The sequence below is a fragment of the Delphinapterus leucas genome, chromosome X, assembly GCF_059928025.1.
Source record: "Delphinapterus leucas isolate spDelLeu-1000000601 "Yukka" chromosome X, BTC_Dleu_Yukka2, whole genome shotgun sequence".
NCBI classification, from domain to species: Eukaryota; Metazoa; Chordata; class Mammalia; order Artiodactyla; family Monodontidae; genus Delphinapterus; species Delphinapterus leucas.
The window spans coordinates 133,621,206-133,765,384 of NC_143150.1; the positions used below are offsets into that span (position 1 = coordinate 133,621,206).

The 144,179-nt window shown below is 48.2% G+C and overlaps 2 protein-coding genes across 5 annotated transcripts; one reads left to right on the top strand and one right to left on the bottom strand.

Annotated features, from left to right (window-relative positions):
* Positions 1-789: 789 nt before the first annotated feature.
* CSF2RA (colony stimulating factor 2 receptor subunit alpha) lies at positions 790-22,540 on the bottom strand. Of its 4 annotated transcripts, none has more exons than XM_022561912.2 (12): positions 22,430-22,540; positions 16,046-16,153; positions 15,433-15,575; positions 14,299-14,422; positions 10,888-11,017; positions 10,623-10,795; positions 8,240-8,373; positions 7,706-7,735; positions 6,893-7,028; positions 5,016-5,112; positions 3,127-3,208; positions 790-2,399 (listed from the first exon to the last, which is right to left on the bottom strand). In XM_022561912.2, the coding sequence occupies exons 1-12, from the start codon at positions 22,533-22,535 to the stop codon at positions 2,304-2,306; spliced, it is 1,359 nt and encodes a 452-aa protein (XP_022417620.2). In that variant the 5' UTR covers positions 22,536-22,540; the 3' UTR covers positions 790-2,303. The 4 variants fall into 4 exon arrangements, with proteins under 4 accessions (XP_022417620.2, XP_022417619.2, XP_022417621.1 ...); XM_022561911.2 differs by having other exon boundaries at positions 790-2,402; XM_022561913.2 differs by lacking the exon at positions 22,430-22,540 and adding an exon at positions 19,045-19,170 and having other exon boundaries at positions 790-2,402.
* Positions 22,541-43,342: 20,802 nt separating this feature from the next.
* Positions 43,343-61,786, top strand: CRLF2 (cytokine receptor like factor 2). The gene is made up of 9 exons (XM_089904876.1): positions 43,343-44,530; positions 45,483-45,485; positions 49,609-49,711; positions 51,776-51,939; positions 52,866-52,999; positions 54,913-55,075; positions 55,800-55,905; positions 58,230-58,314; positions 60,658-61,786. Exons 1-9 carry the CDS (start codon positions 44,449-44,451, stop codon positions 60,922-60,924), a joined length of 1,107 nt encoding a protein of 368 aa, XP_089761002.1. The 5' UTR covers positions 43,343-44,448; the 3' UTR covers positions 60,925-61,786.
* The last annotated feature ends 82,393 nt before the right edge of the window (positions 61,787-144,179 follow it).

Here is a 144,179-nt window from a genome sequence, read left to right on the forward strand (position 1 = left end):
TCCCCTCTCCGGCCTCCACGAGAGCCAGCACTTGCTCAGCTTTAGTTTTTCCTGGGAGAACCCTTTCCCCCCAGCACGGGGCTGAGAGCTCACCCTCAACTACGAGGTGTTTCCGAGTCCTCTGCCCCCGGAACATGTCACTCACACGCCGTCCACGTCCTTCCCTGCTGTCCAATGGTCGGCCGCCTCAGCAGGAGGAGAGCTCCATCGGGGCGGGACTTTTCTTCTGTCTCCCCCTTCCAGTGCCCCTCGGTACCCCGTGATCCTAGGACACCGCCCGGTGCGTGAATCTGTGCCCCGTCAGTCTCTGCTGACCCAGTGCCTCAACTCTCTATTTAAGGATGCAACTTAGGCAGCTACACAGCTGCCCCGAGAGGGGTCCCCAGGAAGCACATGCTCACCCTCTGCCCTCCCACGGGGAGAGGATGCCAGGGACACGGCTGGTGTCACTGGGACCAATCCCACCACCCCAGCTGTGCCAGCCTCACACATCCTGTTGGGCAATACTGTGGCCTGCAAGTTCCTGAAAGTCTGCCTCTGCAGCCGCTGACCCCTCGTGTGAGCACAGGGGCACCATTGTGCAAACCACACAGTCACCGGGAGGGTCCAGGCCGGGCCTCCCGGGTGGCAGAGACGAGCAGGCACCTGCAGCCTGAGCGTCGGGGAGAGGATGGGCTGCGACGCTGCAGCCGATCACCACCGGGGCCACAGAGGATACAGGGGCATTAGGTCCTGAGTGCCTGGGGCATCAGTCCAAGAACTCGTTTTTTTCCATTAGAATGACCTTAGTTTCTTTTTTAATTTTTATTTTATGTGGGAGTCTAGTTGATTTACAATGTTGTGTTGGTTTCAGGTGTACGACAAAGTGATTCATTTATATATATATATATTTTTTTTCAGATTATTTTCCACTCCAAGTTATTACAAGATATTGAATATTGTTCCCTGTGTTACAAAGTAAATCATTGTTGCTTATCGATTTTATGTATAGTAGTTTGTATCTCTTAATCCCAAACTCCTAATTTATCCCCTCCCCCACTTCCTTTCTCCTTTGGTAATTATCACTTTGGAATCTAAAAAATAAATGAATTTATATACAAAGCAGAAACAGACTCACAGACATAAATAACTCATTTCTCTTGAGATGTGACATCGTACAGTAAAATGCTCAGCTGCTCTGCCTTTCATGCGGGTGTGTGCGGTCTGTTGGGCCATTTTCCAACACCTACAACCGGCTCCCCAAGACTCCAGACCTCACTCCCTTCAGACTCCCAGGTGGGAGTCCCGGGCAGCCCGGACTTCGGACCGACAGGCTATAAATCAGGGATTCCCATGACCCGCCTCCTCAGGGTTGATAATTTGCTAAAACTGCTCACGGGACTCAGGTAAAGACGGGAATTGAAAACAAAGACTTTGCTGGCTTACGATAAAGCATGTAACTCAGCTGGTTTTGACTTAGGATCCAACTCAGATGGGAGGGATGCACAGGGCAGGTATGGGGAGGGGGCACAGAGCCCAGTGGGTCAGGTGCGAATTTGGAGGAGTGAGGGCGGCTCTGAGCTCACCCATCACTGCCGCTCAACCAAGCTTCCCTCCTTGGGCTCCGTGGGGTGGACAGAAAAATGTCCCCAGAGAGGTCCACATCCTAATACCTGGACCCTATAAAAATGTTGCCTTCTGACAGAAGGGACTTTACAGATGTGATTAAGTCCCGGATGTCGATCTCGAGATGGGGACATGGTCTTGGATTACCAGGTGGGTGTGACATAATCCACAAGTATCCCTATAAGAAGCAGGCAGGAGGGCTTACAAGCTCTAACGGGTAGGCGCCCGCTGTGTCGACTCAGTAATTGTGGTCCTGTTAGAGCAGCCACTGCAAACTCATTCCTTTCTAAACTGCAGCCAGTAGAGAAAAAAGGAGGATGTAAATCTTCTGCCAGTGGAAGCGGGCGGCGGCACAGACCCTCATCCCGGCCCCAGCGGCCAGCAGCAGCTCCGACCCCTCCCTGTGAGGAAGGGGTGGTGTTTCCCTGGAGCAGCTAGAAGGCGCGTTACGTGGTCAGGATCCACGGGCCTCGAAACGTCCCTCCAACTACAAAACATCTTTGCAAAACATCACATTATTTTTTAGAGTAAAAAAAACAAAACAAAACAAAACAGAACAGAAAGCTAGAAAAATGCTCAAAACAATTTAAAAAAGCTACATTCACAATAATTAAGCAAAACATTGGAAAAACATTAAAAGAATTGTAAAAAAAACCCAACAACTTCCAGAAAGCGCTGGGGATGCGGACAACTGGAATTCACGCATTCGCTGGTGCTTCTGCGACTTCTTCCACGGCTAAGACCTCTTCCTTGTCACCTTTTCCCACGTCATGTGCAAATTTCTCCCAGAGGATCTGCTGGGGAGAAGGATGGGGGTGTCAGGAGGCCCGTGAGCAGTGGCCATGGGGGGTTTATCTAGAAATCCGAGACGGCTCTCTGCGTCAGATCTTGTAGCTGGCAAATGAGCTTGTGGGAGGGACATCTGAGCCTAGGGTACCACACATGCTAGGACCACCCGGAGCTCAGGGGTAGCGGGACGTGGCTCATGCTGGCCCCCTGGGGTGGGCGGGCCCCTGGAGGTCCCAGGGACCCGGAGAGGGTGTGGGTCAGTGCTCCTGAGAAGAGAGATGCCCAGCTCAAGAATGGAGGTGAGCAAGCTGACAGCTGGGGGATATGATGCCAGACAGCGGAGTAGGTAGACGTAGCCCCCACCCCGCGGAGAGGCAGATGTGATGGGTGCATCCAAGGGGGGTGTCACGTATGGGGGTCTCCCTTGTCCCTTGTCCTTTTTCATCCTCTCTGGGAGCTGTCTGCTCCCGGAGATATGGTCAGACCCCTTTCACTCTGTCTCTACCTCTCTCTTTCTCCCTCCCCGTCTTCCTTCTCTCCTTCTCCCCGCACCCAATTTCCCCAGACACAGCTCGCAGGTAAAACCCCAGTCCCTGACCCCTGAAGAAGGCCAGGGAGCAGGACACGGGATGGCAGCCACACCCTGTGGACCCCTTTGGGTGGACACAGTTGAGATTCTGGGGTCACTGTCCCCTCTTCTCCTTCCTGGTTTGCCCCCCACCCCATATGCACCTGGTGGTCGATTTGATGGCTATCGTTCAATTTGTCTTTGATCCGTGGAATTGGCGGGAATAACCTGTGCATCCCTAGGAACCTGGTGAGACAAGAAATGTGTGAAGAAAAGACCTAGACGCCCAATTTCCTTCTTGCACCCAAAGGGGACACGTTGTCATGTCACGTGCAAACACGCCATGCAGGCTCATTTCTTCAGAACAATTTCCTTTAAGAATCACAGAAGGACCAACTCCAGGCTTAGACCATGGAGAAAATGATAGACTCTGTGAGGGTCTTTCTAGAACCTTCACTCACTCCCTTGGACACAGGGATGGGAGTGGGGGACATGTCCAGTCTCCGGCAGCTTGGAGGAGTCTGGGGTCTCTGGTGTTTAAAGACCAGGAGGCTTATCCAACCTTGAAGCCCACGGTTCCAGATTGGATGTCATGCCTTTTCAATGCTATCTCTTAACCAGCATATTCCATGGTCCCGCAGCACCCCAGTCCTGCTGCATGTTCACAGGGGTGTTTCTTTCTCACCACACGAATGGTACCTCCAATCCTGTGACATCATCAGGAGAGGCTGTACTGAGTTGAAAGGTAGCCTCCAAAGATATATTCAACTCCTGACCCCTGAAACCTGGGAGTTTATATGGAAACGGGGTCTTTGCAGATGTGATGTAGTGAAGGGTTTGAGATGAGGTCCCCCTGGATGAGGGTGGCCCTACATCCAATGACGGGGTCCTTCTAAGACACAGAAGAGGAGAGACACAGACACAGAGGAGAAGCCCCAAGAAGACAGAGGCAGAGACGAGAGGGAGGCGGCCACGAGCACAGGGACGCCTGGAGCCCCCAGAAGCTGGAAGAGGTGGGAAGGACCCTCCCCTGGAGCCTCTGGAGTGAGCGTGACCCTGAGACACCTTGACCTCAGAGGTCTGCTCTCCAGGATGGGGGAGGATGGATGCCTGTGGCTTTAAGCCTCTGGCTTGTGGTCACTGGTTCCGGCAGCTACAGGAAACTCACACAGCTTTTCTTTAAGATAAGTCTTCTGTGTAAGGGACGAGATCTGTCCCTGTCACCACAGCCAGTGGCCGGGCTGCCCAAACGCCTCTTTGCTCCCAGGTCCAGTGTCCCTGGGAACAGGGGTGCCTTGCAGTTGCTTTCACAGGGCAGACCAGTGTCTCGCCTGGTCCTGGGGGACGTTTAGCACCGGACGCCCAACCAGGACAGGGGCATCAGGACAGGGGCCGCAGGTGGACGCCCACAGCATCCCCACATCCTGCAGGAGGGTCTCCAGGTGCAAAATCTCTCCATGCTTTGCAGAGTGCGTCATGCCGTACACATGCAACTTTAGTCTGTGTGTTCATGCTTCGTTGCAAAGCATTTGCCCGGTGGCCACAGACCCTGTGTGATGCCTGGGTCACACAACAGGAAAGATGACTGCGGAGGTGCCCGTGGACAGGCTGACTGCAGTGGTCTGGGAGCCGGGGCTGAATGACTTGTGCTGGGGGAAATGAAAGTCAGAGGAGGAGAGACATTCTGAGAACTCCAGAAGCTCCAAGGGGCTGAAGGAAGGCAGAGCTCTGAGCACAGCAGGGCTGTGAGGGGTGCCCGGCAGGAGTCTGGGGGCAGGAAAGACCCTTGTTGGTTGCCAGCTCTCCTGCCACTGACAGATGTAGCATCAGAGCTGTTTCTCTCCTGTGCGTTTTTCCATCTCTCCAACTTCCTTCCCTTTTTCCAGACAAGTTTCCCTCCAGAAAACCCACACGCCAATTGGCTGCTAGGACTGCCTGGGATGTTTGCAGGCTGCCCTCTCTTTTTTGCCAGCCGAATGGGGCTGTCTTTGGAATAAACACCGGCCCCCTCCGCTGACCACGGGGATGCCCACATAGGACGACCTGAGGTTACCTTTTGAAAAGGCAGCTGATGGTCAGGCCACAGATGAAGGTCCCCAGGACCACCAGCAGGTAGACGTGCACCAGGCTGGATTCTGGTTCCGCAGAGCCTGGGGAGAGAGAGGGGAACACGCCAAGTGCGCTGGGGGCCGGGGCATGAGCAATCACCACTCAGCCAGCTTATGTCCTCACTAGCTCACGGAGGAGGAAACATGCCCAGAGCAGGACAGACATCTAAGGAAAGGACCCAGTCCTGCAACTTTCACAAAAACATATTCGTGAGACAACACGACCCCGGGATCATGTCCAAAACACATAAAGCGATTTTAAGAGACAGCAACCCAAAGACCAAGAATGCAATTTAAAAACGGACCAAAAAAGGATGAATACACATTTCCAGGCATACGGTTTTAAACAAAATTGCATCCCATCTATTCTTAAGCTTTCATTTCGCATGTCATTTAGGGTAAGTGCTCTTTACAGTACATTATTTTTCTAATAAGGCACATTTTGTCTGTGAATATTTAAAAATCCAATGAGAAATCCCAATTCTACCAGGATCCTCATAACCTGATGGAGGGGCCGCCATTGTGAGATTTTTCAATAGGAACAGATAAAATGTGACCTATTACACAAAGCTGTTGTTGTTTATTTTAAGCAAATATTTTAATTGTCAAAAGTGCGTATTCCGGAGGGGAAATGAAACCAGAAAAAGCCACACGGATGTCAGCCAAGTCTGTTTAGAGCTCTGTTCCGGGAAAAGTCTATTCTTTTTTTCTATTCTTATTTTTTTGGTGGGGGGGGCATATTTTAAACCCATTTGTAAAGTGAGTTGTCAGTGTTTCTGTCCTTGGCGTCTCAGAATACTTTATATGCTTTGGAGGCTTGCCCCTTATCAAATGATTTTAAATATTTCCCCCCCTTTCATGGGTTGTCTTTTCACTGTCTTGAGCGTGTCCTTTGATGCACAAGAGTTTTCATTTTTGATGAAGTCCGCTTTACCAATTTGTTTCTTTCATCATTGCTGCTTTTGGTGTCGCGGCTAAGAACCCACTGACAAATGCAAGACGGCAAATCAATTTCTTTCTGTGCTCAGCTGTCGCTTCCAGCTTATGAAATGTTGCTGAATCCTTATTTCATTTCATAAATTCTACACCGGCAGGTATCAAAGGCATTGATCTTGGATCAGAAAACAACAACAACAACAAAAAAAACGTATGCATACTATGCTTGCTAAAACACTGAAGGTGTTTGAGACTGGATGGAAGGGAAGGTAGGCTCTTAAGTATCAGATTGGCTTTAGGGCCAAACCATTATATTCTTGCCAGCTGATCAAAGTTAGAAGGAGGAAGGTAGTAAAATCTGTCAGGCTAGGGCTTCCCTGGTAGTGCAGTGGTTGCGAGTCCGCCTGCCGATGCAGGGGACACGGGTTCGTGCCCCGGTCCGGGAAGATCCCACATGCCGCGGAGCGGCTGGGTCGGTGAGCCATGGCCGCTGGGCCTGCGTGTCCGGAGCCTGTGCTCCGCAACGGGAGGGGCCACAACAGTGAGAGGCCCGCATACCGCAAAAAAAACAAAACAAAACCAAAATCTGTCAGGTTAGCCCTCCCCCGATTAGAAAGAAACAGAGCCAGTTTGGATGTGAGCTGTATCCTGATCAGAGGTGGACCCTGACGGCTGTTTGGCGTGACCAGGAGGGATGGGTCATTTCCTGGTGGGGCGGAGGCTTAGGAAGGCTCTTAGTTATTCTTAAAGGGTCCCTCTCATGAGTCCTTGCTGTTGCCAGGGGAACAGTGTTGCAGGGGCCGGTGGACAGGAACCCCTCCCAGAATGGCTCAGAGATGAATTCAGGATGCCAGGATCTGTCTGGTGATGATCTTGGGACACGTACCAAACTCAGCTGGCTGACTCCAGGCACCCCAGTGGGCTTTCCGGGCATCTGCCGTCCTGATCTTCACAGTATGTTTGGCTCTGAGCCCCGGTCTCGGAAAGCTGTATTTATTCCCCGTGTCACCAGACACCACAATCTTTGGAGAAAACAGAAAGTTAGACAGAGTTGTTGCCTGTGTTGAGAAACAGAATGCGGGTGTCTTTTCAATTGCCCAACTGAAGTGAAAGATTCAAAGCCACACTCTCCCAATCTGGGCATGAATGTGGTATTTTACGTCCTGAGAACTTGGGAGGAAAGCTTAAGGGAATAATGACAATGAGTGATTCTGCCATTTTCCGAGTAACCACTCCTGGGGTTGCTAGGATCGTAAGTATAGATGCAGAAATGATTCAAGAGCTACAGTGGGTATGAACCAACCTATGGATGGATAATGCCCCTGTAAAGGATGTTAAGAGGACCAAGTTCGACTTCCTCATCGGACAGAGGAGGATACTGAGGTCAGAGTGGTGGTGAAACTTAGAAAAGATCAACAAAAATTACTTTGATGATCAACCTCGAGAGGAATTTTGGAAGAAGACATCATCTCCTTGACCAACATGGATAGAAGAGGGAGACCCCATCCAGGGGCCTACTGGGGGGGGTGCCCCTATATCACTGACTGGATGGTACTCTAGGAAACCTCCATCCTCTGGTTTTTACCCCATCCCCATCCTGGCCACCGCTGGACGAAGTTTGCAGTTGGCATGTGTCCATTGCCCAACATCGTACGCTTAAGCTACAAGGGTGATATTTTGGGTCAGAGTTGTAACTCACCAGTTGATTTCTACTGCTTCCGGTATTACTCTAGAAAAAAAAAAAACCCAAACCAAAATAGAATGTTTATTTCTCTCCATTTTGAAGGTTTTTCATGGGTCTCATCCAATCTCCCCCTTTGAGCACAGTCAGGAAAACCCGAAACAGTCAGGGTCCAACAAAGTGTTGAGCTCCTACTGTCCCCCCAACCTGCAGTGGCCCCCAAATAGAAGGATGGAACATGCCCACAGGAGGGAGGGTGCCCCTGTTCATGGCTCCTTCTAGAACCTCAGCTGGATATGGATCCTAATAAGAACTCAGGTGGGCTTGGAGCAGAGGTTCCTCCTTGTCTGCACTGGGTCCAGGTGGACATAGGGAGAGGGTTCCTCCTTGTCTACACTGGGTCCAGGTGGGCTTGGAGCAGACCTTGAATTTTCCCAGATGTTCACCCATTCTGAGCCCACCTCATGTGCCCCAGGTTCTCACGGTGGGTCATGGGGGTGGCTGCCAAGCTTCTTGAGGTGTGGTGCCCTGCTTGGAGCAGTGTCCACTCACCTGTCTCTGGATGTCCAGCTGGTACTGGAACTCCCTGATGGACAGTGTTTTTCGGGTCCTGGGCTTTTCCCACCGGATGAAGCAGTGTGATTCGTTGCAGTGCACGGTGATATTGTTGGGTGGGTTGTATTGCTCTGTAATGAGAACCCAGCAGACACCTCTAATCCAGAATGCTTCCTCTGGACCACAGAGAGGAGACCCAGTTCTGCCTTTGCAACATTGATGGTAGCTCACCAAGGTCACCGGGAGGCAGGGGTGGGTCTGAGTGTTGTCTCTTGGGGAAGATAACAATCATCAGGCCGCCATGTGCAGAAGGGAGGAAGTTTGGGTTCAACAAGACCTGGGGAGTCTTCCCTGGTGGTGCAGTGGTTAAGAATCCACCTGCTGATGCAGGGGACATGGGTTTGAGCCCTGGTCTGGGAAGATCCCACATGCCGCACAGCAACTAAGCCAGTGAGCCACAATTACTGAGCCTGTGCTCTAGAGCCTGTGAGCCACAACTGCTGAAGCCCATGCACAACAACTGCTGAAGCCCGCGCGCCTAGAGCCCGTGCTCCACAACAAGAGAAGCCACCACAATGAGAAGCCTGTGCGCCATAACAAAGAGTAGCCCTTGCAACTAGAGAAAGCCTGCGCGCAGCAACGAAGACCCAACGCAGCCAAAAATAAATAAAATTTAAAAAAAAGAAGACCTGGGGAGGTAGGTGGTGATGGGTTTGGAGGGCAGGAGAGAGGCCGGTTTGAAATGACTTTAGCCTTAAGAGGCCTGGACTATCCTATGGGATCAGAGAGCCTGCAGGTAGAAAGAGGGGCTGGCGTTCAAGAGAAGACATTGTTTGGCATACGGGAGTATCTTCAAGAGACCAGCCTGGAGCACAGCACTAGAAAGAAGAGAAAGAGCTGGCAAAAAAAAAGAAGAAGAAGAAGAAGTGAATTCACAATGGTCCAGGATGGGTGGAGGGGCTTGGACTGTCACATTCTAAGGAGAGAAAGAAGAGGTGGCATCTGGGTAGATTCAACTGGGTGTACGCTTGTCCTTGTAGCAGGTTACCCAAAGGGAGGGAAGGAGGGAAAGATGGGGGCTTGGAGGAATCGGGTCCACATGGAGCTAGCAAAGTCATGGTTTCCAAATGGGGGAGTTGATGCATGTTTGTAAAGGTCAAGGAACTTCAGTGTCCTTCATCGTTGAACAGATATCCAAACAGTGACGCCATGACGGTGCATGCCAGCAATCAACAGGATGGGAGTTCTGTATCTGACTGCATTTTGATGGGCATCTGTTCCATTCTAAAAGCTGAGACTCAATTCTGTTGTTGGAACCTTTGAAGGTCTGTTTGGACCTTGGCTGTGTGAAGCTTCTCTTGTGACTGTGAATCTCATGGACTCCACTTTCACATTGAGTAGATCTGATCGTCTTTAACTTTAGAGATGAGATGCTCTATCCCTAAGATACTTACACTGGATTTTCCAGCTCAGAAAAAAGTAAGGGATGTAACTCCTCTGGCCTATCGTTGTGATCTGGACTTAGGATTATGCACCCAGTTCTAATGTGTGGGGCTTCCCTCCGACCCCCAACACCACCAAGCAATTCTCTGACACCAGCTGGGTGTCTTACAATTCAACTCAATTCTGACACTATCTACCTGGAGGTAGCATCAGATTCCACAGGTGAAGGGCTTAGCCCTCCCACTTCAAATGTCAATCCCAAGTCCAGGTCATCACCTGTGCTTCCAACTGACCTGCTATAGATCAAAGATTCCCCTGACCTCCTCCGTGGGTTTGATTAATTTGCAAGAGAAGCTCACAGAACTCAGGAAACATTTTACTTACTAGATCACTATTTTACAATAAAAGGACATAACTCAGGAGCAGCCAGACAGAAGAGATGCATAGGGCAAGGCATGGGCAAAGGGTGTGGAGCTACCATGCCTGCTCTTCTCGGGTGGCTGTCTCTCTAATTTGTGGACATGTTTGACTGAGTAATTAAGGATATTGAGATGAGGTCATTCTGGATAAGATGAGCTCTAAATCCAATGACTCGTGTCTGTATAAAAGGAAGGAAGGGAGATTTGTGATATACCAAGAAGACGGACATGTGGACAGAGATTGAAATGATGCATCCATAAGCCAAGGACTCCTGGCCATCACCAGAAGCTAGGAAAGAGGCATGGGAGCAGAAGTTCTTTCAGACAGTCCAGAAGGAACCAACCCTGCCAATGCCTTGATTTTGGATTTCTGGCCTCCAGAACTGCAAGACAATACATTTCCATTGTTTTAAGCCTCCCAGTTTGTGGTCATTTGTTACAGGAAACTTACACAGATTTCAACGCAAATTCTGTCGGACTTCCTAGGCAGTGGTTAAATCACAGGTGGTTGCTCTCACCTATTTCTTTTAACAGCAAAACCGAATCGAAGAACTGGATTCCTGCTTCTTGGCTGGTACCGTTAACCAGGAAGTAACTGTACGAAGTTAATCCCGAGAGGTCTTGGAGGTGACATCCCACGTGTGTTCCCGAGTCTTTTAGGTAATGAGGACATTCTCTTTCTATTTTTTTCCTGTAAGATTCCAAAGTGTTCAGAGAACAATCCAGGCATATTTCTTTCTTCACTGTATTTCTCAGGGTTGTCTACATGAGGTCAACACTTACTTTGAGTCTCTTATATACAAAAAATATTGAACGTCATTGGGCGCTGCTTGGCCCTTGGCCCAGGTGCAGTTCATGAAATCCGCATTGTAGATAAGACAGGAGAAGTTTTGGGCAGCTGTGCCCTCCCCACCTGGGAAGAGACAGAAACAAAATAATTTGTACATGGAGTTTAAAGGGGGATGGACCGGATGGCTTCATGGTTCAAAGAAGAATCAATACCAATTCTTCTCAAACTCTTCCCAGAAAGGGAAGAAGAGGGAACACTTCTAAACTCATTTTCTGAGGTCAGCATCACTCATCACTCTGATACCAAAGCCAGACAAAGACACAAGAAAAGAAAATTACAGGCCAATATCCCTAATAAGCACAGATGTAAAAATCCCCAACAAAATGTCAGCAAACCACATCCAACAGCATGTTAAAAGTCAAATTTATCCCTTGGATGTAAGAACGATTCACCATATGCAAATCAATCAACGTGATGCACCACATTAACAGAGTGAAAGAGATAAACCACATAATCATCTCAATAGATGCAGAAAAAGTGTTTGACAAAATTCAACATCCATTCAGGATAAAAACTCTCAACAAAATAGGTATAAAAAGGATTTACTTCAGCACAATGAAGGCCAAATATGAAAATCCCACAGCTAATGTCATACTCAATGGAGAAAAACTGAAAGTGTTTCCTCTAAGGTCCTGTACAAGACAAGGATGCCCACTCTCACCACTCCTATTTAACATAGTACCTGAAGTCCTAGCCAGAGCAATTAGACAAGAAAAAGAAATAAAGTTATTCAAATCAGAAAGAAAGAAGTAAGATGATCTCTGTTTGCAGATGGTATGATCATATACGTAGAAAACCCTAAGACTAAACAAAAAAAAATATTGAAACTAATACATTTAGTAAAGTTGCAGGATACAAAATCAACATACACAAATCATTGGCAGTTCCACACAGTAACAATGACATAGCTGAAACAGAAATTAAGAAAAAAAAAATCTCATTTACAATAGCAACAAAAAGAGTAGAGTACCTAGGAATACACTTAACCAAGAAGGTGAAAGGCTTGTAAGTTCAATGTTGCCAGACATTGATGAGGGAAATGAAAAAAGACACAGATAAATGGAAAGACACCCTGTGTTAATGGACTGAAAGAATTAATAGTGTTAAAATGTCCATACTACCCAAAGTGATCTATAGATCAATGTGACCCCTATCAAAACCCCAATGACATTCTTTAAAGAAAAAGAAAAAACAGTCCTAAGATTCGTATGGAACCACAAGACTCCAAATAGTGAAAACCATCTTGAGCAAGAAGAACAAAGCTGGAAGCTTCATGTTGCCTCATCCCAAGATATATTACAAAGCTACAGTAATTAAAACTGTACTATGACGGCATAAAAGTAGACATAGAGATAACTGAAACAGATTAGAGAGCCCAGAAATAAATCCCCACACTTATGGTGTACTGATATTTGATAAACCTGCCAAGAACACACCAGGGAGAAAGGATTAGCGTCTTTACTAAATGATGATGGGACAACTGCATATCCACATGCAGAAGAATGAAATTGGGTCCTTATCCCACACCACATACAGAAATCAAGTCAAAATGGATTAAAGTCTTAAATATAAGACCTGAAACTGTAAAACTCCTAGAAGAAAGCATAGGGAAAGAACATCTTGACATTTGTCCCGGCAATGATTTTTTGGATTTAACACCAAAAGCACAGGCAACCAAAACAAAAGTAGAAAACTAGAATTGGATCAAACTAAACACTTCTGCACAGCAAAGGAAACAATCAACACAGCGGAAAGCCAACCTATGGAATGGGAGAAAATATTTGCAAACCAGATGTATCTGATAAGGGGTTAATATCCAAAATATATAAAGAGTTCAAGCAACCCAAGAGCAAAAAACAAATTTTTAAAAAACAAATAACCTGATTAAAAACAGTCAAAGGATCGGAATAGACGTTTTTCCAAAGAAGACATCCAAATGTCCAACAGGTACCTAAAAAGATGCTCAACATCACTAATTGTCAGGGAAATGCAAATTAAAACCACAATGAGGTATCACCTCGCACCTGTCAGAACGGCTCTCATCAAAAAGACAAGAAATAACAAGTGTTGGCAAGGATGTGGAGAAAAGGGAACCCTTGTGCCCTGTTGGTGGGGATGTAAATTGGTGCAGCCACTATGGGAAACAGTGTGGCGATTCCCCCCAAAATTAAAAATGGAACTATCATATGATCCAGCGATCCTTTCTTTTTTTTTTTTTTTCCGGTACGCGGGCCTCTCACTGTTGTGGCCTCTCCCGTTGCGGAGCACAGGCTCCGGACGCGCAGGCTCAGCGGCCGTGGCTCACGGGCCCAGCCGCTCTGCAGCATGTGGGATCTTCCCGGACTGGGGCATGAACACATGTCCCCTGCATCAGCAGGCGGACTCTCAACCACTGCGCCACCAGGGAAGCCCTCCAGCGATCCTTTTTATCAGTGTATATTCCATGGAAATAAAATCTGGATCTCGAAGAGATATCTGCACCCCCATGTTCACTGCAGAATTATTCACAGAAGCCAAGATATGGAAATAAACTAAGTGTCTGTGTGGACAGATGAATGAATAAAGAAGATGTGATACACACACACACACACACACACACACACACACACACAGAGGAATATTAGTCAGCCATGAAAGGGAGGAAATTCTGCCATTTGCAACAACATGGATGGACCTGGGGAGTATTATGCTAAGTGAAATAAATCCGACAGAGAGAGACAAATACTGTATGATTCACTTATATGTGGAATCTAACGAAAACTCATAGAAACACAGAATAGAATGGGGGTTCCAGGCTAGGGAGGGTGGGGGAAATGGGGAGATGTTCGTCAAAAGGTAGAAATATCCAGCTATAAGATGAGTAAGTTCCAGGGATCTAACGCACAACATAGTGACTATAGTTAAAATACTGGATTGTTCACTTGAAATTCACTAAGAGAGTAGATCTCCAGGGTTTTCACCACAAAACAAACAAACAAACAAAATAACTACTTGACAGGATGGATATGTTAATAGCTCAATTGTGGTAATCATTTCACAAAGTATACGTACATCAAAACACCAAATGTGGGAATTCTCTGGGGGTCCAGTGGTTAGGACTCTGTGCTCTCACTGCTGAGGGCCCAGGTTCAATCCCTGGTTTGGGAACTAAGATCCCACAAGCTGCGCAGCATGGCCAAAAAGATAAAAACAAACAAACAAAAACAAACCCACCAAATGTACCTCTTAAACATATGCAATTCCTATGTGTCAATTCTATCATCTCCATATAGCAGAAAAAAGTGGGGGAATGTACCCTGATGCTCATGTGGGAAGGAGAAGAATCACCACCATGTTTTCCCTACCTGGGTTCAGGTAGACCAGTGTTTCTGAAATTCGTCTTTGGTTGATATTTACTTCGACAGTGAGCGTGACTCCCCCATGGAGAGAACAGTCCTGAAAGGTGCACTGACATTCCTTGTCTTTGACCTGAAAAGATGTCACCAGTCAGTGAATTAAGAACCAGTCTTCTTTCGTTATATCCTTGTTGTTTGCTCCTACCCTGACCCTGTGATGACATCCACCTCCCTCTGTGACACCTCCCCCAGGGACCTTCTTTGGCAAGACGCCAACTAGCAGCCTTCAGAAGGTCAGAATAGAGCTCGCCTTTTCTTTTTATTTTATTTTATTTATTTATGTTTGGCCGCGTTGGGTCTTCGTTGCCGTGTGCAAGCTTTCTCTAGTTGCAGCAAGCGGGGGCTACTCTTCATTGCGGTGTGTGGGCTTCTCATGGCAGTGGCTTCTCTTGTTGTGGAGCACAGGCCCTAGGAGCGAGGGCTTCAGCAGTTGTGGCATGCAGGCTCAGTAGTTGTGGTGAACAGGCTCTAGAGCGCAGGCTCAGTAGTTGTGGCGCACGGGCTTAGTTGCTCTGTGGCATGTGGGATCTTCCTGGACCAGGGATCGAACCCATGTCCCCTGCATTGGCAGGCGGATTCTTAACAGCTGTGCCACCAAGGGAAGTCCCAGAGCTCACCTTTTAATATGAGAGCCCTCATCCCTATAAACTGTATGGGAACTTCACACCCTCTTTTATGGGATTGACTTTTCTTGTCCTATCTCATACCCACCGTTCTCTCATAGGTGTCACGTTTACATTGTATCCAAGTCAGTCTGTTTACTTTATTTCCATTGAACAGGCAGAGCTAATGTTATCTCTCTCTCAGGATTAAGTCTTGCAGGTGGACCAACTGAGCAAAAGGCTGCCATTGCCGGCAGCCAGGAGCCCCCAGGCTAATTGGAATAGGGATGCCTGAGAGAGGAATGGGGTCCTCTCAGGGAATCAGCCCTCTGGACACATCTTGGACACAGCAGCACTTTCCTGGTGCACTTCGAACCATGAGTTTGTGATGTGTCCCAGTGTCACGTGTATGTTTTTTATTTGTCCTGCTTGACGAGAGCTTTACAAAGAACAGTGATCGAGCACATCCAATCCATCTTACCTTTTTTTTAATCTGTCCCTTCTCCTTGTGAATCAACACACATTCCCCGTAGGTAGTGTTTTCCTGGCAGTCCCAAGTTAATTTTGTCGTCTTTGGGTCAAACTTCATGTTTAGACTGGAGTTCTGTTCCACGGTTGGAAGATCTGAAACATACAGCCTCAGGAGTCAGAAACTACTCTTCTTCTCCCGTCTCCATTCTCCCTTAACCAATGCATCTCACATCTTGTGAGCAGAGATCAGGGCTGGGAATCACTGTGCCCCTACCCCTCTCACACATCCTCATCACCCCCTACCCCTTTCCCACCTCTCCTTCCTGCCCCTTCTACAAGGGGAGATGTCCACTGTGGAAATAAACGAAGACAGGAAGCAGCAAAGGCTATTTATCCAGATCCTGCCATAGTAAAGGGAGTCGGCCACCATCACCTGTGTCTGCAGAATGGGTGGGGGGGGGGATTCACATCACCAGCAGGGGGGAGCACAACAGGAGGTGTGATGCCGGTTGACCGTTGCATATGAGGATAAAATGAAATTAGATGCAGGCATTGGGATGTTTCCCCCAGAACCCAGGGTCATGGGAATGGGAGCAATGGGGAGAGGGGAAACACATTCATACGTTTATCCCATTGGTCCTGGGTCAGGAAGAGTGAGGGTACCAGCAGCATGGAGAGTAGAACGGCCATCGCCAGGGCACACAGGGGGTTGACCGAGGGACGTGAAAGTGCTGGGGGAAGAGAAAATCAGCTTTCATGGGGGTCTGGACATGGAGACCAGTGGTGTTTCCCTGGGGGGATGTCCAGGGAAAAAACACAGGACTCTCTCCAGGGTGATGGTCAGCATGGTGACCTGGCCAGCCTGGGTCACTGTTGGCTACAGAGGGTCCTCAGGCTTCAGTAAGCCTCAGAGGTGGCCCCAGAACCAAGAGCCTGTCCTCAAGCCTGAGCACCAGGTCCAGTCTTCCCCGTTACCGTCTGAATCACTTTGGGCAAGTTGCCCACCTGCCTGGTCTTTAACATGGTGGCAGGGGTTAGGGGGTTGGGGGATAACTCCCAAGTCAAAGGCAATGAAAGGCCATGTACCGCGCCCATGGATGGGGTTCCTTCATCCAGTGGGAGACCCTTGGGAGACCCTCCACCTGACCCTTCAGCATCCTTTCTCCAGAGCCTGAGGATGAGGGTCCCTCCATGCAGTGCATTTGGGGAAACCCAAACCCTGAGTCTCCAACGTGGTTATCAGAGGAGTCTGTGGATGGGAATCCTTCTGGGCAGTGTCTTTCTCTCTGCCCTAAGAGACTGTAAGCCCCCAGCCATAGCTGTTTCTCTATCCCCAGAAATGCATCCCCAGCATATGGGTATCAGGGCGCTGGATACACATTTTACAAATTGAGTGGATTATTTCTCCAGAGCAGACTGTGCTAAAAGCAGGTATAGCCCCTGGAACAGCTGCTGAAGTTGGGAACAGAATAGCAGGGATGGACTATGTAAAGAAAATATAAGCCATTTATATACATTATTATATAATTCCCGTATGTATTAATTATAAAATCTATCTCTTCATTTATAATGAATATCTTCATATAAAATTGTAAATATAATGTGAATTATATAGAGATAATCCATGTTTGTATGGATATGAACAATTTTATAAATAATATTGATACATAAGGACATTCTGTGACTTATTTATATTATCTTTATGCTAGGAGACTCTCTCTCTGACAAGCTTGCTTCACACTTTGATCCCTTCGTTATTCACACCGGATGAGGGAAGTTGATAAATGAGCAGAAAGACAGACACAAAATCAGACAGATGTCATGAGTTTGTAGGGGCTGAGCCTGACGTGGATGTACAGTTCCCCACAGAGCGTGGAAACCGGGGAGCTTTTCCTGCCCCCCAAGAAAACTGTGTTACTTTCCTTGTGCTCCTGTAACAAATTCCCACAAACTTGGCATTTTATTTTTTAATAAATTTATTTTTATTTATTTATTATTTTTGGTTGTGTTGGGTCTTTGTTGCTGCACGCGGGCTTTTCTCTAGTTGCAGTGAGCGGGGGCTACTCTTCGTTGTGGTGCACGGGCTTCTCACTGCGGTGGCTTCTCTTGTGGCGGAGCTCGGGCTCTAGGTGCGTAGGCTTCAGGAGTTGTGGCGCACAGGCCGTTTAGTTGCTCCGCGGCATGTGGGATCTTCCCGGACCAGGGCTCGAACCCGCGTCCCCTGCATTGGCGGGCGGATTCTTAACCACTGCGCCGCCAGGGAAGCCCCAGACTTGGCATTTTAAAAACTCCGCACTTCATCTCTTGCAGTGCTGCAGATCAGAAGTCTGACACGGTCCCTTTGGGGTAAAATCAAGGAATTGGCAGAGAGCTGCTACCCTGTGAAAACTCCACAGGGGAACGCGTTTCCTTGGCTTTTCCAGCTTCCGGAAGCCACCTCCTTCCTGGGTGCATGGTCCCCCTCCATCTTCAAAGTGCATTACTCCAGCCTCTTCATCATCACAGCACCGCCTCTCTCTTATAAGGACACTTGTGATGACACTGAGCTCAACCAGATAATCCAGAATAATCCGCCATCTCAATGCTTTTCACTTAGTCCTGTCTGTCATGTAAGGTAACGTATCAAAGTTTCTAGGGATTAGGACATGGGTGTTTGGGGGGACGTTTTCTGTCGACCATACGGGGACCAGGACTTGGAATTCGTGGCTCAGGTGACCCATGAATCCATGGCTGCCGCATCACGGTGATTATAAGATGCTTTGGGGGGCTTCCCTGGTGGCGCAGTGGTTAAGAATCTGCCCATCAATGCAGGGGAAGTGGGTTCGAGCCCTGGTCCGAGAGATCCCACATGCCGCGGAGCAACTAAGCCCGTGCGCCACAACTACTGAGTCTGCGCTCTAGAGCCCACGAGCCACAACTACTGAAGCCCGCGCGCCTAGAGCCCGTGCTCCGCAACAAGAGAAGTCCCCGTAATGAGAAATCTGCTCACCGCAACGAAGAGTAGCCCCCGCTCGCGACAATTAGAAAAAGCCCGTGCACAGCAACGAAGCCCCAATGCAGCCAAAAATAAATAAATTTATTTATTTATTTTTTTTAAAAAAAAGATGCTTTAGGGAGAATTACAGCCCCTTTGCTTTGTGTCTCATTGCTCTGACTCTCTCTTACTAATCAGACTGGATTTGGGGAGAGTGGAACAAGAAATGCGTGTTCAGGTTTCCTTTATGATATTAACACATTTTTTGAGATCTTAAAATATATTTTAAAACTTGAGTTTTGCAACAATTAAAAAGCGTCATTAGGAACAAAACAGAAAAACAGAAGCAGTCAGTACACAGAGCGACACGGAGGAACTTTCAGTGCATGTGACTGAGTAAAAGAACGAATCTGAAAAGGGCTCGTAGTGCATGATTCCAGCTCTGTGACAGTCTGGACAAAGCAAAACTGTGCCGACAGTAAAAGCATCAGTGGTAGCCAGGGGTTAAGAGAGGAAGAGGGATGAAGAAGTGGAGCACAGGGGATTTTTAGGGCAATGAAGCTACTCTGCATGACACTATATAGAATGATGGATACGGGTCATCATGCATTTGTCCACACCCATAAAATGTGCAACACCAAGACTGACCCCGAATGCAAATTATGAACTTGAGTCAAGAATCATGCGTCCAACTTGCTCCATCAATTGTAAGACATGTGCCACACTGATGAATGGTGTCCGTCACGGGAACTCTCTGTAGGGGAAGTGGGTACGTAGGAATCCCCTATACTTTCCACCTAATGTTTCTGTAAACCTACAACTGCCTTACACAAAGTCAATTAACATTACCAATAAATAGTACTGCAAAAGCACCATGCTCTATTCCGATAAAGCCACACTCCACAGAAAACACCTGGTCTTCCGGCTGGGTTTGGGGTGGCATCTGCGACTCTGCTCACCATTTCCCCAATAGTATCTTTGGTTGTGGTGATTCATTTTTTGGTGTTGCTGTGACTTGGAATGTGGCCTTTCCTTCTCTGGCGCTAAGTTCTGCCAGTGCACACCTCACCTCTCTGCGCTCCCAGAATCCCATCCTTTTAATGCTTCATCTTTTCCTTGAGGGCCCTCTCTCTCAGCATTTTATGGTGCATGATCATATTTTCTGTAATTTCCTTGGATTTATGGAGTCTATTGGTCTAAATGCAGCCTCTGTCTCTTGGTGTTTTAGTTGACTGGGGGCTGCCCTAAGAAATGACCACAAGTTTTCTTTCCTTCCTCCCCCCCTCCCTCCCTCCCAGCCTTCCTTCCCTCCTCCTGGCATTTCCCTAATTCATTCCTTCTCTATCCAATCCTGTCCTGCCTCTGCTTTTTGGAGGTCCCTCCCACTATGCCCAGCACGCCAACCCCTTGGACCTTCTTCTCCACATTCTCGTATCTCCCTCCTGGGCTCCAGCCCCACCAAGGGGGCTCCTCCATCTTCCACCAAGGCTCTCGGACCTACAGGACCCGCCATCAGCGGACCGCTGGCCCAGCTCCTCTGTGGCCTGTGTCACCCTGGGTGACCTTGGCATCTATTGTACAAGGGGGACCTCCCGACTTCCGTGAGCCATCTCCACCAGCAAAGACCCTCCCCTTCACCCCAGCTGCCTTCACACGCCCAGTCCCCCTGGCCCGTTATCACCTGGACCCCCCCCCCCCCGCCGGAGACGTGTTCAGGAGTGTCCCGAGCCTGCTGGCGCTCCACAGGCACCGGACACCCTCTCCTCACACCCCAGCTGCCTATGCTAAGAAGCCGCCACCACCTCCTGCGTTTAATTCGCTGTTTCCATGAACGCGCCTCCTTTCCCACCTCCTCTGTCGAAGGCTGGACTGGCTCATCTATTGGAGCCGGGAAGGAAGGAAGGAAGGAAGAAAGGAAGGAAGGGAGGGAGGAGGGAAGGAAGGGAGGAGGGAGAAAGGAAATAGATTCCCTGAACCTTCGCCATCTCCTCCTGGCTGGGTCCCAACAATGGAGGACCCCACCCACTCCCTTTTTCAGGTGTGCATACCTGGGCCACCACACACCTGGAGACAAGCACCCAGCCTCAGATTCCTGCCCCCAACTCCCCCCCGCCCCCGGGACCTCACTTGCTATCAGAGAGGAAATAAAAACCACAGAGCCGACCTGTTCCAACTTCCCCACCCTCCTGACATCTCCTGCCCTTCTCCCACGATGGGAAAGCACCCAGCTTCCTCCACCTGCGAACGGGACCCCGGACCACCCAGCTTTCCTCTAGGTCTTGTCCCCGGTCCTCTGTGCTGGGGCCGGGGCACCCTCCGGCTGCACCGCAGAGGCTCTGGGAGAGGACCTTCCTGGGTCAGTGCACGCCCGCAGCGACTCTTGCCTTGATTTTCACATCCACAATTTGTGCACTGCCCTTGCGGTTTGAGCTGAGCCTCACTTAACAGGGCGGGGGATGGGCCGCGGAAGGGCCACAGACCGGAGCACCTTAGTCCTCAGCGGTTACAGCACCTGCGCTCATCACCTGGCCCTCTGTCCCGTCAGCTTCCTGGGCGCACTTTTCTCCTCCTTAGTGCCTCGCATCGTACCTGCCTCGGGAAGGGGGGTGGACACGCAGCGGGTACCCAAGGATACACACTATCTTAGACTGATCGACACCCTACAGCGCAGTTCCCCATTCAGCTTCCTCTGAACCGAAACTGCCTTGGCTTCTTGCTCATTGTGATGGGGCAAAACCAGAAACTTCTGTAAACTTGACTTAAAAAAAAACAGCCAACTTCTCACACACCACAAAGGGACACAGAAATCCGCCCAAAGGTTGCTGCTTTAAATCAGCAGTTCATCGCAGCCCCTGGGTCTTGGTCGAGGGTGGCGAGAAACCTCCAGAGGACAGTTCACGCAGAGCATGAGATAATCAGTGCTATGATGTATCATGTGCAGACAGAGCCTGGTTCAGTTCTCACCCCCGTCCTACGAGGCAGCTCCTGGTACCTTCACAGAAGTGGCCGGAAGACCAAAGCCCAGTGAAATCTCATTCTTTTACTTTATTTGTTGCCTTGATTGTTTTTAAAGTCGCGGCAAAACTCACATGGTATAAAATTCGCCCTTTAAAACGTACAGCTCAGCAGCACTTAGGACATTTATAATGTTGTGTATCCCACCACCTCTATCTGGTTCCAGAACCTTCTCGTCTCTCCAGAAGGAGACCCTGTCCACATGAGCTGTCACTCCCCAGCCCACGCCCCCAGCCCCCAGACACCATGAACCCACTTTCTGTCTCTGTGGATTTGCCCGTCTGGTTGTTTCCTATAAATGGAATCGTGCCATATTTTGCCTTTTGTACCCACTTTCCCTCTTCTTCTGGTTTTCACCAGGCTGGGTTTTCTTTCCTCTTTTAAAGATTTCAGCTTTACACAGATGTCAGCTGGAAAGAAGGTGCTGAGATCTCGTCTCAGAACAACATGTCTCAAATTCGAGGCACACAGGAAACACCTTGCAGGGGCGTGGGTCCATGGGGGACCCTGGCACAAGCTGGCATTTTGATCTCGCTGTGGTTCCAGGGGTGCCACGCATCACTGTGATCGGGCAACACACAGACACAGAATGCAACGCCACCCTCTTCAACAGCACCTGTAACCTGGGCAGGCCACCCGCTCTGCAGGACACACAGCTCCACGAAGGCGTCCCACCCGAGCCTTTGGACTAAATCCAAGCCACGTCCCAAGCACAGGCTTGTACAGAGAACTCCACACACTCCCACTGCAAGCTGGCTGGGTCCCTGGGACTCATTCAGACCTTAAAATGCAGCTTCACGTGCTATGAGACGCACCCATTACCAATAACCATCTTCACCTGGGTGCCCTTCACCAGCAGTTTTTATTGCCCACCCTCAAGTTCTCGCCCACCTGGAGTGCCAGCTGCCCAGAGCAGCAGCCGAGGCAGGAAAAGGTCCCCTAGTGACTTGACACTTTGGAGGACCCCAGGATCAAGGGGACCGGACTAGCCCACCATACCACGCTCGCCCCTGCCAACCTGTGTTCCTCCATGCTGCTGCCTGACGCTCCCACATCTGGCCGATCTGACAACTAAGTCTCTTCCTCGTCCGAAAGCAAGTGCCCGGATTGCGCGACAAGAACATTTCAGCTAAATATCTTCCTTTTTTTTTTTTTTTCCTCCTTGATTTCCTCCCCCATCTGTGGTGTTTCTCATTACAAGGAATTGGGAAACCTTAGTGGTGGAGTTGCCCCCCTTCACCATAGATACAGAGAAGGTCACCCTCCTTAAAGTGCAAGCAGGCGGCTCATGAGGCTGCCCAGACCAGCTACCAGGTGGGCCTCTCGTGTCACTGCCCATTTTCATCATTGACGTGGAGAAGGTCATCCTCCTAAGAGTTGGACCAGATAGATCACCAGGTCTTCTCAGAGTGGACACCATGGTGGGCCTTCATGTCTTCGGTGGAGAACACCCCCTTGCTCACATTCACAACCAACCCAGTTCTGTTCAATTCAATTCATCAGAACTTTCCTGAGTATCCCAGGGATTTAAAACCAGCCAGAGTGGGTAGGAAGTGGCTTTCCAGCTCATGATGGGGCAAGGCTGAACAGAAGGGTCATGGGGGCTGGGGACACAAACGCAGCACTGGATGTCCCCAAGGAGGGTCCGTCACATGAGGTGGTGGACAAGAGTGGGTGTGGGGTTTCATGGGGACTACATCCTGGGTGTGAGGGAGAGATGATGTCTCCCAAGCTCACTGGGGCTCCGGGGCTCCAGAAATGCAGGAATGCTGGTATTGATCAGAGTTAGGGCAAGAGGAGGTACTGGCGAAGAGGATGGAGCTGGGAGAAGGCTCAGTCCTGCCATGTTTAAGTGGCTTCCCTGATGAGCCCCGAAGGGGAGGCGTCCATCAGGGAGTTGGATGTAGGGCTCGGCCTCAAGGGAGAGATCTGAAAATCTGAGCTTCCTTCCGGGCAGGACTCCTCTTCCTGATTCTTACAGGATTTGAGTGGCTGCAGAATGAACATACTTGGGTAGTAAAGGGTTACCTCAGCAGCCCTGCGTGGTCCACACCCTGCCCACTGCAAAGAAAGGTCTGACCCTTGACCAGCTCCTGGCAGGTCACCTGTGAAGCCTTGGAACATCCTGCCTTGTTTGCCTAGAGTCTTGGGTCACACCCAGTGATCTGTGCTCCAGTGTAAGTTATGATGGGACTGTGGGTCACGCCGCATCCAGACCTCGGGAGGGGCTGAGCAACTCAGGTCAGCCATGCGGACGCTCCGTGCTACGAGAGTGGCCCCAATAAAAAGCCTGGATGCCAAGGCTGGCTGAACTTTCCCATTGACCAATACCCCATGCCTGTCATCAGGCATCACTGCTGGGAGAAGTAAGCCCTGTCCAGACAAGCCCACAGGGAGCCGACACTGAGAAGCCTAGTCCCTCCTGGACCCTGCTCCCTGCATCTTTTGCCTTTGATGATTTCAGTCTGTATCCCTTTGCCGTATGAAACCAGAGCTGTGTATATAACGGTCTTGCTGATTTCCGTAGGTCCTTCTAGTGAATCGTAGAACCTGAGGGTGCTCTCAGGAACCCCGACACACTACCTGTTTACCCTCGTACAGGCCGCTATGTCTGGTCAAGCATGACACACACAAGAGAAGGTGAATAACTAAAGGTCTGGACAAGCGACACCGTGATGTTTCTCGGGACCCCCTGGTGTTCATCTTTTTTTTTAATTAATTTTTATTAGAGTATAGTTGCTTTACACTGTTGTGTTAGTTTGTACTGTACAGCAAAGTGAATCAGCTGTATGTATACATATATCCCCTCTTTTTTGGATTTCCTTCCCATTTAGGTCACCACAGATCACGTAGAGTTCCCTGCACTATACAGTAGGTTCTCATTAGTTATCTATTTTATACATAGTAGTGTATAGACGTCCATCCCAATCTCCCAATTCATCCCACCACCCACCTCTCCCCCTTGGTATGCATACATCTGTTCTCTACGTCTGTGTCTCTATTTCTGCTTTGCCAGTAAGTTCATCCGTATCATCTTTCTAGACTCCACATATCTGTGTTTCTCTTTCTTAGCTCACTCTGTACGACACTCTCTCGGTCTGGTTTTCATCTTCTGTGCTTTTCCCTGGCCTTTTCAGATTCGCTCAGAGTTTCCACCAGGGTGTGGACAAGGGGAAGGAGAGTAAAGGAGATGCTGCCTGGTCTTGGGTGTCTTGTAAGGGTCCTTCTGGGACAGCCTGGGGAGAGCATGCAGGGTGGGGCGGGGGCGTGGGCGCCAGAGTCCTCTCTAGCGACAACCAACTTCACAGGGCTTCTCACCATTAGACTGTCACTTTAGCACAATGCACTGTGTGTTCTTGTTTTCACTTTCTCTATTTGGGGCTTGGGTGTTTTGTTTTGTTTTATTCTGACACAAATTTTACCCTTTATTAAAGGGTAAGTGTAACCTTTGTCATAGGTCACATTCTGAGAGCTGAATGTGGACCTGGATGGGCACACTCCAGCCTTCCAGGAGCTCACAAAGGAGGAGGAAAGGTTAAACTGTTCCCAACAGCTCCAGCCCTCCGGTCCAGTACTGCTCCGGGCATCAGGATGGGGTGGGTTGGAAGCACCCCAGGGCCCGGGGACAGGCCACCAAGGCTGGGGACTCAGCAGCCATCACTCGCGCCAAGGAAGCATGAGCACTCACTCCTTCTTTTTTTTTGAGAATATTTTGGATCTTCTGGATCCCTTGCATTTCTGTGTGAATTTTAGGATCAGCCGGTCAATTTCTGCAAAAAAAGGCAACTGGGCTTTTTAAAGGGATTGCATTAAATCTGAAGACCACATGTACGATTTCAGAGCGTCCTTAAGAAGACTAAGGCTTCTGATGGAACACAGGATATCTTTCTATTTATTTGGGTCTTCTCGTCCCTTTCAGCAAAGCTTCGCAGGTTTCAGTGTATAGATCTTGCACTCTTTGGTTAAACTGACCTTATTTATGTGTTTATGGGTAAAATTACTCGTGAGTGAAAACGGATGTCCTTTGTTCTTTTGGATGCTCTTGTAAACGGGCTTGTTTTCTCAACTTCATGTTTGGATGGCCCATTGCACACGGGCGTTTACCTGTGCATCTCGTATCCTGCAGCCAAGCTGAATCTGTTTATTAGTTCGAGGAGTTTTTTAGTGGATTCCTTAAGATGGTCTATATATAATAGCCGTCTGAAAATACATAGAGTATTACTTCTCTTTTCCGATCTGCATGTTTTGAAAAGTTTTTTTTTTTATTGAAGTATAGTTGGTTTACAATGTTGTGTTGGTTTTGGGTGTACAGAAAAGTGATTCGGCTATTATATATATATATTCTTTTTCAGGTTCTTTTCCCTTACCGGTTACTACAAAATATTGAGTAGTTCCCTGTGCTGTACAGTAGGTCCTTGTTGGTTATTGCATATGTTAAGGCAAGTTCGTGTGCCTGACGCACAGTGAGGCCAAACAAGGTCACACAAGGAGACGAGGTGCCTCGTGCCCTGAAAAGCCCCGAGCTCCCCGAAGGGTTCTGGCAAAGCACTTTTACAAGCCAGGTGAGGGAGGGGTTTCGCAGGGTATGTGATCAGCTTGTGCACAGTTGTCTGACCTGCGGATGGTGAGGCAGTAGGGTGGTGTCACAGGGGTCAACGTTATCAGTCCTTAGGCTCCAGGAGGCCTGGGGCTGTGTCCGTATGGTCTCCAAGTAGCTAACATCCACCATTTCGTAGGGAGGTTTTCACATCTGCAAAAGAACTCGGGGAGGGCTTCCCTGGTGGCGCAGTGGTTGGGAGTCCGCCTGCCGAGGCAGGGGACACGGGTTCGTGTCCCAGTCCGGGAAGATCCCACGTGCCGCAGAGCGGCTGGGCCCGTGAGCCATGGCCGCTGGGTACGCGCGTCCAGAGCCTGTGCTCCGCAACGGGAGAGGCCACGGCAGTTAGAGGCCTGCGTACCGGAAAAAAAAAAAAAAAATCAAAGAAAACATCGCCCCGCAAAGCGGCTTTTCCTAAAGCACGTTTGGGGCAGCCAGTCTGGAAGTCACAGCTGTAACAGAAATGATGGCGCGCTGAGTGTCTACGTTGGGATGATTTTTACTGGCGTCACTCCCTACAGCAGTTCCCGTGACACTGGTTAATCAACAGGGCCACGGCGATGACTCACGGGCCTGCAGCCAGCTCTGCCCACGCCCTGGCTGTGAGACGCCCACACCCACTGAAGCCCGACGCTCCCCCTATAAGAACATTGATGTGCCAGGCGCTGGTGGGGAGCCTGTGTCCATCGCATCACCTGGCAACAGGATCCCACGGTGTGCCTTCAGCAGGGACGGATGCTGGGGGTGTACTTACCACCCAGTGTGGACGCTCCCCTTCCCCCCGCCGACATTGGGGAGCTTCATGGGGCCCCCAGCTCGCAAAGAGCTTCCCGCGTCTAAAGCCCAGTTGCTGATACACAGAGCCGGAGATCACAGTCGTGACAGCAGACGGGTGAGGACCCGTCTTCCGCCTTCCTTTTCCACGTCAAACCTGCCTTCCTGCAGGATTAAATTCTGCTTTACGCTATTTCACACCAGACCTGCCCTCACGCCCCACGTCCCGTGGAATGTGCTCTTTAGACAGGTTTGCTGACGTTCCCAATGGGGGGGTGGGAATTTTGCTTTCCTACCCCCAGGTGACACTTGGTGATGTCTGGGGACATTTCTGATTGTCACAGCTGGGAGAGGAGGTGCTCCTGGCACGTGGTGGGTGGAGACCAGGGAAGCTGCTGCACACCCCGCAGTGCCCAGGACGCCCCACATCAGAGAGTCCTCCCGCCGCAGATGCCCGTGGGGTGAGGCTGAGAAGCCCGCCCCAGGTGCTGGGTGAGTCTATCCGTTTGCCGACACCTGCCCCGCCCCCCCCAGAGTCACGCTTTTCCTGCTTCCCCAGACTCTCCTCCTGGGCAGAGAAGGGGGGTGGGAAAAGCAAGTCAGCCTCTCTTCCAGAGAAAAACAGACGTGAGGGCAGGAGCTACTTAGAAGCAGGACCTCTGTGAGTGAACTTTCTGGGGAGGGTGTAGCCCGGCAAGTTGTAGCATCTCCGTTCCCAGAAATGGAAGCAGGTACTTGGAGACACATTTCCAAATAGCTCCACCTCGTCCGAACTTCCAGAAGGAGTGTCTTCAGGCCACAAGAAGGCTGGGCTGGGCTGCTTTTCTTCTTTTTTTTTTTAGGCTCCGGACGCGCAGGCTCAGCGGCCATGGCTCACGGGCCCAGCCGCTCCGCGGCGTGTGGGATCCTCCCGGACCGGGGCACGAACCCGTGTCCCCTGCATCGGCAGGCGGACTCTCAACCACTGCGCCACCAGGGAAACCCTGGGCTGCTCTTCTTAAATGCCTAGGTTTGTGTTGTTTAGTTTTTATTTTAGTTTTATTTATTTTATTATTGTGATGATTGTTTTTTTTATTGTGATGATTTTTGACACGCGGCATGTGAGATCTTAGTTCCCTGACAAGGGATCGAACCCGTGCCCCCTGCAGTGGAAGTGCGGAGTCCTAACCACTAGACTACCGGGGAAGCCCCTATTTTATTATTTTTTTTTAATTGAAGTATAGTTGACTACCAATATTGTATGAGTTTCAGGTGTAGAGCAAAGTGATTCGGTTATACATATGTATTTTTTTTCAGATTCATTTTCATTATAGGTTATTACAAGATGCTGAACCTGGTTCCCTGTGCTATCCAGTAGGTCCTTGTTGGTTATCTATTTTATATATAGTAGTGTGCATCTGCTAATCCCAAACTCCTGATTTATCCCTCCCCCACCCCCTTTCGCCTTTGGTAACCATAAGTTTGTTTTCTATGGCTAGGAGTATTTCTGTTTTGTAAATAAATTCATTTGTATCATTTTTTAAGATTTCACATATAAGTGATATCATATATTTGTCTTTCTCTTTCTGACTTACTTCACTCAGTATGATCATCTCTAGGTCCATCCATGTTGCTGCAAATGGCATTATTTCATACTTTTTCATGACTGAGTAATATTCCATTGTGTATACGTATCACATCTTCTTTATCCACTCCTCTGTCGGTGGGTTGTTTCCATGTCTTGGCTATTGTAAATAATGCTACAATGGACATTGGGGTGTGTGTGGACCTTAAACTTTTGCAACTGCTTTTCCTTATGGAGGTAAATCGGGCCACCCCAGGAGCAGAGAGCACCCATCACTAACCTGGCTTCAGGAATTGGCAGACAACTTTATGTGTCTCCTCATGTAAACTAGGGTTCTACCTGGAAGGCGAGACTTGATCAGAGAAGAAATAAAATTGTAGGATGAGTCCCTGAGGTTTTCCCTGAAGGAATGAACATGGTGTCCACCATCTCCTTGGCTTTCTAGATGACAGATACAAAGGTGACACTGATTAAGGTGTTCTGGAAACTTCCACCCCGCCCTGACCAGCAAGGCAAAGGAGGATTCTGCCAGGACCAATGCACTGGAAGAACCCTGGGGCCTCACTTGCATCTCCGGCCCCTGTTTACCTCTCGACCAAGATTCTTCCGTGCCTTGGTCTCTTCTCAGGTGTGCTGAAGCAAGGAGAAGCTTCTTCCTCTCCCTGGAAGATGCACCCAAGACACAGAACATGTCAGATTGCACAGAGCACACAGAATCCTTTCCTTCTGCCCTCACTCCACGGAGCGTGGTGGACCTTTGCCGTTACACTTGCTCCTCAGGCCAGCAGCCAGCAAACCCCCATAGCATCTCCTGCACCTTGAAGATCAGCTGACCAGTGTCCTGGGAGCACATCGCTGCTCCATCATCACATGGCTTCTCCTATGAGTGTCTCTGTGTCTTCTCTTCTTATAATGACACCGGTTATACTGGATTAAAGACCCACCCTCAGGAGCAACCTCAATGTCCATCGACAGACAAATGGATAAAGAAGATGCGGTACGTATATACAAGGGAATATTACTCAGCCGTGAAAAAGAATGCAATTATGTCATTGGCAGCGACATGGATGGACCTAGAGTGATCATACTAAGTGAAGTCAGACACAGACAAATATCCTACGATATCACTTATACATGGAATCTAAAGAAAATGATACAAAGGAACTTATCTACAAAACAGACACACACTCCCAGACCTAGAAAACAAACTTATGGGTACCAAAGGGGAAAGGGAGGGGAGGGATGAATTAGGAGTTTGGGATTAACAGATACACACCACTGTACATAAAATAGATAAACAACAGGACCTACTGTATATCACGGGGACTATACTCAATATCTTATATAAAATATAAAAAAAAAAGGAATTACCATAGAGCACAGGGAACTATTCATATCTTGCAATAACCTATAATGGAAAATAATCTGAAAAAAAATATATCTATAAAGTTTAAGGTCGGTAGACAGAAGCAAGACCCGTTCTTAAAAACGTTAAGAGTCTTCATCCCAGCCTTCTGCCCTATTTTACAGAAAGAGCTGAAAACCCTCACCAGAGATGAAAAGAACAAGAAAATACATCGACCAACATGGCAAGACAGAGTCAAAACCACGTAGCGCATAGTTTGGACCGAAGAAAGACAGGGCAGGACCCAGAGGACAGCATCCCCTGCCCAGCCCGTTAGGAGAACGTGCTGGACACACAGTCAGAAATCCCAAAACAAAACCAACTGGGACCCACACCCTCCAGGATGCCTGATGGAAAATGTGACCTCCTTACTTTCAGGTCCTGCCTTTGAGCTACATTTCTCTCCAACTTCCTGAGAGGCAGGACTTAAGTCTGCTGCTGGCCCATTACTCTGGGTCCCTTGGAGGGGTCGCTCCTGGGGCACCGCTCGGACACTGCGCAGTGGTCCTGGGCCACCTCTGAGCTGCCCTCATGAGACATTCCGGGGCTCCAGACGTCCCTCCTCGCCCTGGGGCCTCCCGGCTGTTGGGCTGTGCACCCCAGGCTCTCAGCTCGGCCTCCCTCACCACTCCCACCCCCGACCACCGCGATGCCCAATTCAAACTTCAGTTTCACTTTTGAGCCCAGCTCTCCTGCACCTGGTTTGCAGAGAGCGCTACTGACCCCTAGTGACCAAAACTTCCCAACGAAAGCACAAACCCCAGGACACGATGCTAGCCAGCCGGGCTCCTAGCCCAGCAAGGTAAAGAGGTTTCAGCACAGACCTACCCTCCCAAGTTCCGCCCAGCAGGACCTGAGTGCAAAGGCCTTCCTTGTAGCTCAGGATTTGCTGAGTCAGAAGGTGCAGGAAGCACCTGGATGCTTCGGTGGCTGGGTGGGTGGTCAGAGCTGCTCTGGCCAATGTCCCCTGGTGTGGGTTTAATTGTCCCCCCAAAGATATACTGAAATCTGACTCCCTGGTACCTGTGACTTTGACAGCACTGGGAAATAGGGTTTTTGCAGATGTAATGAGTTGCGATGAGACCCCTAGGGTGGGTCCTTCATCCGACTGGACCAGCGTCCTTAAAAGAAGAGACAAATTCAGGTACGGATGCGTCTTAGAATTCCAGTGGAAGGACACTGCTGACCTTTACGTCCGGTGTTCCCTCTGCACCCCTCCATGCAAGGGTGGACAGCTCAGACCCCAGGGCGACCCCCCTGAATCTTTCTTGCCCAACTGTCTCGTTGCTGCCCTCCCCTCATTGGAAAGGTCTCTCTAGTTTGGGGATCAGTGAAAATATAGGGTTTTTTTTAGGGGGTTGCATCTTTTGAAATACTTACCTGTCACCCCTTAATTATTCAACCCCAAAGTCTTCCAGGGGACGCTGAGAACTGGGCTTCTACTGGGAACCGGTCTGTTTCTGATGACACTCACCCCGCCATGGGTAGACCCTGGTCCCTGTGGACGGAGGGCTCAGGGGTTCGGGGTGAAGCTTGGGGGCAGGCGCTCTGGGCAACACCTTCAGGAGGAGCATCATATTTAGGGTGCTCTTGGTCCCAAGAAATGGTAAATGTTGTCAAGCTGCCCGCCAGGGAGCAGGGCGGCATCCTGTCCTGGGGTTTGCGCCTTGATTGGGAAGTTTTGGTCACTAGGGGTCAGTAGCGCTCTCTGCAAACCCGGTCCAGGCGCGCTGGGGTCTGAAGAGCGGCGGGCAGTGAAGGGGGCCTCCCTCGTCACGGGACTCAGAAACCCATCTTTGGCAAAGCAGGGGCGGTGCCCCATCGTGGATGGCTCGGCGTAAGCAGTGGGGGACTGGGAAGTGCCCCTCCCTCGTGGGAGAGGTACCACTGGGCACAGGGGTCATGCTGGACCGGTGGGCTTCTCAGAAGCCCCCAGATTCTCTTTCGGATGCAGAAACGATTTTTCCCGGGGTTGCCTGTGATGCAACCCAGGAGAGAAATCGTTGGCCGTTCCGTTTTCGGGTTTCCAACCTCAGCCAGACACCACGCCGCAAGGGGCTGGTATGTGACAACCTGAGGGCCCGGAGGGAAGCTCTCGCCCAAATTTGGAGCCCGGGAGAGGTCACCGGGCCCAACCAAAGAGGCCTCCTTCTTTCATTTGCATGTTTTCTTCCACACCAGCCACTACCTCACCTGCAGGGGGGCTGCAGAACAGGCTCGGTAATCGTTTTGGGCTTTTTGTTTTTTTAATTTAAATAGGAGAATAGCATGCTTATCTCTCGGGCTTATCTCCATTGTTGCTGCAGTTTCGGAAACTCCCTCCCAGCCCCCTGGGCTTTGTCTGAGCGGAGCTTCTGTTCCTGGAAAAGCAGGTAACCCGTGGGCAGAGGTCAGATGCACGAGAGATTGCGGGGTGACGGGGGAGGGGTTCACAATGGAGAGAGCGCCCCACACCCCTCAAGAGTGCGAAGCTTTGAGCTTTGAGAGGCGCGGTGACGGCCTCGGCAGGTGCGCGGCTGTGTCGGGGGGTCTGCGTGGCCCTTCGCTCTGTGCCCTCCGGCTGCGCCCCGCCCCCAGCTCATACACCCCGCGGCCTCGTTTTATCACTGGGCTGTGATAAGGTGTTTGTTGTTGGCTTCCTCTTGTGTTTCTTGTTTTTGAATCTTGTCGCGGAAGAAGGAACAAAGATAAATTTTCAGCCTTCTTGCACTTTCGATCCTGCGTCTGCTGGACACAGGCAGCTTTAGGGTTACCCGATTTCTCACGATGCCCGGGCTCACTCCAGAGACCACCCCTCCGATCACCTCAGATATCCATCCCTCACCCCAGAGACCCTCAGGCTCACCCCACATTTCTATCAGTCACCCCAGGGGTTCCCCATTCACCCCAAATTTCCATCCGTTATCCACAGTCCCTGAGGCTTGCTGACAACTTCCAGGATGGGAGAGATGGAGCTTTTCTACGGGGAGGGCTGTGTGTCAGCAACTCAGCGTCTCTGCTCGAAAAATCTCCTCGGTCTAGAGCCTGGGGTAGGGATGCTGCCGACACCCACTGTGGGTGGAAAATAAAACTGTATTCTCCACAAGGTGCTGAGGTCTAAGCGGAATTTAGAGACCACCACTCACTTTGCCCTCAATCCTTTTTTCCCTCCATCCCATAAACCTTTTAGGACCTCCCTTTTCCAGGGGACGAGCAGAGCAGGGATCGAGGGGTCCCGGGACCAGAAGCGTCAGCATCCCACGGGGCAGGTTAAAAACGCAGAGCCTCAGGTCCCAGCCAGATCCACTGCTCGGAACCTGCATTTTCCCCAAACCTCCTCTCCGCGTGATTCAGACGCACCTCACTGTTTGAGAATCTCTGCTTATCCCAAATTAGCTTTCGCCTCTCCTGAATTCTGTATTTCCTGCCCAACTTCTTTGCAGAGTTTCTATTTCTGTGAAACGAAAGCGGAGGATAGATTCCTGTGTCCTAGACGTGGTTGCAGAGACGCACTCTGTTGTTTCATGATCCCCGGTGGTGGATTATTAACCACTTACTGTGTTCCCCGAGAGGGCTGCTCTGTGGGATTCCAAGGTCCTTCCTGGGGGACAGTGAAACGCTTCTGAGATGTGGACAAAGCATTGACAGAGAATGTCAGGGACTGCTTTGTTTGCTCACTAAAAAAGAAAAATAATAATCGGAGGAGGCAAAACCAGAAAAATTCATGTCTCCCTTTGCCAGACACACATATTGGATTCTTTGGATGAACCCAGCTAAGCAGTGTACACAACCTTAATTGCGTTTTCCACCCGGGGTGCTTCCATGTAAATGAAATGGACAAGAGATCTGGCAGCCCAAGTACCCGAAGCCACAGGGATGTGGGTACCAGGGCTGCAGGCGTTTTGGGTGAGGGGGCAGAAATACATCAGCAGCAAGTTCAGTGTAATTGCCCCCATTTTCCACCTGCCATCCTATCTAAGGCACAGTCTGGAAATGCAAAGGTCACGTTTTCTCCCCGAGTCTCGGGGCATCATTGCACGGCCCCCGGAGGTTTTAGAAATCCCGCGTTAAGGAATCAAGGGATCACTTGATCCCAAGGTAATTTCTGCAGCCTTTCTAGGCGCTTAACTCTGGTTAATAACCGTGGCGTTTCATGGTTCATACCTGCTTAGATGCACCTGGGTCGTCGGCTCCAAGGAGCTCGAAGGAGCTTGCAGCTGCCGGGCCCTGCAAACAGTCCCAGGACCAAGCTGGGGAGGGCTGTGTGTGTGTGTTGAGGGCGGGGTGGGTAGTAGGAACACAGCCTCCCAACTTTTCCAAACCAGGAGAGCAAAAGTTTGTAGGGCCGCCCCGGGATTCCAGAAAGCCCTTGATTAAGTTGTCCGTGTGCTTCCAAAGGTTACAAAAGCTGGTTTCACTAAGTCAGCCTCGGGGGCGATCCCCTGGAGGGCTGTTTCTTGGGGTAAGGTAGCCATTTTCAGGGTAAAGAATTTCGGTGTCAGGAGGCTGACGCTTAGTTTACAGTTATTGCCATCTTCGGCTGTAATTTCAATCACGTCTATACACAAAAGTTGAAATGTATTCCGAAGTGTGTCTCCCGATCTTTTGGAAGAAGAGCTTACAGGTTTTATTTTTTTGTGTGCCCACTTATAATGCTAATAAAGTAGGCGAGAAGGCAAAGGGCCAAGATGTCTCTGTGGCCGCTCGGAACCTGCTTAATGCTGACAGAGGAATATTATGGGTGTTGGCTGCCATGTCAGGGAGAAGGAAAGACCCACATAAGGATCAAAACAACAGCGAAGAAAAGATGTGATTTCCTGGGAAAAGGAATGTTAATTTTCATGCATTTTAGAGCGTCAAACTGCTCACTTGCGGGGGGTGGGGGGTGGGCAGGTCCAAGCAGTGAACATGCGACAGGAAAGCGAACGTGAATTTGGAACAGAGCAAGGGAGCACAAGCAGGGGCTCATTTCGAAACGCTGACAGATTCCCAAGTATCCCAGCGTCCGGGAACGAAGTCTGAAACTCTGATGGACGGGCTGCTGGGTCCGGCTCTGGTGCATCTTTCCACGGACCGGCTTTGGGCTCGCTGCTCTGCATCTTCACACGTGCTCCTGGTGCGTGTGCCCTGACACAGAGATGCGTGGCTACCATTGACCCCTGGCCCCTCCCATCATGGGCCGGTGAGTCAGGACCGTGGGTGGTAGGGATATTCATAGACGACACACCACTGGGCTGGCTAGCGACCACAGAGTTAGACACGGCTGTGACTGGAAAGTAGTCAACACATCCCACACACGCCCACAAAGGCATCCCCGCCCAGCTCCCTGCGGTCAATCCCAAAAGACATTTGCCACAAAAGGGAAGCAGGAGCCACGAAAAGTAGGAGTGGAAAGATACCGTGTCTGAATGTGGCTTAATGCCACACAAAGCTCAATGCCAAATAAGGGCCAATTGTACCTCAGGCGTGACCTATAAAGTCACTTTTCCGCTGTTTTACAAACGTCAGAGACTTTAGGGTTGCCAGCTTTTCCTACTGTTGGCCCTTCCTTCCAACCTTGGGTCCTTTCTCTAAAAGAAAACTCTTATATTTCAGAGGCAGAACGTATACTTGTAAAAATTTACTTTTAATTGTGATAAAAACACACAACATAAAATTTCCCATCTTAACCATTTTTACATGCACAGTTCAGGGGCACCAAGTACATTCACCTTGTGTAACCATCCCCACCGTCCGTCTCCAGAACTTGTTCATCTTCCCAAACTGAGACTCTGTCCCCATGAAACACTCACTCCCCATCACCCTCCCCCAGCTCCTGGACCCACCATCTACTTTCTCTTTTTAAATTTATTTATTTATGTTTGGCTGCGTTGGGTCTTCGTTGCCGCGCGTGGGTTTTCTCTAGCTGCGGTGAGCGGGGGCTACTCTTCCTTGCGGTGCGCGGGCTTCTCACTGCGGTGGCTTCTCTTGTTGCAGAGCATGGATTCTAGGTGTGTGGGCTTCAGTAGTTGTGGCGCGCGGGCTTCAGTAGTTGTGGCACACGGGCTCTAGAGCACAGGCTCAGTAGTTGTGGCGCATGGGGGCTTAGTTGCTGGGATCTTCCCGGATCAGGGCTCAAACCCGTGTCCCCTGCATTGGCAGGTGGATTCTTAACCACTGTGCCACCAGGGGAGCCCAGAAAAAAGGATTAAGACATTTTTGTGTGTGTGTGGTACGCGGGCCTCTCACTGCTGTGGCCTCTCCCGTTGCAGAGCACAGGCTCCGGACGCACAGGCTCAGCGGCCATGGCTCACGGGCCCAGCCGCTCCGCGGCATGTGGGATCCTCCCGGACCGGGGCACAAACCCGCGTCCCCTGCATCGGCAGGCGGACTCTCAACCACTGCGCCACCAGGGAAGCCCAAGACATTTTTAAGAAGAAAAAAATGGGGAGAGGTAGAGGAGTACCGTCCTGAATATCACGATTAGGGTTATGAATAGGCAAACACACTAACAGAACAGAAACACCTTCTTACATAAACAGGAACTCTGTTTATGGCAGAGAGGGCCACACGGTGGGGAAAGGGTGGGTGCCTCAGTAGAAGGTAGTAGACAACGGGCCATCCATAAAGAAAAAATAAATAAAATTAAATCTCTGTGATCATGAGCACGCAGCCACCAGACCTCCTGGCACCTGAGGACTGATGACGTGAACCCCTGTGACCCTGTCCCGGTCCCTCACCGTCAGTCAATCAGAGAACTGTGCAGGAGCTGATCACACATCCTGGGACACGCCTACCGCGCTTCGCCTTTAAAAACGCCTTGCCGAAGCCCTTCGGGGCGGTCGGGGTTTCTGAGCACCAGCCCTGTTCTCCTTGCTGGGCCCTGCAGTAAAGCTGCACTTTCGTTCACCGCAGGGGTGAAGGAGATTGGCTTTACTGCACACAGGACCCGAGTTTGGCTCCGTTACAGAGTTAGACCAAGAAGCCGGGAAAGGAGAAATCAAAGAAAAAGCCAAAACACCATATCCTTAGGTTTTCATTCGTGTAAAATGCACGTAACATAAAACTGACCGTTTTAACCATTTCAGGTAAACAGCTCAGAAGCCTTTAGGACGTTCACAGTGTTGTGCAAACATCACCTCTATCAAACCTTCTCATCCCCCCAAGGAGACCCCGCCCCCATGAAAAGTCACTCCCCCTCCCCCTCCCCCAGCCCCCGACAACCATGAATCTCCTTTCTTGTCTCTATGGATTGGCCCGTTCTGGACGTCTCCTACCAACGGAATCACACACTGTGTGTCCTTCTGGGTCTGCTTCTCTCACTGAGCATCCTGTGTTCAAGGTCCACCCACGTGGTAGCCTGTGTCAGGGCTTCAGTCCTTTTCACAGACAAAGTTATCCTGTTTAGAGGCATCCACACCTGAGAAGGTAGAGATCCCTTTCCAAGGACCCAGCCTGGGTTCTGGTCCTCTCAGACTGTTTAGTTCATCCAATATTGCCCTATAAAGGATCCATTCCTTTAGGAACACAGGAAAGGTCCTACAGAGATGGACCATGGGGTCGGTGATGCCCAGGATATTAAGTGCTGGCCTTGCCCCGTCCTTGGAACAACTGTGGCAGCACAGGGGTATTTGGTGTCCTAGGAAGAGCCTTCAAGGGCTCCCGAGGCCAGGTACGGCCCCGATGACACCCTTGTGCTCAGGGTCAGAGATGGGCCCACAGGTCACAGATGTAGTGTGGTCTCTAAGCCTGTGGCTGAGGGGTGAAAGGACTAAGAAGGAAACTGACCCCAGATTGCAGAGCCCTGGATGTTAACCACTCAGTCTCTGGCAAACTGGGGGTGATGCGTTACTATCCCTGGAGAATTACTCCACATCCTAGGCAAGGCTTAGAACCCCAAATCTAGACAGCATCCCAGAGAAAAGGTCCTGGACTTTGTCAGTCACCCCTCCACACCTGCAGCCCCTCTTTCTCTTTGCCGGTTCTTCTCCGGGCTAACCCAGAACTCTAAAGGTCATGCCTGTACAGGGGCTTCCCTGGGGGCACAGTGGTTGGGAATCCGCCTGCCAGTGCAGGGAACACAGGTTCGAGTCCTGGTCCAGGAAGATCCCACATGCCACAAAGCAACTAAGCACACGTGTGCCACATGTGAGCCCGTGAGCCACAACTACTGAAGCTCACGCGCCTAGAGCCCGTGCTCCTCAACAAGAGAAGCCCCCACAATGAGAAGCCTGCGCGCCACAACGAAGAGTAGACCCCGCTCACCGCAACTAGAGAAAGCCCGTGCGCAGCAACAGAGGCTCAACACAGCCAAAAATAAAAATAAAATAAATATTTTTTTAAAGATTATGCTTATACAGGCTTTTTGGGGAAGCATGACAGCTGATTCCCTTTTTCCGGTGTTCCAGGCGAGCTGTGCTGGCTGATCAACCCAACTTCAGGCCAAGACACTGGGTTGGTGGGTCCAGGAGCTGGTGTGGATTCTTCGGTCTTGCTGGGTCTCCATCCTTCTCCTAACATCTGCTTCCGCCTTATGCCTTACCCAGGCTCCTCCAGGCAAAGGGGCTCCCAAACTTCCTGGAGAATCCTCGACCCAGGCCTGTGAAGGAGATTTGAATATGCCACACCCCAAATAGGCCACTTTGGTATCAAGATTATTTTAACCTGAAGACAGTTGAAATTCAACAGATGCAGGGGAAAAAAGAAAACCTCTTCTTGGAGCTTCCCTGTCTGAACAAAAGTAGCAGTTTCTGAGAAATAGGGCTCCACAAATTTCCCTTCAGGGAGGATCTACTCCCAGAAGGGAAAAGGTAATAAAATCCACCCCCAGCCCTTCTCCAGGGGAGTTTATGGCCAGGAAGGAGGTGGAAAGGTCACTCATATCTGTATACACAAACATTATCCCACATTTTCTGATCTCCTGTTAGTTCACCTGAAAACCCACTTACCTTTTCAAAAGACGTTTGTTTTCCCCTAAGTGTCCTTTCTCCACCTCCCCATAATCTGCTAAGTTAGGTATATAAACCCCAAATTCTAACCATCCCTTTGAGTTACTGATCATTGAGTTTCTCCCCCATGTATGCACGCTGCATGTGTAACTTCTTTCTTCTTTCCTCTTCGCCTATCTTCTGTCAGTTTAATTTGCAGGGGCCTAGGAACAGAACCTAAGAGGATAGAGGAAAAAGATTTTTTTTTCTCCCTTCCCCTACAGTTTCACCTTCCCCCACTTGGATGTTTTCATCCCTATAAGAGTCAATCCTCTTTCTTAGCCCAGAATCTTATAGAACCCTGTGCTCCGCTAGTGCCTGCCCCTCCTGTCCCCCTGCCTGTGATGGATTTATTCCCTTTCCCATATTACTGTTCAGCCACGTGAATGACCTCTATGGAGGGTCACCCACCATCTTGAATCTGAGGGCTCATTGCCAGGACATCAGGCTACCGAAGCGTCTAGGAGCTCATGAAAGAATGAGGCTCGTTTAACCTGGAAATCAAGGTATCGTTGGCCATCCTCAGTTATCTGAACGGGGCTCACACAGAGATGGGTTTTCTGTGTGGTCAGAGGACAGGCTGGGTTGGGGCAACCGGTGGACTTTCTGTGCATTGCAGCCATTCGGACACGAGATGGAATGTTCTGTCCATAACAAGCTTGTTGCCCCTACCAGACTTAGGGTGACATCTGTATGAGTTTCCTGGTACAACCGTAACAAAGCACCACAGATGGCAAGCGGGTTGGGGGGGATAGGCAGGGGGGGCTTACTGTCTGACAGTTCTGGACGCCGGAAGTGCAAAATCAAAGTGTCAGCAGGGTGGGTTCCTTTTGAGGGCCGTGAGGGTGAATCTTTTTAACGTCCTCTCTGCTAATTCTAGGAGCCTCAGGGGTTTCTTGGCTTGTAGATGGCCATCTTCTCCCTGTGTCTTTACATGCTCCTCCCTTTGTATGTTTGTTGGCATGTCCAAGGTCCCGTTTTAGCAGGACACAAGTCATATTGGATTAGGGCCTACTCAAAATTTCATCTTAACTTGGTCATCTGCAAAGACCCTACTTCCAAATAAGGTCATAGGCATAGGTTCTGGGGGTTAGAGCTTCAATATGTATTTAGGGGGAAATTCAATCCACAATAACATCTTTCAGGGACCTTGAGAACCCAGACTGGATGATTCTTCCATGATTCTACCCACCCATCTGTCCATTCATCATTCACCCATCCATCCAGCCAGCCACTCATTCATCCACCCATATGTTCCTCCATTTGTCCCTCTGTCAGCTTTCAGGATTATACACTTTCTGCGTGTCAGACACAGGGTGGACACCATATGCACCCGGGATGTGTAGACACAGACCAACAGAGTCCCACTAAGCCCATCATCATTGCACGATTATGCCAACACGTTACATTTAATTCGGCCTCCACTTAGCTAGTGTTGAACTCGTAATTTCATTTATGAGACTTTATCACATCACACATAAAGACCTTTTCCTTAGCCGAATTGTATTTCCTCGTTCTAGGAGAAGTCCAGGAGACCTGCTCTGGTTCCCCCATTTTTGCCCATGTCATTGGTCACTTCCTCCACCCCTTCCTGGTAATTCTGTGCGAAGCCAGGCTGGGTTTGGGGATAGGTGGGATGGAGCAGGGCAAGACAGGAGGCTGGGATGGGCTACAAAAACGTCAGCTCTTCCAAGACTCACTTGTTTAGAAGGGAGCGTTACTCAGCAGAGGCGGGCCCTTGTACTCAACGTTGTAACTCTCTGGCCGAGAACACACCATGCAATTAAGAAGTGAGTTTTCTTTGGCTTGTGATACAAGTAAGCATTGTGCACTGGTCCATGCTCTACACCGATGGTGTCTGCTGGCCCGTCCTCAGACAGAGCTGTTAACGTAACCACATGCGGACAAGGCATCCTTCTCCCAGATCCAGATGCGTAGGCCCCCTGAGTTCCACTCACGCCCCCTCCAAAGCCAATCCCTCCGTTTCCAAGGTTCTGGATCAGTACAGCTGCCCATCTTCAAATCTCTCCTCAAACAAATGAAATAGCAAAGAGCTTCCCACTTGGCTCTGTGCTGTAAAAATGCCGCTGTGCTACGTTCATCGCTCCCAGGCCTCTGCTGTCTGCTGAGCGGGGAAACCCTTCTGTCATGCAATAGTTCTCAGTACACAGTAAACCCCAACACGCTTTCGCTGAGATTAATCTGAGAGCAAAGCGCGCAGCTTACGGCGTTCGGCTGCCCCCACCGTGCCTTTTTGACATTACATCCGGCAGCGCCGGGCAGATTCAGGAACAGACCGGTGCCGGAGTAGAGGTGAGAGGTCGTGTCACGCTGCACATTCTGACACGATTCGGTTCGGCAGAAGCTTGACATTTAAGGCTGGTGGAACCAACACTGTGGTTCATTATCATTGCTGCGAACCCATCATATCTTGGCTTCATGTAAGAAAGAACTGTCTTTTATGGAAATCACGTGGAACCTGATCAGACAGAGATCGCTATTGTGGAGAAATCTGGATGGGTGTGAATTCTTTCCAGCTCCTGCCAAGGGGGTTCGTTGTCGCTTGAGTCTGGGCTGGCCTGTGGCTTGCTTTGGCCAATCAAAGATAGCGGAAGTGACCGGACCTTGTGGAACGTTCCATGCAGTCAAGTCTTCCGGTCAGGGAAGGGGCCAGTCAAGCTGTCAGCTACTACTCAGTCCAGAGGCCAGGTGTGTGAGCGAAGCTTCTAGAACATTCCCACTCAATCAATCCTCCCGTTGACAATGGATCCAGCCAACACCGAATGGAGCATCTGAGCATCTGAGTCCCAACCAGTCTGTGAATCAGGAGACACGACAAGCTGCTGTTCATGGATGCCTCTAAGCTTTGGGGTGTCTTGTGCTACATCCATAGGTCACCAAAATCATTCCCACATGCAGGGGGAGTGGGCAGAATAGAAGAAATAACAGAAACACTGACGTTTTCAGCTCCATTCACACCCACGTTTTATAACCTCCCTCCTCTTTGCTTTTCTCGCTTGCTGACTCACCCTACACATGTGATACGGAGAATAACACACAGCACAGTACCCGTTTGTGGCTTTGAGCGCAGAGGGCGGACAGTGGGAAGGAGACGGCATGCGGTTTGATGTGTCATCTCCACGAGAGATGACCGTGGCCTCTGAGATTCACGTGCAGTTTGTTTCCATTCTGGAATCCAGAAGGGAGGGGACAGCTCGCCTGCCCATTTTCTCCCCCACCCCACCCGCCCAGGTTTATGCGCCCGTGAAGGGCAGGACCAGAGAACGTAAAACCTTCCCGCGCAGTTCACCGAGGTAGCACAACCCCGGCTATCATGCTTTTCCCACTGGGTCACCCTTCTCGGAGCGGTCCAGCGTCTCAGAGCCGTCAAAACATGGGGGGACAGCCTGTCACAGTTTTCCAGGGAGTGCGAGAGAGCACCGCGGATTCCGAGCCTCTCTTTGTGCCTCTTTGGTCCTCCCGAAGGGCAAACACTCTTTCACGTCATTGACCCGGGGAGCTGTGAGAACCCATCTTCGGGGGCCACTCATCTCTGTTCCCATAAAATCCTAATCTCACAGGATCCCCATCCCTGCTGCAGAAGCGCCACGGTGAGGCTTGGCTTTCTTCTCCGACCTCAGAGTGGCCTCCCAGGCCTTTTCTCCCCGTGTGGTCTGCCTGAGTATTTCCTTTTGTAGGTAAAATTTCTGAAATGAACAGTTCCTTCAGGGCAAGGTCTGCTCTGGAAAAGAGCTAGAAGCTCTAGCTGCCCTGGATGGCGGGAAGGAGGGAGCAGTGGGGGGAGATGAAGGGATAAGGGTCCCCCCCCACCAAAGAGAAGCTTGGGGATGCCTGGAGCCCTTTGGCTGTCCTGGCTTGGGGCGGGGGGATGGGGGGAGGGGAGCTCCTGGCACCTAGTGGGTGGAGACCAGGGAAGCTGCTCCGCACCCCACAGGGCCCAGGACGCCTCACATCAGAGGGTCACCCAGCCCCAGATGTCAGGAGTGCCGAGACTGAGAAACCCTGACCTAGCATGAGAGACTTTCTATCAGTTATCTATCATCTATCTATCTACCATCTATCTCACTATCATCTATCTACTTTTCTATCACCAACCTGTCAACAATATACATGACCATATATGCATGTCTGTGTCTGTCAATCTATCATCTATCACACTAGGGTGTCCACGTTGTAATCCCCAAAGGTGTCCACATCCTAATTCCTGGCAACTGCAAATATGTCACCTTACAGGACAAAAGACCTTTTGCAGATGTGATTAAGAATCTGGAGATGGGGCTTCCCTGGTGGCGCAGTGGTTGAGAGTCCGCCTGCCGATGCAGGGGACATGGGTTCGTGCCCCGGTCTGGGAAGATCCCACATGCCGCGGAGCGGCTGGGCCCGTGAGCCATGGCTGCTGAGCCTGCGCGTCCGGAGCCTGTGCTCCGCAACGGGAGAGGCCACAACAGAGAGAGGCCCGTGTACCGCAAAAAAAAAAAAAGAATCTGGAGATGGGGACTTCCCCGGTGGTCCAGTGGTTAAGACTCCGTGCTTTCACTGCAGGGGGCCTGGGTTCAATCCCTGGTCAGGGAACCAAGATCCCTCAAGCTGCCGTAGCATGGCCAAAAAATAGAATCTGGAAATGGAAAGAGTGTCCTGAGTTATCCAGGTGGGCACAAGGGCCCTTACTTGCAAGAAGGAAGCAGAAGGTTCAGAGTCAGAGAAGCAGAAGTTGGTGTCACGTGGGGACATGAGCTGAGGAATGTGGGCGCCTCTAGAAGCTGGAAAGGCAAGAAGACAGATACTCCCCTGGAGCCTCCGGAAGGAGCCAGCCCTGCCCACACCTGGATTTCAGCCCAGGGACAGCAGTGTTGGACCTCTGACCTCCGGAAGGATGCCCACGGTGAAAGCACCCCTTATCTGGGGCCAGGAAGACCTGAGTCTCAGCTTGCCCTGCAATACGCCACTGGAAGTCAATCGGCCACTGTCTGCTTCTGGGAAACTGAGTTCTTAACTCTACAATGGAGCAATTGGTGTTTACTCTGCCCATCTCCCGCTGCCCACAGATTCTGTCAGTGGTTATCTGTGAAACGGCTTTGTAGTTTTGACATGATTTTACAAGCACAGTTATCACGGTGGGTGTTATGTTTCGTTAGAGTCACCCACTCCCGGGGGCACATTTGGAGGCAGACACGGGGGCCATAAACTGGCCACTGGGGATCACTCCAGGCTTGCTTCTGTGGGAAAAAGCCCACCTAGAAATCTCCCTGGTAACATCTGGGAAACGATTCTCCTTGAGCTTCTGCAAGTCCCCAAACTTTGTCCCTTATGGATACCATGCTGTCCCCTGCTTGGCTTGAGGCCATTGGGAGGGGGACCAAGTGTCCCTGCTTCTGGGTGAGCAGCCAGGAAGCCTCAGCAAGATGAGGGCTGCAGGACCGCGCTTGGACCTCGACCTCCAAACGCAGGATTCTCACAACCCACCAGAGGGTGAGAATCCTGGGTGTAGATCATATCTGATAATGTTTCAAGTGAGGTGTATCCGGCGGGGCTGTAAAAGTGCTCGGCGGGGCTGAAAAAATGATCCTGCACTTTTTTTTTTTTTTTGACAAGAGTCATCTTTTAAAATAAAGCATGGCTGTTTCCTGTAGTCATTTCCCGAGTTTCTTTTCCACATTTTAAAGACAGGGTGACTTCTGTACGATGAGCTGAGGCGCTGACCTTCTGCTCACTGCTTTCTCCTCCTTCAAGCATGAGGCGTATCTTTCTGCCCTGGGCAACCTCAGCTGTCTTCCTGCTGGGACATTTGATGGCTTCAGAAGAAACGGAGCTGAGTAAGTCAACGCTGGTGAATGTAGCCATTTGTCTGCCTGAAATGCCCTTTCTTTGAACACCTCTGCTCTTTTCTTTTTATGGTGTCATTTGCAACTGCAGTGTTTTCTTTGTCAAAGTGACAAGGGCTTACACAGGTTCCTGAGTCTCGGGCAAAGCTCCATTTGCCTGTTGCAAAGGACCCACTCTTTTTTTTTTTTAATTATTTTTAAAAATTAATTAATTAATTTATTTATGGCTGTGTTGGGTCTTCGTTTCTGTGCGAGGGTTTTCTCTAGTTGTGGCGAGCGGGGGCCACTCTTCATCGCGGTGAGTGGGCCTCTCACTATCGCGGCCTCTCTTGTTGCGGAGCGCAGGCTCAGTAGTTGTGGCTCACGGGCCCAGTTGCTCCGCGGCATGTGGGATGCTCCCAGACCAGGGCTCGAACCCGTGTCCCCTGCATTGGCAGGCGGACTCTCAACCACTGCGCCACCAGGGAAGTCCCAGGACGCACTCTTGACTGAGCTCAGGGTTAGGTCTGAATGGAAAAGAATCAATAGAAGAGCCCTTGGCTGCAGAACTGAGAATCTGGGCTGCTTTGCTGTTCTGTCTGCCTCCAAAGAGGTGAAAGGCTTTTGTTTAAATTAGTATTTCCCTTCCCGTGGTGAGATCATGCCGCCACAGTGCCCCCGAGAAAGACAAGAGCCTCCCCAGTCACCCGTTGTCCGCGGGGTCACCCTTGAATCCCACGGCTGGCCGCGCCTTCTGAGAACGATTATCAGCGTCACCTTTGCTCTCTGTCCGCAGAGCCTGGTTCCTGGGGCTTTTCCAGAGAATTGTTTCCAGGCTGCATGATCACCTTACAAGCTTTGTCAAAAGGCAGCAACAGGAGCGGGGGGACGGGAGGTATCTGGTCCCCTCTTGCACCAGACAGCTTCGATTTGCTTTCCAGCTCAAGGGAGGCCCGGATGGGAGCTGGTGGTGGCACGTTCGTGACATGTAGCTTCTGAACTGTCCCCAGGCATCACCCCATGCTTGACCGTCCACGTCCGAGCTGGCCTCTCGCCTACCTGGTTTGGAAGGGTCCCTAGGGGCCTTCTTTGCTGCAGCCCTGGGGTTGCAAGCTGGGTATCAAGTGGACACAGTGAGGAGGGTGAGAGAGCCTGGATGTGGGGTGTCCCCAGGGCTGGCACCCACATAATTCCCTAGCTCTGTGCAATGCCCGGTGCTCTGTTTTCACGTGGCCGAATCGAGGACTCCATCTGCCAGCGACAGAAGGCAGAGGGAGGAGAGATTTGGCTGCGATCAGAGCTCCCTGTGGCCACAGATTCCTTGAGACCCATAGCTTCCTTCTGACAGTCCCCCTCTACCTGCCACCACTGCGCACGTGGAGTTTGAGTGAAGAAAGAGCCCTTTAGACCAGTTCTAGATTCTGACCCACTTGAAGCACATCCGTGGGCAGAAGTAGGGGTTAAGGTTGTGGATGCACAGAGGGTCCCACCCGAGGCGGTTCTCATCCCTCTGTGAAGCCGGGCTCACTCAGAACCTTTGTAGGAACTTCCTGGAAAATGCAGAACTTGCTTTATGAAAGACCTTTGTGGTTTGCCTGCTTTTCTTTTGCCCGAGGTCATCACAGGTGTGTGAACACCTGCGGTCCCACTGGGCACAGTCTTAGGAAAGCCTCCCCCCATCCCACCCGAGGTCCTGGAGCTGCGCAGAGAGGTCCCTCCGGGGCCACTTCCACCCCATCGATCCATTTTGAACCAACAGATTCAGACTTCACGACTCCACTGGGGATTCAGATTGTATTTCCACATAAGGCTACTGTGTTTCTGTTGGGGCCAGTGATAATGCACATTTGCCCCGAACACGCCTAACCCTCGTGAACCCTTGTGAACCGGTGTCAAAAGAAGCACGAGGAAATCGACACCCAGAGACACCCCCCCCACCCCCACCCTTGCCTTGGTACAGACAACCTTTGTCACCAGGGCTGTCCTGGTAAACTTTGCCATTTACACCTTCATCTCTTAAAATTTCCGAATAAGTTCATAATATCCCATAAAATCAGCACATACTTTCTAAGCAACAATGGGTCCTGATGGCCCTGAGTTCTTTCCGTTCAGGAGCCGACATTCAGGTGGGAACAGTGAAATCACAGGAATGAGATGGTATCTCTCAGTGGCAATGGTGCCACCAGGATTGTTAACCACCAATGGCCCAGTTTGGCAGGTAATTTCTGGAGAGATGGAGGTGTTTCTGATGGTACTGGAGAAATAGAATCAAAACTGGCATTTCTCGCCAACCCAGAATTCTTCTCCACCAAGGTAGAGATAAGAGAGACATGGTTTCATGACTGAATAAGCATTGAACAAGACTGCGCTCTGATGCACATGCCTTTTGAGAAAGAGGTTGACAAGACACAAACCCTCTTCTAGAGCAAGGTGGACACCAGCCACTGCACCCGCGCTCTCAAACGGGAGGGCGTCCCAGCACCATTTGTAACCATAATTCTTCCTAAACTCACCTTCCAGTTGGAGGGACCACCTGGGTCAGATCATTGGCTTTCTCCAAGGGAAAAATTAACTCCTGTCTTTATGACTGAAGGTGCTTTTATGACTTTGAGCCAGACTCTTAGCCCCTCACAGAAATGGGGCACCACACCGTTTATGTTTGCTCTTCAAAGAGTTGGCTCCCTTGAGAAAGATATGCCTAGGTCCCAAATCTGGCAAAAGCTCACTAACTTCTAAAAGTCTCTACATATATTTCAAAGGGATGAAGAAAAAACTTACACATTTTATTTATTTATTTTTTTAAATATATTATGAGGGCTTCCCTGGTGGCGCAGTGGTTGAGAGTCTGCCTGCCGATGCAGGGGACATGGGTTCGTGCCCCGGTCCGGGAAGATCCCACAGGCCGCGGAGCGGCTGGGCCCGTGAGACATGGCCACTGAGCCTGTGCGTCCGGAGCCGTGCTCTGCAACGGGAGAGGCCACAACCGTGAGAGGTCCGCGTACCGCAAACAAACAAAGAAAAAATAAAAAATATATATATGTGTATATATATATATATATATATATATATATGAGTTTTGGGACTGCCCTGCCCTGGTGGTGCAGTGGTTAAGAACCCACCTGCCAGTGCAGGGGACATGGATTTGAGCCCTGGTCCAGGAAGATCCCACATGCCGCGGAGCAACTAAGCCCGTGTGCCGCAACTACTGAGCCTGTGCTCTAGAGCCTGCGAGCCACAACTACTGAGCCCACGTGCCACAACTACTGAAGCCTGCGTCCCTAGAGCCCGTGCTCCACAACAAGAGAAGTCACCACAATGAGAAACCCGTGCACCGCAATCAAATGTAGCCGCCACTCGCCGCAACTAAAGGAAGCCCGCATGCAGCTACGATGACCCAACGCAGCCAATAAATAAATAAATAAATAAAACAAATAAATAAATAAATTTATAAAAAATATATGAGTTTTAAAATTGAGATATAGTTGATTTATAATATTATATATGTTTCAGGTATACAACATAGGGATTCACAATTTTTTAAAGATTATACTCCATGTATAGTTATTATGAAATATTGGCTATATCCCCTGTGTTATACAATATATCCTTGTAGCTTATTTATTTTATACGTAATAGTTTGTACCTCTTAATCCTCTACCCCTATCTTGCCACTCGCCCCCTTCCCTCTCCCCACTTGTAACCGCTAGTTTGTTTTTGTATCTGTGAGTCTGCTTCTGTTTTGTTACATTCACTAGTTTGTGTCGTATTTTAGATCCCACATTTAAGTGATATCATGTGATATTTGTCTTTCTCTGACTTACTTCACCTAGTCTGATCGTCTCTAGGTCCATCCATGTTGCTGCCAATGGCATGATTTCATTCTTTTTTATGGCTGAGTAGTATTCCATTGTACATACGTACCACATCTTCTTTATCCATTCCTTTGTTGATGGACATTTGAGTTGCTTCCATGTCTCGTCTATTGCAAGTAGTACTGCTATGAACATTGGCGTGCATGTGTCTTTTCAAATTAGAGTTTTTGTTTTTTTGCGATAAATGCCCAGGAGTGGAATCACTGGATTCTATGGCAGCTCTATTTTTATCTTTTAGAGAAACTGCCGTAGTGTTTTCCACAGTGGCTGCACCAATTTGCATCCCTACCAACAGTGTACCAGGGTTCCCTTTTCTCCACACCCTCGCCAACATTTATTATTTGTGGTCTTTTTGATGATGGCCATTCTGACAGGTGTGGAGCCTAAGTAGCGTCTAAAGCAAACATTGAAGGACTCACTTGACCTTGAGCTTTTCCTCGACTCGTCATGTGTGGCGTTCTGAGTAAGACAGTGACTTTGGTGGATGGGGGACAGTGTCCAGTTCCTCTCTGTGTGCCCACAAAACATGGTGCCATTGGACACACAGTCGGCACTCACTGTTTACTCTTCACACTAACTGATAATCATTACCTCTTGCCAACGAGAGAAGAAAGTCAGCTGTAATCTTGCACTGACTGTTGTCTCTCAAAGTGATTGAGTTTTCTCACCGACCTTCATAGATCCTGCAGTTCTTACAGACATAAGTCATGACCGGTTTTTTTGTGAGAATCTTGGTTTTCTCTGTCCCTTTAAAGCACTCTATCATTCTTGTATTATAAGTATGAAACACATAACAGACTCTGGACACATAGTAAGAATATAAAATATCTTGTTGATAATTACAGATAGATGACATAGGTAACAGATAGATGATGACAAGATAGATGATAGATAGGTAGATAGACGATATAGAAGATAGATACATAAATAGATAGTAGATAAATAATAGCTAGATGATGACGATGATAGATAGATACATAGATAATAGAGATAGATAGATAGATAATAGAGGTAGATAGATAGATGGATAGATAGATATAGATATCATGTTGAAATGATAATATTCTGGATATATAGGATTAAATAAAATATATCATCAAATTTTTTTAAAAAAGCACTATATCATTCTTATAACATGAGTGCTGACATCATTTTACAAATTTCAAGCTCTTTCCAGCATTGCCTCAAAGTCTACTCTATTTGTGTCTTTTTACCCAGGAGAAACATTGCAGCTTCAAATCATCAACTTTAATTTCGAAACTGTGAAGGTTACATGGAATGCAAGTGAATACCCCGGGACTAATTTGACATTCCTCCAAAAGTAAGTGCCCTGAGGAAGGGAAAACCATGCCTATGGCTAAAATATTTCCTCTTCTAAGATGTCAACAGCTGGGAGGCCCAGGACGTGAACGTGTGAAGGATCAGAAGGTGCAAGTGTGAATGTGTGTGCCCTCTAGCTCTCAGGCCTCACCACAGCTGCAGCCACAGCTCCCAGACCTTCTAACAGAGTGATGACTGACTCATGCTCGAAACCACCGAGATTCTTTTTTTTTTTTTTAAATAGATATTTGATTATATCTTTTTTCTTTTTTTTAATGAATTAATTTATTTTTGGCTGCGTTGGGTCTTCCTTGCTGCGCACAGGCTTTCTCTAGTTGCAGCGAGCAGGGGCTACTCTTTGTTGCGGTGCGCGGGCTTCTCATTGCGGTGGCTTCTCTTGTTGCGGAGCACGAGCTCTAGGCATGTGGGCTTCAGTAGTTGTGGTTCGCGGGCTCTAGAGCGCAGGCTCAGGAGTTGCGGCGCACGGGCTTAGTTGCTCCGGGGCATGTGGGATCTTCCCAGACCAGGGCTCGAACCCGTGTCCCCTGCATTGGTAGGCAGATTCTTAACCACAAGGGAAGTCCCGCATCCATTTCTTTAATCGTAAAGGAGATAATTCTTCGTCTCGTCATTGCTTGGGTTTGAGATCTTAAGGATGGAGTATAAGCTGGCCTCACACTCGGTCCTATAGGCTTCTTCTTAATATTGCAGGGAAGCCTCAAAGATGTACCCAATCTTGGGACATCCCTATTAAAAGTGTCTCCTGGAAGGGACAGTTAGGGAGTTTGGGATTGACATGTACACACTGCTACATTTAAAAAGGATAACCAGGGACTTTCCTGGTGGCCCAGTGGTTAAGAATCCGCCTGCCAATGCAGGGGACATGGGTTTGAGCCCTGGTCCAGGAAGATCCCACATGCCCCGGAGCAACTAAGCCTGTGCGCCACAACTACTGAGTCTGCACTCCAGAGCCCGCGAGCCACAGTTACTGAGCTCGTGAGCCGCAACTACTGAAGCCCACGTGCCTAGAGCCCGTGCTCCACAACAAGAGAAGCCACTGCAATGAGAAGCCCGCGCACCGCAACGAAGAGTAGCCCCCGCTCACCGCAACTAGAGAAAAGCCCACGCGCAGCAACAAAGACCCAATGCGGCCAAAAATAAATAAATAAATTTTATTTTTAAAAAAAAGGATAACCAATAAGGACCTACTGTGTAATACAGGGAACTCTGCTCAGTGTTATGTGGCAGCCTGGATGGGAGGGGAGACTGGATACACGTATATGCACGGCTGACTCACCTCGCTGTGCACCTGAAGCTGTCACAACACTGTTAATCAATCAGCTCTACTCCAATATAAAATAAAAATGCCTCTGAGTCAAGGGCTGGGTTACTCTGCAGGTCAATTACTTTCCTAGGGCGGCGGCAACAAAGTACCCAAAACTGGGCAGCTTAAAACAAAGAAAATTCATCCTCCCCCATCCTGGAGACCAGATGTCTGAGGTCAAGGTGTCCCAGGGCCACGCTCCCTCCTGAGGCTCCAGGGGAGGTTCCTTCCTGCCCCTTCCAGCTTCTGGGGGCTCCAGGCGTCCCTGGGCTTGTGGCCGCCTCCCTCCCGTCTCTGCCTCTGTCTTCCCGGGGCTTCTCCTCTGTGTCTGTGTCTCTCGTCTTCTGTCTCTTAGAAGGACCCTGTCATGGGATGTAGGGCCACCATCATCCAGGAGGACCTCATCTCAGACCCCTCACTTCATCACATCTGCAAAGATCCTATTTCCTAATGAGGTCCTGTTCCCAGGTTCCGGGGTTAGTATAGATACGTAGGCATGCCATTTGGAGGGCCACAATTCGAGTCCTACAAGATCCATTCAAGGGGTGTAAACATTTGAGAGAGGGGTACTTTTCTGTTTCGACAGGTCTCGCTGTAGTTTTGTAAGGGGAGGGGGTCATTGAAGCGAGTGACGTGGTACCCAATCTGAGTCAGTGACAGAGTCATGGAGCAAAGGAACGGCCCTTAAGTTGTTATTTTTAAGATGCTACATAGCTGAACTTTTCTCTTTTTAAATCACAGGTTAAGCAGCAATGAGGCATACAGACCATGCTCCAAGTATACCCTTCAGCAAGGTTACACTGCCGGGTGCCTCTTGGAAGTAGAAAAAGATGAAGTTCTATATTTTTCCATCAGGAATGGAACACACCCCCTTCTCAGCAAGAGTCTGTGGATCAGCAGTTACCGTACGTGCTTTAGTACCTTGAGGGTTGACTGTCCATTTTGGATTAGGATACATCATACAAAGGTAGTGAAACCCTCTCTCCAAAGATTCATGTTTTGGTCTGGATTTCTGTGAGGCAGAGCTTCTTTTTTCCCCCCCTGTTTTGAGGGATGGGATGTCACAGGTCCATCTCAGAATCCCATGAGAGCTATGGACCCCCTACTGAAAACAATCCCTCATAGACATTGTATAAGTCTCCTCGGGCTGCCATAAAAAATTATCAGAAATTGGGTTGCTTAAAATAAACATTATCTTCCAGTTCTGGACACCAGAAATTCTACAGTCGAGATGTGGGTAGGGTTGGTTCCTTCTGGAAGTTCTGAGGGAGAATCTGCTCCAAGCCTCTCCCTCAATTCTTGGGAGCTGCTCGTAACCTTGGGCGTCCCTGGGCTTGGGGCCGCCTCCCTCCCGTCTCTGCATCCGTCTTCACGTGGCTTCTCCTCTGTGTCTGTGTCTCTTCTCTTCTAATAAGGACACCAGTCATACTGGATTAGGGCTCACGCTACTCCAGGATGACCTCATCTTATCTTAAACAATTACACCTGTAATGATCCTCTTTCCAAAGATTCTGAGGTGCTAGGGTCCAGGACTTCAAAGTGTCTTTTTCTGGTGGGACACAATTCATCCCATAACAGATATAGAAAAGTTTTTCAAGCAATTTCAGAGAGCTCTTTCCACGAGACACCTAAGGGTCCTTGGAGAGCTGGGTAAAAGTTCTATTGTCAATGTACTAAAGACAAGGAAACCCCACATCTCATAAGGTATTAGAGGAAGGATTGGAACAGTGAGAGGAAAGTGAATCCAAGCCCAGTTACCACTGTAATTTCAGAGATGTGGAATGTTTATCTTGGTAGAGGTGTTAGTCATTGTGCTATTTCTCCTTCTTAGTGAAACCCAGATCCCTGAGTGATCTGAGCTTCCAGTGGCATCAGGGAGCAGTGACAGTGACTTGCTCTGACCTGTGGTACAAAGGTCTCGTGTATGAAATCCAGCACAAGAGCACCTTTGACGCCGAGTGGCAGGTGAGGGCAGGGACGTCTTCTCAGGCCAGGTGTACGTAAGTATCCCCAAGATGCGAACGGTGGAGAAAGATGGAGAGACACAGAGACAAAGATATTGAGATTTATTTTAAGGACTTGGTCATGTGATTGTGGAACCCGGTGTATGTGACAGAAGCAGGGGGCACTCATCCAAAAAGGGAGAAGACGGACAAATGGCTGGAATCAGTAGAATAGAATCACTGCTCACCAAAGAAATACACATTAAAATAGAGGAATACTTGGCTTCCCTGGTGGCGCAGTGGTTAAGAATCTGCCTGCCAATGCAGGGGACACGGGATCGAACCCAGGTCAGGGAAGATCCCACGTGCCATGGAGCAACTAAGCCCGGGAGCCACAACTACTGAGCCCACGTGCTGCATCTACTGAAGCCCACGTGCCTAGAGCCCGTGCTCTGCAACAAGAGAAGCCACCGCAATGAGAAGCCCGCCCACCGCAACAAAGAGTAGCCCCCACTCACCGCAACTAGAGAAAGCCCGTGCGTAGCAACGAAGGCCCAACACAGCCAAAAATAAATAATATAAATAAATTAAAATTAAAAAAAAAAATAGAGGGATACTGGAGTTCTCCTAAATAGCTGATCATAAAATGTGACCATTTTTAATGATGTTGAACACCAGGAAACTTTAAGACCTCCGTCCTTGTTGCGATCAATTAATTCCCTTTGCAGAAATCAATCCTCAGGGAATAATTCAAAATGTGGATGAGGCTGTATGCACAAAGACATCTATCGAAGCATTATCTAAAATAAATACATGGACTTAGGGACCACCTATGTGGCATACAGCAGGAGAATAGTCAAACAAATTATGGTACATTTATAATAAAATATTTAAGAGCCATCAAAAGGTATTTTGAAGAATATTTAGTGATAAGAAGCAATACGTACATTAAATATTGTGTTCAATGAGTACCATACCCCCGGAAGGAGAGAAATGATATCAATTTGTTAATGGTGATTGTATTTTGGAGCTAGAATAAAGACGGGTTTTAAGTGTCTTATTTTGCCTTTGTGTGTGTGTATGTGTGTGTGTGTGTGTGTGTGTGTGTTTTCTAAAGTCTCAAATGTAAGCATGCATTACTTTTCTTTCTTTTTAAAATAATTAATTAATTAATTTGGGGGCTGTGTTGGGTCTTTGTTGCTGCGTGTGGGCTTTTCTCTAGTTGCGGCGAGCGGAGGCTACTCTTTGTTGCGGCGCACAGGCTTCTCATTGCGGTGGCTTCTCTTGTTGCGGAGCACGGGCTCTAGGCGCACGGGTTTCAGTAGTTGTGGCACGCGGGCTCAGTAGTTGTGACTTGCGGGCTCTAGAGCGCAGGCTCAGTAGCTGTGGCGCACGGGCTTAGTTGCTCCGTGGCATGTGGGATCTTCCCAGACCAGGGCTCGAACCCATGTCCCCTGCATTGGCAGGCGGATTCTTAACCACTGTGCCACCAGGGAAGCCACAGCATACATTACTTTTATATTCATAAAAAAAGTTACTAGGGAAATATAGCCAATATTTTATAATAACTGTAAATGAAGTATAACCCTTAAAAATTGTGAACCACTATATTGTACACCCGTAACATATAATACTGTACAGAAACTATACTTCTATTTTAAAAAATTACTTTTTTTTTAAAGAAAGAACTTAGTAATTCTTCAAAAGCGTCTGTCATCATGTTTGTCATAACGAATTTTTTTTCCTTTTTGGAGGGAGGTGTAGAGGTGCTGCCACATTTGTTTTTGCTGCTGTTTGGAGGATAAATATCTGGGCAGAGAGAGGAAGTGAAACAAGAGAGGGAAATCCTGCAAGGAGGAATCTTGTGTGAATCCCTGGTAGAAGATGAAAAAGTCTGGGTCAATCATGGGTCATCGTGTCTGTTTTTCCCTCTAGTCCAAGGAGGCAAAAACCTGCAATGTCACGCTTGACAGTTTGGATGCTGAGAAGTGTTATTTCTTTCGGGCCAGAGTGAAAACGCTGGAGTCCAGCTACGGCTCTGACACATACCCAAGTGACTGGTCAGAGGTGATACGCCAGCAGAGGGGCAAGCTAACAGGTAATGTCACGCAGCATCGCTGCACAACATGGTCCGGCACCCTACGTTGGGGGGAGGGTGGAATGGGGCACCTGAAAACACGGATGACCCCAAGTCCTGCTCCAGAGGTCACGGTGGAAGCAATTCCTCTTCTAGATTCCATCATTATTGGACTAATTTTCTTTTTTATTTCATAGCAAGTATAATGTGTCATTTATGAATGTGGTTCCATGGATATACGTACAGATGCATAGAGAGATCTATAGATAAATAGGTGATAGATGGATAGATTGATAGATGATAGATGATGATAGATAGATGACATATATAGATAGATAGACATAGATGGATGATAGGTGATAGATAGCTAGATAGATGGATAGGTAAGTAGACAGATATATATCGTAGATAGATAAGTAGATAGGTAGGTAGGTTAAATAGATAGATGATAGATTGATAGATGATAGATAGATAGATAGATGATAGATATGGATAGACCAAAGAAAGCCCTGATATCCTCAAATACCCCTGGCAGTGAGTTAAATCTACACTCCCTCCTTCCTGATGTTTGCCTGTCCAGTGTCACCATCTCTCTTTCCAGGATATTTCACACCAAAATCAAGATTTGCTGACCCTGACATTTATAAAGGAAAAAAAAAATGTGGGTGGCAGGGTTTGGAGTGTGATCTAGTATTATGTTGAAATTATCTTGATAACTTACAGCCCTCATTCTGTTTTGCTTTAGATTTGTGCCAGGAAAAGAGCCTTTTCCCAAATTTTATTTTAATTGCTGGCATGGTCACCTTCCTGATAGCCTCCCTTCTCCTTCTGCCTTTATGGAAACTACGGAGGTAAGGATGACCCTGACAGAATCCTCAGACACATGGGCTTTGGTTCCAATATGTCCCTGAATTGGGGGGAGGGGGGAAAGAATTGTCTGATATGATTATTTAGCTGAATATCACTTTCTCTATAATACACACTTTGCCAGTGGTATATGACAAGAAAATTGAGAGGGAAATAATGCCAAAGGTGCAGAGATATCTGCAGAATTCATTGACAAATATTCTCTTGGAGACAGTAGGATATAAGAATGCTCATTCCTATGAGAGCGTTACCTTGCTTCAAACACACGCCCCACTGAGCTGTGCCCTCCTGTCATGTTACAATGACAGGTACTTAAAACACTTTTAATTTTTATTGAGATTTATTAAATGAGACAATTTGGTGAGTGACGTGAGAAGAACTGGACAAGAAGAAAGCTTGTCTGGTTTGTAAATCCATTTACAGATACAGCAAAACAATATTCTTTGAGACCATAGAAAGCATTTCAAAAATATGATATTAAATATTTCTCCCCATTAACCTTCCGTGCAATAATTTAACAACCGCTATTTCCATCTTTCTTTAAACGTACTTGCGCCCGGGCCTTTTACTTCTTGATGATGTTTGAAGGCACTGATGCCCAGGGCCGTGGGTGCCATCTTTGTTTCTTAGGATGAGGTTTCCATAGCAACGACTGGAGTGATGCATAGAGAAACATGGACCGCCATTCTGGACAACTCAGGCTGGGTCTGAGCTAGGCTAAGTTAGACAATTTCAAGGGCGTCCCGTCATGGTTGGATACAGCATGGAGCAGCTTCTCTTGATTCTTGCAAATCGCCCCATTTTTTCTTCAGTCTGCTCTTCTCTCTTTGACCAGCTCAAACAGATGCCTGCAATATGGTTCTCTGCAAGGGAGTAGATGAAGCAATCAGATAAGCGTGTTGACAGGTGACATGTCTGATGTTTTTAATACAAAACTGAAATCATCCCTGAGGGAATCTGAGGGGTACACTTCTTGGAAAAAACTAACACTTGTCCCGTCTTCAAGGAAGTCCCTGTTCACGACGAGTGGTGAAATCAACTGTATTATTTTCCTGGGGTTGCCATAACAAAGCACCCCAGACTGGGGGGGGGGGCTCAAACAACAGACGTTTATTTCTCCCAGTACTGGAGGTTTGAGTCTGAGGTCCAGGTGCGGGCAGGGCTGGTTCCTCCTGAGGCTTCTCTCCTGGGTGTGTAGACGGCCCTCTCCTCCCTGTGTCCTCACACGGTCGTCCCTCTGTGTGCATCTGTGTACTAATCTCCTCTTCTTTTAAGGACACCAGTCACATAGGGTTAGCATCTTATAGATGAAAACCTCTTAGGTTCTGTATCTGGGGGCCTGCGAATTAAACTGACCAAAGACAGAGTAACGTAAGAAAATGCATGTTTCTTTACTGATGTAATGTTTTTAAGCGCATGGAGATTCGTAGAAAGGAAGTGAACACCTAACAAGGCAGTTAATTCGGGGGCTTCTGTACCATTTTAACAAAAGGTAATAATTTGTGGAGAAGTGGAAAAGGAAGACAAATGAAAAGGGAGTTTGGATGTGGGTAAATAGTGGGAGGGTGACTAAGAAATGTGTAGGGGAAACTACAGGCAGATAAAGGCTGTCTGTGTGGAAGCATCTTGGTGTCATCTCAGTGATGTGACTCGTCCATTTCGAGGTAAAGGAGGCGGGGGCACCTTTACAAATGGAATTTTTTTTTTTTTTGTAAAGAGGGAAATTTGTGGTCTGCTTTTAGGTGGGTGGGGGAGGGCAGAGGGCTTCTCCTACCTCTGCTGTTTCTCAAGTGCCTTCACCTCCAAATACACAATATCCCCAAGTGGCATATTTTGGGGTGGTGTATCCTGTTCACATTCATACCCCATGTCTATGACCTCATTTCACCTTAATTACCTCCTAAGAAGTACAACCTCCAGATACGGTCAGATTGAGGGGTCAGGGTTTCAAGTTACGAATTTGGGGAGGTGGGGACACAATTCAGTCCATAATGTCAACAGAAATAGTGATTCCTAGGTAATAAGAATTGCTCTTTTGCAGAGATGGGCTCCATGCCCCTAATATCACATTCCTGGTGAGGGCTTCACGTGGATGCTGGGAGCAGGGTACCTGCGAGGGTAGGAGTGGGGCACATGTTTTGAAATTGGGGACGCAGTTCCGCCAAGGTGTGCAGCCTCTGGGGTCAAAGTCTGCAGCCATCCCGGGCCCCTCATGGCGGGGCGGTGGGTGGGGTCTGTCCGCCTGGACGTCCACAGCCCTGCTCAGGGGCGCCAGCCTGTCTGACCAGACTCTCCATGTCCATTTCAGGGTTAAGAAGGTTCTCATGCCCAGTGTGCCGGATCCCAGATTCACCTTCTCTGGGCTCTTTGAGTCTCACCAAGGTAACTTCCAGGTAAGCACCATCTCCTTGGGCATGAAAAACAGGCTTGCTTTGTGCTGTCCTACTACCTCCCCTGTGCACCATGTAAAACCCCGCTTTTATTCCAGCAGCCTCTTTAAATGCCTGGGAGCCTTTTTGCATTTGAAAGCAGCAGCACGTTCTTTTCTCTTTTGGTCAGAGAGAGTAGATCCAAGGGCCTCCGAGGGTGGCTTCTCTTGAAATCAGCCCCAGAGATCAGTGGCCCCCACTACGGGATTTTCCAGCCTAATCACTTTCTGATCTTATCAGGAAGTTGTGTTCTTAATCTGTTCCCTCTGCAGAGCTGACAACAAAACCTACACTTCCTTTTTCAAACTTTATGGTTGTTGTTTCATTCACATGACAAATGCTTAAGGAGTTGGGAGGAATGAGACAGAGGGAATCAGCACCGCGTCCCCAGGACATTGCCAGCAGTGGACACCCAGGCGTAGACTCTACGGGACCATGGGATCAGAGTTATGCCAGTTCCCTGCGGCTGCCGCAAACGGCGGGGTTCAAAACATCACACATTCATCCTCCCCCATCCTGGACACCAGACGTGTGAGGTCCAGGTGTCCCAGGGCCGCGCTCCCTCCAGAGGCTCCGGAGGAGGGTCCTTCCTGCCCCTTCCAGCCCCTGGGGGCTCCAGGCGTCCCTGGGCTTGTGGCCGCCTCCCTCCCGTCTCTGCCTCTGTCTTCATGGGGTTTCTGCTCTGTGTCTGTGTCTCTCCTCTTCTGTCTCTTAGAAGGACCCTGTCATTGGATGTAGGGCCACCCTCCTCCAGGAGGACCTCGTCTCAGACCCTTCACTCCATCACATCTGCAAGGACCCTATTTCCAAATACAGTCCCATTCCCAGGTTCTGAGGGTTAGCACTGGGGCATATCTTTATTTTGGAAGGGATGCACTATTTAACCTTCCAGAGGAGCAAAAAGGTGAATTTTAGAACTACTTATAGGTGTAGGAGAGGGAAAGAAATGGAAAGAAAACCCACAAAAACATGCCTCTATCCTGTTAAGTTCTGTCTCTGATACCTGCAAATTAAACAGACAAAAAAAAAAAAAAAGATTAAGAAGAGAAAAGGTTTATTTTGTGTGCACATGAAAACAAGTGAAAACCCCCAAGAAGTAGTTACAGACCTGGAGGGTGATGTGCCATTTTAACAAAGGGTGATAGAGTGTGGAGGAGACACCAAGTAAAAGAAAAGGGGTTGGGGACTTGGGGGTGGCAGGCAAGATATGAGAAGGTGACTAGGAAATGCATGAGAAATAAGGGTTCTTTAGTAAGATTTTATGCGGACTCAAGTTCTCCCAGGTGATAAGTGTTGTCTCTGGAGTTGGAAGGGTCAGGGTGACCGTTTACAAATGTACATTTCCTTGCCAAAAGGGACATTTATGCCCTGCTATTCTAGGGAGGATAAACGGAGAGCAGAGAATCCTCTCTGCAGCGGTGCATTCTCCATTGCCTGCAGCTGAAAATAATCCTTGTGCCAAAGCGGCATATTTAGGGGTGTCCCAGGTCCTTTCAAGGGAGAAGAGAGGGGGTTACAGCAGAGTTTAGGACAGGAAATCTGGAGTTTTTCAATACTTGGGGCTAGAAGAAGGAGATGGGGGAGGCTGGGCCGGGGAAGGGAGATGTTATAGGGAACAGAGGAGTCACCCGGTGGAATACAGTCCCCTGGAGCACCCTATTCCAGATGTGCTCCCAGCCAGCATCAGGAAATCCCAGGGCACCTGTTAGGATTCAGCATCTGGGCCCCCTGGACCTGCTGAGTGACAATCCTCCTTCTGAAAAGTCACCCCCATCTCAGAGAACATACCTGCGGGGTGGGGGCGGGGGGAGGAATCTGTGTTTCCTGTTTTGGGTTCCGGAAAAGCCCCTCAGGCGGTCCTCATGTGTGAGGAGTGACCACAGACCAGCCGCTTTGAGGCTGATGACAAAAGACAGGTCTGGGGCTTCCCTGGTGGCACAGTGGTTGAGAGTCCGCCTGCCGATGGAGGGGACACGGGTTCGTGCCCCGGTCTGGGAAGATCCCACATGCCGCGGAGCGGCTGGGCCCGTGAGCCATGGCCGCTGAGCCTGCGCGTCCGGAGCCTGTGTTCCGCAACGGAAGAGGCCGCAGCAGTGAGAGGCCCGCGTACCGCAAAAAAAAAAAAAAAAAAAAAGGCAGGTCTGAAACCACAAGCTCTATGCCAAGATGCTAAACATGAGAGCTTTTTTGTTCTGCTGGGGGTGGCATCACCTCCGGAGGGAGGCTGCCAGGGTCCCGGGGATGCACGGGCCCCGAGGGGAGGGGTTTGCTGCACGGAGCCTGAGTCACAGTGTTTCATCCTGGCAGGAGTGGATCAAGGACACGCAGAACGTGGCTCATGTGAATAAGATGGAAGACGGGGAGTGGGAGTCTATCCCGGAAGAGGCCGTGGTGGTCCAGCTGGCCGAGATGCCCAAGACAGCGGTGACGAGCCCTGTGTACCGGCAGACAGCGGAGGAAGAGGCCACCGGGGAGCCCGGCCAGCTCCCTCGCCAGCTCCCCCAGGGCGGCGAGGTGGTCTCTCTCGGGGATGTTACGTTTGTGATGAGTGACAACTCATACGTGATGTTCTGAGGGGGTGCAAACTCAAAAGCCAACATCAAAATCTACGTTGACATTGTAGGACCCAGGACAGCATCTCAGGGGCTAAAAACCGCTGTGAAGGGAACTCCCCAGAACCGAGGATGCTGGTGTCTGGGGTCACCCAACATCGCACCCATCCAACCAATGCATCCCATCCATGTCGATATCCAAGGGCTTGAAGGCAGATTCCCTATAGGTGGCAGACCGTTGGTTGGGCTTGTTCTTGCTGTCACCTGGCACGTTGTCACGGTTCACTTAAATCGTAAGGAAGGACAGCCAGTGGCCTGAGACCACCTTCCTTTGCACGTGCCCACCCAGTCCTGCCCTTTCGCCATTACTACTCGCACCTGAGTGGTTCCTCGGATCTTTTGCTACGCGGCACCTGTACCCAGCAGGTGAGGCACAGCACCCCCAGGTACAAAAGGAATTCTGCGTTACCAACAACAACCAGCCACCCAGCTCTTGATCTAAAAGGGAAAAACCCACTTTGCAAGCATTGAGGCATTTTATTAAGCAGACTGTTTTAATTCCTGAGTCCACACTCAGGACATCACTCCTAAGAGATATTTGAAGGTAAAAACCCTGCATGAGCATTTGAGACATTCCCCGCTGAGTGTGCATTATTATTTTTTTTTAATATTGAAATAAAAAGAAAAAAAAGTGTTGGCATGAGAACTGCGGTGAGATGTCAACATCTAGCTGATACGTGTGGAGACAGTGGACAATGTTAGTTTGATGCCCTCAAGCTTCACGTACAGGATGTGTCTAGATTTCTAGATTATTGAGATCTAGTTGTTTTTTTCTTTGTTTTTTTTTTTCAGGCTGGCACTGAGTTTATCTTGTCTCTCTCTGCAGGGTGCAGTAAAGAAACTTGATCAGATATACCTGGAGTCGTGTGTGTGTGTGTGTGTGTGTGTGTGTGTGGTGTTGGGGATTTATAATTTAACAAAATCTCTCCCCACCCCAGAAAATTCCTCCACAAAGATAGAAATGGAAAGAAAACACTTTTATTAGTGAACAAACACCAAGCCAGAATACAACACACATCGCGGGCAGCCCGCTAACGGTTTGCAAACATAGAAGGACTCTCACCCTATTTCTGAGCTCAGCAACCCGTTCCCCCTGCATTCTCAAGACAACATTGCTAATTGTCTCCTTTCTGTAGGATGTAGGTGTTGCAGTTTGGGGCCAGGTTTCCAGCTGCAGTAAGGCCACTCTCTTCCCTGGAAGCTGGGAGGTGGGCCTTATGTGATTGTTCCCGTTTGGGAAGGTCATTCCTGGGTCAGAGCTGTGGTGCAGGGTTGGAAGTGGGAGAGCAGGAACCCCAGAAGTCACCTTTCCCTGAGGAAGATTTCAGAGTGGGCTGCACGCCTGGACCTGGGACCTTGTTTCTGGGCTGCGAGAGGCTTTTATTTATTTATTTTTTAAAGTAATTAATTAATTTATTTATGTTTGGCTGCATTGGGTCTTTGTTGCTACGCGCAGGCTTTCTCTAGTTGCGGTGAGCGGGGGCTACTCTTCACTGCGGTGTGAGGGCTTCTCATTGCCGTGGCTTCTTTTGTTGCAGAGCACGGACTCTAGGCGCACTGGCTTCAGTAGGTGTGGCACAGGGGCTTAGTAGTTGTGGCCCGCGGGCTCTAGAGCACAGGCTCAGTAGTTGTGGCGCACGGGCTTAGTTGCTCCACGGCATGTGGGATCTTCCCGGACCAGGGCTCGAACCCGTGTCCCCTGCATTGGCAGGCGGATTCCCAACCACTGCACCACCAGGGAAGCCCCACCCTGGGGCTTTAATTGTGTCTCCACCATTGAATCTTTTGTGTCCTGGTCCATGTTTCTTTGCTCCAGAGTCCTCGAGTTGGGAATCATGCAGTGTTTCTCTTCTCCTCACTCATTGGGGTGAAGAGAGGGGGTCTCCCACACTGGAGCCCCCCGGAAGGCTTGTGTCCCCCTGCCCAGAGGTTCTGATTCAGCAAGTGCCTCTGTAGTCAGAGCAGCTGCGTTTCTACAAGCCTCCCCAGGAGTGGTTGGAGGGGAGACGACACGGCCGGTGAGTGCACCACACTCTGAGGAGGGTGAACAGCAAGATGCCCACTGAACCCTGGAAGACAGAGGAGGGTTAGTCTGTGCTGCTTGGACGCTGAAGCCCCTTCTCGGGAGCAAGGGGCCGGCACCGACCACGAAGCAGCCCTCTGTCTCCCGGGGACCTGAGGCTACAGATGACCCTCCCCTGGGGTCACAGAGCCGAGATGTGTGGTCATCTGGAATCCCCTGCCTGTACGTCCCAGGTGGGCACGAGGCCCTCTGCTCCAGACCAGGCTTTTCTGGGGGAAGTTTCCAGAGGTTTCCAGAATCTAGTCCCATCAGCGGGGTAAGCATTCGATTTTCCTGAGAGTTGCCTCCATGTGGATTTTATTTGTGACTCAGGAAACAAGTTGGCTCCAGAATCATCACTGAGGTGGACAGATGTTGCATCCATCAGCTAGGGCTGCTGTAACAAGTAACCCAGACTGGGGCGGGGGGTTGGGCTTAGACAACAGACATTTACCTCTCCCAGTCCTGGAGGCTAGAATGTGAGATCCAGGCGTGGGCAGGGCTGGTTCCTCCTGAGGCCTCTCTCCTGGGCGTGTAGACAGCCGTCTTCTCCCTGCGTCTCCACGTGGTCATCCCTCTGTGTGTGTCAGTGCCCTTATCTCCTCTTCTTATAAGGACACCAGTGCTATGGGATCAGGACCCACCCTAGTGACCTCATTTTCCCTTCATCACTTCTTTAAAGACCTTATCTCTGAATACAGCCAATTCTGAAGTCCTGAGGTTTAGGGCTTCAACATAGGAATCTGGGGGGAGACACAATGCAGGCTGGAACTATCTAACCAGGTCAGCCTGTGGTCTACCTGCCTGCCCTCATCCTTGGCCTGACCCCACTGGCCCAGGAAACCCTCTCTGTCTACCCGATATGGCAAGAATTCAGGCCAATATGCTTCACTCCTCCCTCTGGGCAAGCAGTGGAGCCTTGAGAGGGACAGACAGCCAGGCCCTTCAGGCTAGACACTGCCTGGTCTCCTAAGAGGGGACGGTACAGCTCAGCACCAAGGTCTGGGTGGGATTTCATTGCAACCACTGGAAAACCAGAGGAAAACCCCACTTCTCTTGTCTCCACATTCAAGAAGTCTTATTTGTCCAGTCACCCAGGAATCCCTTTTCCAGAAAGGCCCTGAGATGCTCCAGCACAGGCTTGGGAGCTGGAAAGGCTCGTACCAAAATCAACATATTATATGTACACTCGAGGTGGTGGGTATTTTTTAAAAACCTTCTTTTCTCTTGCCTTCGAATGTTCTGCTATCCCTGTTGACATTTTCCCCTCTTGATTTTGCTGATCGGAAAACAACCTTGGATTTGGATGAAAGAATGCCAGTTTCCACTGGATGACAGTGTGGCTTTAACAGTCAAGGTGGGATAAGCGGGGCTTGGGCAGGAAAGAATCTGACGGAAAGAATCTAGAAAATGATGTTACGTGGTGCTAAAATATGAAATATACTGGACGGTCCTTCCAGCAAGTCCACTCTTCTGGGCTTTTACGTAAAGAATAAATAGTCAGGATCTCGAAGAGACATCTGCATCTCCATGTTTATAGCAGCTCTATTTACAATAGCCGAGATACATAAACAGCCTAAGTGTCCATTGACCGAGGAAGGGGTAAAGAGAATGTGATATCTATCCATCTATCTACCTATCTATCTATCTACCATCTGTCTACCTATCTTTTATTTATCATCTATATCATCTATCTACCTTCCTATCTTTTATCATCTCTATCTATCTATACTATCGTCTATCGTCTATCATCTATCTACCTACCTATCTAACATCTATCTATCACTTATCATCTGTATCTATCTATATCATCTCTCTCTCTCTCTCTCTCTCTATATATATATATAATGGAATATTAGCCACAAAAAGAATGAAATAACGCCATTTGCAGCAACATGGATGCACTTGGAGAGCATATGATGCTCAGTGAATTAAGTCAGACAGAGAAAGACAAATACTCTATGTTATCACTTACATGTGTAACCTAAAACAAACAAAAACACCCCAACAAGTTCACAGATACAGAGAACAGATTGATGGTTGCCAGACGCAGGGGGTGAGAGGTGTGTGAAACGCCTGGAAGAAAAAGAAAAGAAATATATGTTCTCTGCCTTGGTTCCAGTCACAGAGCTCCTAAAACCCTCGGGATGTCCTGAGGGATGGGGGGGTGGGGGGTGGGAGAAGCACTTCTTTTGTTATTCATAATAAGTCCTTTTCAACCCAACAGGGGCCCCTGGAGGCCTTCAGGATGGGGGCTGGTTGCCAGGGGAACCAACACCTCATAACTTACCGCGTGCATCCCTAACATTTGGCTGAAGTGTGGCCAGTCCGGTAGGGCTGTCCCTTACCCTGAGGGGTCTGCGCTAACACCGGGGAACTCAGGGTCACCAAGGATGCTGGGACACCGCCTGCTGTCCACAATGAATCGGAGAAGCTCTCCGTGAGGAAGCCAGACCCCCCCTGGCGTGAGAAGCGTTGTGAGCACAGAAACAAGTGTTTTCTCTGGGGGAATCTCAGAGAATGGCACCTCCATCCTCCACTTCCAGGGCATGGGGAAACCTCCGCCCACACTCTGAGCAAATTGTGAGACATTTCCTTCTCTGCAGCACAAATGTATCTCATGCATTGCCTTTCCCAGGAGGGCAGAAATACAGTAGTGTGTCATTTTGTATCATTTTTTTAAAGAACAGAAATAGACCCACCCACAGACATAGAAAACAAATTTAGGCTTACCAAAGGGGAAAGGGGGGAAGGGATAAATTAGGAGTTTGGGAATAACAGATAGGTACTACTATATTTAAAATAGACACACAACAAGGTCCTACTGTATAGCACAGCGAAATATGCTCAGTATCTTGTAATCACGTATAATGGAAAAGAATCTGGAAAAAATGTCACTGAATCACTATGCTGAACCCCTGAACCTAACACATTGTAAATCAAATATAGTTCAGTTTTTAAAAATAGCGTGTCCTATGCAGTTCTGAGTAGGTACAGTTTTGGGGGTTCATTTGGGGAGATCCCACGGGTCTTCCTTTCTTGCTCCTTTGCACAGGGCAGGTGACAAAGCTCCCTGGCTGGGGTTTCGGGGCCTCCTGGTCTGGCAGAGAGGAGTGTGCTCTCCTGTGGGTTTCCACACTGGCTTCCGTGGGCTTGTCCAAGCTTGCACCTGGTCCTGGCTGTGGCTGCCCTTCCATGGGGACACCTGCGGCTGTGGCCATGCTGCAGCCCTGTCTGTGGCCGCTGGGCACTCCTGGTGCTGCGGCAGAGCCCCGCCCTGCATCATGCACTGGGGATCCACATCCCTCAGCTAGGGTCTGCGCCCCCCTGTGGATGAAGGAACAGTGTCCACTTTCCCCGGTGCTTCTGGGCCACCCACGGAGGCTGCTTTGGGCTCTGTGTACCCACTGGCCATCTGGAGACACACCTGCCTGCTGCACCCCACAGAGGGGTGGGGAACCTCAGGACTGTGGGCTCCCAGAGGTCACAGCTAAGAACTGCGGCAAACATCCCTCCTCTCAGCTCCCCCAGACAAAGGTGCCAGCTGATGCCAGCCCACCGGTGGTCATGACGAGCCTCAGGGACACAAACTCCTAAACTCATGGGAAGAAGTTGTGAATGACTCTGTCCATGGGAAAAAAACACAACCTAAAAGTTGAGAGTTATGTTTTAGTCGGGGCATTCCTGAGGACTCAAGCCTGGGATACAGCTTTCCAGATGGCTCTGAAGGACTGTTTCAAAGAGGTCAGGGAGCAGCCTGGATATATAGGAGTTTTACAAAAACAAACAAACCACCCCCCCCAGGTGGCCGAACATCAAAAGATTACTTCTAATTAAAGAAAACCAGACATCTCAAGTAAATGAGTGTAGCGCTTTTCTATGTTCAGGAAGATGCAAGAGTCTGAGCTCATTGAAATCATTCCTCTGATAGGTATCTTAACTCTCTAGGGCCAGGATCCTGATTTTCTCCATCCTGAGTCCCCTCGGGGGCACCATCAGGGGCAGCTGCAGTAGCTGAGGGCTTGGCAGCTGAAAGGTCGTTTGTTTACTGAAATGGCAGGCGACATTCTTTCTCCACAATGGTTACCTGCCTCTTTCTATGCAGAAGGCCCGTATCTTCCACTAGGACATAGATACACACGGACGGAAGACCACAGGAGGACACAGAGGAGAAGCCCCGGGAAGACAGAGGCAGAGACGGGAGGGACGCGGCCACAAGCCCAGGGACGCCTGGAGCCCCCAGAAGCTGGAAGAGGGGGGGAAGGACCCTCCCCTGGAGCCTCTGGAGGGAGTGCGTGCGGTCCTGGGCCACCTTGACCTCAGACGTCTGGTCCCCAGGGCTGGGGGAGGATGCACTTCCTGGTTGAAGCCCCCCGTCTGGGGTACTTTGTTGCAGCGGCCCCAGGAGACTCACCCACTGAGAACACCCCTGCATTCATTCCGAGTTCCACCTCACCATGTGCCTAAATCCGTTCTCCGACAGCAAGAAACAAGATTCCCATCACCCTCATTGAATCCATTCATTAGCTTAAGCCCAGAATCCCAGAAAGCAATTTCACGAAGTACACACCCCATGCTTGAATTATCGTTGTCTTATGTGTGTTCAGAATTTAGCCGTGAAAACACACGCCCAGAAATCCCACAGGACAAATCAGTCCTCATTTTAATGAAACGTTCTGTCTGCATTTGGAAGCAGAATCTCTTGTATCCTATCACCCATGAAGCTATGTCAGAGGCTGTGTGTGGGTGGTTCTGTGATACAGGGCAAATAATTTGGTTTTTAATAGAAAAAAACAAAAACAAAAATTCCAGGCATCTGCCAGGACTAGCAAGGGGCCTCTGGTTATTATGGAAAAAGACATCGTAAAAATGTCTATGTTTTGTTAACATCACCGCTTACTATATTTTCACATTTTCTTCAATTAAAAAAATCCCCTAAAAGGCATATTTGAAGGCTCCACAGGCAGGCTCTGCCTGCCTGCCAAGAAAACCCATGAATTTAAGAGGTGTTGAGCTTCATGAATTCAGAGGCTCCCAGTCTTAAGTCAAAATCACATTTTTTACCGAGTTCGTCGATGCAAAACCAATTTAAGACACACATGCTCACATATTCACGTTCTAAAACCCCCAGATCATAGCGCAGGCATTCTTGCAAGTAGTTAAATTTTATAACAAGCAAGCGAGTGAGTCCCCCCTGTGTGACTGCTGACCCTGCTTTCTTGGTTTAACCTTCCCAGGGCTGCAAGACCCAGAACTTAGGTTCTCTGGGTGGGCCTTACAACTGAGATCGGCCGCAGACAGATTATCAGGAGAAAAACTGAAGTTTATTAGCAGAGCATCTCGGTTACACTTGGGGGTACCCAGAGGCAAGTAATTCCAAGGGGTGGTTATATATATCTTTTTAAAGCTAAACAAAGGAAAACAGATTTGAGAGTTCTGGGGGGAGAAGGCAAATTGTGGGGAGCTGACTAGGAAACTATGGTGAAAGAGGGTATTTATCAGGGCTTGTTATGTAGATTAAGTGGATCCTTCTGTACCGATAAGAGTTCTTAAGCGGCCTCTTTTTCCAGGTATGGGAGAGAGATACATCTTTACAAATGAGCATTTCCTTTATACGTGGAAATCTCCTTGCTTATCTGGAGTCCACTGGCTCCGTGTGGCTTTCAGGTCCAAATCATCCACAGGCCAAAGCGGCATACTTGGGGGTGGCGTGTTCTGAGTAACTGGAAAGGATTGTTAGAATTTTGGGGCTTCGAGGTGAAAGGGAAGCTAGCCAGAAAAGCACTGAGGGGAAAACAAGTAACTTTTTGGAAAGAGAAGTGGGTTTTCCGAGCACAAACAGGAGATGAGAAAGTTTGTGATGATGTCTGTATGGGTATGAGTGATTTTTCCATCTCCTTCTGGGGACAAAAACTCCCCTGGAGAAGGGATCTGGGGGGAGGTTTTTAATTTTTAGTTTTTTTGGGGGGAGGGGAGGTTTTCTGGTGTTCTGAATTCTGGGAGTAGATCCACCTTGATGAGGAATTTATGGAGCCTTATTTCCTAGCAGTTGCCCCTTTGGGTCAGAGAAGGGAAGCTCTAGAAAGTTGTTTTTTCTTCCCAGCATCTGTTGAATCTCAAATGTCGTCAGCTTAAACTATTTTTCAGGCCAACTCTGAGTCCCCACGGAGTGAAAGGACACAAAAAAGAGGCGAGAAACTCAAGCCAACGATTAAGCAAAATACGTGTTTAGGTATCTTTATGCTTAATGGGTCCGGCCACACAGATGTGAAAACCAACGGACCTTCCTGTGGAACCCTGTTTTCTCCTGCGCAGCAAGGCAGGGTCGCTAGACTGATGGCGCCTGGGGCGAGGGGGGGTTGGTGAACCAGGATAATGCTCTAAGTCAGCACATTTCTGTGACAGGCACAAGGGGCATGTGTCCTGACACCATGCCAAATAATCCCCCAAATACAGTAAAAATAATTCTGTCAATACTACAGTGACAGGATAGCATTAAAAAAAAAAACAACGATGCTCCAAGAAAATAAAAATAAACACGCACACACCTGGAGAATTCTAGGAGGGTGCAGTTCACGGCATAAGCAAGACATACGTTAGAAACACAATGGAGACGTCTGGAAGGGCCTTGGGGAAAATCCCAGCCGGAAGTGAGTTTTCACCCTACCTCCCTGGGGGGCCTGGAGCCCTCTGGCTGGCGGAACTCGATTTGATGAGTCTTTTCTTGCTTATTTTGTCCTTTTCACACTTTCGTATAAACAAATCCCCCTTCCCCGCGGTGGTGCCTCAGTCCTCCTATCTGAGTTTCTGAGCGCTCTACGGTTTAATAGTCACACAGAGGTTTATATAATCCACCTGGATGGAGATTCTGAGTCAGGTGGGAGTGAGGGACGCCTTTTTAGCTATTCCGAGGCAGCCGGTCCTGACGTGTCTACAGCGCCCCCTGCTGTCACATAAGGTCTGTAACCCAGGACCCCGTCCTGGACTCTCTTGGGGTCTGCGGGGTTCATTCCAGACCCTGCCCCGTGGCCGGTTGACTTGATTTTGCAGCTCTATTAATAAACGTGGCATCTGGCTGTCTGATACACTGTGTTTCTTTTCTCTCCGTCTGCCCCCCTCCATCTCCTCTGGAGAATCTGAGCCCTTTCGAATTCCCACACAACCTTTATAAACAGCTTGTCAATAACAACGGAAAAAAAAAAACTTGTTGAAATTCTAATTGGACTTGGGTGGGATCTCCAGATGATGATGGGAAGACAATCTCTTGAAAATACAGAGCATCTGAACCTGTAAGGGAGACAGGCTGGGACCTGGGACCCTCTGCTGGGACCTGGGACTCTTTGCTGCAGGGCGGCGATGCTTGCATCTGGACGCAACAAAATACAAAGAAACTCTATGGGACCAAAAATAACTGCGTGCATGCGCAGTCGGGACAAATCCTGGACCTAAAAGATACAAAGAGACCAAAAAACCCAGTTGCCGCTTTTGAAAAGCGTGGAGCGAAAGCAGGGTCCTGAGGATGCCCCCTGCACTCAACACCACCTAAGGGGTGGGCAGACCACCTAAGCCTCCCCTCCTGCCCGACCCCTGGACCCACCCGTACCCTCACCCCGTGTAAGGAGCCAACTCACCGCCCTCGCGCTCACCCTGCTGCATCAGGGGCCCCAATAAAGCCTGGCCTGAATTTTTTGTCTGTCCTCTGATCAATTTCTGTTGATTGAGGAGCCCAAGAGCCCTGGTTGGTAACCTAAGTATATCACCCGATTCCATTTGCAGTAACGTTTTGGAAATTTTTCCGATCAGAAGAGTTTTACATCTTTGGTTGGAATTTTTTCTAAGCTCCTAGATTTTATGCTCTCCTAAATGACATCTTTCCTTTAATGTTAAAAAAAATTTTTTTTTGCTACTAGGTAGAAACAAGTGATTTTTGTATATTGATATTGTGTTGGGCTCTTGCCAGATAAACTCTCCTAGGCATTCATTCATCTTTAGATTATTTTGAATTTTCTAGGTACATAATTATTTATCTGCAGATAATTATTTTATTTCTTCTTTCTTTCTTTCTTTTTCGGGGGCGGGGGGCACTCCTGCAGCTTGTGGGATCTTTTTTCCCTAACCAGGGATTGAACCCTTGTCCCGTGCAGCGGAAGCGCAGAGTCCTAACAACTGGACAGCCAAGGAATTCCCTATTTCTTCTGTTCTAATGCTGACACCACGATTTCTATTTCTTCTCCTGGTTATGTTTCTGCTATCTGCTGTTTGTTCATTCTTTCTCTCTGTTGGCCTCACCGGGGGTTTATCAACTTTGTCAGTTTTGTTGTAAAACCACGTTTTCGCTTTGGTTGTATTTCCCCCCTATTTTATTATTTATTTATTTATTTATTTATTTATTTATTTATTGGCTGTGTTGGGTCTTCGTTGCTGCGCACGGGCTTTCTCTAGTTGTGGCGAGCGGGAGCTACTCTTGTTGTGGACCATGGGCTCTAAATGCGCGAGCTTCAGTAGCTGTGGCACACGAGCTCAGTAGTTGTGGCTCGCGGGCTCTAGAGCACAGGCTCAGTAGTTGTGGCGCACGGGCTTCGTTGCTCTGCGGCATGTGGGATCTTCCCGGATCAGGGCTCAAACCCGTGTCCCCTGCATTGGCAGGCAGATTCTTAACCACTGTGCCACCAGGGAAGCCCTTCCCCCGTATTTAAAAAATCTTTATAATTTCATTTCCAATACTTTCTTTGAATTTATTTTACTGCGTTTTTGCCTTCTAACTCCTGTGTTATCTTTTTGTCATTGGTCTCTAGTACAATTTTATTGTTTTCAGAGACTACACTTTTTTGGGTTTTAGCTTTTTTAAGCCTTCTTGAGAGTCACTTTATGACTTGGTGTATGGGCTGTCACAGAAGAAAGCCTTTACCTCTGCCCTCCTAAGTGCCAAAGCTGGGCCTGCGAAATAAACTGACAACAGGCGGAGTAGCGGGAGGAAAGGTACACAGACCTATTAAGGTTTAACATTACATTACACGCACGACGGCCTCACAGGAGAAGAGGTGAGCAGCCAAAAGAGTGGTGACGTTTGAGACGTTACAGACCATCTTAACAGGGGAAGGGAGGGGGTGTGGGCCTCTCAGGCAGACTAAAACGTTCTTAGGAAAGATGGCTCAGCCCTTAGGAGAACAGGCGGTCCGAATGGCCATCATCGAAAAATCTACAAGCAATAAATGCTGGAGAGGGTGTGGAGAAAAGGGAACCCTCTTGCACTGTTGGTGGGAATGTAAATTGATACAGCCACTGTGGAGAACGGTATGGAGGTTCCTTAAAAAACTAAAAATGGAATTATTATATGACCCAGCAATCCCACTACTGGGCCTATACCCAGAAAAAACCATAATTCAAAAAGAGTCATGTACCACAATGTTCATTGCAGCTCTATTTACAATAGCCAGGACATGGAAGCAACCTAAGTGTCCATCAACAGATGAATGGATAAAGAAGGTGTGGTACATGTATGCAATGGAATATTACTTGGCCATAAAAAAGAATGAAATCATGCCATTTGCAGCTACATGGATGGACCTAGAGATGATCCTACTGAGTGAAGTAAGTCAGACAGAGAAAGACAAATACCATATGATATTGCTTATATGTGGAACCTAAAATAAGGGTGCAAATGAAGCTATTTACAAAACAAATAGACTCACAGATGTAGAAAACAAACTTACGGTTACCAGGGGATGGGGGGGTGGGATAGATTGGGAGATTGGGATTGACATATATACGCTACGGCATGTAAAATAGATAACTAGTAAGAACCTGCTGTAGAGCACAGGGAACTCTACTCAGTGCTCTGTAGTGACCTAAATGGGGAAAGAATCTAAAAAAGAGTGGATATATGTATATATGTAACTGTTTCACTTTGCTGTACAGCAGAAACTAAGACAACGTTGTAAATCAACTATACTCTAGTAAAAATTAATTTAAAAAAAAGAACAGATGGCAGGTATGACCATTTGTGACAATGTCCCTCTGGATGTGGAGCTGATGTGGAACCTCCTTTCCTGGGACAAGAGTCAATATTCCTGATTGATGACACTCCCTGGAGCGGATTGATGACAACCGGGTTCCTTTTGGGAGAAGGAGGTAGCTACGTTAAGTAGCTACGTTCAGAGAAAGACCCTCCCGGCATCTGCCGGTTTTCTAGTGACGTCCACTCAAAATAATCAATGTACCAAAGCGACACATTTTTGGGCCATGTGTCCTAACCTCCTTCGTGGTCAATCGTCATACATTCTTCCATGTCCTGGAAGAGAATGTACATTCTAAAGGTGCTGGGAGTTCTCAAGACAATGGCCAACACAAAAGGTCCCTGGTTTTCAGCCCTGGGAGGTCTTGACCTGGATGCCGCAGTGGGTCATGAATGTAGGTGGCCAGGTCAGGGAGGGTCAGCTAAAGGCTTCAGGGACAGCCCCTGGCCAGCCTGAAGCCACTGGCAGAGAACAAGCGAGATCTTAATAGAGATGAAGGTAACGGCCTCGGTTCCTGGTCTGCAAACCAATCGCAAGGCTGCAGACCTGGGAAAACCTGCTTTATCGGCAGGTCAGGACAGGACGCCAGGGTTTCTCATTGATCTCAAGATGACAAAGGTGGTTCTGATTGACTGCAGTGCGGGTACTTCTCAACTGCTGGATGTGGCTGCTCTGGAGACCAGAAAGGGTGGAAGGTCCTTGTGCAGGGTGGCCAGGTCTTTATAACTAAAGTCCTCTAGGGGACTTCCCTGGTGGTCCAGTGGTTAAGACTCTGTGCTTCCACTGCAGGGGGCACAGTTTCCATCCCTGGTCAGGGAACTAAGATCCTGTATGCCATGTGGTACGGCCAAAAAAAAAAAAAAAAAAAAAAAGTCCTCTTGATGGCAGCCCAGGACCTAAAGGGTGGGTTTCCTTAGCTGGATTTACCCCAGTAGTGGAACTGCCCCCTGAAACCTTACAGACTCAGAAATATGATTTCACCAGAATTCCCAAAGCCAGCCTGTTCTCTTAAGGCCCGACTCACATTAGCTCAACTCACATAGACTTGAAGCAGATGCCCTGTGGTCATCTACGGGTTTACAGAGACAGTAGCTCAGCCTCTGGCATGGAAGAGTCTTCACCCTCCAGACGCTGGGCAGCAGAGAAGCCCAAACAATAACCAAAGTCATCCGAGAAGTTTGGCACTAAGATTTAAGGATCTGAGAGGTCCTTGTTCAAGGGTCTGTATATGGCTTCTCAACTTACCTGTTAGGGCCACCTGGATTCTCACTGCTGGAGTCCCTTCCTGCAGTGCTGCCCGCCACCAACATCCCAGGGATCCTTTCCTAGATACATGCAAAGGGGAGCCCTTCACTGTGGGCCAACTTCAGGCTCACAAGAGTAGCGATTTCAAGGAAGCTCAAAGCTTAGCTTTCCTTTGTATTTGTGGAGGCAGAAATTTGAAGAGAGGAAAAAGGAAGAAAAAAAGAGCAAAGATGAATATGGGGGAGGAGAGAAAGTGAGGGAATGTTGGATCCAGCCACTCTGTATCATCTTTCCCTCTATTAATACTGTCAGGGAGGAAAAACTTTTCCTCTACCCTCTTACGTTCTGTCCTTGGGGTGTGCAAATTAAACCGACAAAAGACAGATTAGCAAGAGAATAAAACATTACATGATGCATATATGCACAGGAGTTCACAGAGAAATCTGACTCATGTAGGTGGTTAGAATTTCAGACTTTCTATACCATATTAATAGGGAATGAGGAGAAAAAGAGAGTGCTTCTGGGAGAACAAATGGCTTCTTGGAAATGGGGAGAGAAAGGGCACTTATGGAAAAACAAATGACTCTTTGGGAAGATAAATGTGCCCTTAGGAGAACAGATGGGAGATACAATATTTGTGTAATAATGTCTGTCTGGGTGTGGTACCAACCTCATTGCCGAGGAAACAAGATTACAGATGCTTCCACAGAGTGGGTTTATGACAATTGGGTTTTGGCAGAGGCTCTGCTTTCAGACAGATAAAGAATTTCAGGAGCTCAAATGCCTTCAGCTCAAAATAATTTTATGCCACAGTGGCTAATCCTGGACCCCTTCCCTATCAACACAGTAACCCGCACTATGCGTTAATCAATACATTTTCATTACATGAATATTCACATCAATTGTTCGATTTTACCTGCAACCCACAGCTTTCAAAAGAAGGTTCTAACAGCTCACCTTGGACATTCTCACCCTCATCTATACGGTTGCCCTACCCAGGAAGGGATGTGTCTGCTCAGAGCTGAACTAGCGTGGTGTACGGTCACCAACCAGCTCCACATTAGAGGGACGTTCTCTTTCCCTGCGGATGAAGGGGAAAAGGGAACCACAAATGCTCACCGAATCTGTGCAGAATTTGCACATGAGATCACACCTGTGTTAGATTCCAAGGTCTGGTGACCCAGCTGGACAGGTGATGGTTCATTGGGTGAAGCCATGCCGAGTGCATCCTAACCTCTTCTAATTTATTCTCCTGGGGGGCACATTTCCTTGCTTCCGGACCCGGAGGCCGCCTCACTCCCCACCTGCAGCCCTCTCCCCTTGGAGGGGAGGGGCCGTTTCTCCATCCTGGTTCCAGTTGTGGCTCTGGGTACCACCCTTCCACGGTGAGCCCTGATCCTGTGGGCGCCTGGGAGCACAGCCCTTGTTTCCTTTGCCCTCTGTCCCCGGGGGCGAGTCGCCACATGTGCAAAGCATATTTTTTTGCTGTCCCCAACCGTTGCCAATGCTCATTTTCTCCATTCTGCCGGATTCCTCGCCGGAAGCTGGCTTTTGGATGTAGCTGCAAATCCAGCCCCTCCTTGCAGCATCTGGGCACTGCTTTGCTTTCAAAGTTCCTTCCAGGGCCAGGGGCGAATATCCCTGACTGCTGTGCTCCTGCCTTGTGTTCCCTGGGCGTCGTAAATAGTGTGAATAAATCCCTTTTCTGAAAGGAATGCACCTGGCTCTTCACTTCCTGGCATGTACCTGCCTTCACTTCCTGCTTATCTCCCCAGAAGGTCAGCATCTCCCCAAGTTCCATCCTGACGTGTTGCTTCCTCTGAGCTGCTTGATGAGAATCACGTGTCTTCATGATGGAAAATATGCTGTTGAGGGCGCCACCCCGCCCCCCTTTTATTTTTCTGTCCGTTTTCAGAAATGATGAAGGAGAATTTGCAAACCGATGTTTTGTGATCTGAACACACACGGCCGCACCCCCCCCCCCGCCCCCGCAGACCCTGGTGCCCTGCACAGCATCTCAAATGCTGAATTTCCCAGCATTCCCGTGGTGGGAAATGAGGACAGGACACCCAAAGACGGCAGCTGAGGTTTGAGACGCCTGTTTATAAAGAGCCAATAGCCTCATTTGTTAGGGAGCCTGCTTCTGGGGGTGAGAAGGAAGGTGTCAGATGTGATGTAAAAAGCTTCGTTTTTCTGATTATCATTCGTTTACACAAAAAGCCTCCTCTTCAAAGCCGGGCCATTCACTCAGTATTTATTTAGGCAAAAAAACCAAAACCCCCCCAAAACCCATAAGATTAGATATATTTTGTCCACTCTTCATTTCTACCTGAATGCATAGAATTAGATAGTCTTAATTCTACAATTCATTTTTGCCTAAATACACAAGATTAGATATAGTTTATTACACTATTTCTGCCTAGATGCATAAGGTTACATAGAGTTTATTCTACTACTTATTTCTACCTAAATGCATAAGGTTAGATAGTTTATTTTACTATCCATTTCTGCCTAAATGCATAAAATTAGATATTATTTATTCTGCTATTTATTTCTGCCTAAATGTATAAGTTTCCATACAGTTTATTTATTTCTGTCCAAATGCATAAGATTAGATATAGTTTATTCTATCATCTATTTCTGCCTAAATGCATAAAATTTGATATTGTTTATTCTGCTATTTATTTCTGCCTAAATGCATAAGGTTCCATACAGCCTGTTCTACTTTCTATTTCTACAGTTATGTCCGTAATCCTGCAAAAGGCTGCTGTGAAGTGTCTGGTGCAAAATTGTCATCAGGTCACTTCTGCCCGGCTAGCACAGCCCCCGGAAGTAGGCCTTGTTGGTACCAATGTGTCTTGCCGATGTCGTGGGCCTTGAGGTAGCAGAGCGATGCCTGAGGCACGGCCTCAGACGCTCACAAGCTCAGTTTGGGTGGCTGAGCTCTGATCACATAGTAAAAAGGGCACTGGTCCTTGCCTTCCCCTCTGTCTGCAGACCCACACTTGGGAGAGTGTGAGCCTTTCTCTGCAGAACCCCGCTCTGTGATCCTACCCTGGGTCCTGAGCTCACCCACGCACTTAATTCTATGTCTAATGAGACCTGCCTTCCAAACAAACGCATGTGCTCTTCTAAAGCAACCTCCAGCAGGTAAACTGGCCCCCAAATAGAAAAACATTACCTTCCGATGATATAGTCTTTGCTACCAAGAATAATACCATGTTTGCTGCTTCACCCCATATGCAAAATCAAAACAAACCCATTCACAAGTATTATGGCCCTTCCTAGAACAGACATGCACTGATTTTTTTTTAATTGAAGTACCGTTGATTTACAACGTTGTGCTAGTTTCAGGTGTACAGCAAAGTGATTCAGTTATATATACACATGTATCTATTCTTTTCCAGATTCTTTTCCCATATAGGTTATCACAGAATATTGAGTAGACTTCCCTGTGCTCTACAGTAGGTCCTTATCTATTATATATATAGCAGTGTGTATCTGCTAATCCCAAACTCCCAGTGTATCCCCCCCACCAACTTTTCCCCTTTGGTGACCATAAGCTCATTCTCTAAGTCTGTGAGTCTGTTTTTATTTTGTAAATAAGTTCATTTGTATCATTTTTTGTAGATTCCACATAGAAGTGATGTCATGCGGTATTTGTCTTTCTCTGTCTGACTTAGTATGATAACCTCTAGGTCCATCCCTGTTGCTGCAAATGGCATGATTTCATTCTTTTTTATGGCTGAGTAATATATTTTTTTGGGTAGTGTTTTATGGATATGATTCCAGCTGTACCCTCTGTCTTTAAAATAAATTTTTCTTAAAAAAGAAAAGCACTTTTCTGCTTCTGGGAAACGGGAGGTGTGGGAAGCTCCACTGATCACGGCAGCGTTACCCATAATTCTGTGCCCAGCCCTTCGTAAGCAAACTGAACTCTCACCGGCCTTAAGGAACGTCCAGCTCCAAGAGCAGAGCCAGATGGCAGGATTCCCTCGTTTCTGGAGAAACAGGGACAAAGGAAATCACCCCTGTTTCGCTTATGAAAGAAGACATACAGGGTGCGTAAGGCATCCCTGTGACAGGTAACATAGTGTTCTCGCTTTTAACGAAAAACAGCTCTTCCCGGAAGGAGGCCTGGAAGAGCTCTCACAAGGACTCAAGATTCGGCTTCATCAGGTGGTGTTTCCAGACCTGCGCGCACAGGGTCCCGACTGGTAATTAAATTCATCTAAAAAGTAAACAGGTTGAATGCACTGGGACTTGGCATCCCCCCCAGGCTTGGAGAAATGATGCCTATTCCAGGGCAACCCTGAAGGACTACAGTGGCATTTGTGAGGGTCTTTTAAGTCTGGGGACGTGTGAGACATTCCTGCAGCCACCTGCCTGCTCTTTGGGAAGCGACAGGGGGCCAATGGCCCCATCTGGCCCTAAATCACCCTGGGTCTGGTTGCAGAACAAAGGCACGTCTTCTACTAGAGGGGACCGTTTTCTGGTTCCCTGGGACCATTCGCCACAGGGCAGCACACATACATATGATGGTGTGGGATTAAGTAAGCATCCTAAGAAGAATTGCACACACACAAAAATGAAAAGAACTGTGTGTCTTCTCATGCCTCTGCCCGGCCATTGCAGGTCTTACAAAACACCCCTGCCAAGACTCATAAACTCAGGACAATCATTTGTATGAGGTTTTAATCATGGGTCACGTCCGTGGAACCGTGGATACAACTTCAGAGACTTAGTTTGAAGGATACTTTAAACTGGGGTGTGGTGATCCAATGATGGGTAAAATGCAGGATGCTCAGGTGGTGGTGTCAAACTTAAAATCCGGTGAAAAACGGAAACCGTTTCTGAGTTGCTTCCACGGGCTCGGTACCCATCATTTTCCACTCTCCCCGGAAGTCTTGGAGGCAGTGCCTGCTTCTTGTGGCAGAGGCAGAGCTAGGTGCTGGCTACCTTTACAGGATAATGCATTTCCCCACCTCCTTCCTGGAAAGGGAGGGATGCTAAGAGAGAGTCCAGTTTTTCCAGGACCTGGAAATGATTATACTAAGTGAAGTAAGTCAGACAGAGAAAGACAAACATCATATGATATCACTTACATGTGGAATCTAAAGAGTGAGAGGGATACATATACCCTTATGTTCATGGCAGCAGTATTCACAATAGCCAAGACATGGAAGCAACCTAAGTGTCCAAGGACAGATGAATAGATAAAGGAGGTGTGGTACATATATACAATGGAATATTACTCAGCCAGGAAAAAGAATGAAATAATGTCATTTGCAGCAACATGGATGGACCTAGAAATTATCATGCTAAGTGAAGTAAGTCAGACAGAGATAGACAAACACCATATGATATCACTTCTATGTGGAATCTAAAAAAAAACTGATACAAATGAACTTATTAACAAAACAGAAACAGACTCATGGACTTTCGAGAACTTGAACTTATGGTTATGGGGTGGGGGGGAGGTGGGTGGGGGAGGGATAAATTAGGAGTTTGGGATTGAAAGGTACACACTGTTATATTTAAAATGGATAACCAACAAGGACCTACTGTAGAGCACAGGGAACTCTGCTCAATATTCTGTAACAACCTAAATGGGAAAAGAATGTGAAAAAAGAATAGATACATGTATATGTAGAACTGAATCACTTTGCTTGTACACCTGAAAGTAACACAACATTGTAAATAAACTCTACTCCAATATAAAATAAAAATTAAAAAAAGTAAGTTAATACATGGAAAACACTTAGATACAAGTATATGTAAAAAAAAAAAGAAAGAAAGAAAGAAAAAAAAGAAATCCAGCTTGTGGCCTCAGTTTCCCACATGGCCTTATCCCAGACATGAATGCGTCCTGGTGCATTTAGCACCCTACGGTCTGGGCAGGTGAGGGCTGCTTACAGATTTGACCCACGTTATGAAGGATGAGGGCTGAGGTGGCTGCATCTCCGAAGACGGTTATGAGCCCACGGGGGACGGGTCACTGGGGACCAGTATTTATAAGCATTCCCTCTGAGGGGCACGAGGTCCCCTTTGCCTTCTCACGAAGAGGGACACTCATGGGTGGCCGTCAACACAGTTCTGTCCCTGCGGACGAGCAACTCTTCCTCTGGATGTCGGGGAAATTCAACTTCCTATTGCCAAGCCTTTTTATCCCCGAAAGCTGGGCTGGGGAGATGAATGAATCACTTCCTTTTCATCTCTGACAGAGAAAGCTCCAAACTAAGGGTCTACAAAAGATGCTCAGCCCTCTGCCGGAGACCAAGACACGGGGAGAATATGCAAAAATGCAGAAACTCTGGGAGTTTCCTTGTATTTGTCTGGGATACCCACCTGGACCCCTCTGGAAATACCACCCGTTTTTCCTTGAGTTTCAGGGTCGACTCCACAGGCAAGATGGAGGAGGTGGGAGGTGTTTCTTCTCAGACCCAATCCTTGGACCACACTCCCAAACCGCCACTGGGGGGCAGCAGATGTCCGCGACTTCTCAAAACAGCCTTATGCGGGTAAAAAAATCTAAGAAAAATGCAAGCTCCGCTGAGAGCCCACTGTACACATCTCACGTCCCCAAACTCCATGGCAGGTGTGAAAGATGGACCCTCCCCCCACCCCATGGGTAACCAAGTCATCCCAAAGGAACCCAATCTCTTCCTCAAAATCGACCCCGTGAGGATGGGACCGTTGTAGCAGTCGACAGCCCAGGGACACCGGACCGGGGCAAAGATGTCTAAACTGGGCGTTTCTGGTTCAGCTCAATGTCATCGAAGGGAAAACGGTGGTTTGTCCGTGGCTCTCAGGTAGCTGGCATTTGGCAATCGGCTCCAAAGATGTCCTGGAACACTTGGGACACCGCAGCGTCAGGTTAAAAGTGGGATTGAAGAGAAGCAGAGAGCCAGGGGCCTTCCTGTTTCTGTCTAAATAAGTAGTTTAGAAATCATTGTGGGGTAAGGAGGGCCTGCATCTGGAGAAGAAAAAGGGACGGGGGTTGGGGACCCTTCACAGTTGGGAGAGCGTTTGCTGTTCCCCCACCCGGGTTTGCTCGGGTGATGGATTATCCAGGTCTCAACGGGTACAGCATTGGAGTCAGCTTGTTTTCAGGAAGATGAAGTTATAAGAGGTGGAGGCATGTTATTTTGTTCCCCAAGCCCCAGACAGGCTTTGTCTCAACGGGTACAGCATTGGAGTCAGCTTGTTTTCAGGAAGATGAAGTTATAAGAGGTGGAGGCATGTTATTTTGTTCCCCAAGCCCCAGACAGCCCCAGAGCATGGAGGATCCCCCAATCCTGCAGACAGACCCAGGGCCTGGAGGGTTCCCCCATCCTGCCGACAGCCCCAGGACATGTAGGGTCCCCAATACTGCAGACAGATCCAGGGCATGGAGGGTCCCCAATCCTGCAGATAGATACAGGGCATGGAGGGTCCCCCAATCTTACAGGCAGACCCAGGGCATGGAGGGGCCCCTATCCAGCAGACAGCCCCAGAGTGTGGAAGGATCCCAAATCTGCAGACAGCTCCAGAGCATGGAGGGCAGCCACGTGCACCTGGGCAGATGGACACTTTCTAATTCTGACCTGTGCCCTGGTGACCTCTCCCCCTTCCCTTCCAAGTGCCCTTGGCCAGGAGAGCTTCTGGGGCAAAGGCACCACCACCTCTGATGGGCAGGTGGGCGCTGCAATTAGGAGAGGTTTGATTTTACAGGTCAGTGTGTCCAGCTGTCTCCAGGCATGCATTAGGGTGTAAACGGTTTTGTTAGCATGATTCAAACTGGGCACCTTTGTTTGGGGCCACGGTCAGCTCAGGGGCGAAAAAAGCCACCAAGGGTCCAGAACCTTCACCAGGGTGTTTGTCCAGATCCCTGACCCTCAGGGGCCATCCCTGATGTTTTTCTTCCAGGCTGAAGCAAAACCCAAAATTGACAGCTGTCCTTACCTGGATGCGGAGCCCGTAGGAGGCCACATGTGAGACGCTCAAGCAGGGGCTGTCCCTATGCTGACTCTGCACTTTTGGGTTTTCGATAATCCAAGCAAAATGGTCCTTCTGAAGAATTTTCCAAGAAGGAGAACATTTGCAATTGGATTAAGCCTCATAAAAAATATTATTAAAAACCACGTAAAATGAAATGTCATCTTTTCTGTATACTTAAATAATTCAAAGTCTTCTCGATTTTTTTTTTTTGTTTCAAAAAACACAACGCACAATTACGTGTCATGTAACCCAGTAGTCAAGGGTGAGTTTTAGATTTCATTGCCCAAGTTCTGAAATTCGGGGTCTGGTGTGATTTACCCAATACAGGTGAAACTCATTAATGGTCAAACTCTATAGGTGGGATTTATGATTATATAATTTCTTAACGTCCAAACTATTTCCAGTTAAAATGTTGCAGATTTTCTCCTGGTATTTTTGAGTTGATGGGTCTGGTGAAAATGATGTGATTACATTTCTAATATCTACAAGTTTCCATTTTAGCCTGCTTATTTCTGAAAATGTCCTGTTTTCTTGGCATAGGAAGAAGCAGCGTCTGACCCAGCCCAGACATTGCCAGGACATACAGAGGGGATGTGCGGAGCAGGTGTGATGCCGTGGCAGGATCTGGCTTGGTGCTTGGGTCGCGGTGATGCCAGGGCTGAAATCAGGACTTTTTTTTTCTCTAGATAATAGGGCTTTGTGAAAATTCAAACCAGAACAAGCTGAATTCCTAAAGGTTAGCTACAGACGTCAAGGTTTTCAATCAAAACAATGCTTGAGTTGACGACTCCAGCCTAAATTCTTCACAAGGCCAAATTCTCACAGGAAAAAAGATGGTTTATATTATTCTTAAGTGGAATTTTATTACATCCTGAGGGCAACACGTATTTAAGTGTTTGTTCATTTTATAGCCAAGGATATACAATGAAAGTCAATGAAAAATAAAAGAATCAAATGAATTTTTTTTTTTTTTTTGCGGTACGCGGGCCTCTCACTGTTGTGGCCTCTCCCGTTGCGGAGCAACAGGCTCCGGATGCGCAGGCTCAGCGGCCACGGCTCACGGGCCCAGCTGCTCTGCGGCATGTGGGATCTTCCCGGACTGGTGCACGAACCCGTGTCCCCTGCATCGGCAGGCGGACTCTCAACCACTGCGCCCCCAGGGAAGCCCCAAATGATTTTTTTTAAAAAAAATAAATTTATTTATGTATTTTTGGCTGCGTTGGGTCTTCGTTGCTGCACGCGGGCTTTCTCTAACTGCGGCAAGCGGGGCTACTCTTGGTTGCGGTGCGCGGGCTTCTCATTGCCGTGGCTTCTCTTGTTGCGGAGCATGGGCTTTAGGCGCGTGGCCTTCAGTAGTTGTGGCTCAAGGGCTTAGTTGCTCCGGTGCATGTGGGATCTTCCTGGACCAGGGCTCGAACCTGTGTCCCCTGCATTGGCAGGCAGACTCTCAACCACTGCGCCACCAGGGAAGCCCCAAATGAATTTTTGAATGTAACAGTCTTCTTTTGTTGTGGTAAAATATATGTAGCGTAAAATTTACCATCTTAATCACTGTTAAGTGCACGGTTCTGTGGCATTAAGGACCTTTACTCTGCTGTGCAACCATCACCACAATCATCTCAGAACATTTTCATCACCCAAACTGAAACTCTGTCCCCATTAACACTTTTTTTTGATCTTTTTTTTTTTTTTTTATCATGAAGAACTGTATCCAGGAAGGAAAAATTTCCATGAGATCTTAGTGGTTGGTGGAGTTTAAAATATGTCCAACATACAGTCATGAAAGATTCTTGGAGGAATGCAGCCTTCATGGGTAAGAAGCATTCAGGGTGAGATTAGAGTTTTCAGTGAACTAAATACCTCACTACGAAGAATAAACTCAGGTCAATAGAATTCGCTTTCTATTTAGCTTTCTAACAAAAACACTCACATTCTATTCCCTTGGATGCTGTAAATCATCTCTATAAAGCAGCTAAAGGGGCTTTTAGATTCTCATGGGTAGAGAGTCAGTCATGCATGATGTCAAGATGAAAACAGCAAATGCTTGGGTAGATGTGGGAGTGGCTGAAGGTGATATGTGACTTGTAAGTCTTGGAAGTCAGGGTGGACATTTAACTGTGGGAGGGGGCAGAGAAGAAAAAAATTCACAGCCTACAAACTGGCCAGTGATGGACACTCAGAATCTTAACTTCACCCTGAAGAACGGCCTCCCGCCATGTTTTGTCACGTACCCGGCGTGTCTGCTGAGGCTCACCCAGGACGACGGTGATGCTATTTCATGTGCCTCTTGGAACCTGTGTACCTTGTTCCTTAGGACCAAAGGCATCGCTGAGCCATTGAGTGTGAGCTGATCCCCCCAAGAAATGCAGTGCCCCCTCTTTCTCCAGGGAGCTGCGGGCATCCCATGTTGTGGGCCAGGAGAGGCATGTAGTGTGCTTCTCCATGGCCATCTCCTAGGGGTGGAGTGTGACCAGGGCTCACCTCCATTTTGCAGGATGGAGGGTCCTTGGGGCGGGGGGAGCAGGGGGAAGGGAACAGAGATGGGGGAGAAAGAAGAAACCTTGACACCTCAGCTGGAGGAGGCTCTGAATCCAGGCTGTAGGTGAGAATCACCCAGAGAGATTCAAAACATGCGGATGGATGGGAGGGAGGCCAAGTTGCCTGTGGGGCTGTAATTCCTATTCCCTGATTTCCGTTGTGTATTTATTGGCTGGCTCTGATGGGGAACGAGGGACAGGCGTCACTCCGGAAGGCAGGACCCTCCTGCTGCAGCCCATGAAGCTCCAAGTCCTGTACCAGTGAAAAGTCCTGGTGGGGCACTGATTCCGTTCAGCATGAGTTTGCAGAAAATCCATGCCTTCCTTGAGCCCCACCGGCTCCCTGCTGCAGCGGCGCAGAAAGAGAGCACAGTCATGCATGGCCGGCTGCCTGTCCTCCATCCCTGTCCTTGCAGCCACAGTAGCCCTTTTAGGGCCCCCCTGCCCTCCCCCAGGGCAGACAAACCGCCACTGTTACCGCGCTCTGCATCCCGAGAAGGAGTGGCCAGCAGAGACTTTTAGCAGCCAGCCAGGCTTCATAATTCATGAGTTGACCACCAAGGTGAGAAGCCCAGGACGGCATTGGCTAAATAGTTTATTGTTTGGGGGAGAAAATAAATAAAGGAAGCGTTCTATGGTTGGCTTTTTTCTCCCCCTTAAAAAAAGCCAAAGTTGAAGGCTATTAGTGAAAGGGAAGCTTTCTTTCACGAAGCTTTGGTCAGACTTGACTTTTCTACAAATCCTGATAGACGGTGATCTGTTAAGTGGGAAATTCGCCCTGGGCATGTGGATCGTGTTGGGGAGAGAAGAATTATTTCCCAGATGGACATCGGGAGGCAAAGATGGACTGAGTCTCACTGTGGTTAAGAGGCCAACCACCCTGTCGTGTTTTCTCGGTGCAAAAATTTAATTTTGGATCCAGAAGCAGGGAGAAAGAGCTGAGCCCTTCCCTTTCTTGGCCTCTAAATGCTACAGGGTATTCGGGGCTGCAATTGTGACCCACTGGTCAAGCATTTTGCGGCACCAAGGAGGCACCAGGGGTGGGGTGCCTTCCACACACCCACAACAGACAATTCTCTACAACAGGGGTTCTCGAATGGGGAAATACTCACCTCCTGGGGAAACCTAGCAAAGTCTGAAGACATTTTCAGTTGTCATGACTGGTGGAGGGGGTGCTCCTGGCACGTGGTGGGTGGAGACCAGGGAAGCTGCTCCACAGCCCACAGGGCCCAGGACACCCCACATCAGAGGGTCATCCAGCCCCAGATGTCAGTAGTGTGAGGCTGAGAACCTCTGGCCAATTCACAAGAGAGTCTCTTTCTTACTATTTCTATCTATCTATCTACCCTATCTATCTATCTATCATCTATTTATGTATATATCTGTAACAATCATCTATGTATTTATCTATCTATTCATCTAACCATCCATCCATCCATTTGTCTATCTATCTATCTCTTCTATCATCTATGTATTATTTATGTATTTATCTCTAACAATCCTAAATGACAGGGTCCTTCTAAGAGACAGAAGAGAAGAGACACAGACACAGAGGAGAAGCCCCGTGAAGACAGAGTCAGAGACGGGAGGGATGCGGCCACAAGCCCAGGGATGCCTGGAGCCCCCAGAAGTTGGAAGGGGCGGGAAGGACCCTCCCCTGGGACCTCCAAAGGGAGCTCAGCCCTGGGACACCTTCACCTCAGACGTCTTGTCTCCAGGATAGGGGAGGATGGATGTCTTTGGATTTAAGCCCCAGTTTGTGGCCGTTTGTCATGGCCGCCCCAGGAAGCTGCAGCCACAGGCTGTTCCTCAGAGACTGATTCTACCAGTTCAGACACAGCATGGAATTTGGCCAAGGACCCCCTTGAAAACAGTATAGGCCACTAACCAGCTGACAAACATCACTGCCACCTGTGTTCCTGGCTAAATTCTCCGAGCTTTTCTGCAAACACTGATTCTCCTTGGTGTCCAGAGATGGTAAACGTTTATTAGAGAATGTTGCTTTCTCCTTGGGGTCCATCTCACTCTCATGGGCAGGCCCCCCGTGTGTGAAGACCAACACACAATCTGAGTGTTCTTGGCATGACAACGGGAGAATGGCTTGAGTTGGGTGGTCAATTCCCTAACTCCTTGTTGCCTCAGAGAAAAGAATCTCACTCAGGTACTAAGCCCCATAGCCCTGCCTTCCCCAGAGCTCCATCTATACCTGAATGATGGAGTTATGTAAAAATGCCACATCTGAAACCCTTTCTTCTCAAAAGATAACCACAAAGGGATGGATATGAATTTTATTCTCAGACTGAATTCTTGTGTGTGTGTGTGTGTGTGTGTGTGTGTTTTCCGGCCACACCTCGTGGCTTGTGGGATCTTAGTTCCCCGACCAGGGATCAAACCCGGTCCCTCGGCAGTGAAAGCACCGAGTCTTAACGACTGGACCGCCTGAATTCTTCTCCTCAGACTGAATTCTTCTACTTGTCTTTCTTCCCCTTTTGATCTTTAAACAAATGACCATAATCCTCTTTGCCAATTTGGCAGAGTCCCTGCCTTTGGCTTTCTGTTTTGTAAATGTGAGAATGTCCTGTAATGTTTGTCGTGCCCCGAACCCCTGGTGTCTCCTCTTTGTTTCATCCAAGTGTTTGATATTAGGGGTGCCAAGGAAGAAATCTAATAAAACACAGTCAGGCCAGAAAGTGCTGTGGAAAAGAGTATGGTAATTCCTGCAAAAGAATTAAACAGAATGACCCTATGCTTCACCACTTCCTCTTCTTTTATATTCGAAAGAATCCGAAAGAGACACTGAAGCTGATATCCGTACCTGTGTTTATAGCCGTGTTATTCACAATAGCTAAAATGGGGAAGCAACCCAAGTGTCCATGGGTGGATGGATGGATGCATGGGTGGATGGATGGATGGATAAACAGCATGGGGTGCATGTACACAGTGGAATGTGACTCAGCCATGGAAAGGAGTGAAGCTCTGACAGAGGTTACAATGTGGACGGATCTTGAACACACGATGCTCAGTGAGAGAGGCAGACACAGAAGGAGAAACACTGTATAATCCCACTCGTAGGAGGTCCCTGGAATAGTCAGATTCATAAAGACAGGAAGTAGAAGGTGGGGGCCAGGGGCTGGGGAGGTGGATGGGAAGTGAGTGTTTAATGGGGACAGCGTCTCAGTTTGGGCAGATGAAAGAGTTATAGGGCTGGATGATTCGGACGGTTGTACAACAGGTTGAATGTACTTCATGCCACTGAGCTGTGCACTTAAACATAGCAAAGATGGTAAAATCGATGCTATAAATACTTTCCCACAATTTTACATAAAGAAGTGCACTTGAAAAAAACCCAATTTTATTAAAATTAAACATCCTGGAGCACACCTACTGCAGGAGCAGGTTGGATACTCCTACACCCATTTCACCCTTGAGCAGCCTGATAATTCATGCACAGAGGGTTTGACAGCCTTGGGGGAGTAAAATCGGTTTCCAAGGGGGCCGTTCCAATCTGTCCTGCCCGTCGGCTTCCACAACCGTTAACTTCCAGGGACACAGAGAAAACCCCACAGGAACTCACGCATGAACAAACGGGATGCGGACATGGCGCCCAGCCTTCCGATCTTGAGCCCAACCCTTCTTCCCTTCCCACTTCCGGGATAATCTGGAAGAAGCAGGTGGCACCACCATCCTGCAAAGAGTACTGTTTTCTGGTGCCCTCCCCACGAGGGATGGGTGGGGTGCCTGGCCTGGACGTGGGCACACACGGGCACCCGAGCTTCCCAGAAACTTTCTGTAGCTTCTCTTTCCGTGCAAACGTGGGAGAAAGGGCTAGACAATCAGGAACGCAGACGACGAAGCACTTCAAACACTCACACAGCCCAGCGGCTTTCCCCTCCTGGGCAGGGAGTGTGGGCAGAGCCCCAAGATGCTCCGTATTGAGGCAATCAGCCTCAGACGTTCCAAGGGTCCGTCCAGGGTTGGGGCAGGGGCCGGCGGGGTGACACGCATTCCTGCAGAGCGCCACATGAAAGTCCCACAGATCAGGGCTGTACATTACACAGATGTGACCCAGAAATGTCGGAGGCCTCTTTTGCCTGCACTGTATCCGATTAGCACCTCATCAGGCCTCGATCTGCCAACAGATGCTAACAAGCGCGCAGCGGGCCCGGTCGTCTGGGGACCTCTCTGTCTCCCATTAGGAACAAATGCAGTTGAATAGGTTGAAAGAGGCAAAGCGTAGGACTGGGCTAATATATCACCTTCGTCGAAAACAAAAGCGGTCTGGGAAAGCAGGTTTATAGCGGGAGGCTGGCCGTGCCCCACCAAAGATGGGTGAGGTCGTCAGCTCCGAGGAGCTCAAAGGAGGGTGCCCCGCAGCGTGGAAGGATCCACTCACTTCCCCACTCACTGAGTTCCGTCCACGGGCGTTGGGTCCTCATCGTGGGCCCGGCGGCTTGCAGTCAACAGAACGAAGACCCTCCTTCTGGTGAAACTGAACCGTTGTAGGGGGGATAGGCACCCTCCATAACAAATAAGGAAATTATAAGGTGTGTTAAAACCGGTGTAAGGGCTATGGAAATACGGTTCGAAGGACGGGGTGTCTGTGTAAGCTGTTTGCTCGTGAAATAGGGGGGCCTCTGGGAAAAGGGGTGAGTTGGAAAGTGGCTGCATTCCTGGGTAAGAATATTCCGGAAGAGAGAGCAGGTGCAGGCAGAGGGATAGGAGGAAGACGTAAACAGAGTCGGGTGGGAGGTTTCTGGAAGCCAAGGGTCCACTTTGCTGCTGGGTCCAGGAAGGAATTGTCCTGGTGACTGAGAAAAAGCACAACCTAAAAGTTAAGAATTTTTTTTTAAATTGTACTTTTATTTAAACTTACTTATTTTATTTATTTATTTTCGGCCGCGTTGGGTCTTCGTTGCTACTTGCGGGCTTTTTCTCTAGTATTGTGGCCAGCGGGGGCTGCTCTTTGTTGCGGTGCACGGGTTTCTCATTGCGGTGGCTTCTCTTGTTGTGGAGCACGGGCTCTAGGCGCGTGGGCTTCAGTAGTTGTTGCGCATGGGCTTAGTTGCTCTACAGAAGAATTTTGTTTTATTGGGCAGAACTTCTGAGGACTCAAGTCCTGGAGACAGCCACTCAGAAGGCTCTGAAGGACAGCTCCAAAGAGGTAAGGGAGGGCCCAAAATATCTAGGGGTTTTTGCAACAAACACCAGGTAGTCTGAACATCAAAACATGACTGTTAATTAAAGAAAACCAGGCATCTCAAGTAAAAGATTTTAGTGCTTTTTTATGTATGGGAAGATGCAAGCGTCTGGGTTCATTGAAATCACTCCTTTGATCTCTACCTCAGCTATCTGGGGCCAGTTTCCTGTTTTTCTCCATCCTGAGTCCCCTCAGGGGGCACAGCTGGGGGCGGCTGCAGGGCTTGGTGGCTGCAACATCCTTTGTTTACTAATATGGCAGGTGACATCCTTCTCCACAGTCCCAAGGCATTATCAGGGGTCTTGATAAGAGCTGTGAGACTCCTGTGTGTGTGTGTGTGTGTGTGTGTGTGTGTTTCCACAGACCAAACGTGTGGAATTGTGTAAAATAAATTACAATAGACTAAAACAATGGACACACCCATGTAATTCACTTACTTTCATTGAGTCTCATTTAGTTGTCCCAACTCTATGGAGAGTGAGAGGGAATAAAAGCTTTCCTTATTGTACGAAACAGGAAGGGTCACACTATTTATTAAATCAACACACAGAGCGAGATCAGAACTGTGCCCTGATGGATATCACTGGACACAAACTACTGGGAAATCCTAAACAGAGAACTTGGTATAGCATAGCCCTCACATCTCAGATGCATGTCCATGACGTCCACCCCCATCAGCGAACACTCCTGGAGGACCCCAGGTACAGGATCTGGGGACAGCACCACCCCACCTCTCAGGAGCAGGTCGTTGAAGTCCAAATCTCTATGGACCACTCTTTGGGGACCCCAGATATGCAATCCTGGGTACAGCATCACTGCAGCATCTCAGGGTTAGGTCTCCCAAGACCTTTGCTATCACTGGGAACTCTTCCATACATCACTTCATTTAAATCTCATTACACCTCTCTCAGGAAGGCACTCTCTCTCCTTATTCCATATTCCTAGATGTGGACATGGGAGCTGGAATGATTAGGAACTTCCCCAAGACAACAGTTTGTGAATTATGGAGGACAACTGGTCAAAACTGGGTGGTCTGACCATGCCCACACACTCATCTCTCTGTCATTCTGTCCCATATTGTCTTCACGTAATCTAACGTGCCGATTTTGTTATAATTTTTAAAAAACTGTATAACTTCCCAGCATCCTCCATGTTAGAAGGAAAGCTCATTCCTTGACATGTCTGATACACATTTTATACATTAGCATTTAAAGTTAGCTAAGAAATTCCATCTGTGGCTAAAAACAGACATTTGTGCAGGGTGTGATCTCCTGCAGGTATTAAGCCAGGAGCTGGGAGTATGAAGACGGTTGGCTTGAATCCTGCCTTTGGTAGCATGATGGGGGCCCCCATATTGCTTGTCAGGGGTCCCCAAAGACGTGGGCCAGGTGGGAGAAATGGGAGAATTCCACGAGGTAGGGACCTTGCCCCTGGTCCTGGGAAGACTTTACCTCCTGGACATGCTGGAGCTGATGGCCCAGGGACGGTGTGCATTCAGCCAGTGTGTATTAAGTGCTGTCTGTGTACCAGATGCTGAGCACCCAAGGTGGTGCCATCTTCTCTCCCACTGCTTTGAGCCAATCTTAACACAGTATGCCACAGCCCGATGCAACAGGCAGACAAACCCAAAACCACTGCGCTGAGCACACACTAGACATTTGATCTTCCTGCCCACCATCCCTTCCACTGAGCGGGGGGACAGCAACCCGTTTCCCTGGGGGCATGACCTATGGAAGGGTTTGTGCTAAAAGTGGTCCATGCCCCCCAGAGCCAGCCCCGATTCCCACAAGCCCCGACCTCAGCCGATGGGATGCTCCTGCCTGAGGTCTGAACACTGGGGAGGTGACAGAGAGGGCAGGAGGGCTGTCTCTCCAGCAGGACCACCTGCCTCTGGTCAGGTCCAGGACAATTGCTGGCCAGCCCACTCCTTCATGAGCTACTCATGGGTCTCCTGAAAAGAGTGCTGGGGCTGTTTTCTGCTGTGTGCATGCGCGTATTGTGTGGATGTGTGTGATCCACGTGTGTGATTTCCACCCAGTCCCGCATTTGAAAGCACCGAACACTCTTTGTCCTGGGAGCTAAGACCCCCAAGAAGCCACCTTTGGAAGGATTCAACGAGTTAGTGATGAGTCCCTCTCCAACCCCGCCGTTCACTTCTGTCTCAGTGAACTTCTCTAAATCTTAGCCTGAACTCACCCTGTCTGTGACAACAGCACAAAAATAATGTATCAGGGTTGGGTCAGGGATTATGACAAATGGACTCTATCAACACAAAATACTAATCGCAGGGGAACCTGCCTTTAGGTACATGGGGAATCTGAACAATACTCCTAACTTTTCTGTAAATCTAAAACTGTTACAAAGCTAAAACTTTAAAAATAAAGTTTAATAGAGTTTAGTCATATGTATTATATATGTACGTATTATGTACATACACATTATATGTATACATATACATTATAAAGTTTAACATATATACACACACCAAAGTTTAGTGTATAGGTTTAGTTTATACACACATTATAAACTTTAGTAGATATATGTATGCATACATGTGATGGTTAATTTTATTTATTTATTTATTTTTAAATAGCTCTTTATTGGAGTATAATTGCTTATAACACAGTACCGTGTTAGCTTCTGCTGCACAGCAAAGCAAATCAGCCACATGCACACACATGTTCCCATATCCCCTCCCTCTTGAGCCTCCCTCCCATCCTCCCTATCCCACCCCTCTGGGTCATCACCAGGACATGGAAGCAACTTGAGCGTCCGTCGACAGATGACTAGACAAAGAAGATGTGGCACATATATGCGATGGAATATTACTCAGTCATAGAAAGAAATGAAATTGAGTTGTTTGTAGTGAGGTGGAAGGACCTAGAGTCTGTCATACAAAGTGAAGGGAGTCAGAAAGAGAAAAAAATACCGTATGCTAACGCATATATATGGAATCTAAAATAAAAGTTCTCATGAACCTAGGGGCAGGACAGGAATAAAGAGGTAGACATAGGAAATGGACTGGAGGACATGGGGTGGGAGGGTGATGGCTAATTTTGTGTGTCAACGTGACTGGGCCACAGGGTGCCCAGGTGTCCTGTTAAATGTGATCTCTGGGTGTGTTTGTTATAGTGTCTGTGGGTGAGATAAGTCTTTAAATCAATGGACTGAGGAAAGCAGATTGCTCTCCCAAGGGTAGGTGGGCCCTTTCTAATCAGTTGAAGGCCTGTATAGAACTAAAAGGTAAAGGAAGGGAGAATTTGTTTTCTCTGCCGGACTGTGTGACTTGGAACATTGGTTTTTCTCCTGCCCTTCGACTGGGACGTACACCATCCACGTTCCTGGGTCTCCAGCTTCCCAATGGTGGATGGTGGGACTTCTCAGCCTCTAATCATGTGAGTCAATTTCTTATAATAAATCACTTTCTATACATATATGATATAGCCTATTGGTTCTGTCTCTCTGGAGAACCCTGACTAATACTATATATCTCTATCTCTACGTATCTATCTATCTGACATCTATCAATCTACCTATCTATCTATCTACCTATCTATCTATCCTTCTATCTATTTGTATATATATATATATATATATATATATATATACACACACACATATATTCAACTTGAACATTATAAAGTTTAGTATATATGTGTATATATGCATAGGTATCTATACATATGTATGTACTAAACTTTAAAATATACATGATATATAATGTATACAATATGCACATATCTATCATATGCATGCATATGTAGATATATGTATATCTGTTTGTCTATCATCAATTATCTATCAATAATCTATCATCTCTCTTGTCCATCCATCCATCCATCCAATCTTTTTCTATCTATCAGTACATCCACTCCCAAAGGTTTAAATAAATCCCACATGACAGAACCACCATCCAAGTCTCTCCGGCCAGTGTTAGCTGTATGTGTCCACCATGACCGATGTGCAGATCACCCAACAGCTTGGCCAAATCCTCCCTGGATGCCCCCGTCCACAAAGGACCCTGCGTCTTCTGCCATCTGAGAACGGGTATTTTCCACACCGCTGTGGTTTTCTGCCATTACGATAGAACACCATCATTGTCAATTTCAAGGGGTGGAGATCTCTGAAGCGCTTGTCCTGTATGACATTACAGATATTTTTGTTACCCTTTTTTTTTTTTTTTTTTTTTTTTGCGGTACGCGGGCCTCTCACTGTTGTGGCCTCACCCGTTGCGGAGCACAGGCTCCGGACGCGCAGGCTCAGCGGCCATGGTTCACGGGCCTAGCCGCTCCGCGGCATGTGGGATCTTCCCGGACCAGGGCACAAACCCATGTCCCCTGCATCGGCAGGCGGACTCCCAACCACTGCGCCACCAAGGAAGCCCTTTTGTTACCTTTTAAAACATGAGACCTGTATGTGATATATGATATGAGATCAGAACAGTGTTTTGTTTTTTTCTTTCTCTCTTGCCAGTGGTCAAACACTCTAAGCAGATGGATGTGGTACCACAGAGGGAAACGGGGCCCCAGAAGCCAGGCGCTCCGTTTCAGACGGTCTCTGGCGTGTGCTTGCCATGTGTGTCTGAGGCTGGGCAGAGCCCTGCGTTTGCAGGGAAGATGGGGTCCCCTTGTGTATTGGTTAAGTGTGGATATCACTTAAACTTGATCCGTCGCAGAAGAGGAAAAATGCCCTTCATCAAGAGTCCTCGTGAACAGGGGCGGTATGAGGTTTCTTTCCTTTGTCCTTTTGCTAACTCCAGATTTTTAATTACAAATGCACAAAAGAAAAGGAAATTAAACCCTAACCCCAACCCTACAGCCCAGAACATTAAGTCGACTGAAACTCATAAAAATGATGCAAATCAGAAACAAGGACGTTGCTTCCCAGGGTCTCAAGTCTTCCAAGGCTAAACCTATACGTCAGGAGAAGGGTTTTCCACTCACAGTGGCATTACCTCTGCTGGTTGTTCGGGGTGGCATTCTGGTGTGTGTTCCTGCCGTTTAGCTGTCCCTCTGTTCCAGTAGAATTCGGGTGACCTGCAGCTTGAAGGGGAGGCTTCTAGCCCCAGCATTGTGGACCAGGCCACCCCCACTCCCAGAAGCACCCTCGCTTGCTTGTTAGGGCTCTTCGAAATCCAGAGGTGTTTTGTGGGTCCCCAGAGACGAATGTGCTTGGTTCAGGAGGGGCTTGGGTCTCCTTGGGTTGCACCTGCCACTCTTCCTGTAAGGGTCTGCTCCCACGTTGGCTTCAACATGCATTTGTACACGGGTGCACGTGCGCTGGATGGCCCGCGTCCGTGATGTCTGCGGAGGTTAATGCTGTGGTCTTGGAGGAGCTGGGGGGAGGTAGGGAAACCGCTGAGGGAAGGAAGTGAAAGCTTGGAACCTTCTGGACAATGGCTCTGGCTCTGCTGGGAGCAGTGATCCAGGAGCAGATTGGTGTCCATGCCAGCTCAGCCCTGTTCCCACCTCAACTTGCCCTCCGGCTCTTCCTACACTGACCGCTTTGGTTCAGCCCCTTCTTGGGTGGGTTGATGTCCACTGTCTGATGTCCCGAAGCCCCCTGATGGTGAGTCGTGGGTGACAGAAAAGTCCCCTTGGGTCAACCTGGCAATGAGGATGGTGCATTCAGTTCAGAGATGTATGTGGAGGACAGAGTAATGTCCCCAGAGACATCCACACCCTGACCCCCTAGAATTTCTGAGGGTTACCTCATGGGGCAAAGTGACTTTACAGGTGTCATTAAGGACCCTGACATGGGAGATGATCCTGGATCCACCAAGTGTCATCCCAAGCATCCTCATATGAGGGAGGCAGGAGGGTCAGAGTCAGAGGAGATGGGATGATAGGAAGAAGGGTGCGGTGATGCCCTTTGAAGATGGAGGGATGGGCCACGAGCCAGGGAATGCTGGAAAGGGGAGGAAATGGGTTCTCTCCTGGAGCCTCCAGAAGGAACCAGCTCTGCCTACACCTTGTCTTTAGCCCTTTGAGACTTCTCACCCCTAGAACTGCAAGGTGATAAATGTGTGGTGTTTAAGCTACTGTGTCTGGAGTAGTTCTTGCACCAACCCTAGGAAAGCAACGTAATGCCCATCCACTTATTCCTGGGGGCTGGGATGACTGGGGCTCGGGGCGCAGTAGCTAGCAGGTATGGGGTCTGCTGGTGTGAACACCACCATCTCTCCCTGCACGGACCCCTTCTCTCTTGGTGCCCTTTAGGGTAAGTAACTTCCCAGTACCACCACCAGCAGCCCCTAGTACTTTACCTTTGCATTCTCAGTGGGTCCTGACCGCAGGTAGAATTTCAGTGTCAATCCATACCTGGGTTTTTCCCCTCCTCCAGACTCTCTTAAGGAATGCAACTGGATCTTTGCAACCATCCCTTCCACAGGCCCCAGGATGTAGGGATGTGAAAGCAGGAGAGAAGCTTCAGATTCCCCCAGCAGAGGGCATCCGACGAACACACATCCCGGTTTCCTGGCTGTCCTGCAGAGGCTGACTCTGCCTGAACATGCAACCACCTCCATGGTCTGGGAGCCTGGCTCTGAGCTCAAGGACAAAACCACACCCTCTACTGAAATAAAAAGCATGAAGGCATTTCTCCGTCCCCAAGGTTCACAACCTGCCAGGTCATCAACTTCCCAAAATTCTGAGACGCTGTGTGCAAAAGCAGTCAAAAGTCAAAACCCACCAAAGCCTGTTAAATTTCCATCATCCTGTATGAAAGACTGAACCAGGACCACGCCCCGCCCCAGGCTCAGAAGGCAGCACGCAGGGGCAGTTCTGAATGATGACTAACACTAGAAATTGGGATGAGAGGTATCCAGAACTACAGGGTTTCTCAGAAGGGGGGGGGTCTCAGATCACTCAGCTTTGAAACCTGGAAAGCCACATGGGAACTGAAGAATCTGCTCCAAATTCATGTAGATGGTCATTATGTTGTTGTTGTGGTGGTGATGACGATGGTGACGGTGGTGATGATGGTGATGGTGATGGTGATGGTGATGATGGTGATGGTGGTGATGATGGTGGTGATGGTGATGGTGATGATGGTGATGTTGGTGGTGATGGTGTTGGTGCTGGTGATGATGGTGATGATGGTGGTGATGATGGTGGTGATGATGGTGGTGGTGATGATGGTGATGTTGGTGGTGATGGTGAAGATGGTGGTGATGATGGTGATGATGGTGGTGATGATGGTGGTGATGGTGATGATGGTGATGATGGTGATGATGGTGGTGATGGTGATGATGGTGGTGATGGTGATGATGGTGATGATGGTGATGGTGATGGTGATGATGGTGATGGTGATGGTGATGATGGTGATGATGGTGGTGATGGTGATGATGGTGATGATGGTGATGATGATGGTGATGGTGATGGTGATGGTGATGGTGATGATGGTGGTGATGGTGATGATGGTGATGATGGTGATGGTGATGATGGTGATGGTGGTGATGGTGATGGTGATGATGGTGGTGATGGTGGTGATGGTGATGATGGTGGTGATGGTGGTGATGGTGGTGATGGTGATGATGGTGATGATGGTGATGGTGATGATGGTGATGGTGATGATGGTGATGATGGTGATGATGGTGATGATGGTGATGGTGATGGTGGTGATGGTGATGGTGATGGTGATGATGGTGGTGATGGTGGTGATGGTGATGATGGTGGTGATGGTGATGGTGATGGTGGTGATGATGGTGATGATGGTGATGGTGATGGTGGTGATGGTGATGGTGATGGTGATGATGGTGGTGATGGTGATGATGGTGGTGATGGTGATGATGGTGATGATGGTGATGGTGATGATGGTAATGGTGATGATGGTGGTGATGGTGGTGATGGTGATGATGGTGATGGTGGTGGTGATGGTGGTGATGATGTTGGTGATGGTGTTGGTGATGGTGATGGTGGTGATGTTAGTGGTGATGGTGGTGATGAAGGTGATGATGACGATGGTGATGATGGTGGTGATTATGATGGTGATGATGACGATGTTGGTGGGGTGGAAACCTTTACATCTCCAAGAACAGTCACATTGATTTTATTGTTTCTCCTACTTCTTCTGCTTCCTCTGGGCTAAGGATGAAATTTCCATCTTTCTCCCTTTCTTCTTTTTTCAACATCCCATCTTAGGGCTCACCCATCCTTCATATTCAGAAGAAAAGAATCCACAGAGAACATCCCACAGATCAATTTATCCACATGAAATAGAAAACAAGACGTGTCTTATTTTACCAGCTTTGGAAAACGTCCTTTCCTAACAGTGTATTGGAAATCAGGAGCTAAGAGAGAAGCAAGCCCAAATCAGGGGAGAGAGAGAGGGAGAGAGAGAGAGAGAGAGAGAGAGAGAGAGAGGCAGAGAAAGGAAAGAGGGAAGGAAGGAAGGAAGAAAGAGAGAAAGAAAAAAGAAAGAAAGGAGGAAAGAAAGAGGAGAGAAAAAGAAAAGAAAGAAAGAAAAAGAAAGAAAGAGAAAAAAGAAAGAAAAACTCAGAGTGAATATGGGAACAATGGTGAAGGGAAGTCATAAAACCTAAGTTATAATGCAGGACGGCTTTTATCAAGGCATCCAACGAAATTTAAGAAGAAAATATTATTAAGCAAAAATGAACATGAAAAATCATCCCAGATGCTCTCATTCTCACAGGCTGAAGAAATCAACGCAAGATCAGATCCAGAAGAGAGAGAAAAAAAAATAGCCATGGCGCTTGAAAAAAAAAAAAAAGAGAGATACAGGAGGGGAAATGTTTATTTTTATTACCTAATATTCGATTTAAGCATTAACAACTACACTTGCCATCAAACGGCCTGGCGGAAACCTCCTTCAAGACAAGTGCCTTTGGACCATGCAGAGAGAATCATCTTAGCCGTTTCTGCACAGGTTCTGCAGAGCCCGTTTCCCCATCTGCTGTCCAGTCTCCGTGCATTTTCAAAGAATATTTTATTAGTATCATTTTGAAACCCACAGACAACCTCGCTTTTCTTCACCTATCATCGGAATTGGGTAATCCATTTTGGTTGCAGGGAAGAACACGGTTTCTATGTCCTGCAGCCTTCCGTAATGCAGAGAAACTTTATTTTAAGTTAACCTGATAGCTATTTAGGTTAGTCAAAGACAGAGTGCTCTGGGTCCTTTTAATTATAGCTGTGCCGCCTTCATTCCTTAGGAGATAAAGTGGTGTCAGCAGTTTGGCTGAAGAACCCTATTTTTAGGGGCTTATAACTCAGCTGTTAAAATCCGCTGTAGGCTGAAATAAGGCATAAAATTTCAGCCTGGAAGCAAAAGAAACAATTAAAAAAAATCAAGACAGTATAAAAAAAATAAATCCGGTCATTTCAAGAGATCATCAGAGTGAATTTTGATGACGTTTCAACCAGGAGTAGTGGATGAGCACAGTCTGGGGTCTGGGTGGGTTTTCCCATGGGCCTGCCATTTTGTACAACTGAACAGGGTACCATTGTCTGGAATTCTGTCTCCTGGGTCATTTGGTAAGAACGCCATGTGACTGGAGGCCCGTGGACATGGCCATTGAGGCACGAGTATGACCAGACCACTGCCTTGCTGGATCGCCCAAAGTTTGGGTTTAGAAGCAGTGTCCCCTCCATTCTTCATCAGGGGGAGGTCCCATTTCTAAATTCTCTTAACTTCCAATGGCAGGAAATCTAAACCTTCTTTAGATAAAGACCTTGTGAGAATCATAGGAAAGTACCGATCCCCTCTTAGAAAAACACACATAAAAAATTCCCCTATAACATCAGGATATCCCTGATGCTTCTGGGCATCTCTGGACCCAGGTGAAGACCCCAAGTTTAGGGCATTCCTTGGACAAGATTCCCTACCCATGAAGCTTTCCAGCTAATGACACGTTGGGAGTGGGGTCAGTTGTGGGACCACCCTGGTGAGATGTGCTCAGTGAGTCCACGTAGTTGGGGTCAGCTGTGGGACCACCCCAAGGAGATGTGCCCATTGGGTCTACTTCAGTAGGGTCAGCTGTGAGGTTGTGTCTTCTCTGTGCTCCTGACTGGAGTGAGTTCTGGGGTCACCCTGGAACACTGTGAGACCTCTGTTCACTTGATGAGGTAAAGTAGGGCACCCTTACCTTGATGCCCCGTGCATTTGACATTCTTAGCTTAGGATCTAGGCCCTAGATGAATCCACATCTACTCCAGGACTGTTTTGTCCAGGGCTATTTTGAACCTAAGGTACAGGGATTGACCATCACTGGCAGACTGATGCTTCGTCCTCCGCCAAGGTCTGCTTGTTTCCTCCCAGCCCCATCCTCCCCTGCTGCCCCACCACAGTCAATCTTGACTCTTCAGCCACAGGATGCCTTGGAGCATCTCAGATGAACGGCGCTGCAGAAGATAGATTTGCCTCTGTGTCCTCAGTCTTCCCAATGCAACGATGACGGGACCATCCATGGATTCACCAGCTGACTGCTCGATTCGGGGAGGCATCTGTAAGCAAACTCGGTCGTGGTCCCAGCTCTGGTGGAGGCTACCACTGAGTGGTGAAGGTGGCAACAATGATAAATAAACAGAAGATGATATAGAATATTCCTACCATCCAGTGGGGAGGAAAAAGAAAAGAAAGAGATCGTATATACTGATGCTTGAAAAGACAATAAAGCTATACTTATTAGTATGTGAAGGAGCAAACAGAAAAATACTAAATCAGGGACATACCCAAAGATAAACAAATGTGGGTGTTTTCAACAGAGGAATCCAACACTGAGTCATGTTATTCTATTTTTTGGTGCCATCTACTGGGTTGCACAGAGTAAAATAAGCTGGTTAGAGCACAGGGGACTTACAACATAAGCCTTATAACCTGGGTCAGACTTGAGAACGTCTAGGATAACCATGAATCCATTTCTCCCTCTACTGAGTCCCCATGCTTCCCTCCCTGTTTTCCTCATCTACAAAGTGATGGGTTAGAACCAGTATTTCTCTATGTAAAGCAAATGAACGTCCCAGATTTGAGGGCACAAGAACTCTGACCCATGGTTTTCCAACCACAAGTTCAGACTGGGGTTCAGAGAAGATTCTGCAGAACTCCCAGGTCCTAATCTCTGCTCTTCTGATTCTGGGTGGATGGCAGGTCACAGTCCCATGTGGTAGCCTTGGGTCCTAAGAAGGTCCTGTGGCATTAGTTGGTTATTTGTCACATGGGGTGGGTGGCCAGGAGACATGTGCACTTGGGTGGGTAAAGCATTCCCTGTGCTGAAAGTTTTCAGGGGTCAAACCACCTCGAGTTGATCTACACCCCGCCCCTCCTCCCAAAGTCTGTTTGGAGACCATGAGTTTCCTGGGGTGACCATAACAAGCGACCACAACTAGAGGTCTTAGGACAACAGGAATTTGTTCTTTCCCATTTCTGGAGACCAAAACTTGGGACTCAATTTGTTGGTGGGGCTGTGCTACCTCCAGAGGCTCCAGGGGAGGGTCCTTCCCGCCTCTTCTAGCTTCTGGGGGCTCCAGGCGTCCCTGGGCTTGTGGCCGCCTCCCTCCCGTCTCTGCCTCCATCTTCACGGGGCTTCTCCTCTGTGTCTGGGTCTCTCCTCTTCTGTGTCTTGTAAGGATCCTGTCATTGGATATAGGGTCACCCTCATCCAGGGGGACCTCATCTCAGACCCTTCCCTTCATCACATCTGCAAAGGCCTTTTGTCCAAATAAGGTCCTGTTCTGAGGTCAAGGTGTCCCAGGGCCACGCTCCCTCCAGAGGCTCCAGGGGAGGGTCCTTCCTGCCTCTTCCAGCTTCTAGGGGCTCCAGGTGTCCCTGGGCTTGTGGCTGCATCCCTCCTGTCTCTCCCTCACTTAGCCATGGACATGGGCCATGTCCCCCCAGATTCCTCCATGAAGACATCCCAGTTGGATTTTCCCCAGAGTGGGCAAAAATGCCACTTGACAGTGGAGGTGTGTAACAGGGCTTACCTCACTGTTCTGAACTCAGCCATTCTGCTCATAGGAGCATGTAATTTTGCCAAATCAGTAGGATTTACATCCCACATCCAAACAATATTATTTTCATTAAATACTTTTCACACTATTTTGATTCTAGTTTAATTCATGGTTACCCTATCAATGGGGGAACTACTTCATCTCCAATTGTCCAGAAAAACAGGTACAGAGATTTTTTAAAAATGACACTGATTTTTTAAAAAACTATATTTTGGGGGTAGGCTGTCATCATGCCTAGGGATGTAAGGGGGCATTGTGTGTCAAATGCCTTTTCAGAGATGTTTTCAGTCATACAGCCGTTGCACAGCTCAAATGGTTTTTGATTACGTTTCAGTTTCTGGAAGATCTTTCCAAAAAACCCTCCTGGTGTGGGCGTTTCACGACACCCTCTGTACGACTTTAAACAGGATATGGAAAGCAAATCGGTATTTGTAAGCATCAAGAGTTTCATGCAAGGACCTACACTTCAACCAACGCTGACAAGTTCGGTCTGCGGGGCATCTGGTTGCATCTCCGCCAACCTCTACCCCAATGGAGAGAACTCAGTGAAATATCCTCTCAACTGGCAAAGACCTCTCCCTCATCACCCAAACTGTCTCACACAGGGGGGACCCTTCTCTTTCTGCACCCTCATAGTTGCATTCTTTTTTTTTTTACTGGAGTATAATTGCTTTACAATGTTGTGTTCGTTTCTGCTGCTGTACACTAGTTGCATGCTACTTCAGCTTAGATTACAAAGTCCGCCGACGGAGCCTGCCAATTTGGTACCTCACCTTCGGAAAGCATCGGGAGCTGCCCTGATTTGCAGGCTCAAGAGCTAAGCGGGTGTCTGGAGGTAACAGGTGGACTCCTTGCCCCCTTGCCTCCACGTGCATGCACGACTCTTGCTTTTGTATCACAGTCATGATGGCCCCTTCATAAAGCAACGGTGCATTTTCCGGGGAGGAAACTCATTTTCCTCCCTGGTTGATGAGCTAACAAGGAGTCTATTTGTTATTGCAGGATTTTATACTTTATTCTTTCTCTCTCCCCCCATCTTCTTCTTTAATCCCAGTCTCTGCTTGTTCAGCCTCAAATTGAAATATCCCAAACAGATGTAAAAACACATGTGAGCCTCTGCACACAAGCTGTGTCCGCCTTTGTTTCATCTGCTTATGATGTGAGCCTAAAGGAGATCTTTTTAAAATTTCATCACTATTCAAAAGGATAATTAATACGTACCCCCAGGCTTTGATTATGCTGTGCCCAGTAAGTAATGCTCCTACAGAGATAATGAGGGCTCATCAGGCCGGTTTGAATATGTGTGGAGCACAGCTCAGATCCGCCAGAAATTGAAGATGCAGCCAAGGTACCATGTAGGTGGCTTAATTTAATTTTAATTTGTAACACAATACAATAGATAAGATCATTTGTTTGTAACCAGCACAGGCATTTTGTTTACATGAAACCCCAGTCATCGTTCAGCAGATGGTCTTTTTAAAGGCTTAATTGAAGTTTTCTAATCTAACCTCTCCCCCTTCTCTCCATAATGGAGGAGAAAATAGCACATGCATGCACGCACACACACACACACACACACGCGCATGCACACAGCCACACATGCCCCTTTCCCTGGACCCTCAGAAGTGTCTCAACTCTCCCAGGGTCCTCCTTTGTCAGCAGCCCCCTCCTGGGGCAGGTCAACCTGCCAGAGCGCACTTGGGGCTGCCCGCTGCCGTTGCCCGCCCTGCTGCCCTATGGGACACCCTGGCAGCCTTCCAGCTGGGGCTGGCGCAGACAGCCCTTCGGAAACATTGAAACAGGCATCTCCTCCGTGTGTACCCAGATCAGGTTTAGTTCCCACAAAAGGAAATTGAGATTTTTGTTGTCTAAATAGAGCCCTCAGAAGGCACACATCATCTACAGGGTCCTGCGTTCGGGGCTGGGTGCCTGTTACTTTCATGCTTCCATTTGAAAAGGAAACCGCCTCTAAGGACAAAGGTGTCTCTGTCCACAGGGTGGTGCCCCTGGCACTGCCCCCCCTCACTCCGGGCAGGTTGGTGGCCCTCTATTTCCCTGTATTGTGTGCATAACCCAGGTACGTCCTGCAACCTCCCCAGCTACTCTCTCGAAGCCAGCAGCTACCAGATATCCCTGGAATCAGCCACACCTGGTTCCAGCCCTGCCAGCCGCCAGCCTCCCAATCCTGACAAGCTTGGATGCAGCACCCACAGCCCTGGGTGTCCTGATTTGTAAAAAGGAGGTGGCACCACCTACCTCGTAAGGTCAGAATGAAGATCAAATGGGGAAATGCTTGGTCTGCTCTTAGCGCCACCAGAAACACGGCTGGCGCTCAGCCAGTGGTCCCGGAACAAGGAGGCTGCGGGTCATGGTTGAAAGTTCTAAACCGAGGAGGAACTCTCTGTCATCAGGTTGCTCAACCCTCCCTCCCTGAAGTCATGCTGGGCCACCCCACCTCAAAATGAATCCGAGTGGCCCAACCCACGGTGTGACAGCGACTTTAAAAGCCAAAGCATACTCCCAAACAGGAAGAACACACAACGGTGTGATGTGCTCACAGTTTTTGCCTCCGTTCCAGCGTTCTCAGACTCTGGCTGGGTCTTTTACGGCTTACCCACTTATGCAAATCGACACTAACAGAGCGGCTTCAGACGTGCTTTTGAGAACTCATGTTGATTCATTTATGCAACAGCTTCAACCCTGTTTATTCAACAAATCGTAGAAGCAAAATTTACTGACGCCTTAATTTGTGCTGCGGCTCTCCCTGTGTTTATGGAACAGGCAAGGGGAGTGGGATATTAAGGCATTCAACCCGGGGATCTCTCTAAAACTGATCCGTGCACTTAGAGCTCTGTGGCTCGAATGGCCGTGCCTCCCCAGGGTCCACACAAGTAGATGACCACGGTGGCCTTCAGTTCCTTTCTCTGGAAACAAGCCCTAAGCAACAGCAGGACGGAAACAGCTTCTCAAAGGGCACCCAACTGTACACAATTGCCTGTCTCGTGGAATCACAGCACTGCAGGCCAGGGGAGAGTCCTGGGGAGTCTTAGCACTGATGGGGTCCCAGGAGCCCCCTTCCTCAGTGGCCCCTGGATGGGGCAGCGAGGCTCCTTGCTCTCCGGTGGGAGACCACCTGCTTTATGTTTATCTACGCTGCATCCTGGGGCTCCAGACAAAGGATCTGGGATGGACTGAACGGTGTCCATCCCTCCCCACATTCATGGGTTGAAGGACCTCAGAATGTATCTGTATTTGGGGATAGGGTCGGTGCAGATGTAATTAGTTAAGATGAGGTCGTCCTGGAGGAGGGTGGACCCTAATGCAATATGACTGGTGTCCTGCCTGCCCCGTAAAATAGTGAAATGTGGACTCAGACACACACACAGGGAGAACACCGTGGGAGCAGATGCAGCCCCCAGAAGCTGGAAGAGGCAGGAAGGACCCTCCCTGGAGCCTCTGGAGGGAGCACAGCCCTGGGACACCTTGACCTCAGACGTCTGGTCCCCAGGACTGGGGGGGGGGGAGGATGGAGGTCTGTGGTTTTATGCCGCCTGCTTTGGTAATTAGTTATGGCAGCCCCAGCAAACAAATGCGGTTTCAAGGCTAATTGTGATGGTGTGTCTGGAGGGCCCTTGGGCCTCCCCATCACGCTGTGCTGGTGGGCGGACCCCTCCTGGCCCGCAGTACGCTCACGGCATCGTCCGGTGGCCTGTGGTTTCCACAGCAGTGGCTTGTTAGGAGGTAGTGCCCATGTGCTTGCTTAAGTGGACTGAGAGATTAAACAGCAACAAGGGCAGGGTGTGGTCCTCACTTAGCACAGACAGGCTCTGCAATCTCACTGGGGTCTCCGTCCCCGTGGCCCTGAGAGCAAACGGTGTTGAATACGTTTTCACGAGCTCACTGGCCGCTCCCACATCCTCCCGTGGGTAGGAGCTGTTTGTGCGTTCTCCTTGTTCTCTGGGGCGCCTGCCTTTTCTTATGGCTGTGTGGGAATCCCTTGTCTAATCCACGTACAAACCCCGTTGTCTATTCTGCACTGTGCACGTCATCTGTGTCTGTATATCTGTACCGATATCATCTATATATTTATATCCGTATATCTGTATCGTAGCTACATCCATGTCATCTATATATCTATATCCTATCTATACCATCTGTATCTATATATTTGTACCTATATTTATAGCTTCTATATATTTATATGTGTAGATCTATATCATATCTATGCCTACATCTATATCTACTTGTATATATTTATATCTATACCAACTAGATAGCTACACGTGTATTTATATCTACATCTACATCTATATGTACCTCTATATCGGCATCTGTATTGATATGTATATACAGTTGTCCCACTGTTTCCACAGGGGATTGGTTTCAGGACTCCCACAAAATCCACAGGTGCTCAACTTCCTTATATAAAATGGTGTGGTGCAGCCGGCCCTCTGTATCCATGGATACAGACAGTATCGTGTAATCTATACCTGTATCATGTATCTATACATCTACATCCACATGATATACCTATACATAATCTTTACCTTTATCACTGTCTCTAATCATCTCTATATCTACAGCTGTATCTCTCTCTCTATCATGTCTATATCTATATATTCTTATCGCTATGTTATCTACGTACACCTGTACTGATACCCACACCCCTGTCACCTATGAACATCTATATCTACATCTACGTCTCATCTATGTGTCCCTATGCCCAGGCTGCCCCGCCCAGTGGCTGCCGTCACTCAGATGAGTCACCGTCTCCTCCTCCCGCCTTTCTGCCCGGCTCACTTGTCCACAGCAGACACAGATGAACCTACATAGAAGGTGGACGTTAGTGCTAAATGCTAAGATGCAATTACACCTTTGTAATTTAGGAAAAACTGCTGATAATGAACCGAATTTGCTTAATTTTAAGCCAGACCTAAACCCTGGAGGTTTGTTTTTTAACCCTCATTTCTAGGACCTTCCAGTATATAAAAATAGAAAAAAAGTTAATAGGTATAATCCATGGATATGGTTTGTGGGGAGAAACAAGTAATTTAGCTCCTATAAGGTGAAATGGGCTATTGTTATTTTTTATAGCCAACTAATTTGGGTTCATGCAATTAGCGGGTTAAAGCAGTTAGTTGGAGGCGCACATTTAATTTTATTTCGTTCTCATTTCTGATCTGAGGCTGTTTTCCTGGAGGGAGGGTATGAAATGATTCTCTGGGCTCGATTTAAATGCTGTGTTCTCCTAGTGCGTGTCCATGAGTCAATGGTCAATGTTGAACTTACCTGGCCCAGGTGAGCAGTATGATCCCAGGCCCTGCTCCATCCACATCGGGGCCAGGTATGCATCACGCATCACTGACCTGTAACTTTGGTCCAGTTACTGCAGTTCACAGTTGACAATATCAGGGTCAGAGTAAATTATCTACCTTGCTTTCACTCATAACTGATTTTTTTTTTTTTTGGTTTGTTTGTTTTTCAGTATGCTTGGAACTTTTGTATTCAAATCAGTCCTGTAGGTCCTTTTTATTATACCTGTCATTCAAATGCGTGGTCAATTTACATGTCAATTACAGACCAGTAAATTGTACAGTCCCTGCCTTTTTGAGGTTCAACTATTCTGCTGTCAAACTTGGAGTTTCTGACCACAGGGTTCTAATGTCAAAAGCAGACATTGATTGGACCTTTATATGATGCTGCTGTGACTATACAGTACTAAAATTGAATAGGATAAAAGAAAAAAAACCATACTGCACAGAAAACTAGTCGTCAAATTTTCAATGGGTTTTTCTCCAGAAAGCACCATCTGTATGTATGTGATGAATGTCCAACAGTGACTGCTTAAAAAATTTCCATAAGGATGAAGACACCTCTCCTTCCTTCCTTTTGAATTGTGTTTCTTATCACCTCGTGTTGGCTGGGTGCTGACCACCAAGCATTTACAAAGCTCAGTGCAGCTCGGAAGATGAAGCCTCACTGTGCATTCACTCCGTGGTCTGGTCTCTTTTCTGGAAGGTCAGCACAGGGGGCAGATGGAAGGGCTGTGGTCTTGGGGAGTTTGGGGTCAGAAAGACATAGATGGCAATCCCAATCCTCTGTCCCTTGCAGGGTGCCCTGGCACCTCGTAGCTCCCTTGGTAATAACCTGATTGGTACAAAGACCTTGACGACGGAGGGGAATGAGTGGGGTGTAGTCGAGGGTAAAGCCAGCGCACTGGCCGAACATAATTGGCAGACAAAAGCAACAAGACAATGTGAAGCTGTTCCAGGGCAGGTTTGCAGAGAACCAAGGAAGCCAGGAGGGTTCTAGAAGCTTCTTGGCTACCACTGGGCAGTCACTCTGCATCTAGTGGTCAGCTCCTTCCCGCCGTGGTCCTGCAGCAGCGGCCCTGACATCCCCGGGGCTGGGGAGCCTTCAAGCAACGCTGACCGTTGACCCCATCCAGACCAACGGCACCAGAACCTGCATTTAAGCAAGACCCCCAGGGCATTCACGCTTGTTCACGGGTATGTTAGGGAAGCACTGATCCGGGTGGTTTCCTAAACTCTTCAACATTATTTCAACTGCCCTGTCCTGGGTCTGTCCGACAAGCATTTTATAAAGTCCACCAAATCTGGTACCTCTTGGGCCACGTCCCTGGGGTGTTTATGGGCTCACGGGAGCACGTGGCCTTTATCGCAGAGAAGAGCCTGTGAGCCTCTGTCCACTCAGGGGCCGGCAGGGGCAGTGGCCTGGGTGTCCATGGGGTCGCCCCGCTGCTTGCCCTGTGCACTCCTCCGTGAGGCCGCGGGGCCTCCTCTCCTGGCTGACCACGACCCCTCTCTCCCTGCCAGGCCAGCAAGAAGGGGTCCAGTGCCTTCCCCCACCTACCGGCAACATGCTTATCCTTTTGAGACAGGAAAACAAGGTCTCCAAGAGTGAAAGGAAGTGTGAGCGTCGGTTGGGGCCAGAATCGGAGCCCAGGTCCACCTGAGCGCAAGCCCAGTGCGTTCCCTCTGCCATGTTGGGCGGTACACAGCCCAGGTCCCAGGAGACAAGAGCCACTGGGGTCCCCGCTACTGGACACTCAGCTGACCATGCACAGTCGGCTTCTCCCGTCCCTCAACGTCCAGCAGTGCGCAGCCATCACCGTGACCTCTGACCTGCTGCCTGGTGGTCAAGCATCGGCCGTCAGGCTGATCTTCGGGAGACCTGAGCACAGCTGGGCACAGTGGACTCCGTGTTCCACGCCCCGTGGAGGTGGGAGTGGGTTCCCTGTGGCTGACCCCACGGCATCTTGTACTAGCACCACGCCTTCCCCCTGGGGGACCATCTTCTCCCTGCAAAGACCTCAGGCAGAGGCGCGGGATCCCAGGGGCCCTCTGTCCCCAAACGTCACACACACGTGCATGATAGGGAGCGAAGCTGGAGGGAAGAGCTGTCCTCTCGACTGCAGAGCCCTGTGGTCCTCTCATAAGGACCTGAGATCACCTGCTACACCCCTGGGCCGAGGGCTGCTTGGGGGAAATGCCAGCTGGGGAGATGTTGGTGCTGGGATCTGGACAGAAACAAATGCTGTGAAATAATCATGTTGCTTGCGGGGGGTGGCGCCCACGTCTGAAGAGCTTCTCCCCCACTCTCTCCCTGCCCCTCTCTACACAGCCCATACGTTAAAATGTGCATCATGTATCTATAGCAAATACACTCCACTGCATGTACCTATATGAATGTCCAAGAGTGTATGCAGTTATATACATATCCGTACATGTACATATACATACAGCTATGGATATGTTTATATACCAATAGAGTTACAGACACACATACATAGACACATGTGTATATGATATGTGTGTATGTAAGTTCATGTATTATATACATACATAAAATACACAATAGATATATGTGTGTATATAATACATAATATATAAAGTATATATTGTATATATAAATTTCCTGTATGTACCAACATCCAAATACACATATGTGTGTTATATGTGTACATACAACATATTCATAAAAGATTTTTACACAGATATGCATATACTGTAGATGTATATAACTCTTACACACATAAACACATGTTACATATGTGCAACATATACACGTGACATGTATCCATATATAACACCCTCTACATATACATATAACCCATGTATGCATATCTCCCTTTCTTTGTCTATAAACATGCACATACAAATACGTATTCTCCACGTATCCATATATATACGACGTCCGAAGCACTGTCTAGACACACACAGACAAATATGTATGCATGTATAGCAGGTGTGCCGCACTCTCTCCCATTCCATACACACACAGAGAATATATATGGTATATATATATATGCGTATTAAAAATATATTTATGTAGACACAAATAAATATGTTACACACATATATGTACATATATGCACAATATACTAATATATATAGTATATATACTCTACATATAGTATTTTGTGTACATATGTATGTCATCTGTATGGTATTTCGTGTGCGTATATATATGTCTCTATATGTGTGGGTGTGTATGCATATATACATAGAAAATGCGATACACACCTCTCCCCACCTCTCTCTTTTGCTCCTTGGGAATATTTAGAAAATTGACTTAAGGGGACAGTAAACCAAAGGAGTCGTTTTATTCTGACTCATCAGAGATAACGACTCTTAATATTTCTACACCTGTCCTCTTTGCTTACCTTTTTGTTCTTCCCTCTTTCTACTGCATGCCTTCAATGGGGCCCCCAAAAGTGATGTTCGGGTCCCAATACTTGTGAATGGGAATTTATATGGAAATGAGGTCTTTGCAGATGTGATGAAGTGAAGGGTCTGAGATGAGGTCCTCCTGGATGAGGGTGGCCCTACATCCAATGACAGGGTCCTTATAAGACACAGAAGGGGAGAGACACAGACACACAGGAGAAGCCACCTGAAGACACAGGCAGAGATGGGAGAGGTGCAGCCACGAGCCCAGGGATGCCTGGAGCCCCCAGAAGCTGGAAGAGGCAAGAAGGACCCTCCCCTGGAGCCTCTGGAGGGAGCATGGCCCTGGGACACCTTGACCTGAGACGTCTGGTCCCCAGCTCTGGGGGAAGATGGATGCCTTTTGTTGAAAGCTGCCCGGTTTGTGCTAATCTGTTATGGGGGCCACAGGGAACTCCCAAAGGCCGCTGTACCACTCACCTGACAGTGGTGGGCTACTTGTCCACGTCACCCCAGACGTTGGAGGCTGCACAATGTCCAGAGAGCACGGATGCCCTCGTTACAGAGAAGAGGGAACCCCTTAACCTCAGACCAGCCCCAATTTTCCTCCCAGGGGGCACCTGAGCCTTGCATCCTGATGGCTGCCAGCATTGTCTCCGTGCAAAGAAGTGTGTTGGCTGTCTAGACTCTGGGCCTGGTGGGGTGTCCACCAAAGGCTCCCCTCTCAACTTGGGGTGTTGGGGACTTTCTTATGCCTCCAGGCCTCCCTTCATAAAAGGAGAGGCCGTGAAGACACCCACTCAGTTCCTCTTTTCACGTTGGAGTGACCTGCAGTTCGGCCTTCCTGAGACTGAGGATGACAGATGGAATCAATCAATCCATCCATCAACCAATCCATCCATCAACCAATCAGAATACATCAGCCCCAGACTGCGAGTCACTAGCACACCAGCATGTCTCTTATTTCTCCAGCGCCCCACCACCTATATATATATATTTTTTTTGCGGCACGCGGGCCTCTCACTGTTGTGGTCTCCCCCGTTGCGGAGCACAGGCTCCGGACGCGCAGGCTCAGCGGCCATGGCTCACGGGCCCAGCAGCTCCGCGGCATGTGGGATCTTCCCGGACTGGGGCATGAACCTGTGTCCCCTGCATCTGCAGGAGGACTCTCAACCACTGCGCCACCAGGGAAGCCCCCACCACCTATTTTTGACTGTGGTCTTACGGATGTGTGTGTGGAGGAGGGGGAGGAAGGGGGGAGGGGGAAGGAGTGGGGGAGGGGAAAGGAGTGGGGGAGGGGAAAGGAGTGGGGGAGGAGGAAGGAGAGAGGGGGAGGGGAAAGAAGGTCAGAGGAGGAAGGGCTCATTCCCGTCCCCACACTACGGAGAGGAGGAACCTGCACCAGTACAGCCCTGGAAGCAAAGTTGATTGTCCCCTGCCAAAGCCAAGAGGGCTTCCGGGAGGAAGGGGCCTGCCATTCTGGGGACACGTCTTTACAAGTGCAGGGCCTGACAACCATGCACGACAACAGTTACAGCATTTCTGGGCATCGGAAACAGAGTCCACAGAGTGTTTTAGGACATAGAGCATAGAATCTCTGAGCAAAGGGGACTTTAGTTGCACGTCCTGTGTGTTTGAACCGTTTTGTGCCTTCCTTTGCCAAAGACAAGGGACAGATGTGCGCCGCCCTCACGTTTCCTTACGAGAAGGTTCTGTGCGTTCTTGACAGGGTGTCGCAGATCTGTCAGTTCCTAATGTTCACACATGCATCTAGTTATCACTTACTGTTTGCCAGGCACTCTGCACACAGAATTTCCTTTGTTCCATACCCTGTACTCAGCTCCTGGGGGTTAAGTGGCGCCGTCCTGGGTGCAGTCTCTCTCTCGGTCTCTGTTTCTCTCTCTGCTACGACTCTGTCCTCATCTACACACAACTACAAACTCTCTTGTCAAGAAAACATATTTTTTTCTTGGTGGGCTTTCTCCCTCTACAAGCCCCATGTCACCAAATCACACACATCCACCCCTCAAATTTCTTATTCATTGATAAAGCCACAAAGCAGCATCTGAAATCAGAGACCCGCTAACCGTCCTCATTTATAGTCTCAGAATGAGGCATTTCTGGTAAAGATCTCCAGGTGATGTGCGTGAAGTCATGACACCACATTCCAGGATTAAAGACACACAGTGGGCGGAACCACGGGCCGCCGATGTAGGGCTGGTTGAAAGCGTCTCTGTGTTTGCGACGTTTAGAGGGGACATGCATTTCAAAGAGTGGTTCGTGGTTCACATAATATCCTTCCAGAAAGAAAAATAAATATTGGCAGATGTGGGAGTGAAATCTTCAAGGTTCAGTCCAAGTCAAGACAGCAGGGAAGTTGTGTCTTGCATCTCATTCCGATCCTTGGACAGAACCTTCCTGGGTCTGCTGGGTTGAGAAGGATGCTGAGGAAGAATGTCTGGGTTAGATCACACCTGAGTATTCATTACAGTGCTTGTTCATCACTGAATAAACAAACAGGAGCCCTGCATCCCATCTTAGCTGATCTGGGGACCTCTAAAAATAAATTTGGGATGGAATTTGAAGCAAACGAATGTCCCCCCAAATCGGCAGGAAGATTAATTACTGTGTTCAAGCCATTTGAGTCATTAAAATCAGCAAACTAGGGTCCGAGGGCCAGATCCGGCCCCCTACTTGTTTTTGTTAATAAAGTTTTATTGAAACACAGGTGTGTGCATTCCTTTATGTACTGTCTGTGGTGGCTTTTGTGCTAAAATGGCAGAGTTTGGTAGTAGGGTCCAGAAATCCTAAAATATTTACTGTCTTACCTTTTACAGAAACAATTTGTGTACCTTGTCACTAAATATTGAGAGTAAATGTGGATTGTTTGCATTTTAAGGAAAATTTTCTTAAAGAACAAGGGCAGTTACGATCATTGCTGTCCATAGCTGCGTGCAGCTTCATAAAAGTAATTGATTTGAAATTCTTATAAGCCCAAGAAGCAGAAGAAAAAAGAAATTAAAAAAATATGATTTCAAAGGACGTGCTGCCATTCTAAGGACCTAAGGAAGATGGACACTCGTGCACTTGGAAAGAAGCTGGATTTAAATCATACCCGAGCATTGCATTGTATTTCAATTTTCTGCTATTTTTTGCACAGATAAGCTTTGAAGTGCTGTGACTGCCTGTGAGCCATCACCTCCAGAGTGTGGAAAGCACGTCTGAGAGTTTGGTCTAGTTACCTTTCAAAAAAAAAAAAACCTCTCCTGTCTAAACCTCTGAAACTCTGGGACCATCTCTCCTGTTACAGTTTATATCAGAATCGGCCATGAACTTCATAGGCAGCCCACACATGACACTCTGCTTCGGCATGGAGTGACAAATAAAGCCGGGATGCCTGTCCAGGCCACTGAAGTATGTCCTGGCCTCGATATCCGTGGGGCCTCGGGATCCGGGAGTTGGGGGGACAGCTGTCTTGATTAAAGGGAGCTGACGGCAACCACGTTCCTCCTCTGCTAGAATAATGGGAGGCCATTAAAATGGAATAGAGGTGCTGGTAATATAAATGGAATGCGATGATGCTTCCTTCACTCAGCAAAGAGGACATTTGTGATGCATATTTGTGTGGGCAAGATGTATTTGGGGAAAAGGCAGGAACAAAAAAAAAAAAAAAGGAGACTTGGGACTGTACAAAATCATTATTTCTAAATATTCCTACCTTTGATGTGAACCCGCTTCTGTGTGGGAAGCAGTTGCAGATTTTCAGAACGCATCACAGACTCACTTAAACACACACAACTGACACACAAACACACACAGGTGCATCCCCACCAAACACATCCCCCCAGTAATTATCACTCATTTAGTCAGCATGCGTTGTAACGTGCTGCTATGACGACAAACCCAAACTGTTTTGATGAACGGCATCCGCGTGCCTAATTTATTACTGTAATTATTGTGATGATTTAGAGGAGATAAATTGAAATCTATTAGGATTTAATGTAAAAAGCTGTAATTAGTTTGCTTTCGAGAGCTGGGGGTTGGGGAAGGGGGAAGAGCCAGGGTGCATAACGGAAAATCCATTAAGCCAATTACGATGTGAGCCTGGCAGAAAATGCCCAGCCATCTGAAACACACCCATGGCTTTCTCCCAGCTGTACCTTAAGCACGAGGACTCATCTGTCACATCCTTCATTAATTTAATCAACACATCAAGGCCAAAGTCGGGAGAATTCCTTAATCATCGTAATTAACGCACGTGTTCAGCTTGGGGTTTTGGGGTTGGAGGAAGAGAGGGAAAAAAAATGCGCGCCTGTGGAGTAATTACCATGCAAATGATAGAACAACAGTAGCCTGTCAGTGTGCACGTGCAACGATGATGCGTGGGCGGGCGTGTGTGCGTGCACGGTGCAGGCCGCGGAGGGAGACGAGGGCGCGCATTGCTAACACCCCCGATGCTTTCCTAGCTATTCCCAGAAGTGCAAAACACCCCCGTCCTGCTGCAATTAAAAAATATATATTTAAACAAGCTGGTAACTGCGATCATCTATTTACTGTCAAATTAATTCAGTCGCTCAGGAGATGCCATCTGTATCAGCATCGCGAGGGTGTCACCAGCTTTCGGATCCAGCAGAAGTGAGCCCGCTGGTGTGTTTGATGGCTCTGATAATGGAAACACGAGAAGCAATTGCAACAGATATATCATAGATTTTCTCATAATTATCTGACCTGTTACACTGTGTCAGTCTGCCGCCAAACACACTGTTTTTATGTCAGAATCTGTGTGGGCATTTTCCCCTTTGATCATCCCACATTCTGCAGATGTCAGCCTCCTGTATTTTAATTGACTCTGGGGTAGCATTCAAAAAAGCGTCTTCGACTCCGGTTGCTGGCGCCTGATGAGGCTGACAAGCTGGCATTTACGCACGTCAGGTCTGCTCGGAAGCCACGTGCACCCTGAGTCTCCGAGGGGGTAACAAAATGATGTCAGTAAACCTCTCCTCGGAGCCTCCTTCGCCTGGTGCCACCGTGGACACACTCCACCTGCACGTGAGAGGTCTCCTGCATCCATCTCCCTGGGCATGTTGGGGAAAAGGCATCGGAATCTGAGGAGACCCCCGCCCCGTCCCCAGCCCAGCAGAGCCAGCATCCATGCTGACGACAGAGGTGTCAGTCCCCACCCCAGACAGGGAGGTGGCCCCGTGTCCGCCTGCCTGAGACCCCTTCTGCGGCGTCCTCGATCTTTTGCACACGACATGACAACAACTTTGGTAAAGAGGAGCCAGGTGTGTGGATTTCTGTGGAAGCCCTTATCTTCTGTGGCTCTGGCATCTTGGAAAAAAAAAATGCTTCTGGTTGAAAATGTGGGCTGAGCACCAACTGGAAACGTTTCAATGCGGAGGTCAATTTATTTTGTCTTGACTTTTCAGAGACAGGAAATCTCTGGCCTCCTGTCGGGGAGCACGCTGTTGTCACGCCATGCTTTCTGCCTCGTTAACCCAGAATGGCAGGGGAGAAGCTGTCTTCATCAGCCCCTGACAGACACGGGAGCCCCCCTCGCTCCCCCCAATTCCTCCAGGGACACCTTCTTGGCCTCATCGCCTGCTGGTCCATGTAATTGCCACGTTAAGTCTTCTGCTTTCATGGAAACCCACGGCGAAGAGGAAACTCATCGACGAGAAAACCAAGCGCTGCCACCCAAAGCAATCATCTGGAAGGTTTAGAGGGAGTGTTATTGAAGCAACGGTCGATGTTCCCAGTGGTGAAGGTTAATCGTCCTAATCAAGGAAAGCCTGAAGTCAATGAATGAATGGATGCCCTAATCAATGAACAGAAGGCTCTGAGGAAACTGATGCTGTCCTGTGACCCACACCCTTCCTGTCTGCCTTCCATAATGTGAAAGCATTTAGGCAATTTTCCTCCAGACACAGAAAAAGGTCAAGACTGATAATATTGGGGATGGAATTGGTGCAATCCCACCTTCATGTCAGGCACCACACTGGGAGGAATGTCACCTAACTTTTAAAAAAAATTTTCTTGGCTGCACTGTGTGACATGTGAGATCTTAGCTCCCCAACCAGGGGTCGAACCTGTGCCCCTTGCATTGGAAGCATGGAGTCTTAACCACTGGATTGCCAGGGAATTCCTGTCACCTAATTTTCTTTCACTAACAGAGTCTCTTAGTCCATTGGGGCTGCCATGAACCAAATACCATTAACTGGGGAGCTTAAACAACAGACATTCATTTCTCACAATTCTGGAGACAGGGAGCCTGAGATCATGGCGTGGGCAGATTTACTTCCTGGCTTTTAGATGGTCACCTTCTCACTATGCCCTCACATGGTGGAGAAAGAGTCTGGTGTCTCTTCCTCCTCTTATAAGGACATTAATCCCATCATGATGGCCCAACCTTCATGACCTCATCTAATCCTACTCACCTCCCAAAGGCCCATCTCCTAATACCATTAGGGTTTAGGGCTTCCACATATGGATTTTGGGGAATGCAATCATCCAGTCCATATCACTGAGATAGAGCCCAGTTGGCTATGGCCGGGATTTCTCCATTGTTCTCTCTAATCACCCCACCCCTTTGGATGTTACATTTAGAAATTTGTATTAAAAGAACTTTCCCTGTGGAAAGTATAATAACTGCCCCCAAAGGTGTCCACAGATCCTAATCCTCAGAACTTGTCATATGTTACCTTACGTGGCAAAAGGGACTTTGTAGATGGGATGAATTTAAAGATCTTGAGATGGGGAGATGGCCCTGGATCATCTGGATGAAACCTAGATGCAATCACAAGAGTCCTTATAAGAGAAGAGAAGAGAAGAGAATCAGTCAGAAAAGAGGTGATGAGAGAAGCAGAGGTTGGAGTTGGAGAAAGATGTTATGCTGCTTGCTTTGAAGCTGGAGGAAGGGGCCACAGGCCAAGAAATGTGGGCAGCTTCTCGTAGCTGGAGAAGGCAAGGAATAGACTCATCTATTCACCCATCTACCTACACACTCATCCACCCATCTGCCCATCCATCTATCCACTTATCCATCCATCCACCCACTTATCCATCCATCCATCCACCACACAGTACCCTTTCATCCATTATCCATCCATCCATTTATCATCCATCCATCCTTCCATCCATCCATCCATCCATCCGTCCATCCATCCACCCATCCATATCCAAGGCATTAAATCCACAGATGGTCATCTAATGAATAAATATTTGTTGGATGAGTGACTAGAGATATCCTTTCAATATGAAGACAAAAAGAAAGACAAATTCCCCTGCAGTCCAGTGGTTAGGAGTCAGTGCTTTCACTGCCAGGGCCCGGGTTCAACCCCTGGTCAGGGAACTCAGATTCCACAAGCCACAAGGTGTAGCCAGAACAAAAACAAAAACAAAAAACAAAAACAAAACAAAAACAAAACAAACAAACAAACAAAAAACCTTATCAGTCCCTTGTCCTATTCCTGTAGGGTCTTGTTACACAACAGTTACCTAATTTAATGAAATAATTGCAATAGGAAATCAACAATTGCTTCCCTTCAGTATTAAAAAATAGTCACCAATGAGGTTACTGGTGATTAAGAAGGGTGTCCTACACGGATGTGCCATGTGTGGGGAGAACGTATAAAGTCGAACTCAGGAAAGAGGTCAGTCACTTTCTTCAGGAGGAAGCTCTTGAAAAATGCTTCCAAATTGTGTTGACAGAATCATCCAACTCTTTGGATCCAACTTTATGGATCCCAGTACCATGGGCCCCAACAGTATGGGTTGCAACCCTAATGATTCCAGCCTTATAGATCCTGAACCTATGGATCCTAGCTTTATGAATCAAACCCTGTGCATCTCAACCCTATGAACCCCAACATGATGGACCCTATGGACCCCAACACGATGGGTCCCACCCCTATATATCCCAACCCTATTGATTCCAACTCTCATTGGATCTCAATCCTATGGGCCCAAGCCCTGGGAATTTCATTCCTATGAATTCAAGATTCCAGCCCTAGAATTCCAGCTGTGTAGATCCCCACGCTATGGGTCCTAGCCCTATGGAGCTTAAATTATGAGTCACAACCTTATACATCCCAACCTACAGTTCCCAGCCCTGTGGGTCGTCTCATGGTCCCCTCCTAAAAGCTCTACCTTCTCACTGGAGAACACAGGTCCACAGACATTCTTTGGCTCAAAATAATCTTTCATGCTCCCCAAAGGGCTTTCTTACCAAGATGCCCATCACCACTTCTCAGCTCCTCTGAGGTTTGTGTATCTGAAGGGCTTGGCAACAGACAACCCATTTCCCTTCCCATGCTACCCATGTGTTGCTGTGGCTTTCATGCATTCCTGGTGCCCCTGGAACAACCCTGGGTCTCCCATGACGCCTTGAGGAAACATTCAGATTAAACTGGAAAGAACCCTGAGTTGTAGGAGCACTTTTGAATATCAGATAAATTAACATGGAAAAAAATCAAAGCCAAGGATGCATTTCTGTAACAGAAGACACTTCTGGGAGCGTTGTGTCAGGAAGGATATGGGTCTCTCATAAAATCCCAATGATGCTTGTAAAAATATTGGGAATAAAGTTCTCAAGCATTTTATTGCACTACAGAAAAAGAATGCCTGAGACAGGGGAGCCCAAGTACCAGTTTCTCATAGAGAGGAAAATGTGCATTTCCAGATGACCCCAAATGAGTAACTTGGAGGAAGAGGGGGAATAAAGACAAGTGGGTTTAGTGCGAGATGGTTCAGCGTGAAGTGGGCTGGTCCAAGCCGTGCACAGGTGTGGCCAGGGGTGACAATCTCCCCACACTCTTTGACTTGCATTTGACATTTAAAAAACTTTAATTGTGGTAAAAAAAAAAAAAAACCTCATAAAATTTACCATTTTAACCATTTTTAAGTGCACAGCTCAGTGGCATGAAGCACATTCACACTGTGTGCAACCATCCCCACTGTCCATCTCCAGGACTTGTTCATCTTCCCAAACTGAGACTCTGTCCCCATGAAACACTCACTCCCCTTCCCCTCCCCTAGCCCCTGGACCCACCATCTACTTTCTGTCTCTATGCACTTGACTCCTCTAGGGACCTCATATGAGTGGAATCACACAGTATTTGTCTTTTTGTAATTTTCTTATTTCACTCAGCACCATGTCCTCAAGGTTCACACACAATACAGCCTGTGTCACAATTTCCTTCCTTTTTAAGGCTGAATAATATTCCATATTCTGTTTATCCATCATCCATTCATGGACACTTGGGTTGCTTCTAACTCTTGGCTATTGGGAATAATGCTGCCCTGAACATGGTTGCCCAAATATCTTTTCAAGACCCTGCTTTCAATTCTTCTGGATATATACCCAGAGTTGGCATTGCTGGATCCTGTCATAGATCGAAGTTTAATTTTCTTTTTTGAGGAACCTCTATGCTATTTTCCTCAGTGGCTGCAATATTTTACAACCCACCAGCAGTGCACAAGGATCCCGGTTTCTCCATATCCTCCCCAACACTTACTATTTTCTGCTTGTTTGTAGTGGCCATCCTAATTCACTTGATATTTATTTGTGTGGTGAGGTATACCACTGAGGACTTAAGTTGAGTGGTCCAGCTTTATGGCTAAGAGAAAGGTCAAGAGACTATGCCAGTTTTTCTTTGGTTACTAACCCATTTGCTCTCTTTTAAAGACGTTCTTGGCAGGCATTCAACAGGGGTTTGTTGAGTGAGCCGATGAACCACAGCAATGAGTGTTGAGGGAGCAGTACCTGTCATTTGTCCCTCCCACAAGAACTTCCCTGACCAATCCAGAGCTGTCCATGTGGCTCCCTTGTGGGTGGGGGGGTGGTCTCTGTTCAGGCATTAGGGCTTGGTCTAGAGCCAATCTCTTCCGTGTTGATGGGGAAGAAGTTCAGGGCAAAAGGCAAAAGTGAGTCATGAACCAGCATTGCCCCTGCTGTAACCTGCGGCCACGCTGTTAACATGAGATCACACAGCCTACCTTTGCATGAACCCAAAACGCCCCAGCAATAACCACAGGCCAGCGGGATGCATACCCTTAAACGAAACCGGAGTCCAGTTACTCATTTGCTCAGTCGAATGCTTCCACGATATACTCACACAAGTGATCGTTGTTTTTTCCCTTGGGTACCACCTAGTAGAAGAAGAAAGCTGATTGCAGCTTCCAGAAAGACCCGGATCATTCCATTCTCTCTGGGATGCTTTTGGGCCAATAACTAACGTCCAATAGGGCTCCATGTCCAGCAGTTACTACCACACGAGCGTTCCACAGGAATAAGCCCCATTTCTCAGAATCCTTAGGAACCCGAGAGGTCTGGTTGGGTGATAACAAATACGCACACTCTTCTGAGGCTGCCTTCTAGTGAGAAAGCAGATGGAAGACCCCTAAACGCAGAGCTCGTGTTAAAGAACAATCCCATTCGCTGGTTCGGTAGCATCGACCTTACATCCCCCAAGAGGAAAAGCTTGTCTGACGCTCCCTTTCCCCGAAGTTTCTGCACCTTTACTACCTACCGTGCAGCTCTGCCTTCCAAGGTGCCCCTAGCCATCAAACCGGGAGGGTGCGGGTTGATTTCTTTTTTTACCCGCCCCCCCGAGATTCCATCCTCGCAGCCGAGACCTTCACCTGCCCCCGCATTTGATCTCTGCTCTCCAAAAATGCCCCGTCTGACCTGATGCCTCCCTTCCACAAGCCCAACCGCTGAGGAAGTCTTTCAAAGCCCACTGGACGTCGTGCTCATTGCAAAGCTCTCTCTGCTCTCTCTCTCTCTCTCTCTCAGAGAGAGAAAACCTTTGAAAGCCTTCCTTTCATTCATATGAAACCCTGTCTGAAACGCCCCTCTGACAAAAGAGCTGGAAACCTCCCATCCGAAACCTCCCCTTCCATCTTGGCTCCCAGGAAAAATCTACAACCTCTGAGGGCCCAAGACGGAGTTGCCCCAGGACAAATAAGGGGCCCCGTGAGGCTGGGTTGTGGAATCTTTGGTCTCACATGGCTTTTGTGATTCTCAGTCTGAAGCTGATTCTCAGCACAAGATGTTCCTCAACTCACCCGAAAAAGAACAGACAATTTGCAGCCACACGAACGTGGAAGGGGAGAGGTGTCTACTTTCAAGGCATTTCATCAAAGCAAAGTTGCTTGGTGAGGGCCCCTTGCTCGATTACCCCTTGTCTTTGCCTAGGAAACAGCAATGATAGGGATGCTCCTGTTCTGGGCGGGAAGGATGCCCGGCTTCCCTGGGAGAGGAGGAGGGAGTGTTTAGTCTTAGATTTCCTTTATCCTGGTCTCTGTGTTCACACGGATTCTCACTGTTTTTAATTTTTATTGAGGCGAAATGCACCTAGCACACACTTTTAAAGTGCACAACTCAGGGGACATTTAGCACATTCACAATGTTGTGTATCCACCACCTCTGTCTGGTTCCAGAACATTCTCACACCCCCAAAAGGAGACCCCACCCCCATGAGCAGTCACCCCCCATCCCCCTCCCCCAGCCCCTGGCACCAGGAAGCCACTTTCTGTCGCTGTGGATTTTCCTGTTCTGGACGTTTTCTATCAATGGAATCACACACTGTGTGTCCTTCTGCGTCTGGCTCCTATCACTGAGCATCCTGTGTTCAAGGTCCATCCATGTGGTAGCCTGTGTCAGAGCTTCACTCTTTCTCATGGCTGAGTCATATTCCACTGTGTGGATGGACTCCATTCTGTATATCCATCCATCTGTCCATCCATCCGTGCACCCATGGACACTTGGGTTGTTTCCACATTTTGGGTACTGTGAATATATTAGTCAGGGTTCTCCAGAAAAACAGAACTGACAGGTGATTTTATATATGTATGTGTAATATAATACAGTTGACTCTTGAACAACATGGGGGTTAATCCACCTGTAACTTAGAGTCATACCTCTGCCTCTGCATGAAAGGATGCAACCAACCTCGGCAAGTGTGGCTTGTAGTATTTAGTACTGGAAAATATTTGCATATAAGTGGACCCACACAGTTTCAACTGTGCTGTTCAAGGTTGAACCATATAATAAGATTTAGCTTAGAGAGATATACATAAAACATTATTATATATAATAAATCTCTTTATATACCCCTCCACACAAAAATAAAGAGATTTATTACAGGAATTGTTCCCTGCAATTGTGGAAGCTGAGACATTTTGTGATCTGCCGTCTACCAGCTGAAGACCAGAAGAGCTGGTGGTATAAGTTCCAATCCAAGTCTGAAGGCAGAAGACCAATGGCCTAGCTTATCAATCAGGCAGAGAGATAGATATATAGATAGATCGAGAGAGAGGGAGAGGGAGAGAGAGAGAGAGAGAGAGGGAGGGAAGGCGAGAGAATGAATTCTCCCTTCCTTCTCCTTTGTCTTCTATTCAGACCTTCAAATGATTAGATGAGGCCCACCCAATCCTGGGGAGGACAATCTGCTTTATTCAGTCCACCCATGCAAATGCGAATTTCTTCCAGAAACACCGTCACAGACACACCCAGGGGTAATCTTCAGCCTAATACCTGCCCCCTCCTCCCTGTGGCCCTGTGAAGTGACACATACAATTAAAATTAACCCTCACAGTGAATGATGCTCTGTGGATACACCTGTGCAAGTTTCTTGTTCAGCAACCTGTTTTCAATCCTCCTAGGTAGGTATACACCTGGGAGTGGAGTTGCTGGGTCACATGGTAACTTTGTTTAACACTCTGGGGAGCCTTTACACTGATTCTTACCACAGCCTCTGTAGACCGTGCCCTGGTGTATTATGTATGATGAGACCCCACCCCCACCCCCTCACACCCCGCCCAGGTCTCTACCTGGAATCGGGGCCATTTGCACTCAAGATGCACACATCCCCAAACAGCAAAATAACCAATTTGGTCTTCTTGTGTGTCTTCCTTCCTTTGGTAATAACACTGCCTTTCATCCAAAGGACCACATGTGTGATGCATGCAGCACATGTCTCCTGGGAGACAGAGAACAGAACAGAGAGACAAAATCCCTTAGGGTCTGAGCATCCAGTGTGGAGGACTCACCTCTCACCTTCATCTTCCCCATGTCTTGTCCTGTTGCTACCAAATTGTCCTGTGCTTTTAAAGCTTATCCTTCACATTCTTTTTCCATTGCTGCCAAAGCACAAATTACCTGAAACTTAGGGTAGAAAACAACACATATTCATCATGTTATAGTTTCTTTGGGTCAGAAGTCCAAGTTGACTCAGTTGGCTTCTCTGTATAGGACCCTATACGGTCAAAATCAAGGTGACAACCAGGTGGGTCTCTTCTTGAAGGATGTGGGGAAGAATCCACTTTCAGGCTCGCTCAGTGTCCAGACACAGCCCACTTCTTGCTTTTGATAAGACCATTGGCCATTGGTGATTAATTCGATCAGGAGTCCCCTGGCCTTCCTCATAGACCAGGGGTTGGGCTGAAAGTTCCAACTGTCTAAACACACGGTTCGTTCTGCAGATAACTAGCCTCATCCTCCAGGTGTCACCTCATTAGCATAAACTCAGGTATGGAGGAGAAGAACTTGTGAACAACAACAGATTAGAAGATTTTTTTTTTTTTTTTTTTTTGGTGGTACGCGGGCCTCCCACTGTTGTGGCCTCTCCCGTTGCGGAGCACAGGCTCTGGACGTGCAGGCTCAGTGGCCATGGCTCACGGGCCCAGCCGCTCCACGGCATGTGGGATCTTCCCGGACCAGGGCATGAACCCGTGTCCCCTGCATCGGCAGGCGGACTCTCAACCACTGCGCCACCAGGGAAGCCCTATAAGATGTTCTTACTCCTATCATTAAGGATATTTCAAGCATTTTAGGAGGTCCTTGCCAGCGACCAGGAATGAAGACCAAATATGTATTTTTTATTCTATCACCATATCACAATACTGATGCAAATTTTGGAGAAAATGATGTGAGAAAAGACGACAGGGTGATAAGTGAGAAAAAGAAAATCGACAGTGTCCAAGCGTAACATTTTGAGTCATGGTTATAAAGACACTCTCTGCCAATAGAGAAATCCCCAGAAGAATGAAAACCATCTATGAGGGTGAAGAAAACTTGGAGAAATATGGGAGAGAAGTCTGCAGCGCTTCATTGTAAGACCTCCTGCCTGTTTTAAAGCATTTCTATTTTCAGCTTTAAACTGTTTTAATTTAAATAAAAAGGAGTAAGGGGAAAAAAAGTCCACCTCTCAAAAGTGAAGCTCTACCCGCCTCCTACAAACCCCCAGTGGCCTCATTCTAGGGCCCTAATACGTAAAGGGGAGCAGGTCGGTTCTCCTCCAATGACCCCGTGTCGTGGGAATCTGGGGAAAATAAGAACGGAAGCCAGTCCCTCTGCAAAGTGTCACCGGGCACACACGTAGGCTCTGATCCTTTAATATTCAACAGCGAACCCGTTGGTCGCCTACAAATTTCTATTATAATGAAAAAGGAGAGCTATGTGTCGGTAAATATAATAGGTGTCAGGGTAAATGTTTGTCAGGGCGAGTGTGCTCACGACAGACCCACATCTGCATACTTATGTGAGCCTCTCTGAAGGGTGTTAATTCCCTTCCCCTCGCTGGAGGACGACACAGACGCTCGGTCACGCGCCGGGGAAACGTGGTTTATTTATTCAGCGCTTCAGCGGTCTATGGGGAAAAGTGCCTTTGGCAAGTCAGGTCTCAGAAACACTGCGTGCATTTTAAAACGCCTGCATCCACTTAGAGGGCAGAACGACTCCCAGTAGTATGATTTAGTACAAATCGCGTTTCCATATCTGCGCCACCGAGGAGCCACTTTTCCATCACGGCCGAGGACAGGTACTTAGGGTACAAGAGTCTCGGATGAGATCCCATCTACGGGAATAATTGCCCCGATGGACACGGTTATCGCCAGGAAAGAGGGATGGAGACCCGCTGAAATTAACGGCGGGAAGAGGAATTGCTTTGCATCCAAGTAGCGTGGGAGTGAAGGAATGGGATTCCGCTGCTCAGAAATGAAAGGGACGTGGCATCCATTTCTCCCCGTCCGTCAGAGGGCACGTAATAAAACACAGGTGCTGTTGATTACCTCCGATCCTATCATGGGCGTTGCAGCGGGCACCTCTGAAAAACCTACCCAGATCTCATCCAAGAGTTAAGAGGTGTTAGTGCATCCCAAAACACTGACACAAGTGTTTCAAGCATGCAGCGTATTTTGGGGTACCCTCCAAGAAAGGAGCAGACAAGGTCCAGGGAATTGCTTGTAATCGCCCCTTAATTTCCCCAGGAGGCTCACGCAAAGAAGACGGAGCCAGGCTGAGCCATCGTTCCAGTAAGATGGTCCCTCACACTCTGAACAGGATTTCGAACATTGTCGTAGGAGGAGACTACAACTTAAGTTGGTGGCACCTCTCCCACAGAGTTGACTGATTTCTCTCTGTCCCTTAGCACACACACGGCATGGTGTCTTCACCACATCTCTGGTGACCTTGGCATCCTGGTCCAGAAAATACACAGCCGAGGGTAGGAAATGTGCCCCAGGAAACGCCATGGACCTTAAGAACTGTGTGACAAAATGGGAGGAACACGCTCCATCGAGGAGGATTTCCTGGTGGGCTTGCGCAGTCCGGACCCTGGTGCCCCTCTGACTCTGCATAGGCATCTGTTCATCTGGACGCGTGGAAACGATTTACATCCTCACGCCTCACGGGTCTCCTGGAGCTGACTTCTCACCGTGGCTCCTGGGGGCGTGGCCATGGGCACCAGCGGCCACAGCTGGCCTCCTGGGGGCAGGACGGTCCTCCCGGCATTCCTTCTCGACAGTTAGGTGCAATAATCAAGGTGTGGGCTGGTGCAGACTTTCTCATGGGGAATGAATAACGTCTTGGAATGCGTACTCCAAGACAAGGACCCTGTGTGTGTGTGTGTGTGTTTATTACATGACATGTATACATGTATAGTATGTATACATGTACCATATATAGGTATATAAGTATGTGCATGTATTTGTATAGGTATACCATATATTTGTGTAAGTATGTATATATGGTATATTTACGTATGTGCATGCATATATGTATACACATCATACACACATATGCATCACATATGTATATGTATATGTGTAAACCATGTGCTGGTATATCTATATATACATATACACCATATATGTGTATACACACACTACCTATATATGTACGTAAATATTTGTACGTATCTATATACACATATCTAAAAGTGGTAATACGATGTGTATTCCTGTATAGTACATATACATATATATTTGTATGCATGTATATGTGTGTATTCCATATATTTGCACAGGTGTATATATTTACATATGTGTATGAATATATCTATACCTTTCATTCGTACATCCATATGCACCACATATTTGTACATGTGTGTGTGTTCATACACCATATATATGTATATAGTATATTGACAAATGTCCCGGACCTCAGATCTGGCAAAGCCTGAAGTCAAACATTTCCTCTCTCCCCAATCCCATGGTCCCTGTGGCCCCTGGGGAGGGAGATGCTGCAGCCTTACCTCCTGGATGCAGACTACGCTCCTCTTGGGGGGGCGTCTCCACCGAGGTGACCCCTGTGTGACCATGCACGTCCCCCAGCCTGGAGCCTAGCCCTGACTCTCCTTGTTAGTATGGAAATGAGCTGAAAGCAGCCATAGGACGTTCTGTGCCCTCAGGACTCCCATCAATGGGGGTCCCTACAACTGCATTTGATTGCCAAAATCATCATTTATCCCTATAATCCCTTGCTTAGAATCCCCCAGACCCCGTGGAAGTCCCCGTGGGGGAAATTACAGACCTGGAGTGGAGGTGGGACCCTCTGGGACCCTAAGGGGAGGGGGTGACCCTGCCCCTGGTTCTCCCTGTGGTCCTTCCTGTGTGGGACCCCATCCCCAAACCAACCCAACTTACAGCCTGGTGTATAAGATGGGCTTTAATGAACAAGTCACCATAAGCTGGAGGTAAGGGGCAAATACAAATCTACTTAAAGAGGGCCAGCCCCGGTGGACCAGCCCTCAGCAGACCCTAAACCAGAAGGGTGGACCCCTCCCTGCCAGAACCCAGAGCAAATGCCCCCAAGAGGGGAGCAGAAGGGAATCAGGAAGGGCATCTCCTACCTTTCTGTCTCCCCCTTCAGCGGCCCTTCCTTCCTGGGGTTGCCAGAGAAAACCCAGGACAACTGGTTACATTGTGCATCCCATCAACAACCCATCATTGCTTCAGCATAAGTCCTTCCCAAAGACTACACGGGATAGACTTATGCCCCAAATGACTTCCCCCTTACCTGACAGCCAGAGACCTGAACCCTCGTTCAGCTGATAGATTTGCTTGGTGGAGTTTTTTCTCTCCTCTCCTGATAGTTCCTGTGGGTTTGCTTGATGTCATGTTTTAAGGAGGGAGCTGCTTGGCTGTCTCACTCACCTCTTTTCTTTTCTTTTCATTTTTCTTTTTAACTGAGGTATAGTTGATATACAATATTATATGTTACAAGTGTACAGTATAATGATTCACAATTTTCAAAAATTATACTCCATTTGTAGTTATTATAAAATAATGGCTATTTTTTTTAAGAAGATGTTGGGGGTAGGAGTTTATTTATTTATTTATTTATTTTTGCTGTGTTGCGTCTTTGTTTCTGTGCGAGGGCTTTCTCTAGTTGCGGCAAGCAGGGGCCACTTCATCGCGGTGCGTGGGCCTCTCACTATCGCGGCCTCTCCTGTTGTGGAGCATAGGCTCCAGACGCGCAGGCTCAGCAGTTGTGGCTCACGGGCCTAGTTGCTCCGCGGCATGTGGGATCCTCCCAGACCAGGGCCTGAACCCGTGTCCCCTGCATTAGCAGGCAGATTCTCAACCACTGCGCCACCAGGGAAGCCCCAGTTTGTACCTCTTAATCCCTCACCATTATCTTGCCCTCCCCCTTCCCTCTCCACACTGGGAACCACTAGTTTGTTCTTTAGATCTGTGAGTCTGCTTCTTTGCTGTTCTATTCACTAGTTCTTTAAAATATTTTTTAATATTCCCTCAAAAACTAAGAAGAGAACTACCATAGAATCCTGCAATTCCATTCCTGGGAATGTATCTGAAGAAAATGGAAACACTAATTTGAAAAGATACATGCACCCCAATGTTCATGGAAGCATTGTTTACAATACCCCAAGATATGGAAGCAACCTAAGTGTCCATCAAAAAATAAATTAATTGAAAACATAGTTCCTTAATGTAAAAAAAAAGAATGAATAAAGAAGATGTGGGGACTTCCCTGGTGGTGCAGTGGTTAAGAATCCGCCTGCCAATGCAGGGGACACAGGTTCGATTCCTGGTCCGGGAAGATCCCACATGCCGAGGAGCAATGAAACCTGTGCGCCACAACTGCTGAGCCTGCGCTCTGGAGCCCGTGAGCCACAACTATTGAGCCCACATGCTGCAGCTACTGAATCCCTTGTGCCTAGAGCCCGTGCTCCACAACAAGAGAAGCCACTGCAATGAGAAGTCCTCAAAACACAATGAAGAGTAGCCCCTGCTCGCCGCAACTAGAGAACGCCCGTGCGCAGCAATGAAGACCCAACACAGAAAAAAATAAAGAAAGAAGATGTGGTGCATACACACAATGGAATACTACTCAGCCATAAAAAAGAGTGAAATCATGCCGTCTGCAGCAACATGGATGGACCTAGAGATGGTCATACCGAGTGAGGTAAGTCAGACAGAGAAAGACTCACCTCTTTTCTTGATCGACCTCCTCTCTTCCACACTCATGCCACAGTGGATGGGGGCTGACCACCAGGACACTCGTGGGGCTCAAGGAGGCCGTGCAGGTTAAGCATTGCACCAGGAGGCCAACGGCAAGGGCTGGGGGAAATGGTGGAGGGGCAGTTGGGGCTGGGGTGGATGAAGGGATCCTGGAACTTCTTAGAAAAACCAAGGAGCCAACATAGCGAGCCCTGGCAGGAGCCAGTGGGCAGCAGGGCAGAAGGAAGGGGGATGGCTGGACGGATTTGGCCAAATGCCCCCTGTCTTGGAGGGCCATGCGTGGGTCTCCAACGTTCGTACGACTCAGGCATCAGCCCTTTTTGGACCGACTGAGTCAGTTCTCGCAAAGCTGAGGATGTGCCAGGCACCTTCCGAGGGACACACGTGTGTGTGATGAAAGTGACAGAAGACGCTGTCCCTGTGGGCGCCAGAGGGGCCATCACAGCAGGGCTGATTCCCTTCATGCAAGCGAGTAGCGTGGCTGGAGAGCAGTCCGGCTCCTGGCCCCTGGAGGACGGCCACCCTGCCGTGTGCTCTAGACACCCTCCCGGAGGGCCCGGCAGGTCTGTGCCCCCTCGCCTACAGCGGAAACTTGCTGGAAAACACATCTTTTACTGTTTTTCCTGTCCCAGTCTCTCCTCCCTACGCCTTCCCAGAGCGTCCTGGAGCTACTTCTCGAACAAACTGATTGCTCTGGAGAGATCACACAATAAAACGAAAACCCAAACTGGAAGTGGTGTGTGCTGGGCAAGGTGCCTCAGAGCCGTGGCTGTGGGCCTCATCGTCTGTCTCCTCTGTGTGCGGACATGTGGGCAAGAGGTCACGGGGCCCCTGCCTCAGAAGCCGGGACCCCTGGGCCCTCACACCCACAGCCTGAGCCTCCCCAGGGGTGCGGACTCTAGGCTCTAGGTGTCCCTGAAAAGCCTTCTCCCTCCTGCACCCTATCACGTGCAAACCCGTCAGACTCTAAATTCACTGATGTGGAAACACCATGAAATCCCTGTGGACCACGTTGCCCTCCATACTGTTTTTTTTTTTTTTGGTTGTGGCCTAACCCGTTGCGGCACACAGGCTCCGGACACACAGGCTCAGCAGCCATGGCTCACGGGCCCAGCCGCTCCGCGGCATGTGGGATCCTCCCGGACCAGGGCATGAACCCGTGTCCCCTGCATCGGCAGGCGGACTCTCAACCACTGCGCCACCAGGGAAGCCCTCTCCACACTGTTTTGAAGGCAATTTGCAAGCCGTGAGGTTGGCAAATCTATCTTCTGGGAAAGTTTCCAGCACTAGCGCAAAGGAGTCAGAAAGAGCCCCGACCGGTGGAGACAAGTGGCCGGTGGGGGCCCATGGCCAGTGAAGCTGCGACAGACGGACTTTCATTCTCAAAGCATCGCGTTTTCGCTCACACACGACAGAGAAAAGCAAGAACTCTTGGAACCAGGTCACAGCTACATCTCAGTATCAATGTTTTGCCAGTGGGTAAAAATACAGCAGTGCCAGACAGCCTTGCCATAGTTGTTGGCAGTGTCGGCTATATTTAGATTTGCTCCTGCCTTTTACTGTACACAAAAAAGAAAATAATAATAATGCCGGGCCACATATTCTACTACCTTGCACGGGTCTCCCGTGAGGATCACAGATTCAAGAAGAAGCATGTTCTATGCACATATATTCTCTCGTCCCACTTTCCTGTCCTGTTTTCAGGCTGCCCTCTCTAATCTATCGGTGACCCTCTGGCTCCATTTCAGTCCACCTGCCAGGATAAATGTTGAGATGCAGACTCGGCTCTCTCCACACCCTGTCCCACCGTGACAAGGACAGTGCCAAGCTGGGATGGGATCGTACGGGACAAGAAGTTGGAAGTTGGAATCTCCTGTCTCCTCTCCAAGGTCATCTGCAATTCAAGTTCTACATTTTGCTTGAAGGTTAAAAAAAAAAAAATTACAGCCCCAGTAAACTAGGCGTTTAATGAAAACAGAACCCTGTGCTGGGTGAGGCAGCCCTGGGCAGGCAACGTGCTAAAAAGGAGCGGACAGCCCAACGTGACCCAAACCCTTTTTTTTTTTTTTTAATTATTGGAAAAAGGGACCCACAAAGGCACTCTGTAACTTGTTTCATAAGGACTTAATTTTGCTCGGCAATAACTGGGCCATTAAACCTACTTAGAGCGGGGATTACGAGAAAACAGGAATTGCTTATTCCCTGTTTCCCCTGCCTTGGAGCAGAAACTCCTGCTGCTCTGCCTCTGCCTGCCCCGTTGCCCCGCAAAGATGGTGGGAGACAGAAAGGCAGGGAACCCGCTACCTCTCACAGGCACCCTGTTGTGATACATCAAACCTAAAATGCATTTACAACACGAGGCAGACGTGCACGTGCAGATATGAGGCCGAGGGGAAGCTCGATGAGTGTGCCATCAGGAGACCAACAGGGTGCAGGAAGGGAGAAGGAAGCCCCATCCCGTGACCTACGGGACCACTTTGGGACAAACACCGCCTCTCCTATAGACTTACTGTCCCGTTCCCCAATATGAACCTGAAATCAGGCTTGCTGGGAGGGGGGTTATAATTCCCAATCTCAGTCCTCATACCCTGTCCCCACCCCATTCCTTGTTCTGTGTCTACCTGGGTCTCGCCCCAGTCCCCAGTGGGCTACATCGCTTCAGAAGGACAGAGAAAGGAAGACTTCCTGGGCTGAGGGCGGACAGCGGGAGGGATGCTGAGGCTGAGGGGCATGGGATGCAGGCAGCTGGCTCCCTGAGCAGGACAGACCTGGCTGTGGCCAATGTTTGTCCCCCAGTTGCTAAGTATTCATATGAAATCCTCCAAATATGAAAATCCATAGAGACAGAAAGCAGATTTGTGGTTGACAGGAACTGGGGGCAGGGGAGAGGGAGTGACTGCCCCATGGGGATGGGTGTCTTTTGGGGAGATGAGATGTTCTAGAGGTAAATGGAGGTGATGATTGCCCGACATGTGAAGGTACTAAATGCCGCTGACGTGCACACTTTAAAAAGGTTAAAATGGTGAATTTTACGTTTTGTGCGTTCTACCTAAAAAACCTCACAATGATTTATGACGCTTTCCTCGCCTGGGATCGCAGACAGAAGTGTAAGATGTTGGCTGTGATTGTGGCCAGCCAACCCACAGAGAGTTCGATACAATATAGTTTAAGAACAACAACATGGACCATTGAAAATAAACATCACAGAACATTAAAAAAAAAGTGGGCCACTTAGTTGAAAAAAAATAATTAAAACCCATCTGGAGAATTTAACTGAATAACTGAACCCTTGTAAGAGAAACTAAGTGCAGCGGACATGTGTTTAACCAGCCCCCTGCTCACAAATAAATGTCAAAATGAGAAAAGGATGTCCTAATACATAAAAAAGACCTAGAAGTTGCGGACAGGATGCACACTTTTCTAGTGGCTGAAGAACTCAATAGGAAATGGATGCAGGGTGCCAACGGACAATTCCTGGAAATGATAATGCAAGGATTCAAAATGTGGGAAGTTGCTTACCTTCATTCATGAGAGGATGGCTAGAAATGTAAGTTACACTGAAAACTGAGGAGGGGACAGATGAAATGAGGGTGGTACAATGATGCCATGGGTTGGAGCTGGAGATGGGTGTCAGGTGTTCCAGGACACTTTTCTCTCTGATGGTGTTTGTAGGTGAAATGTTCCATAATAGAGATTAAAAAAAAAATAATCAGAGAACCATATTTCACCAGAATGGTGTAAATTCTAAAGCCTGATAGCTTCTCTGGAAGTGGAGGTGTGGGGATGGGAAGGGTCATCCATGGCTCTACATGCTGGTAGGAGTGCTGCTTGGTGGTTTCCATGAAAATAAAGATGCACATTCCTTTTGGCAGCAACTCCTCCCAGCGAGGTTATCCATCAACACGCCTTCACATATACAGAAGAGCTAACGCCCAAGGTCATCCATGCCAGCATTGCAAAAACAATGTATCAATAATCACCCAGACCTCTGCTCTTATGCCCCAGGGCATTCATTCCAACTTTGTAAAGGCAAAGTATTAGCAACCATCCAAACCTTCAGGTTTACCCCCCTGGTTACTTGGCCAAGATCATTCATGGCAACGCTGTAGAAACAAAGTTATCAGCAACAATCCAAACCTCTGCGATCACTCCACCCCGTTACACATGCACCATGGTCCTTCCCTACAACTGGTCCTATGTCCCTTTTCAAAAATGAGGAACCAAGCTCATTCTGTACTGAAGTGGAAACTCTCCAAGATATATTCAAAATATATATTTAAGCAGACTGCGTTCAGGGTAAAATATACATGACATTCATTTTTGCTTGGAAAGAACAGAAGTTAGTAGGAGTGATGGTTAGCTGTCAGGGCCAGGCAGGTGGCAAGCCAAGAATGAAGGGAGATTATTTTTTCACAGATCATGTTATACTTTGGAGGTTTTGATATATCTGAAGGTGATAACAATACAGGCATTGAATTAAATATTTTTTAAATGCAAAAACTTAAATACCGGAGCAGCTGCTCAAGCTTCCATCCCGAATGACCCAAGGGCACAGAAACCTACTCTCTTCTGTTGGCTCTGAAGATGGCTCTGTTCTCACATCTGGGGTCCTGCCCTGTGTGTGTGCGGGAGGCGGGGGGGTCCCGCCCTAATCACTCCCTCCAGGATGTCCCCCACATGATAGATTCCTGTTGCAGCTGTAACAAATGTCCACCATTTAGTGGCCTTCCCCCAGGACCCTCTGACCTGATCTTTGTGTACCTGGTCATCTCATTCCTGCATGAGGAATGGTCCCTGTGTATCGCTCCATCACATTAGGACCAAGTGAAGGACACAAGGGGATTCAGGGCAGACACCGTATTGGGGTGGAAGGCATGTAGTTACGTTCATAACTCACCCATTCTACCTCAGTCCCCGACTCATCCAGTGAGCATCTTTGAGTTTCTTTCAGGAACTCCCCCAAAATGGATACATCTAACCTATGCATGTATACCTCTTGTCAAGAATTCATGTCCTGGGTCCCAGCTTTTGTTATCGACAGAAGACAGGCCTACTAACCATCCACGGGACCCCCAGAAAGCACGCATGACATGGAAATAAATTATACAAAACGTGCCGCGGCGGGGGCGCAATGGGGGAAGCCTGCTCAGACTATTTTGGGAAAGGAAATCACAAGCTCCATGGTCCTTTCTGTGTTCTCTCTCCGTGTGGGCATTGCTGGGATGGTTTTGTATCTTGGGTACATCTTGGAAAGGAGGAGCGAGCGAAACACCAGCTCGTTAGTGCAAAGGTCACATGCTGGAGGTCATGGCTCACACCTGCAGGGAAGGGAGGCCGCCTAAGTTTTAAAGGCTGGAGCTTACCTGATTCTAGGAATCTATATGGAGGGGATCCCCTGGTGCAGGGGGGTGGGCAGGTTTGGCTGTTTTAGGACTCAGCCGATACAAAACTATGTATTGAGGTTGGACTGTCAGGAAGACGGTGCATTGGCGTCATGGAAAACCCACCTGTAAGGCAACTCCGAGCTGTGCATGGAGCCACAGCTTTTGCCAGAAAAGATTTCATTCATCACAGTCCGTCCAATGCACCCCAAGCTCACTGCATTTAAAAACTTTTAGTCCACGTCGTTGCAGTATCAATTACCTACAACAAACGGTACCCGTTTTACGTGCACAGTAAGTCCATTTTGATGAATCCATAGTAGCTGTGCAATCATTAGCACCATGAAGATACAGCTTATTTTCATTGACTTTCCTCATCCCACATTTCCTGATTTCGCCTTGTAGTCAATCCCACCAACCCAACCTAGGCAACCACCTATGCGTCACCCCACGTGAGATGGTATTTTCTAGAATTTTACATCAGTGGAACCACACACCACGTATACGCTTTTCCTCGCCCAGCTTCTTCCGCTCAGCATAATTATTCTGAGATTCATTCATGTTTTTGAGTGCACAATGAGTTTATCTCCTTCTATTGCTGAGTTGCTTGGAACTGAAAAGAGAGAATACAGTCTGTTTACCCATTCACCTGTTGATGGACATTCAGGCGGGTTCCAGTTCTTAGGTTTTGTAAAAAAAGCTGCTATGAATATTTGTCTACAAGTCATTTCATGTCCTTTACTCTTGGGTAAAAATCAAGTAGGGTAAATATCCAGCAGTGCAACAACTAGATCATAGGGTTGGTGCCTTTGTCCTGTCATGAGAAACCATCAATCCATTTTCCAGGGTGGCTGCATCATGTTGCATCTCCACCCAGAGGTATAAGAGAGTTCCCGTTGCTCCTTATCCTTGTCAACACTTGCTATTATCCATGTTTTTAATTTCTGCCATTTTTACCACCAGAAAGATACCTTGTATTATTTATGTATTTATTTCTATGTAGTAGGTTATTGACTACATAGTTATTATGTTCTCAGAAAATATACTTTTGGATATGTTGGGGCATCTTGTTGTGGTTTTTATTTCCACTTTCCTGATGACTAATGATGCTGACTGTCTTTTCCTGTGTTCATTTGCCATCCATATGTCTTCTCTGATGAAGGATCTGCTCACATCTACTGCTTTTTTTTTCTTTTTCAAAATTGAGTTATTTGCCATTAGGTTGTCATCCTGTGTATGAATCTGTCATCAGACCCATGTGTTGCAAATAGTTTCTCGAAAAATGTGGCTTGCCTTTTCATTGCCTTAGAGGTGATTTCCAAAGACCGAAGTTATGTTGTTGATAATGTCACATTTATCACCTTTAAACAAAAACAATGTTCATGCCTTCTGTAATCCATGGAAGAAATCAGTGCCTATCCAAGGGTCACCAAGAGTTTTCCTCTTTTCTTCTCATCAGTTCTATTGTTTCACTTTTACATTTAAGTTTAGGACCCCTTTTAAAGTAACTTTGGTCTGGTATGAGGTAAGAATTGAGGTTCTTTTTTTTTTTTTATGTCCAGTTGCTCTAGCACTATTGATGGAAAAGACTCTTGCATTGAATTTTCACAAGTATTCCATACATTGTGGGTTGTTTTAGTCTTACTTTACAGACTAAAAAAAAAGAAGAAGATTGAAGGGAATGATGTGCTTGGGTCCCCCCTCTAAGACAAGGCAGAGTGGAGATTTAGGTAGACGTGTTTGGGTCTTTGGGTCAAGAAAGACATGAGGAAGAAGATGGGATTTGATGGGACGTGGGCATGGTGTACACAGAGGGCAACGGGAAGGGCATTGCAAGTAGGAAAAACAGCATGAGAAAAGGCTCAGAGGCTGGATGTGCAAGGTGGACCTCAGGAACGGAGAGGAGACAACTTCACGGGAGGTGGGTGCTCAAGGTTCCAGATGGCCAGTGAGAGACACCTGATCCTTCGTTGGTAATATACCCGTGTGTTATTTGAACTTCTGTATTCTCATGTATATTCTGACTGTAGGAATTGCAAATTTGTAAAAAAAAAAAAAAAAAAAGCATTATCTGCTCCCTGAAGATAAGGGTTAAGAATCTGACATGACATGTAATGTCTCCAGAAGGGATTTAGGAGAAAGGGCCCCATACTTCCATCCCCTGGAAAGCAACACAACCTGATTTTTAAAATTGGGACAGCTCAGGGAAAATGGAGTGAATTCCTGACCTGTCAACCTGCTCTGCTCTCCTGTGTGTGGTGGCCCTCAGAAGAGCATTATGACGTGAAGAATAAAATACGTTGAACATAATTTCCAAATGACAATGGGAAACTCGGAATCCTTGAAGAATCAGAGAAGTGAAGAAATCAAAGAGCTTCTGGTAGCTCTATTTTGAATTTTTTGAGGAGTCTCCATACTGTTTTCTACAGTGGCTGCAACAATTTACATTCCTACCAACAGTGCACGAGGGTTCCCTTTTCTCCACATACTCACCAACACTTATTATCTCTTGTCTTTTTGATAATGGCCATTATGACAGGTATGAGGCAATACATCATTGTGGTTTTGATTTGCATTTCCCTGGTGATTAATGATGTTGAGCATCTTTTTAGGTGCCTGTTGGCCATTTGAATGTCTTCTTTGGAAAAATGTCTATTCAGTTTCTTTGCCTATTTTTTCAATCGTATTATTATTATTTACTATTGGGTTTTATGGGTTCCTTATGTATTTTAGATGTTAACTCCTTATCAAAAAATGGTGATTTTGTGCGGTGACAGATATCTTTAGTTAACCTTGCTGTGATTATCATTCACAATATATACTTACGTTGAATCATCATGTTGGGTTCCTGAAATGAGTACAATATTATATATCAATTATCTCAAGAAAGCTAGAAAGAGATAAATCAATAAGCTTAAAACAGAAACAGGTAATCCAGGAGATTGTTGGATGCAGTGTCATTTCATCAGGAGTTCTTTGCAGACATCACCACATGCCCCCAACTTCACCGAGAGTGGGTGTCACAAGAAAAAACTTCCTTTGGGAACCTTACTACACTGTGGGAACGTCAACTGGTGCAGCCACTATGGAGGACAGTGTGGAGGTTCCTTAAAAGTAAAAATAGAGCTACCATATGATCCAGCAATCCCACTCCTAGGCATATATCCAGAGAAAAACATAATTCGAAAAGATCCACGCACCCCAATGTTCATAGAAGCACTATTTACAATAGCCAGGACATGAAAGCAACCTAAGTGTCCATGGACAGATGAATAGATAAAGAAGATGTGGTACATATATACAATGGAATATTACTCAGCCATAAAAAGGAATGAAATAATGCCATTTGCAGCAACATGGATGGACCTATAGATTATCATACTAAGTGAAGTAAATCAGAGAGAGAAAGACACATATCATATGATATCACTTATATGTGGAATCTAAAATATGACACAAATGAATTTATTTACAAAAGAGAGGAAGGGCTTCCCTGGTGGCACAGTGGTTAAGAATCAGCCTGCCAATGCAGGGGACATGGGTTCGAGCCCTGGTCCGGGTAGATCCCACATGCCGCAGAGCAACTAAACCTGTGTGCCACAACTACTGAAGCCTGTACACCTAGAGCCTGTGCTCCTCAACAAGAGAAGCTACCGCAATGAAGAGTGACCCCCGCTCACCACAGGTAGAGAAAGCCCGCACGCAGCAACGAAGACCCAATGCAGCCAAACATAAAATAAATAAAATAAATAAATAAATAAAAAAGAGAGAGATGGACTCACAGACATGGAAAACAAACTTACGGTTACCAAGGGGGAAAGGAGGAGGAGGGATAACTTAGGAGTTTGGGATTGACATATACACACTACTATATATAAAATAGATAACCAACAAGGACCCACTGTAGAGCACAGGGAACTCCGCTCAGCAGTCTGTAATAACCTAAATGGGAAAAGTATCTGGAAAAGAATAGATACGTGTATATATAGAACTGAACCACTTTGCTGTACACCTGAAACTAACACAGCATTGTAAATCAGCTCTCCTCCAATATAAAATAAATATTGCAGTCTTGATTTGCCCACCAGGAACCACGTACAAAAATGTTCTTCACAGCCCTGCCTTAAAATAGCAACTCCCTGGAAGTAATCCAATATCCACAGGCAGGACAATGGATCCATTAAGTGTGGCATTTGCCCAGCCTGGGGAGGATGCCCTGCTCAACCTGAGGAGATGAAACCCAATGGTTTTCCAAGATGGCGGCACCCTCCCCATGGAGGAGCCCATTCATGGCACCTCCTCCAACATTTGCAAGTGCCAGGAATCTTTATTTTATTTTTTAAATGTTTGCCAGTCAAATCGGTCTAAAAAGGGATGCCTCATTGCAGTCTTGATTTGCCCATCAGGAACCAAGCACAAAAATGTTCTTCGCAGCCCTGCCCTAAAATAGCAACTCCCTGGAAACAATCCAATACCCACAGGCAGGACAATGGATCCATTAAGTGTGGCATTTTCACCTAGTTATAGAGCGAACAAAATAAAAGGACGGCAGTGACGTGGTCTGGATGAATCTTCACAAGAGTATTTTCAGGGGGAGACGTGAGTTCCTTAAAATTACACAGGGCAGGATACACTTTTTTCATAAAGTTAGACACAAAACAGAGATACAGTAAAACTAGGTGACAAAAGAAACTGAGGCATTGAAGGTCCTCAGAAGCTGAGGAGGGTCCCTTTGGGGAGTGGTGGTCAGTGGGGGACCCACAGGGCTGGAAGAGGGCAATGCAGTGGGTTTCTGTAATCGCTAACTATTCTCGTTTTTATGACAAGTGGATGTGTCCACAGATTGCACGAGAGTATTAAAAGTCACGTCTTACAAACTAAAGTGTGTAATTACCAGATTGTACTGGAGCATTAAAAATAACTAAAATCTTTCTCTTTCTGACTGTCTTTGTCACTTTGCTGTGCAGCAGAAAGGAACACAGCATTGTAAGTCGACTACACTTTGATAAAAAACAAAAGAACTAAAATCTAAATATAAAATGATATAAGATATATGTGAATGCAGAAACCAAGGCTCCTGACCCCACTTCCTCTTTTATTATTATTTTTAAAATTTATTTATTTTTGGCTGCGTTGGGTCTTTGTTGCTGTGCACAGCCTTTCTCTAGTTGCAGTGAGCGGGGGCTACTCTTCATTGTGGTGCGCGAGCTTCTCGTTGCGGTGGCTTCCTTGTTGCGGAGTACGGGGTCTAGGCACATGGGCTTCAGTAGTTGTGGCGGGCGGGCTCAGTAGTTGTGGCGCACGGGCTTAGTTGCCCTGCGGCATGTGGGATCTTCCCGGACCAGGGATAGAACCCGTGTCCCCTGCATTGGCAGGTGGGTTCTTAACCACTGTGCCACCAGGGAAGTCCCTGCCGACACTTCTGAGCCCCTGAGGATGAGTTAAACCAATCACAACAACCCTGGCTTCTGGAGCACCTGCTTTGTTTAGGAGAAATGGAAATGTGTCTTTTTGATCTGATTTCACAAAATCTCTTGCTTTTTTCCCTAAGAACCTCTCTTTCTCTGGCACCCCGAACATCTCTACCTTTTGCATCCCCCATGGTATCCTCGTTAAAGGTCCCAGCACCTTCATCTCCAGGCACTTGCAAATGCTGCTCCCTCTGCGTGAACTCTCCTCCCCAAGGCTGCTGGGCAAACTCATATTCACTCTGCAAACCGCTCCCCCCGACCTGATCCCTCCCGACTCACCTTGATCATCCTGTAGAAATCAGGCTGAGTTCTTCCTCCTGCGTTTTTCTGTTGCCCCGGGTCCTGACTGCCATCCCTGGGGCACAGCACGCTTCAGGTCCTCTCTTCCACCTGAATGTTCACTTCCGGTGAACTTTCAGCTTGGCAGGGGGAGGGGGCTTCAGCTCACAGGTGGTGCATGATTTTAGGTGGCTTTGCTTCTCCCAGGTGAAGAATCAGCCCGAGATGGTTACTGTCTGTGATGAGCAGACAGCACATTAAAAAGGGAAAAGAAAGAAATGAACCATGGGAAGGAGGGAGTACTTTTAAGCAGTAACTCTCTGTCATCTAGTAAACATTGATTGAGAACCTCGCCCGTGTTGGCCAAGGTTTCAGGGGGGTATTGGGAGGACTCACAAGGCAGGGTAGGACGAAGGCCCACCTCACACGGATAATAATTGCTCCAGAGTTTGAAGGAGCGATGGACCAGCTAAGCCCATTGGGAAAGAGAGATTTTATGGTCAACGTACCCGAAAGGGCCAGCAGAGCAAGCAGCTATACTCAGTACATAAATAGAAATACTTAAAGGCATTAGTATTTTAGGCAAAGAGGTATGGAAAATATGCTGACTCTCAGATTGCCTTATTTCCTGGTGAGAGGACATGAGAGCTGCTTAAATCTCACCATAAATGCATTGGTCAAATCCCCTGCAGTGTGGCATACTCCAAGGAAAAGATACCAGGAGAAGTGACACTTTTACCAAAAGTTCTGCAAACACCCGTCTCATCCGGACAAGACCAGGCGATCCCAAAATATTTGGGAATGCTCCAATAATCCCAGCCAGACATGCTGGATGTCAAAGATTTCCCTCTGTTTCTCCGTCTCTGTCTCTGTCTCTCTCTCTTTTTCCCTTCAGTAAATTGAGATTTCTCTATGAGCTCTCCAGAAACAAATGTCAGGGCCCCCAAAACTTCTCAGACTCTTAATTGGGCAAAAATAAAAATCAGCATTCCAGCCTGTGATTACAGTCCTGCACTTCATTTCGTTTCGTTATTACGTTGTCAGTGTGTCCTTACAGGAAACCGCATACTCGGGACGTTTTAAGGACGGGCATAAATAAAATCTGTTTCAGGTTAGCGAGAATATTGAGTCAGCTGACCCCCCTCTGTGCTGCCTCGCTCACAATTGTAACAAAATCTAGCACAAAGAATGTGAAGGCCGGCATCCTTTCGAAAGTTTACACGTGCAGCCACATACATCGTTGTGGGTACGAGCACAGGTAAATAAAATTCGAAGTCCAAGTGTATTAAATCGACCAGACTTTGTAAGAGGCAACTGTGGCCAGTTTCGGCTTCTATTTCTGTTACCGAGTCCAAGCTCGCTCTGCTCGCCGCAGCTCAGGCCAATAAATCGGAGACAAGGTGTTGAGGCAGGGATACGACTTTATTTGGAAAGCCGGCAGACTGAGAAGATGGCAGACGAGTGTCTCAAAAAGACCATCTTGTCGGGGTTTGGATGCCAGTTTCTTTTATAGCACAGAGAGGGGCAGGAGATGAGGAAGTAAAGTAAAAAGGCCGTAAGCTTTGCAAATATCCCCTGGAATGGCCAGCCTCGGGGAGGGGATGTGTTCATTTCTTCTTTCTTGCAGCCATCCGCAGGTGGGCAGGGTCCGGTTGCTTCCGTGAACAAGGACACTTTGGTTTAACACCCAGGCAGAGCGGCAGGGTTCCCCGAGGCAGACCACTGTGTATAGACAGTATCCTTTTCGTGAGAAAAGCGGTGGGAAGCAAAGGTTATGGTGAAAGAAACAGATCCAACGTGGAGTCAGAATTGGCTCTTCCCTCTTACATTTTGAATGCTATAAAGAAAAAAAAGAAAAGGAAAAGCTGGGATTCTAGGTCAGCAAGGATGGCAGAGTGTCCTTAGACCTGAAGACTTAGCGAAGGGTCTGTGTTTAATCCTCTCCGCTTTCCGTTACATTTCGAAAGCAGGCATGTAGAAACCCCAAAGGATTTGACAGCTTTGCTAAATGGTGGTCGGTGACCCTTTTCTTTTAATGGTGGTAAACTATGCATGACCTAAAATTCACCATTTTAACCAAAGCGAACAATTCAGGGGCATTTAGTACATTTCCATCATCGTGCACCCCCCACCTCTACCTAGTTCCAGAACATTTCTATCCTCCCCAAAGGACACCCCCGTCCTCACGAGCTGTCACCTCCCAGCCCCATCGCCCAGCCCCTGGGCACCAGGAATCCACTTTTTGTCTGTGGATTTCCCTGTTCTGGATGTTGCACATACACAGAGTAGGACCTCGGTTACGCTGGTGCAGGAAAAACCATTGCGCCCCCTTCCTTCCTCTGGTGTTCAGACCTGCCAAGGGTTGCAGAGAGACCCTTCCCTAAATGCTGTTCCATCAGGATGAGCGTCTCTGATACCGTCCAGTGTCTTGACCATAGGTTCAGGCTTCCCCACCTGGCTTGTCACATCTCCCCCATCCTGGGGACCAGATGTCTGAGGTCTAGGTGTCCCAGGGCTGAGCTCGCTCCAGAGGCTCCAGGGGAGGGTCCTTCCTGCCCCTTCCAGCTTCTGGGGGCTCCAGGTGTCCCTGGGCTTGTGGCTGCATCCCTCCCGTCTCTGCCTCTGTCTTCCTGGGGCTTCTCCTCTGTGTCTGTGTCTCTCCTCTTCTGTCTCTTAGAAGGACCCTGTCATGGGATGTAAGGCCGCCCTCCTCCAGGAGGTCCTCATCTCAGACCCTTCACTGCATCACATCTGCAAAGACCCTATTTCCAAATAAGGTCCTGTGCTGAGGTTCCAGGTGGGCACAAGTTTTGGGGGATACTCTTCAACCCACAACACAGCGTAACCCAGGTCATACGGCTACCCTGCGACAAGGGTCTTTCCACCTGTTTGCTACCAACTTCCCACAGCGCCGATGTCCTTGCCTTGGATGTACCTGCTCTGTCTGCTTCTCCCATTTCCTTTCTGCAGTGATTTCTCCTCCTGTCTCACAATTATCACAGCCTCAAAATCTCCTCTTCCCTGGGAGAATTTTTTTTTGATAAACAAATTATGATTTTTTTCTCATAGAAAAGCAGAAGGAGGGGGTGTGTGTGTGTGTGTGTGTGTGTGTGTGTGTGTGTGTGTGTGTATGTGTGTACGTGCATTTGAGTGTGTGTTTTGTGTCTGGCTGTGAGGGTCTAGGGGCTGTGGTACAAAATGGTGTTCATGAGACTCGTTTGACAGGTTATTCTAGGAAAATGGAATCCATGTCGAACATTGGAAAGCAGCATAATAAAAACAAACGACACTGAGATCAACCGTTTTGATTTGGCGAAGGGAGCTCACAGGAGAGAATAAATCCTGAGCAAATAGGGACATAACTGTCTTAGAACCAACTAACCACATAGAGTGATGGGGCAATTGATATTTGGTTTTGATTGAGCTCAAATTAATTGATTACAGATTCCTAAAGGTGTAGAGTAAGCTTCAGGAGGTGAATGCACCACCAAGAAAACAAAATATATTGCAATCACAGTGATCATTCGAAATGTTCCAAATCTAAATTTATTAAATACTTAAAGTCACTCATAGAAACACAAGTGTTTTAAGAAATGTGAAACAACAGCATTTACAAAACAAGTAATGA

Coding starts and splice junctions, on each gene's coding strand:
- CSF2RA (XM_022561911.2), bottom strand. CDS start 22,535: ATGTTCTTGTCGCGCAATCCGGGCACTTGCTTTCGGACGAGGAAGAGA. Junction 11,018..14,298: donor ACTGGTCTACCTGAACCCAG/GTAGGGAAAACA, acceptor GTCTCTTCCCAG/GTGGGGAGGGCACAGCTGCC. Junction 7,029..7,705: donor GAAGCAGTAGAAATCAACTG/GTGAGTTACAAC, acceptor TTTTCTCCAAAG/ATTGTGGTGTCTGGTGACAC.
- CRLF2 (XM_089904876.1), top strand. CDS start 44,449: ATGAGGCGTATCTTTCTGCCCTGGGCAACCTCAGCTGTCTTCCTGCTG. Junction 53,000..54,912: donor CCTTTGACGCCGAGTGGCAG/GTGAGGGCAGGG, acceptor TTTTCCCTCTAG/TCCAAGGAGGCAAAAACCTG. Junction 58,315..60,657: donor CTCACCAAGGTAACTTCCAG/GTAAGCACCATC, acceptor TCATCCTGGCAG/GAGTGGATCAAGGACACGCA.